Source organism: Mus caroli, unplaced genomic scaffold (genome assembly GCF_978045245.1).
Source record: "Mus caroli unplaced genomic scaffold, Mus_caroli_1 scaffold_13, whole genome shotgun sequence".
NCBI classification, from domain to species: Eukaryota; Metazoa; Chordata; class Mammalia; order Rodentia; family Muridae; genus Mus; species Mus caroli.
Window position 1 is genome coordinate 20,936,338 of NW_028227268.1, and position 118,961 is coordinate 21,055,298.

The following is a 118,961-nucleotide window of genomic DNA, read 5'->3' on the forward strand; positions in this document are numbered from 1 at the left end:
TTCAGGAGATTGAAGTCAGGCAGTCAGGGATGTATAGCAAGGGCTTTACCATCTTGCCAACACTTACGTCACTTTAAAAAATTCGTTTATGCCGGGCGTGGTGGCACACACCTTTAATCCCAGCACTCGGGAGGCAGAGGCAGGCGGATTTCTGAGTTCGAGGCCAGCCTGGTCTACAAAGTGAGGTCCAGGACAGCCAGGGCTACACAGAGAAACCCTGTCTCGAAAAACAAAAAAAAACAAAAAAACAAAAAAAAAAAAACAAAAAAACAAAACAAAAAAAAAATTCGATTATGCTGAAAACGAAAGCTGGTTCCATTTCTTGGCTGTTGTGAGCAGTGCAGCAGTAAACACGTGTGTGCAACTATGACTGGGCTAATGGGACAGGACCTTTTGGGCTAATTCCCCAGAGTGAGAACGCTGGAGTATATGAGTCACATTTTTTATTTGATTTCTTTGAGGAATCTCCATGCTCACCTTGCCACAAAGGGCAGCCTATTAAAATCATTCGGGACTAGGTGTGGTGGCACAGACATTTAATCCCAGCATTTCAGAGGCAGATGCAGGTGGATCTCTTGAGAGTTCAAGGCCAACCTGGTCTATAAGGAAAGTTCCCAGCCAGCCAGGATTAACCACTGGGATCCTGTCTCAAAGAACCAGAATGTAATAGTCATTCCTCAGCGTGGGAGCCGGGCCGAGTCTGGGAGCTTTCTTCCTATTGATGTCGCTTCTCCCATTTCCCCACAGCAGTTGGGTATTTGGATGTTCCCTTAGTTAGGGTTTTACTGCTGTGAACAGGCATCGTAACCAAGGCGATTCTTTTTCTTTGTTTTTTCAAGACAGGGTTTCTCTGTGTAGTCCTGGGTGTCCTAGAACTCACTCTGTAGACCAGACTAGCCTGGAACTCAGAAATCCACCTGCCTCTGCCTCCCAAGTGCGGGATTAAAGGCGTGCACCACCACTGCCTGGCTCAAGGCAACTCTTATAAGGACATTTCATTGGGGCTGGCTTATTGGTTCAGTCCATTATCATCAAGGTAAGAGCATGGCAGCATCCAGACAGGCATGGTGCAGGAGAGGTGGTGAGAGTTCCTCATCTTCATCTGAAGGTTGCTAGCAAAATAACTGACTTCCAGGCAGCTAGAATGATAAAGCCCACATCCACAGTGACACATCTACTCCAATAAGGCCACACCTCCAAATAGTGCCACCCCCTAGCCTAAGCATATTCAAACCATGACAGATATTTTCACTGAGTCCTTGGTTGCATCCTGGTAACTAAGGGTCTCTTGGGAAGGCGAGGGTCCTCTGAGGCAGACAGGGTGGGGGGACTTTAGACCTCAGCTTCCAATTGCAAGAAGCTATGTCTCATGACAACTGGAAGCAGTTCATGAGGGACCTAGCTGGCTTTGCCACCATCACAGACGTTCTTTGTTTTTCTCCTTAAGGGTTATTACTCTTCCTTTCCAATCTCACTTCTGCTATTAATTATGTACTTAGTGGAGGTGATGAGAGATGACTTGGCAGGTCAGCAGGTCAGGGCACTTCCTGACAAACCTAATGATCTGGGTTCAATCCTTGGGTCCTACATGGTGGGAGGAGAGAACTGACTCTTACAAGTCGTCCTCTGGCCTCCATAAATGTACCGAGTACATGCACATACACACATGCATACAAAATAAACAAATAAAATGTAATAAAAATTAAAATCATCACACGCACATAGACAACTTTGTTTCGTTTGGCTTTGTTCTGTTTTCTGAGAGAAGGTCTCAGTCTCTAGCCAAGGCTAGCCTAGTGTTGGGGTTAGTCTTGTGTGCTATGTATTTAGAAGCCGAGTTCTGTGCCCCTATCTGGGCTGTAACCTGATCTTGGATCACTGTTTTATTCTATGTACTGTAAAGAGTTTTCCCTCTTAGTCCCTGAATGGTCAATAAATGGCTGGGGCCTATAACTGGGCAGAGAGGACAGGAAGTCAGGACTAAGAATCAAGTGAGGAGCCCCAGGAGACGGTGAGAGAGAGGGAGAGGGGGTCAATGTTAGACAGAGAAACCCTCAGGAGCACATGGCCAAGAAAAGGGGACCTGGGCTGGAGAGATGGCTCAGTGATTAAGAGCTCTGCCTGCTCTTCCAGAGGTCCTGAGTTCAACTCCCAGCAACCATATGGTGGCTCACAACCATCTGTAATGCGATCCAATGCCCTCTTCTGGTGTGTCTGAAGACAGCTACACTGTACTCACATATATAAAAAAAAATACATAAAAAAAAAAAAAGAAAGAAAAGTGGACCTGAGGACAGGCCGATGGAGCAGAATTATCCGGGGAGATAGCAGGTTAGCAAGTGACTGGCGTTTGGGAAGTTTTGAACAAGTAGAAGAATTAAAGTAGCTCAAAATCTGACCAGCAGAGTGCCTATAGCATATTAATAAATTGTAGTGTTCTGTGTCATTTACTTGGGAATGTATGGACAAGAAGTACGGTAGAACCGGGCAGTGGTGGTGCACACCTTTAATCCCAGCACTTGGGAGGCAGAAGCAGGTGGATTTCTGAGTTCGAGGCCAGCCTGGTCTACAGAGTGAGTTCCAGGACAGTCAGGGCTACACAGAGAAACCCTGTCTCAAAAAACCAAAAAAAAAAAAAAAAAAAAAAAAAAAAAAAAAAAAAAAAAAAGTAGGGTAGAACCCCCCCCACACACAATAGATATTAAGGAGTAAAAAGGGGGTATAATAAATCCCCACAAAAATAATTACGTTCAATAGACTGGAATTCACTGTGTAATCTAAACTGACCTCAAACTAATGGAAACCCTCCTGGCTCAGCCTCCCCAGTGCTAAGATTTCAGGCATTTAAAAAAAATATATGGGGCTGGAGAGATGGCTCAGCAGGTAAGAGCACTGACTGCTCTTCCGAAGATCCTGAGTTCAAATCCCAGTAACCCCATGGAGGCTCACAACCATCTGTAATGAGATCTGACGCCCTTTTCCGGTACGTCTGAAGACAGCTACAGTGTACTTATATCTAATAATAAATAAACCTTTAAAAATTATTGCAAATAGCATACTAATGTATACTAACTGCAGAGTATTTAATACAGAAAACTTTATACCCCTACTTCTGCCTTACCTTCTCAACACTTTAAATTTTTAAGAAGTAATTTTCCTGGTCAGGCATGGCAGCACATACTTTTGATCTCAGCACTCAAGAGGGAGGCAAGGGAAGGAAGACCTCTGTAAGTTCGAGGCCAACCTGGTCTACAAGAGAGTTCTAGGACAGCCAGGGCTACACAGAGAAACCATAATTTTAAAAAAGCTAATAATAACTATTGTTATCATTATTATTACTTACTGGGCATGGATGATGGTGCATGCCTTTAATCCCAGTACTCAGGAGGCAGAGGCAGGTGGTTCTCTGTGAGTTTGAGGCCACTCTGGTCTACAGAGTTCCAGGATAGCCAGGACTATGTAGAGACCCTATCTGAAAAAAACATTAATAGTAATAACTTGGACTGGTGAGATGGCTCAGTGGGTAAGAGCACCCAACTGCTCTTCCGAAGGTCCAGAGTTCAAATCCCAGCAACCACATGGTGGCTCACAACCATCCGTAACAAGATCTGGCGCCCTCTTCTGGAGTGTCTGAAGACAGCTACAGTGTACTTACATATAATAAATAAATAAATCTTTAAAAAAAATAGTAATAACTTTATGTGTCTGAATGTTTTGCCTGCATATGCCTCCATATGTATGCCTGGTGCCTGTGTAGGTCAGAAGAGGGTATTGGATCTCTTGGAACTGCAGCTACAGATGGTTGTGAGCCACCGTGTGGGTGGCTGGGAACTGACAAGAGCAACAAATGCTCTTAACATCTAAGCCATCTCTCTAGCCTAAATGAGATTTAATATATCTTCTATTCATTTACTTTAATTTTTTATTACACTTTTTTTTGTTTGTTTTTTGGTTTTTGGTTTTTCGAGACAGGGTTTCTCTGTGTAGCCCTGGCTGTCCTGGAACTCACTTTGTAGACCAGGCTGGCCTCAAACTCAGAGATCCGCCTGCCTCTGCCTCCAAGTGCTGGGATTAAAGGCGTGTGCTTTATTACACTTTTTTTTTATGTGTGTGTGTGTGTGTGTGTGTGTGTGTGTGTGTTTGTGTGTGAATGGACAACCTGTCAGAGTTCATTCTTTCTTTCCACCACATGGAACCCAGGGATTGAACTTAGGTTGTCAGATTTAGCCCGCAGCTACATTTATCTGCTAAGCTATCTTCCCTGCCCATTCAATGCCTTTTTCTCCTCCATATATACTAGTATGTCTTGAATAGCGTCCATGATACTGCATATAGATATATCTCTTTATTTTATTCTTTTATATTCATCAGAGTCCTGTCTTTAAAGCTCCCACACGGTCCTTTATTCCTCTGCTCCCACCCCACTCCCTATGTCCCAGTGCTTGCAAGTGGAAGAATCTGGTTTGGGTCCAGCTGGACACAGTCCTGAGATTTCTTACCCCAGTGTAGATTGATTCCTTCTGAGCAGGGGACTTACTGCCATATGAGTTCCCTTCTTGTTTCAGGCCAAGGGCCATCTTGCCCGGAGCAGGGAAAGGGGTGACTCAAGTCTTTGAAGGGGTGCCATTTATACTCTTTAAACTCCCCCTACACACCCACAAAGCCAGAACATCATAGAAGGGAGTCAAAAGTACCAGAGGCCTCCTACACTGTGAAATCCTGCATGGAGCATCCTGCCTGCCATTAGTTTATACACACTGGCTTTTTCCCCAGCTGACTGCAAAATGAAAAGCAGAGTGCAAGAGAAGGTGGGGGTGGGGGAAGCAGGATAAAGGAAACCAGAAGTCCTGGCTGGGAGGGCCAATCTTCTCAAACCAGAGAGGAGACAGACTTCAGAGTGGAAAACCGGCGCCAGGGAGGAGAGGAGCTCCCAGCCTGGAGCCAGCTGGCTAGGAGAAGGGAGATGAAATGGGTAGAGACACAGGGTTTCTCCATCCAGCCTCTTCATCCCCAGGAGGCTGGCACACCTAGTGTGAACACCCAAGTATTTCTCAGGGAAAAGAATGGTTCTCGGAGGAAACCTGGTTCCTGAGTTGGTAAAAGGCAAGGGGTTGGGCCTCCAATTTGACAGAGGTACGAGTTTAAGATGGAACAATTTGTTTGAAGAACTGAGTGTCCTACATGGCATTCTCAGGGCTTGAACGTGTTATGCCTTGTACTGTATAATGAATGAACTATAAAAATGATCCCTGAAAGTATAGTCTTCCCATGTTATATCACAGCCAGGCTCCTTGGGGTGGGTGCGAGGGCATGGGGATGGCCTCACAGGACAGCTCTGAGGAACAGGGAAGGAGACAGCAATCCTGACATCTGGCCCTGGGTCCCAGCGTCAGCACTGAGAGTCCCAGGTACTGAGGCTAGCACTTTTCTTTTCTTTTCTTTTTTTTTTTTTTTTTTTGAGACAAGGTTTCCCTGTATAGTCCTGGCTGTCCTGGAACTCACTCTGTAGACCAGGCTGGCCTCGAACTCAGAAATCCGCCTGCCTCTGCCTCCCAAGTGCTGGGATTAAAGGCGTGCGCCACCACCGAGAGTGGTGGGGCTAAAGGCGAGACTACCACTTTTCATCCAGCACTGAGGATTTGATAGTAACTACCATTCATGGAACACTTGTGTGTTACATTATATGTCTCTGACACTTTTTTGGTGTGCATATATGGTGCTTGGGTTTGAATCTAGGGTCTTGTGTATGTTAGGTGAGTGTTCCACCAATGAGCTATATTCCAAACCCCTTTGCACACATCCTTTCTCTTAATTTATTTTTCATTTTTATTTACGCATATGTGTAAGTGCCTGCATGGCATGTGTGTTGCACACATTCTTTTTTGTTTTGTTTTTGTTTGTTTGTTTGTTTGTTTGTTTTTTCAAGGCAGGGTTTCTCTGTGTAGCCCTGGCTGTCCTAGAACTCACTTTGTAGACCAGGCTAGCCTCCAACTCAGAAATCCGCCTGCCTCCGCCTCCCAAGTGCTGGGATTAAAGGCGTGTGCCACCACCGCCCGGCTGTTGCACACATTCTTAAAAGCTTACTACTTTGGAGATGGGCACCACCTTTAATCCCAGCACTCAGGAAGCTGGAGCAAGCTGAGCTCTGTGCATCAGTTCAAGGGCAACCTGGCCGAAATATGGAGTTCTAGGCTAGCCTGGCCTATATAATAAGACCTGGTTCCAAAATTAAAAAAATAAATAACAACCAGAATTTTGTTCTCAATCAGGAAATGAGAGGACAGTAGGTACTAGCAGAGTTAAGATTTGAATCCAGGATAGCTTGACGCTAAGGGCCTTGCTTTAACCGTATGCTTTATCGCCCACTTCCTATCTCAGATTAAAATCTTACTCCCTACTATGTCTTCTTTTTTATTTTTTGATGGGGGTCAAGTACTGGGTACTGGGTTTGGTTTCAGGATCTCCATCATACTAAACATACCCTCTACAGTTGAGCTATTCCACCAGCTCTACTGAGTTCCGAAAGGAAGACAAAATGAGTTGGTTTCTTTCTTCCATTTTTTCTTTTTCTCTTTTTTAGGAGCAGATGGGCTCATCTGGAAACAAGATGTGTGTGCAAACTGCTTTCTCTTCCTTCTCTGACCCAGGCTGGACCATGACATCATATAATAGAGGCTGTTTTTCTAAAAAGAACCCAGGCCAGATTTACAAGAATGCCAGTCAGACAGCGTGACTGAGAAGGACCGTGGCCAAAATGACCACAGCATACGCCCTGCTCTGCTGAGAACACAGCTAGTCCCTAAGTACCTGAGGCTGACTCATTGTCACTCTCAGGATCCAGTTGCCAGATGCAAAGATTGCTGTGACCCTCGCCCTGTCCCTCATGGCTAGCCTGTGAAGCCATCCTTGGAAATACGGTCTCATAGCATCTCAAGAACCTGGATATCACATAACATAGATTATATACTACACAGTTGGCCAAGTCCTGGTGATGCCAGGCAGGATGTCCAAAGCTTCGTGTGCAGCTTGCATCATTTGAAAGGTGAATAACAAACAAGGTACGATAGGAACCTGAATTACAGACAAAGAAACCGAGGCTCAGAAAAGTTGAGTAACTTGAAGCTGGAGAGATGCCTCAGTGGTTAGACTGCTCTTCCAGAGGTCCTGAGTTCAATTCCCAGCAACCACGTGCTGGCTCACAACCATCTGTAATGGGATCTGATGCCCTCTTCTGGTGTATCTGAAAATAGCTATAGTGTACTCATATACATAAAATAAATAAATCTTAAAAAAAAAAAAAGATATAATGTAGTAGGCCCATGCCGAGGTATCCCCCTGAGGAATCATAGCAAGTGACAGATCTAGTTATAAAGATTTATTGTGGGAAAAGGGAGCAGGGATCTGGAAAAGGGTAGGGGCAAAGAAATGAAGGAACAGAGAAAGGCAAAAAGAGAGCAAGAGGGGTCTGCCAGGAACGTGTGGGAACAGAGTGGGAAAGAGGAAGGGGTGCTAAGGTATGGAGTAGTCCTCTTATAAGCTGCCACACCTGGCTCACATCTGGTGGCAGATGATGACGCAAGCTGTTGCTAGGTAGTTGTTGGGAAGAACCTAGTGAAATTGTCTATAATACATTAAGAGCATGTTTTACTCTTGGAACTTACTTAGTTCCCAGCACCCACTTCAGGCAGCTCACAACCTCCTGTAACTCTAGCTCCAGGGAATTTGATACTCTCTTCTGGATCCTGTGGGCACCTGTGCAGACACCCTTCCTGTCATGGTCAACTATATTCTCTAACGTAGTGAGACAGACCTTCAGGTTGTGGTCAGCTCAACCATAAAATAATAATAATAACAATAATTGTTATTATTATTGTTGTTATTTTAAAAGATTTATTTATCTTATGTATACGAGTATACTGTTGCTGTCTTCAGACATAACAGAAGAGGACATTGGATCCCATTACTGACAGTTGTGAGTCCACTATATGGTTGCTGGGATTTGAACTCAGGACCTCTGGAAGAGTAGTCAGTGCTCTTAACTGCTGAGCCATCTCTCCAGCCCCCACAAACTATTTTCACTGCTGCTTTATAAGTATAATTTTGCTACTGTTCCAAGTCATAATCTAAATATCTGATATCCAGGGCATCTTCTTATATGCCAGCCCCAGACTGAGAATTGCTGCTCTAACTGTGAGCCAAAATAGACCTTTCCTTCCTTTTGTTGATATTTTTTTGTGCTGTATGTTATAGTTTGAATCTGAAATCTCCCTCAAAGGTCTACATTTTGAACACTTGATTCCTAGCTGGTAGCAGACCCTTGGAGGATTCTGGAAACTTTATGAGAAATGAACACTGTTTTTCCCATATCTTCTTCAATCTTTTTTAAAAAAAAAGTGTTTTTTTTAAAAACACTCATATGTATATGAGTGTTTTATCTGCATGTATACCTGCATGCCAGAAGAGGGCCTCAGATCTCATTATAGATTGTTGTGAGCCACTGAGTGTTTGTGGGGAACTGAACTCAGAACCTCTGGATGAGGAGCCAATGCTATTAACCGCTGAGCCATGTTTCCAGTCCCCATTTTCTTCAATCTTAGACTCCTAGTCCATTGGATGATGCCACACTCATTCTGAATTGCTCTCCTTCCCTCAGTTAAACCTCTCTAGAAACATCATCAAAGAAGTAGGTCCTGGGCTGGTGAGATGGCTCAGTGGGTAAGAGCACCCGACTGCTCTTCCGAAGGTCCGAAGTTCAAATCCCAGCAACCACATGGTGGCTCACAACCATCCATAATGAGATCTGACTCCCTCTTCTGGAGTGTCTGAAGACAGCTACAATACAGTGTACTTATATATAATTAAAAAAAAAAAAAAAAAAAAAAAAAAAACTAAGAAAGGGCCTTTGCACAGTATATGAATCCATATGTTTCTTGCCTTAAGTTGGTTTTCTCAGGTACTATGATCACAGTGATGTCCAAGTGACTAATACAGGGGATAATTATTGATAAGTTATAAGGCATAAAATACTTAGAGCAGAATGTGGCCATAGTCTATTGTTACAGTAAATCTCCAATCCCAATAAGACCGTGCAAAGAACTCAGTTACAATATTTATAAGCTGCACACCTAGATTGGGCAGATTTACCACTACACTACTCTATTCCCCAACTGTGAGATCCCTTGCTATTTGTGGCTTCTCCGGTTCTGCCCCACCTTCTTCCCATCTCCTCTTCCAGACTTCCTCTATCTCCCTGTCTCCCCCTCCTCCTTCCTCTCTTTCCCCTCTAAAACTTCCAGCCCCACCTTTCCCTTCCATTGCCCAATCACAGGCTCTAGCCTTGATTTGACCAGTTAAAATGGGGAGAAATCACCTGAGCACGTGAGCCACTCCTCATTGGGGTAGCCCCCTTTTGAGGAAGCAGAATTAACATCACAATAAAAGAGCCCCAGGGCTATCCTCAACCGTCAGTAGTGCTATTGCTGTCGTTGCCTTTGTTGTTAAGAGAATACTCCCGATTTAGGTAGGCTTGAGTTTGTATCCCAGTTCCATTACTTCTTTAGCTGTGAATGGCTTTGTTTGAGGCATCTACCCCTCTAAGCTGGTTTCATATCTGCCAAATGGGATGACTTGATGCACCAATCAGTATAGACGATTCATGTAAAGCTTAGGACCAAAGGCCTGGGACTTTGTGAACATGCGCATGTTGGAAAGGAAGTTACCAGGGGTGCAGCTCAGCATCCCTTTGTCGGTTGAACACTTACCAATCCAGCGAGCACCAGGCTTGGTTTGATCTTACAAGACCCATAAAGCCTTACGCAGAGACTGACTGAGATCCGATACAAAACGCAAGAGGTTTATTGATCCAGCATGCTGGGGTGGTCCTGAAATTGGGATGGAAGCAACCCCGAGTAGTAGCTAAAGCACTCATCTTTTATAACATTTTTTTAGAGCAGTTCTCAGTCACAGTTTAGGGATGGCAGTTTATCATTGGTTAACCTTTAACCGAATTAAGAGGGCAGACTTAAGGACCGGAGACATTGTGTGGGCTTTTCTAAACAATCAGATGACTATCTATCTCTTAGCGGGTAAACTTAAGGACCAGAGGTATTGTGTGGGCCTTTCTAAAGAATCAGAGGACTATCTCTTAGAGAGTAAACTTAAGGACCGGAGGCAAATTCTGGGAAAAGAACATCTTGACATTTCCTTAACGTTTTACAACAGTGGTCATTTTGAGCTACCACAAATCTTACAATCTGTAGCACTGCAGCACTAGATAAAGCAGATGTGGTTGTGCTTATCCGTGTCTCAGCTCTTGGGAGGTGAAGGCAGAAAGATGTGGACATTCAAGGTCATTCTCTGAGACATAGCAAGTTCAAGGCCAGATTATGACTTGCACTCACTATGACATATGCATGTCTCACTAAATAAATAACTGGCAAGTTTTTTAAAATTAAAAAGAAGTGACCCATAATCATAGTCCCATATGATAACAATCTGACAACTATATTTTTAAGATATTTTGGGATCTCTCCAGTCTCATAATTTTGTGTTCATTATGTAATACTCCCTTTATTGAAAATAATGTAGATTTTGGACTCAGTTTTAATATGCATTGGAATTTTAGCTCTCCTTCTTAGCAGCGTGAGGGCATAGACCATGAAGCAATTCCCCTGAGTTCAGTGTCCTTCTCTGTAAAATGGGCCTAATAATATCTATTTTTCAGGTATCTTGCAAGGACTACATATATTCACATTCACTATAACAAGTTGTTAAATGTATAAATAAATGTGAGGGGTGTGTGTGTGTGTGTGTGTGTGTGTCCATGTGAGCACAAGTGCCTAGGGAGGCCAGAGAGGAAGTCAGATCCCAGGAGCTGGAGTTACAGGATGTTGTAAACCACCTACTGTGGGTTCTGGGAACTGAACTCTGATCCTCTGAAAGATTACTATGTGCTCTTTTTAGGGGTGGGTGTGGGGAGGGGATTGATACAAGGTCTCACCATGTAGCTCTGGGTGTCCTGGAACTCACTATATAGACCAGGCTGACCTCCAACTCAGAGATCTGCCTGCCTCTGCCTTATGAGCACTGGGACTAAAGGTGTGTCCCACCACTGCCCTGATAGACTCCTATGCTGGAATTACAGACACTGGACTGCCATGCCTGTCTTGTGTGTCTTATTTTTGTTCATTTACAAGCAATATAGATGTATATACTTGTTCTGAAAGAGATCTATCTGTAGCTGGATGACCCATTCTAACCACAATGTTACACAGAACCAATATAATCCTTGGGAGTGGAGTGGGGGGAGGGGACAGTGGGGGGGGGGGAGTATGTGTCCTGATAAACTGATACACCAGGAAAGAGAAAGGGGAAGTCACCCAGCCAAGGGACCTCCCCTTTCCTGCCTGGCTAGGATTTGTTTGTCTTCCACAGAGACTGTTCCCTGCTGATATGGGGGTCTGTGGAGTGTCTAGCTTTGATTGGCATCTTTAGTACAGAGGAAGTGAGGAGCCCCCTTAACTTTCAGCGATTTCCCTCTGGACCAGCAGACTGGAGCCCCTAATAGATTCAGTTTCTGGCGCCACTGGTAAGAGCAGAAAGCCAGGGAGTGAATCCAGAATCATGATGTCAGAGTTAGAAGACCTCAGAGAAGGGAGGGGTAGTAGAGAATTTCAGAGCATGGGCTAAGGAAGCAAGTGAAGATACAAATCCTGGCCCCTATAGTTGATGGCTGCACAGCCTGAGGGAAAGTTCTAGAATCTTGTAAGCCCTCAATTGTTCAGCTGTAAAAGGAGGAGAAGAATATTCCTGACTCGATGTGAAGTGAGAGGATCCCTGTAAAGAAAGTATTGTGCATAGGCCCGAGCCCAGGAGAGCTTAATGTTTGTCAGCCGCTGTTGTTTCTATTTTCTCTAGCTCTGCAATTTCACTTTTACGGTTGAGGCTCCCGATGGCCAGAAAGGAAGCACAGCTCATTAACTGTCCAGCTGACCAGAGCTACTACCCAGCCGCTGCCCGGGGGGGGGGGGGTATGCCAAAGGTGTGTCCTGAGAGATCAAGGTCCTGCAGTAACAGAGCTGAACTTGGAGAGGGATATGGGTATAGCATCAGCCTAGCAGTGGGGTTGGAGCTTTTAGAGGACCACAGTGCCCATACCTCCTCATCCACCCACACAACCTCCCCATCAAGCAATCTCCTGAAGAGGCAAGCTCCTCCTGCTAGAATTATTTATTTCGTAATTAACAAAGGCTGAGGAAGTCCTGTTTAATGTTTTGGCTTGGAGGCTCAGCGTTGAAAGTTTCTAACTGCCCCGGACAAGGGTTTATTGTGGGCTTGCTCTTGCTTGCTGAATCAAATGCATTCTTACTATCCCTAAGCCACTAGGGGCCAGAGGCGAAGTACCTAAGGCAGAAAGTGAGTTTTCCGAGCTCAGAGGACAAAGTGTCCAGCAACGGAGAGGCTTCCAAACTCAAGCTACGGTTCCAGGCTCCATCATGTCCAGACCTCCACTGGCTTTGGAATTGTATTGGCCCCTAAGCATTCAGGGAGGGGTCTGACTCTTCCACTGGTCACACCACGTCCTGGGCAGCAGCCCCAGTTTCTGGTGACCTTCCTGCTGGGCGTTTAGGTTGCGCCTTGCTTTGTTTTCCAGTTTGGTTGCTCGCTGCAGGCGGCCTTTCTCTGCTTCTGGGTGGGAACTGGGGGAGGGAGGGCGCCTCACACCCATCTCCACAGCTGTGTTTACACTTCACTGTTGGGGGAATCTGGGGCCCAATCTTTCCACAGTCCCTCTGTGTCCCCCTCCAACACTTGCTATTTGATATCCCTGGGGGCTTCACAAGGGAGGGTCAGGACATAGGGGTGGTGTCACTATCTGAAGGGATCTCAGATCGGAAGGGAGGAAAGAAGAATACAGAAAGCCCTGATGACCTTCTGAGAAGCCTCATCTCTTTCCCTTTTTACCAGGGATCCAGGACTAACGGGATGAAAGTTCACTTAGAATTTGCCCATCCCAGGAGGAGTGGAACACATGATCTTCCATTTCTAATCACTGGGTTGAACAAAATCTTGCTTTGTGAAGGGGATGAAAGCATACAGAGTGGGGAGCTCTTCTGGGCCTCATTGGGGCCGGTAGTCAGAGACAGAACATGTTAAAACCAATATGATTATACTGAAATACAAGTCAATTAAAGAGGATTTAAGAAAATAGTCCAGTAAATAACACTCTCCTCCAGGGAGCAAGTTGAGCTGGTATTAATCAGTCTACTTGTGTTGCCAGACTCTCAGCCAAGCCAGGCAGAATGGCTGCCAAGGCAAATGAGGCATTGGGTTTCAGAAATTAAACACATAATTTTATTTTTCCGCAATAGGGGAACTTTCAGAAAAAAAGAACCAGTCCTATTAGAGTGCTCGGCACACTGTGTCCAGTTTCTCCTGGCCCCGGAGGCCTCCAATTTAAGAGCAAGATGCACAGTGAGAAGCCAGAAGCAGGCACAGCTATTCCTTTCTCTCTGCAGCTTCCTGGGAGTGGGACAGAGAGGAGAGGGTGGCTGGGGGTGGGGCCAAGAGAGGAGGCTGAGATGCTGGCTTTTCAAAGGTCCAGCTGCTGACCACTGGCCAGCAGATGTCATTGTAACCAGCCCACACCCAACAAAGACCTAAAGGGTTGCAAAAGGAAAAAAAGAGATTTAGAAGAAGAGCTGGCCAAACAAAGGCTGGCTGATGGTATCTGGAAGAACATTGTCAGCTGAGAAAGTGCCTGGTCTCGGGGGTGGGGTGCGGGGGATACCTGGCCCAGCCCAAGAAGAAGGAACACACTGGCAAGCAACATTTTGCCCCATAAACCTCCTTCTGGAGGATAATGTGGAAAGTTGACAAGGATAGACCTTCACTGACGAGGCTTACTTAACCTTGTGGTTAGTGCCATGCCAATTATTGTGAGGAAGAGAGGGGTAAGATTGGGGGTGAAAGAGGAAGACAGCTAGGCTGAATGAGGAGGTGGGACTCTGGCTGGGCTCCCCAACTCTCATCCTCCATAGCCCCATGAATCTTTCCAACTCCCTTTCTCGCCACTTCAGAAACATCCCTGTAGCCGTGCTGCCTCTGCTAGCTCAAATGTGTCTTTCTTTTTGCATCTCAGCTGTTACTTGGCACACCTCCCAAGGCCGGGTCACCTCCCTTGGCTTCAGTTATCAGCGTGTTGGTGGTTCCCAAATTTCTCACTATGTCTCTTGGATATTCAGATCTTCTCAACCCCTCTCTAGATAACACACATTATTTTGAGAAAGTCAGGTATTGCCACAAGAGGATAGAAGGCAAAGAAGCTAGGGCCCCTAGCTCAGCATGCTCCCTGTTAAAAGCTTGGTGTGTGATTTTTTTGACCTCAGTCTCATGTTTTTGCCGCAGTTGTACCCGGTCAAGCACCTCACCTTCTCCAGGCAAGGTGAGGCTGGCCCTTTAGCCCACCCCAGCAATCAATAGAAGCTTATTCCTCTTTGTTGGGGAAAATGTCTGATCTCTTTGGTCAGTGCTGGGTCCTTTCTGCTCCTGAACTGAAATCCAGTTCCTCTGCCTGTGTTCTTGCACATTTGGCTCAATCTTATTTCTATCACTTCAGAGATTCTGTCTCTGGCAACACTTCACTAATTATAAATGCAATGCAATGGGTCTCAAACTTGGCTACATGCTATAATTACTTCAAATGTTTTTACAACGCCGAAAGCCCAGGCTGTCCCTTAGATTGATTATAAGGGAATGCCGAGCAATGGTGGCACATACCTTTAATCTCAGCACTTGGAAGGTAAGAGGAAGGCAGATCTCTGAATTTGAGGCTAGCCTGGTCTAAAGAGTGAGCTCCAGGACAGCCAAGGTTACAGAGAAGAAAAAAGACTCAAAACAACATAAAGGAATACTTAAGTTAATTGGTTATTGGACAAATAGATACAAGAGGAAAACAATAAAATGGCTTTTTTGCTTTTAAATTTATTATCATTATTATTACTACTAGTAGCAGCAGCAGCAGCAGCAGCAGTGGGTGCGCGTGGGTGGGTGGGAGAGCCTCGGCCACTTTTGAGGTCCCAGGATTAACTTTGTAGAGTTGCTTTTCTCCTTTCACTTTTGTGTAGATTGTGGGGATTAAGCCTAGGTCACCAGGTCACCAGGCTTGCACAGAAAGCACCTTTACTTTGAACCAGCTCATTGGCCTAGAAACCCAAAGGTTGGTTTTCCTCTCTCTCTCTTTCTTTTCTTTCTTCTGCCCTTCCCTCCTTCCATCTCTCCTTCCTTTCTGTATTCAGTTATTGAGACAGAGTTTCATTATGTAGCTCTGGCTGTCCTGGAACTGTGTAGACCAGGCTGGCCTTGAACTCATAAAGATCTACCTACCTATTGATAGGTTATTTCTCTGCTGCCAGTGAAATGAGCCAATTCAAGCCAGATTATATTAAAGGCAGTTTTGTTAGGAAGCTGCTCTCTGCCCTCAAGGATTGTGGCTAGGGGAGTTGCCATGGGGAAGTGGGGCTAGGGAGGAAGAGGGAAAGAGAGAAAGGGAGGGAGAGAGGGGGAGAGAGGGAGAGAGAGAGATTGAGCGCGAGCGGGATATCGCCAGCCTGAGAAATGTCTGGATTATACAGGGAAGAACCTCTCTGGAGAAATAGCAGCCCAGCCCCTGGGCTGGAAAGTTCAGGGTTGGGGGCAGGGTATGCCAGGTAGGAACTGAAGGGTTGCTGGGAGAACTTGGAGGCCAGGTCCACTTTGATATGTAAAATACGCACTTCAGTCCATTTTCTGCAGACACCTGCCTCTGCCTCCAAAGTGCTGGGATTAAAGATGTGTGCCACCACTATACTTACCTCCAAAGTTTTTGATAAAAGGAAAAGAATAGTGGGGGCTGGAGAGATGGTACAGTGGATAAGAACAAAGGCGACTTTAAAAGGACCAAGATTTGATCTTCAGTACCTACATGGTACCTCACAACAGTTAGCAACTCCAGTCCCAGGGGATCTGATGGCCTCTTTTGGCCTCCAAGTATGCCCGAAAACACATGGTACAGATACATACACCCAGGCACACACACACACACACACACACACACACACTAAAACAAACAAATGCATCCTTAAAAATTAACTAAAAGTCCGGGCAGTGGTGGTGCATGCCTTTAATCCCAGCACTTGGGAGGCAGAGGCAGGCAGATTTCTGAGTTTGAGGCCAGCCTGGTCTACAAAGTGAGTTCCAGGACAGCCAGGGCTATACAGAGAAACCCTGTCTCGAAAAAAACAAAAACAAAAACAAAAACAAAAATGAAAACGAAAAACCACCCCCCCCCAAAAAAAACCCCAAAAAACCAAAACCAAAAACCACCATAGCATGTATTAAAACACACATACACAAATAAATAAATAATAAAATATTTTTTAAAAAAAGAACCTGTTCATTTCTGATGATGGATATTTCTTGCCTCTAAAGTTACTATTGCCTTTTTGTAATATTAAATATCTTGTGGAGAGGTTTAAAAAATATTCTCGAGGGTTGGAGAGATGGCTCAGTAGTTAAGAGCGCCAACTGCTCTTCTGAAGGTCATGAGTTCAAATCCCAGCAACCACATGATGGCTCACAACCATCCATAATGAGATCTGATGCCCTCTTCTGGGGTGTCTGAAGACAGCTACAGTGTACTTACATATAATAAATACATAAATCTTTTTTCTTTTTTAAATATTCTCAAGCCGAGCGTGGTGGCGCACACCTTTTATCCCAGCACTTGGGAGGCAGAGGCAGGCTGTCTTCCACAATTTGACGTGTAAGTCTAAACACGGTTGGCAATGGTGCGCTGCTGAATAAAGTCTTCAAGAAGAGATCTGTGGCTCCAGGATGACTTTTCTCTGACAGCGCCACCTAGGAAAGTGTCAGACTAGAGCTGCATCACCTTAGCGAAAACTCACACCTGCGAGGACCGCAGCCCAGGTGATCCACCCTCTGAGTGCGCACGCGCACGGAGGGGAGGCGCGGGGCGTGGCCGCGGCGCAGGGGCGTGGCCGCAGCGCGCAGGCGTCCTAGTGGCGGGTGGCTGCGTCTCAGGATGGAGGGTGAGTGAGTAAACAAGACGGGGCTGGGCGGTGGGGCCGGGCCTGGGCTTGGCGTGACGCTTGAACCTCAGGGCCGGGGAGACGAAGAGATGAGAAACTGAGGGCCACACCATTGCCTGACCCGGGGTAGCGCGAAGGCTGTCGTCCCGAGTGTGGTGGGACCCGGGACGACAGCGCGTGCGAGCTGCGGGGGGCCGCGTGGCGGAGGGGGCGCGGCGGGGGCGCGGCGGGGGCGGACCCGGCTGGTGGCCCTTGCCAGCGTGGGTGGGCCTTGGCGTCTGCCAGGGGACCCTGACTCTTGTAAGCGGGAGGGCCAGAGGCCCGGGTGGGTCGGGCTTGCGGAGGCTTTGAGTGATGTTGAGGAAGGGGTGGCCAGGCCGAGATGCTGGCCAAGTGCGAGAGGTTTTCAAGGCGCCCAAGTGTCAAGGTGGAGACTCCCGGGGTCGCGCGGCATCTCCTCAACATTTTGCTCCCGGACCTTGTCGCTGGTCTAACTCGCCTCACTTTAGTTCCGGGTTTGAATGAGGATTTGTCTTCAAACTGTCTCTCCCGTCCCCAGAATTCCCACAAACGATATATAAATGAACGCGTCCCGAAGTAAAAGGGAAGGTGATATATTTGGGACATAACTTGTCAGGAAGTAGATGTGAGACAGAACTTTAAGAGAATTTTGGGGGGGGGGGGCGGGGGGGAGTTCGAGACAGGGTTTCTCTGTGTAGCCTGACTGTTCTGGAACTCATTTTGTAGACCAGGCTGGCCTCGAACTCAGAAATCCGCCTGCCTCTGACTCCCGGGTGCTGGGAATAAAGGAGTGCGCCACCACGCCCGGCGAAAATTGTTTTTAAGATTTAGTTGTTTGGGTTTGTTGTTGTTGTTTGCTTTTAATGTGTGTGCACTCTATGTATGGATGGTTCCAGGGACATCGAATCCCTTGGTACTAGAGTTAAGGATGCTTACATACCACCATGTGGGTGCAGGGAACTGAGCCAGTCCTTGTTGTTTGCAAGAGCAACAAGTGTTCTTAACCGCTGAGCAGGCTTTTCAGCCTGTGGGACGAGCTTACTTTGGTCAAAGTGACCACCGAGATGATGTAGGTGGTGGGGCACAAGGAAGAGAATGGATATAGATTAGATGGAGGTTAGTGTTGGGGGTGTGGGTAAACTGATTAGCCAAAGTATGGAACCTATGCCTTGGGAAACAGAGCCAAGGAACACAAAGAATTGGATATGTACAGGGATGACATTGAAAATGTAGAGGCTTTTGGGGTACTTTTGCTACATGATATCTCAGAATAAGAAATCTCCAGCCCAATGAATATTTTTGTTGATTTTGGTCTCTGCATAGCACCTGGCTATCTTTGAACTCTCCTTGTACACCAGGCAGGCCTTGAACTCAGAGGATCCTCAGGCCTCTACCTCTTGGGATTAAAAGGTATGACTCACCCTCCACCCAAAGATTTTAAGACGAGGAAAGGACATTGGATGTCTTTCCAGCCTGAGAAGGTATGACCTCTGCCCCAGTTTTTCGATTTTTGAGAAACCTGTTTTCAGCCTTGGAAACCCAGTTGTGGCACTGAAGGGGAGATAACCAGCTCACATAGGAGTGAATGCATGTTAGGAGAGATGACCTTAATCACATAAACAGGATGCTAGTTGTGATGTTGCAGCCTTAGAATCCCAGAACTTGGTTAATGGAATTAGGAGGCTTAGGAGTTCAAGGCCAGCCTTTTCAAGGTCAGCCTGGACTAAATGAAACTCTGTGTCAAAACAACCACAAAAGTATGTAAACCTGGAAGAAAGAACCGTCTGTAAAAATGAAACATCTGAGGGGATGTGGTGCACACACCCTGCTAAAGCCTTCTGTGGATGTTCTGACTCATGTCTAACCGAAAAGTCTGGTTTTTATTGAATGATAATGGGTAGTCCCCAACAAAACTTTTATGCTGATGTAGTTCATAATCAGCTAAGGCAGGGCCCTGCCTATAGAAGGCTAATGTGGCTCTTGTCCATCAACATTGTATATCTCCAAGGCAGCGCTCTTTAAAAAAAAAAAAAAAAAAAAAAAAAAAAAAAAAAAAAAAAAAAAAAAAGCATCCCCAGAGAAAACCAAATCCGCTTTGATTTTTGTCACTCTTAAAAAAAAAAAAGCATCCCCGGAGAAAACCAAATCCGCTTTGATTTTTGTCACTCTTGTCTGCAGAGGAAATGACCTGGTTCTATTGAACACTAGGAAATATTTATGTTAATTAGAGTTCTTTAGTTAAGATTGTGGTTCACAGCAAACCAGGCATGGTGGTCCATGTCTGTAATTCTGGTACTAAGGAGATAGAGGTAGGTGGTTCAGTAGTTCAAGGTTACCCATGACGACCTAGCAAACTTGAGGTGAGGTTGGAGGATCTGAGGTACTGGCATTTTGTTGTTTGTTTTGAGCCCTGGCTGTCCTAGAACTCATTCTGTAGACCAGGTGGGCTATAAACTCAAGAGATCTGTCAGCCTCTGCCTCCTGAGTGCTGGGATTAAATGCGTGTACTGAGCTACACCCAGCTTGAGATCCTGTTTTTTTTTTTTTTAAAGTCCCAATAGAGGCCTGATGTGCCTGGAAAGTAAACGTGGGATATGTAAATACTTTGGAGAAGTAGAAGAATGTCAAATTATCCCCCCTTTGGACCTTACTACCTGACCTTACCATCTACCTGTGTTTTGTTGGGTTTTATTCATACCTGTGCTGGGATGCAGGTGATCTTGGACCACAGATTAGACACACCTGGATGGATACAAAATGTGTGTCTCCTCTCATAATTGAGTTCCTTGCCTCACGGTTGATTTTAATACAAGTGTTGATGAAATTGAAACTAGTGACTCAATTTAGGTATATATTTTTAAAGATTTATTTATTTTATGTATATGAGCACACTGTAGCTGTCTTCAGACACCAGAAGAGGGCATCGGATCCCATTACAGATGATGTGATCCACTCTATGGTTGCTGGGAATTGAACTCAGAACCTCTGCAGGAGCAGTCAGTGCTCTTAACCACTGAGCCATCTCTTTAACCTCCATTTTATATATCTGATGTCCATAGTTTAACCCTACTTCCCATTTCTATTATGAATTGAGGATGAAACAACAATAGGCTGAGGAGACGGCTCAGCTGTTGAAGAGTATCCTGTTACTTTTGTAGAGAATGCTGATGTGGGTCCCAGGACCCACATGGCCCATAATCCCAGCTCTAGGGGATCTCACTGATACCAGCTTCTGAACTCTGAGGGCACTGGCCCTTCCACGGCACACATATGTACATGTAGACCAAACACTGACATAAAATAAATCTGATAATAAATTTTAATTAAAATGGAAAAAACAAGATGGGACAATTAAGAAGCTATGGTGCCACATGGCTCCAAAGCCTTTGTTATTTTGCTTACTAACTAGATTATTAACTAGTGAAGAACCAGGTGTGGTCTTTGTGTGTGTCTGTGTGTGTTGGGTGCTGGTTTTTTCTTCTGTGGCAAGTTGTGTGGTAAGCATATGTTGCACTTTGCTTCTTGTTTTTCTTTGTGTGCACACAGGAGGTCAGAGGATATATTTCAGGAGTGGTTTCTCCACCATGTGCGTTTCAGGGCTGGAACTCAGGTTGTCAGGCATGGCAGCAAGAACCTTTACTCAAATTTCACATTCTCACCTGCAGTGCTGTGGTTCTGTTTGCTTCACATGCTCATTTATAATTAATTTTATCAGCCTTTTTCTAAGTTAGTCATACTAGTGAGTATACTTACAATCTCATTATTTTTTGAAGTTTATTTTTAATTGCCTCTATGTATTCATGAGTGCAGGTATCCCTGGAGGCCCGAGGAGGGTGACAGGTCTGCTGGAGCTGGAGTTAGAGGTGGTCAAATGAGGGTGCCGGGAACTGGACTCAGATCTTCTGGAAGAGCAGCAAGTGGCCTTAGTCACGGGGCCCCTTATTGTCTTTAATTTGCATTTTTCCAGTGAGTCTTTTATAATCTGTTTGACGTGTTCTTCTCTATTGAGCTGTTTTTGTGGAGCTGAAGTTAACTGTATGAAGACTTAGGCCTCAAACAGTATGTTTTGGGGTATCTTCAGTGTACAGTGACTCTGATAGAAGACTAATTCTTAACTGAAATGTAAGTACTGATAAAAATGGTTATGGAGGGACTGGAGAGATGGCTCAGCGGTTAAGAGCACCGACTGCTCTTCCAAAGGTTCTGAGTTTAAATCCCAGCAACCACATGGTGGCTCACAACCATCTGTAATGAGATCTGATGGCCTCTCTGGTGTGTCTGAAGACAGCTACAGTGTACTTAGACATAATAAATAAATAAATAAATAAATAAATAAATAAATAAAATGGTTATGGAAACAGTATTTTTTGGGCCACCTCCTGTGCCTGAGATAGATGACTCCATTTTTCTCCCAAGCCGGTTCCAAATGCTCAGCTGTTTGCTTTTTCTCGACTTTGTTGTGATAAGCATTTAGTAGGATCCAGCTGCTGCTGTGCCAATCATGTAGCTGTACTTAAGGGTTGTGTCCTGTTTTTGTTTTTTTAAAGATTTAATTATTATATGTAAGTACACTGTAGCTGTCTTCAGACACACCAGAAGAGGACATCAGACCCCAGTGCAGATGGTTGTGAGCCACCATGTGGTTGCTGGGAATTGAACTCAGGACTTTTGGAAGAGCAGTCGGTGCTCTTAACCACTGAACCATCTCTCCAGCCTCATGTTTAGTTTTTTTAAATTTTATTTTTATTTAGTGTATATGAGTGTGCACTACCTCCCCTGGTTGTAGGGGAGGTCCAAAAAGGGTGTCAGATCTTCTGGGAATTGGAACTACATATGGTTGTGAGCTGCCATGTAGGTTCTGGGAATAGAACTCAGGTCCTCTTGAATAGCATACAATGCTTTTAACTTATGAGTCATGTCTCCAGCCCTTTCAAGTGTTTTTTGATCATGTCTACCTGTTTCTACAGTGTCTTCATTTCTTTCTACATTCTGTGAGAAATCATCTGCCAAGTAAACTTTTAGAGACATCGAAGGCAGATCAAAAAGTGAGATAAATATGGCTCTTGGACACGCAAGATTCACATACCACTTAAATTGTAAAAAGAGGAAGTGTGCTTTATTTTGCATTGTGACTAGTTAAAACTCTAGGGCATTTTTTATGTGTGTGTGTGTATACTCCTTGCCAAATAAAACACTTGAGAAAAATTCTACATGGTACCATTAATTGTTGGATTGTTTGCTTACTGTCATCTCCCAACAGACTGTATATAGGAGATAGCAGTTCAGTTATGACTCTAATGAAAATTCTGGCATTTTTCTGTGACCATTTCCCCTAAGAACTCCAAACACACACTACCACTACCACAGCTATTACTCTTACCCTCACCACCTATTAATCACCACAGCCAGCACGCCCACTCTCCCTGTACCATAAGAACTGTACTGGGAGCAGCTGTCAGTTGAGTTTGTTTTTCCCTGTTACTGATCTGCAGTTTCAGTTGGATGGAGTGATCTGTTCTGAGTTTGCTGTTTCAAAACATGGAACATTTCTGTAATCCTTGCTCTTGTGAGGCTGCTTTCACAATGATCTTGAGTTCAAAACCAGCCTGGACTACAAAGCATGACTCGTTTAAAAAATTTAAAAACAAACAAAAAAATGAGGCTTGTGTTTGGGAAGGGAGGAGAGGTGGGGGGGAGTAAGAGCAGTGAGACAACCTTTGTTAAAGAAGGCTGCACTGTCTCCAGTCGAAGGTTGCCAAGGTAGCCAGTCCTGTTTGTGGTTGGAAGTACTTCTTCATTTCCTGGAGTAGGCTTGTTACTCCGTTTGTTCAGGGCCAAAGTGATAAGAGCAGAAGCCATTGTGTAATGGCACTCACATATAATAACTGTAAGCACGACGTAGTCTAACTATAGACTTTCTCAAAAAACAAAAACAAAACAGGCCAGCTTAGGATGCCAACAGTTAAGAACCAGGCAGTCGACCTGTCCTGAAGTAAATGATTTTAAGAAATGAAATACTGTAGATTTCTGATGGGAAACTCTGAAGTTATCAGTTATGTCCATGATTTAAATGGAGATAAAAGAAGCTGAGATTTGAAAATTGTGGGCTTTTTGGCTTGTTGACACATGCCTCTTTAATCCCAGTCCTAAGGAGGTAGAGCAGACAGATCTGAGTTCAAGGCCAGCCTGGTCCACATAGTGTATTCCAGGCCAGTCAGAACTACAAGAAAGATCCTGTCTCAAGCAACAAAACTAAACAAAATGGGTGATTTTCAAAAATGTTGAACTTTAGCTTTCGGGGACTTACAGTGGGCTTCATAGGCAGTGAAAAAAACCACAACATGTAAAATCCAAAAATAAAAATTTATTGGCTTTAAATTTTGCCTGGGGCTAGAGAGATGCTTGCTGCTCTTCCAGAGGATATGAGTTTGGTTCCCAGCACTCACATTGGGTAGCTTACAGTCACCTGTAACTCCAGCACAGGGGATCCAAAACTCTCTTCCTTGTCTCTACAGGGACCTGCACACCTGTGAAATATATGCATACATACAAATAAAAGTAATTTTTTTCCCCAGAGCTGAGGACTGAACCCAGGGCCTTGTGCTTGCCAAGCAAGCACTCTACCACTGAGCTAAATCCCCAACCCCTAATAAAAAATGATTCTTAAGAGACTTTGTGATTTAGGACGCAAGTAGCCCTTTTGGAGGACCGGAGTTCAGTCACCTGATCCAAGCCAGGCTCACAAACACCTATAGCTTCAGTTCTGGGGGGATCTGTCTGTCTCTTTCCAGTCTCTGTAGGCACCACATGCATATGTACAGCCCTCCCCCATGTAAAAATAAATAGATTAAAAATATTTTAAAGTTGAAATTTCTGATATATACAAATTATTAGAACAGTTGTTAATAACTACATATTTTGGTTCACACCTTTAATCATACGTAGCACGTTCTTTAACTGTATTTTTTTTTTAAAGATTTATTTATTTATTATATGTAAGTACACTGTAGCTGTCTTCAGACACTCCAGAAGAGGGCGCCAGATCTCGTTACGGATGGTTGTGAGCCACCATGTGGTTGCTGGGAGTTGAACTCTGGACCTTTGGAAGAGCAGTCAGGTGCTCTTACCCACTGAGCCATCTCACCAGCCCTTTAACTGTATTTTTTGAGATCGTGTCCAGGGTGAGCTCCAAGTAGCAAGGTTGACCTTCAACATTAGGCTTCCTTGGTTCACAAAGCTAGAGGTGGTAGTGGACACCTAAAATCCCAGCACTTTTGAAACTAAGGCAGGAGAATCAATAGTTCAAAGCCAATGTAAGTTATATATCAAAAAAGCACACATACACACACAGTCTGAAACCACTTGTTTCTGTTTTGAATTTTAGCTTTTTATGGCTCCTTGAAATGATTTTTGAAACTTTACAGTGTTTGACTAAGTGAATAGAAGTGGTTCTCAGAGCTAGAGAGACTGCATGCACTGCGTGCCTCCCAATCATCTGAAACTGCAGTCACAGAGGGGCTGATGCCCTCTTCTGGCTTCTGTGGGTACTACACACACATGATGTGTATACACATTTGTAGGCAAAACGCTCCCTACACATAAAATGAAAGTAACTGCCGGACAGTGGCACGCCTTTAATCCCAGATCTTGGGAGGCAGAGGCAGGCGCATTTCTGAGTTCAAGGCCAGCCTGGTCTACAGAGTGAGTTCCAGAACAGCCAGGGCTACACAGAGAAACCCTGTCTTGAAAAGGAAAAAAAAAAAAAGAAAAGCAAAGAAAATATTTATTGTATTATTTTATGTGGGTGGTGGTTTTGCCTGCATGTATGTATGTGCACCATGTATGTGTGTTTGTATGTATGTGGTGCCTGTGGAGGTCCCCTGCAAGAGCAGCAAGTGCTCTTCTGAGCTAACTGTCTAGCCCTAGAAGGATTTTGGAAGCAACTTTCTAAAAAGTGTCAAGATCAAGCATCTTTGAGGCGTGACTTCCTATGCAGACTGGGGAAGCATCCTGCTCAGAGGCTCTGTAGCTGAGCATGCTAGCTACTTCAGTAAACCCCCTTTTGTTTATTCTCGTGAAAAGCTGAACATTTCTTCTTACCCTTAGATCTTGCCTTTCGACTGAAGAACAGAGGTACATTGTAAAGTCAACATTTCCTGCTGCATTCCATGAGGTAAGTAGAGCATATCCCACTAAATTCTCTAAATTTTCCAAATGTAATTCAACCCCACCTCCAAATGAACTTCTCAGTGTGGTCAGTGTCCGTAGGTCTGCTGCTGACGTGGAGGTGAGATCGTGAGTCTGAACTTGGATTTGATACAAACGTTCCCCATCTCTTGGGCTGGAGGGATGGCTCAGCAAAGAACAGGGGCTGCTCCTCCAGAGGACCAGATTTCAGTTCCTAGCACATACATGGCCACTCCCAACTGTCTGTAACTCCAGTTGCAGGGTATTCGAACCCTCACACAGACCCAGCAACAGTGTGTAGAACAAATGAATGGATGAATGAATGAATGATTAAAAAATCCCTCTCTCCCTTTTAAAAGATGTATATTTTTATTTATGAATATGGGTATTTTGCCTGGGTAAATGTCTATGCATCATGTGCTTATAGAACCTGAGGAGGCAGGAAGAGGGTGTCGGAGCCTCTGAAACTGGTGTTACAGGTAGTGAGTTGTGGCTCTTCTGCAGGAACTAGGTTCAGCCGCAACATTCATACCGGGCTACTTCATAACTGCTTGTGACTTCAGCGAGGTTTGAATACTCTAAAAAACTCAGCTTTTGCACATGCACATACCCATATACAGATACACACATACTTGTAATTAAAATTAGTCAAAATAAAATTGAATTTAGTGAATAGTCATCAATGGATCCAAAGTAAAAAAATCAAGTCTCTAATAACTATGAGGCATCTGTAATTGAGGACAGGGATTGCCTGGGGATTGAACTCAGGGTCTTAACTCGTGCCAGGCAATTGCTCTGCCACTGAGGTTCATCCTACTTGGGTTTCTTGAGACAGTTTTATTCTGTAGTTCATGGTTGCCTGGAACTTGTTATACGGAGCAGACTGGCCTTGAACTCCTGATCTTCCTGCCTCTCTGTCTCCCAAGTGATGAGATTAGATGGCAGGCATTCTCTGTAATGCTCTACATCCTTTTTATTTTTTTCTGTTACAGTGTTGGGCCTAGAATCTAGAGCCACACATGTTAAAGTGATCTCTGCACATTGAGCCTCGCCATGCTGCTGCTCCCATTCTAAATGTACAAGGCTTAAAAGGATGACACCCACCAACATTTTTCACGCTAAGACCAGAAATTACTCCTGAAAAATCTGTTTTCAGTGGAAATTTTAAACTCATTATTTGGGCTTTCTGATGTACCATATTCATTTGAATTTGAGGAAGCCTTCCTTTCCAAGTAATCAAGTGTTATTTGTTATATCTGTCTTTCTGAGTCCAGAAAAATGGATATAGCAAGTCCCCCAACTTCCAAATGCATCACATACTGGAAAAGAAAAGTGAAATCTGAGTATATGCGGCTTCGGCAGCTCAAACGGCTCCAGGCAAATATGGGAGCAAAGGTAAGGATGGGTCCCAAGAGCAGGGTTGTCTGTCTGTGCAGTTCTCCAGTGTGCAGTTCTGGCGGGTTTCCTTTGTGACCTACACTGTCTGTGCAGTTCTCCAGTGTACAGTTCTGGCGGGTTCCTTTGTGACCTGCACTGTCTGTGCAGTTCTCCAGTGTGCAGTTCTGGCGGGTTCCTTTGTGACCTGCATTGACTCTTAACAGACTTTGTCTTGGCTTTGCTAGGCTCTGTATGTGGCAAATTTTGCAAAGGTTCAAGAAAAAACCCAAATCCTCAATGAAGAGTGGAAGAAACTTCGTGTCCAGCCTGTTCAGCCAATGAAGCCCGTGAGTGGGCACCCTTTTCTGAAAAAGGTACTTTGGGGTGTTAAGCCAGCATTCCTTTCTCCTTGGACATGAAGTTATACATTTAGCTTGAAAATTAACCATTTTGTCTGTTGTCCCCAGTTAATGAATGTAATTGTAATTTTTTTTTTTTTTTGGTTTTCGAGACAGGGTTTCTCTGTATAGCCCTGGCTGTCCTGAAACTCACTCTGTAGACCAGGCTGGCCTCTGCCTCCCAAGTGCTGGGATTAAAGGTGTGCACCACCACACCCGGCCTAATTGTAACTTATAGAAAAACAAAACATGTACTGCTTCTCTGGGTCTTGTGTTCAAGTCTTGTGTTCAAGGTGTCCTAGTTTGTGCTTGATAAACTTAGATGCCAGGAGGTGACTTCTCTAGGTAATGGGTAGACCCTGCTGATCAGAGGGACATCTTACTATAAATAAATGTTTGTTTATTGATAAATTGAATTATAAGTTTAAAAAGCACATTCTCATTGGGTATGGTGGTACATGCCTTTAAAACCCAATTCAAGAGGTAGAGGCAGGAGGAATAAGGAGTTTGGGGTTGGCCTCAGCTATATAATAAGTCAGGTTATCCTGGCTACTTGAGAGCCTGGGTTTAAAAGGGAAAAAAAGCATTCTCGCTTTAAAGAGGTAATACTTTTAATTTTTTTTATTGCATGTCTTTATTTTGCTCAAATTGTGCATGCAAGCTCCTTCCCCATGTGGGTCCTAGCAGTTGAACTCAGCCATCGATTTGCTGGCCATCATTTTTATCTAACTAGTCATTTTAACAGCCTGGTAATATTTTTTAAATATAAAAAGCCGCTAGTGTACTAAGACCAGTGATCATTCCCAAAGCAGGATATAACTAATTTGTACACCACTTTCCTTCCCCACGTGCAGTCTCCATCACCTCGGTAGCTATATCCAAAGTTTAGATCTTTTAGAAAGCATTCCTGATCTCAGGGCCCCGAGTTCTGAGATTCTCTAGGAGACCCACACACTGGCAGAAGTGAACATCTGTTGGGTGTGGCAAGCATTGCACCAAACTCCGAGGAGACACGGATGTGACTTATAGACAGTCCCTGCTTTCCACAGCTAGTGAGCTTAGAGGGTCCCTTTAGGAGCTGCTGTTAACATTTGCTCAACTTAAGAGTTTAGAAGAATTTGGAGAATGCTGCTTGTGCAGAGGCCTGAGTTCAGTTCCCAGAACCCAGTTTGGTGACTCCCAAGTCCTTTAACTCCAGGCATCTGATGTCTCCAGCCTCTGTGGGCACTCACACTCACTTGCACTCATACACACACATACAAAAATAATTTAAAATTAACCTAAAAAGATTCCCAAGAACATGGGGATGGGGTTTGGCTCAGTTGGTAGAGTGCTTGCTTAGCTAAACACATGAAACCCTGGGATGAATCCCAAGCTCTCTTTGCATGAAACTGGCATGGTGACCCACATCTGGAATCTTGGTCCTCAAAGGGGAAAAAAAGGTTAGAAAAATATCAGCATCTTTCTGGAAGGAAACTATAGAGTGTTTCTTATAGTTTTGTTTTTAATCATTTTGTTCTGTAGCCTAGCGTAGCCTGGCCTCAGACACTGCAGTTGCCCTGCCTCAGCCCCTGAGTGTTGGTGTTATAGGAAGGCAATTGCCATTGTAGCTGATTTACAGCTGGTTCTCTCTTGGGTTGTGTCTTACTCTGTGTATCGCTGCTTTTCTTGCAGTGTACCATAGAGAGCATTTTCCCAGGGTTCGACAGCCAGGATATGTTGATGCGGTCTCTGAACACGGTTGCACTGGTTCCCATCATGTATTCCTGGTCCCCTCTCCAGCAGAATTTCATGGTACGTGTTGAAAAAACTGACACAATTGTTTAAACTGTATTGTCATTTTGTGCTGATCTGTGTGAGGTTCTTTTAGAGTAAAGACTGTCAGGGCATACGCAAAACTTGGATCTAGAGAGTGTAAGGTTATTGTAACTAACTCGCTCTGAAATGACATACATTACAAGCTGCTGAGAAGCCCCCTTCACCAATCTGTCCGACAGCCTGAGTGTTGTCTCCAGGACCTGTGTGGTAGGAGTCAAGAACTGACTCCTGCAGGTTGTCCTTTAGTCTCTGTGTATATGTGCCACACACACACAGTTTCAGTCAGTCAGTCTCTGTCTGTCTGTCTGTCTCTGTCTCTCTCTGTCTCTCTCTTTCTCTCTCTCTCACACACACACACACACTCATACTGCAGGTTGCTCTGTCCTGTTAGATTTTGGTGTTCTCTAAAATATACTTCTTTTTTTTTTTTTTTAAAGATTTATTTATTTATTTATTATATGTAAGTACACTGTAGCTGTCTTCAGACACTCCAGAAGAGGGCGCCAGATCTCGTTACGGATGGTTGTGAGCCACCATGTGGTTGCTGGGATTTGAACTCTGGACCTTTGGAAGAGCAGTCAGGTGCTCTTACCCACTGAGCCATCTCACCAGCCCTAAAATATACTTCTGATTGCTTTTTTTTTTTTAATTAATGAGATAGGACAAGACTCCAAATTTTCTTATTACTTTGACCCAACTGTATAATATTAGTCATAGTTAAATATGGCTGAATCAGACCCTTTAGGCTTAAGCAAGTTGCCATCTCTGATGATGGAGCAAGTCTTTTGGAATCCTCTAATGGCAAGGTGCTCTGAAGGTAGCCGAGAGAAGAGAGATGGCTGTGGGTAACAGTGCCTTCATCTAGTCCTTTATCCTGACGTCTGCTAAGATCATTGTTCTGGTCATCTCTCCTCTCTAATGCTGTTGCTCGTCCTCCGCCCACTGAGAGCAGTGCTCCTGACTGGACTAAGACACGGTCTACAGGAGGGAGTCACCTCTCATCGTAAAACTGTCCAGTGGTTTTACTTGACCCTTGGGGATTGAGGAATGACTAGGTTGGCACTGCAGTGTAGCTTAGTGGGGAGTGTGTGCTTAGCCTTGCTGTACAGCTGTGTTCTCTGCTGAACACCTTTCTCCTTTAGAATTTTTTATTGCTCAGAAACGTCTATAACCTGTGTTAATACTAGTTACAGCCATGCTTCTTCATTATGGGGAGGGAGGAGGATGTTTCTAGAATACTTCAAATGTTATGGTAACTTTGGTCAAATGTTAGGCTTGGACATACCATTGCTAATGCCAAGGTAAACACTTAGGGGTTAATATTGACTAAACTTGTTTTTTCCCCCTAAGAGTAGAGCTGCCCCTTTCATTAAAGGCTTTATAGGCATGTAGGAGACTCAGGTCAAGTGAAAGACCAGCCCAGCAAATGCTCCTTTGGGTAGGAAAGAGGAGAGAGAGGGTGGCTCATGGCATGAATCCATCTGGTTTTTGCAGGTGGAAGATGAGACGGTTTTGTGCAATATTCCCTACATGGGTGACGAGGTGAAGGAAGAAGATGAAACTTTCATCGAAGAACTGATCAATAACTATGACGGCAAAGTCCACGGTGAAGAAGGTAGTGATCCTGGGCTCACTGCAGGAAGACTTTGCTAGCCCACTGCTGCCTTTGTTCTCTTCCATCCCCGTGGGTGCATGCTAAAGAATATTCCAGTGTGGTGATATCACTTAGGATTAGAATTTTATACTACAAAAGAAGCTGGGTCACAAAAAGAATTGCCTAGCCGGGCAGTGGTGGTGCACACCCTTAATCCCAGCACTCGGGAGGCAGAGGCAGGCGGATTTCTGAGTTTGAGGCCAGCCTGGTCTACAGAGTGAGTTCCAGGACAGCCAGGGCTACACAGAGAAACCCTGTCTTGAAAAAAACCAAAAACAAACAAACAAAAAAAAAACACAACAACAACAACAAAAGAATTGCCTAGTAATCAGTAGCTATGAGAGTGTTTATTGAATAGGAGAATCGACATTTTCCATAAATATATCAGAGGCCATTTTGATTTTCAGTTCCCTTTCTCTAAGAACAGCATTGGGCATATCATCTCTGTCATACTGCTTTGATCCAGGTTTCTTCTGGACTTCTCAGAAATTGGCTTCTATATACTTATTCTATAAAGGCAAAGCATTTGAACTTAGTTGTCATTTTTAAAAATTCTTTTGAGTTTTTGCTTATTTTATGTGTGTGGTTGTTTTGCCTGCACAAATGTCTGTGTACCATGTGTCTGCAGTGCCCAAGGAGGCCAAAAGAGGGCAGTGGATCTTGGCCTCGAGTTCTGGAAGGCTGTGGGCAGCCCTGGGGTGCTGGGGCCAAGTCTGTTGGGTTGGTCCTCTTAGCCTCTGAATGGTCTCTCCAGCCCCCGTTGTAATTTAAACAAAACCAAAAACCATTTATTTGGGGGATGTAGTCCACACATGCCACAGTGTGGCTTGGAAGTCATTGAGTTAATTCCAACATGCGCGTGCAAAGGATTGAACTCAGGTCACCAGGTTTGGCAGCAAATGCCTTTATCCAATGAGCCTTATTGCCAGGTCATAGCTTTAATTCTAGAAAAGATTATCAGTGAATAAACAGTAGCAAGAGGTGCTAGGTGTGGTGACACACACTTTTAGGCAGAGGCAAGAGGATCTCTGAATTCGTGGAAAGCCAGGGTTATACAGAGAAACCCTTCCTTTCTTTCTTTCTTTCTTTCTTTCTTTCTTTCTTTCTTTTTTTTTTTTTTTTTTGTTTTGTTTTGGTTTTTCGAGACAGGGTTTCTCTGTATAGCCCTGGCTGCCCTGGAACTCAATCTGTAGACCAGGCTGGCTTTGAACTTAGAAATCTGCCTGCCTCTGCCTCCCAAGTGCTGGGATTAAAGGCGTGCGCCCCCCCCCCCCCAGGCCAAGAAACCCTATCTTGAAGAATTTAAGTAGGAAGGGGACCTGGGTATGGTGGTGTACCCATGTAGTCCCATGAGCTCAGGAGGCTAGGGCAGATTGCAAATTCAGATCTCGTTTAAGGCTACAGAAGAAGTTCAATGCCAGACTAGGCAATCTTGCGAGACCTTGTCTCAAGTCAGAAAAAGGACTAGGGATATAGCTCAGTGAGAGAGTGCATGCGTAGCCTGTCCACAGTCCTGAGTTCAGTGGGGAGAAGAATGTCTCCCCATGCATAGCCCTACCTACTCTGCAGTTGCTAACATTCAAAAATACATCCGCAGCGCCCTCTAGTGTTCAAAGACATTATTTCAAGTTGCAGTATATTGTCTCGAAAAACCAAAAAAAAAAAAAAAAAAAAAAAATCAAGTTGCAGTATAACCAAATGAACTGATTTTGGAGAAAAGGTATCCTTTATTTCCATTTTTAAAAAAGACTTATTTATTTACTTATTTATTTATTTATTTAATGTATGTGAGTACACTGTAGCTGTCTTCAGACACACCAGAAGAGAGCATCAGATCCCATTACAGATGGCTGTGAGCCACCATGTGGTTGCTCTGAATTGAATTCAGGATCTCTGGAAAAGCAGTCAGTTCTCTTAACCACTGAGCCATCTCTCTAGCCCTTTTTGTCATTTTTTTTATTGGTTATTTTATTATTTACATTTCAGATGTTATCCCCCTTCTCACTTTCCCCTCCAGAAGAAAAAAAAATTGTCTTGATTAAGAGAAGTCACTATACCAAACACAGGAGTGGATGTTCACAGTCAGCTATTGGATGTATCACAGGGCTCCCAATGGAGAAGCTAGAGAAAGTAACCAAGGAGCTAAAGGGATCTGCAACCCTATTGTTGGAACAAAATGATGTACTAACCAGAACCCCGGAGCTCTTGTCTGTAGCGGCATATGTATCGAAAGATGGCCTAGTCGGCCATCAATGGAAAGAGAGGCCCATTGGACTTGCAAACTTTATATGCCCCAATATAGGGGAATGCCAGGGCCAAAAGAATGGGAATGGGTGGGTAGGGAAGTGGGGGGCGCTATGGGGGACTTTTGGGATAGCATTGGAAATGTAATTGAGGAAAATATGTAATAAAAATACCCAGCACTCGGGAGGCAGAGGCAGGCGGATTTCTGAGTTCGAGGCCAGCCTGGTCTACAGAGTGAGTTCCAGGACAGCCAGGGCTACACAGAGAAACCCTGTCTCGAAAAAAACAAACAAAAAAAACAACAACAAAAAAAAAATATTAAAAATTTAAAAAAAAAAAAAAAGAGAAGTCACTATTGGGCTGGAGAGATGGCTCAGCGGTTAAGGGCACCAACTGCTCTTCCGAAGGTCCTGAGTTCAATTCCCAGCAACCACATGATGGCTCACAACCACCCGTAATGAGATCTGACGCCCTCTTCTGGAGTGTCTGAAGACAGCTATAGTGTATTTACATATAATAAATAAATAAATGAGAAGTCACTATTGAGACATTATATAGCACAAAGCCAAGTGATTTTTCGCTTGATTGTTATTTTTCTGCCTTGCTGTGGTTGTTGGCACGCTGAGAGTATGTCTGATCCCTGGCTGTCTTAGAGTCCACTTTGTAGACCAGACACCCCTGTCTTTTGAATGCTGGGATTAAAGGTTTGTGCCACCATACTGTGCGTGCTGTTAAGATTTTTGAACAGCAAATCCAGTGTTACCAATGACCCCAGAACTGGAATATTCTAATAAGGGTAAAGTCTCTAGCTAGTTAACTGTTAGTAGCTGTTAGAGTTCATCAAATGATGTGTCACACCTCTTACACCCCTAGACTGCAGGGTGAGTGCTAAAAAACCCTACCTTATCTTTTTTTTTTTGGGGGGGGGACTGGTTTTCATTATATAGATTTGACTGTCCTAGAACTCACTATATAGACTGGCCTCAAACTCAGAGATTCACGAACCTCTGCCTCCCAAGTGCTGGGATTAAAGGTGTGCACCACTACACCTGACAAGACACTTTTTTTTGTTTAAAATGTCCATTAGTATTGTGCCTATATGTATGTCTGGGTAAGGGTATTGAGTCCCCTGGAACTGGAGTTACAGATGTTGTGAGCTGTTATGTGGGTGCTGGGAATTGAACCCAGGTCCATCTGGAAGAGCAGTCAGTGCTCTTAGCCAGTGCACTATCTCTCCAGCCGCAAGACCCTGTCTTAAACCCTGTGTGCAAAGATGAGTAGAGTGTGCGGCCACCACTGCTCACTTTTCTATTCCTTGTGTTTCAGAGATGATCCCTGGATCTGTGCTGATCAGCGATGCTGTGTTTCTGGAGCTGGTAGATGCCCTCAATCAGTACTCAGATGAGGAAGAGGATGGGCACAATGACACCTCCGATGGAAAGCAAGACGACAGCAAAGAGGACCTGCCGGTAACAAGAAAACGGAAGCGCCATGCTATCGAAGGTGCAAAGCCCTGCTTCCATAGACTATTTTGAAATTGACAGGGAAGAATGGAAAACTTGAGAGTATTATTTTTTAAAAAACATTGATGCTTCTCTTTGGTCTACTTACAAGAAAAACATGGCCATTAACTGATAGCTCCAGCTGCCTGAACTAAGCTGAAGATGAGAGTAGAACAATCTCCATGGTAGTCATTGCTCTTAGTTTCTAATTCTACTGTGCTTGGAAAATCTGGGAAGATAGAAAGGAGAAAATAAGATTATACTTCAATCTTGCTTGCTACATAGGAATAATCAGATTATTCCTTGTAGATTGTAAATTATACATATCTAAATCAGCATGCTCATACAAAATTGAGATTGTGTGGGTGCGTGATATAAACTTTTATCTTCTTAATTTAATTTATAAATATTTTCCAAGTCACTAGTATTTAATTCAATATTTCTGGGCCAAGGTGACTGCTCAGTGTTAAAGTCATGCTATGAGGGCAGGAGTCAGATGCCCAGAACCCATGGAGATGCAAAAATGGGTGTGGTGTCCTCTCTGTGATTCCAGCCTCAGAAGGTGTAGAAAGGGGATTCCCCAAGACAAGATTGCTGGCGAGACGAGTCATGTTGGCAAACTCTGGGCCAATGAATAAGGTGGAAGAAGAGTGGAGGAAGATGATTCTAGACATCAACCTCAGGACCTCACATGCATATGCACGCATGCCCACACGTGTGCCCACATACACAAACACATCCACATACCTGCACAAGCACTTTAGAATAGGGAAAGAAGAAACCGCTGAGCTACCGAGAGAGAGTCTCTCTCTTCCTATGACAGAGTCCCAGTGTCAGTTGTTCTTCAGCAGCAGGGTTACAGTGGGGTTCATCTGTCTTCACCTCTGAGAGACTCTCCTCTTGATTATACTAGGGACTGTAGACTTTGTTATCAATACGGCTGAGGTTTGGATGAGCACAGCAGGCTGTAATCACTTGTTCTGCTGCACCAAAGGGAAAACTACAAACAGCTTTGTCTATGCCCAGGAGTTCACTGTCATTTCCCATTCAGGCAACAAAAAGAGTTCCAAGAAACAGTTTCCAAATGACATGATCTTCAGCGCCATTGCGTCCATGTTTCCTGAGAATGGTGTCCCTGACGACATGAAGGAGAGGTAGGGACAGCTGTTCCACTCAGGCCAGACTCAGGGCTTGTCAATAGACTTTTTTTTTTTTTGTAAAAGAGACTTATTTATTTATTTATTTATTTTAAAGATTTGTTTATTTTGTGTATATGAGTACACTGTAGCTGTACAGATGGTTGTGAGCCATCATGTAGTTGCTGGGAATTGAACTCAGGACCTTTGCTCACTCTGGGCCCGCTCGCTCCACCCCGCTCCCTCCAAATATTTACTTATTATTATATGTAAGTACACCATAGCTGTCTTCAGACACACCAGAAGAGGGCATCAGGTCTCATTATGGGTGAGCCACCATGTGCTTGCTGGGATTTGAATTTAGGACCTTTGGAAGAGCCATCGGTGCTCTTAACTGCTGAGCTATTTCTCCAGCCCGTGAACAGATTATTATTATTATTATTTTTTTTTTTTTTGGTTTTCTGAGACAGGGTTTCTCTGTGTAGCCCTGGCTGTCCTGGAACTCACTCTGTAGACCAGGCTGGCCTCGAACTCAGAAATCCGCCTGCCTCTGCCTCCCAAGTGCTGGGATTAAAGGCGTGCGCCACCACACCCGGCCTGTGAACAGATTTTTTTTTTTATCAGAGCTGAGGGAGCTGAGGACCGAACCCAGGGCCTTGTGCTTGCTAGGCAGGCGCTCTACCGCTGAGCTAAATCCCCAATCCCCCGTGAACAGATTCTTACCCAAGGCCATGTTTTGTTGTGTGCCCTGGTTTGCTTACACTTCTGACTTTCTTACCTAGTTACCTCTGAATGTCCCTTGTCATATTAGGGATCATTCTGTGCGCTGCTTTTGAGGACGTCTGGGAAGAAAACTTGCTCTACCTTCTGGGTAGTTACAGCAGCACTGAACTTAGCAAGCCGTCTGCTCCGTACTTTGATACTTATGCCCAGCCCTGCAGAATTGCGATGGCATGTCCACTTAGTTGCTTACCATCTCCTGACCCACCAAGCCTATAAAGGCCACCTATCCTCCCTTGGCACCCCATGCTTGGATGGCAGTTCCCTGGCTACAGTGGAGAGTTTCCTAAAGAGGAATTCTCTTTTCTTACAGGTATCGAGAGCTGACAGAGATGTCAGACCCCAATGCACTTCCCCCTCAGTGCACACCCAACATTGATGGCCCCAACGCCAAGTCAGTGCAGCGGGAGCAGTCTCTGCACTCTTTCCACACCCTTTTCTGCCGGCGCTGTTTTAAATATGACTGCTTCCTTCACCGTGAGTGGGGCTGCTCTGAGGGAAGTGCTTCGCTCCCCGACACTCCACCCCAGCCTAGCTCCTTCCCTGTGTTTTGCTTTACTGTGTGGCATTCCCAGCTCCTGCTCCCACAAGGGATTCACGAAAGCCCAGTTGTTTTTATTTGCTCAGTGATACTGTGATAGGTACAACCTAATTAAGCACTGTGGTTGTCTTCTCTTGGCGCCTGCTACCTTTGAAAGGATTATATAGATATCTACAATCTAGATTTTCAATACCTTGGAGGTCACCTTTTAAATGGATTTTTAAAAAAGATTTATTTATATATATGACTACACTATACAAATGGTTGTGAGCTTTCATGTGGTTGTTGGGAATTGAATTTTTTAGGACCTCTGCTCACTCCAGTCAACTCCGCTTGCTCAGTCCCTGCTCGCTCTGGCCCAAGGATTTATTTGTTATTATACATAAGTACACTGTAGCTATTTTCAGACGTGCCAGAAGAGTTCATTAGACCTCATTATGGGTGGTTGTGAGCCATCATGTGGTTGCTGGGATTTGGACTCAGGACCTTCAGAAGAGCAGTCAGTGCTCTTAGCCACTAAGCTATCTCTCCAGCTCTTAAATGGAATTAACACCTGCCATAGCTCCTTAACTCAGTTTTCTTGTCAAAAGGATAGAGCCTTGGAAACACTGCAGCCTTTTGTTTTCCAGCTTTCCATGCCACCCCTAATGTATATAAGCGCAAGAACAAGGAAATCAAGATTGAGCCAGAACCGTGTGGCACCGACTGCTTCCTTTTGCTGGTAGGTTTTTAAGCTCTCTGTCTTTGTTAACTCTGTTTAAAGTTGAGGAGGAAATGGTCCTAGAATTTTCTGTGTCTGGGAACACAACACTGCAGAGGTTCTCCAGACATGGTAGAGTGGATTTAGTCTTTTGGGGTGATGGGGTAAGATCTGATGAACATTAGTAAAGGATTTTCTGCTCTAAATATCACTTGAGAGTCTTGAGGCTGTTGTTGTACTCAGAGCACAGAGGGCTGTGCCTCTGTATTAGTGGTGGAGTACTTGGGCTTGGCCCCAGCACCATCCAAGAGAAAATACAGAGCAAAGTGTGCTGTCATTGTGCTGTCTTCTACACAAAAGCCAGTGCTCTGAAGACAAGAAAGTTGGTGGGAAGATTGTTTTTATTCAACAGCTGGCTGCCATCCTAAGGATATTGGTGGTGGTGGTGGGGTACCGTAAGATCCCTTCTCAATGGGTGTGAGAGCTCATGCCTTTAATTCGAGCACTCAGGAGACAGGCATGTGGATCTCTGAGTTAGAGGCTAACCTGGTCTATGGAGTAAGTTCTAAGATAGCCAGGACTACACAGAGAAACACTATCTTGAAAAACTCGGGGAAAAAAAATCTCAGAGAACTCAGGAACACGGGGCTTCTAGGGAGAAACAGAAGGAACAGGTCTTCATCCTTCAGAGACAGTTTTCCTTCTGTTCTCTGACTGGCATATCTCAGTGGTCCTCAGCCTCCTCTGTAATCCATACAGTTAGTTACTAAGGCAGTTATATGACTTCAAACCTTCAGAGGAACCCCATGGTCTCTGAGCTGATGCACAGTGCCAAACCATAAGGACTTCATATGTCCTCATTATCTGGTATTCTGCATTCTGTACGTGCAAAGAAAGATTAGTTAACTCTTAATATCTAAGTATTGGGTGCAACTTCTCATTAGGATTTAGAATTGGGCAAAGGAGGGTGACTTAATTGTAGGTGGCAAAGAGAAAGGGAAATTAAAGGAACTCCCCAGGACAACTGCTAGGGGGCCACCATTCACTTTGCTGCCAGCCCTTCATTCTTCTGACTCCTCAGTGCTAAATGGGAGAAAAGATGGAGGATTGGGGAACAGAAGGCTTTGATGTGGTGAAGTATGTGATCCTTTGCTGAAAGGGTAGTCAGAACATCAGCCATGTGTATAATTTAATACCTTCAATCCTGAGGAGGGGCCCATTGTTGTTGATATTAGGAGTGTTTGTTCTGATTATCTGAGAAGTGAACATAAAAGCCTTGTTTTTTCTTTTATAACTGACTGTCCAAAGGCCAGTATTCTGAGAAGATAGAGATGGGGCTTCTGCCTGAGAGCCTCATCTCAGGACACTTAGAAAGCAGGAGCAGGAGGCGGGATGGGAGTGCTGTGTGTGCTGAGTGAGATGTTGGTCATCTGGGGCACGTGTCCTTTTCTCGCTGACTGGTGCATATCAGTGGATCTTAATCTTCTGAGGCTGTTGTTTGTGGGCAGACACATTTTAATCATTTCTTTTGAGCATTGGGTGAGGTGTGTAATAGCATTTGTATAGAGGTCAGAGGACAACTTTTCTTTTTGGGGTTTTTTTTTTTTTTTTTGGTTTTTTGAGACAGGGTTTCTCTGTGTAGCCCTGGCTGTCCTGGCACTCACTTTGTAGACCAGGCTGGCCTCGAACTCAGAAATCTGCCTGCCTCTGCCTCCCAAGTGCTGGGATTAAAGGCGTGTGCCACCACGCCCAGCTTTATTTTTGTTTTTCTTTACGGATAGTGTCTTTATGGATAGTGTCATAACAAGATGTCTGGCCCCACCAAAGCAAGCCGTCAGAATGGTAACCAAGATCTCAGTTGTTCTTATAAAAAGCTTCAGAAGAAAGCAAAAGACTGAAGAGAAGCCAGTGTTTATAGTTTCTTTAAGTTGTTTTCTTTTTTTTTTTTACATTGCTGAGAGTTTAATTTACAGTCACAGAGTCACAGGCATGTTAGGCAGGCGCTCTAACACTGAGCTATTCTCAGCTTACTCACTTGTTAATAAGAACCTTTTGTTTTCAGACTACTAGCCTGAAATACAGTTCAGGCTCAAGATCCTGGTTCAGCCTCATGTGTTAACTGAAATGGAGGCTTCATAGTCATGTGTGAGGAAAGTGGCGTAGGGAAAGGAGCCCTGACTCAAGTCCACTCTGGAACATTGAGCTACAGTCTCTGAAGCCAGTTCCATCCCCTCTAACCCTTGGTTCATATGCAGGGGATGTTCTCAAATCCCAGATGGGTAACACATGAAAGAATTTCAGATGCTTCTCAAAGCTGAAGATGCCTAGATTTTGGGACACTTTTTCTGTGAAAAGAGATGTTTCCATGTTTTGGGGAATGTTTAACCACTGTCATAATATGGTCACACTTGCATAGTACAGATGAAAACAAAGCATCCTTGTACAAAGCTTTATAACGGTGTCATCAACTCAGAGACACTGCCTGTTTCTTCTCTGTACTGTGCTCACCACAGGAAGGAGCAAAGGAGTACGCGATGCTGCATAACCCTCGGTCCAAGTGCTCGGGGCGCCGCCGCCGAAGGCACCCAGTGGTCAGTGCTTCCTGTTCCAATGCATCAGCTTCTGCTATGGCTGAAACTAAAGAAGGAGACAGTGATAGAGACACTGGCAATGACTGGGCCTCCAGTTCTTCAGGTAAACAGAAAACGCCCAGCTCCTCACCTCTTATATTTATAACTTTTAAAAACTTAATTTTTTTCTACCGATTTACCTGTAAGCAATGAAAGTGAGGCAGACACATGCACGCATGCACGCACGCAGGAACTATGTAGACCAAGCTAACCTCAAACTTGTCCTGATCCTGCTGACTCTGTTTACAGAATTACAGGAGTGTGCCTTGCACAGCTAACATTTCCATTCCTAAATGTTCTCCTTTTCATATCAGAATGACATAGGGGCACTAGCAAACTGCACTCCCCACGTTTGTGTTTTCTCCCTTGCTCAGAGGCTAACTCTCGCTGTCAGACCCCCACGAAACAGAAAGCCAGTCCAGCCCCAGCTCAGCTCTGTGTTGTGGAAGCCCCCTCAGAGCCGGTGGAATGGACCGGAGCCGAAGAATCTCTTTTCCGAGTCTTCCACGGCACCTATTTCAACAACTTCTGCTCAATAGCCAGGCTTCTGGGGACAAAGACGTGCAAGCAGGTACTTGCTGAGGGCGGCAGGCGGGCGCGGCTCTCCTCAGTGCTCATCTCCTCTCCTGGCTCAGCAGGGTGCGTCCAGACATCTGTGTGTGTGTCTGCACGTGCACGTGCTTGAGACAGACAGACAGACAGGCAGGCGGGGCGGGGGGTAGAGATTTTTTTCTTTGAGATAGGTCTGGCTGGCCTAGAATAGATCTCACTATGTAGATTAGGTTGACATTGAACTCACAGAGATCCTCCTACTTCCCAGATGCTGATATTAAAGGTGTGTATGCCGCCATGTCCAGCCCTTCTGCACATTCTGTATTCCAAGTTTCCTATCACTAGGTTTCCTTTTCTTTTCTTTTCTTTTCTTTTCTTCCCAGGACAGTGTTTCTCTGTCTAAAGGGGTTGGGAGTCTGTGTCATGCCCCTTCCTGTGACTGCTCAGGAGGATTACCAGTGGAAGGGGTTTGCACTTTCATTCCAGAGCCCACATCTGTTTCCTTGCAACACAGATCCTTCTTTATTGTATTATTTTTATTTCTGTGTGTGGTGTGTAAGTGTGCGTGTGCCATAGCATCTCTGTGGAGGGCAGAGAACAACTCTTGGGTATTGGTCCTTTCCTTAAGCAGTAGGAGCTGTGGGATAAACTCAGGTCATCAGGGTTGCCGGGTGCTTTTCCCTGCTCAGCCGTTACATTGCCAGCCACAGCACAGGTTCTCCAACCTAAAAGTCTATAGAGTTACATGTGATTTTTTTTTTAAGGCAGCTGGGCATGGTGGTGCACACCTTTAATCCCCAGCACTTGGAAGGCAGAGGCAGGCAGTACGCTGAGTTCCAGGCCAACCTAGTCTATAGAGCTAGTTCTGGAACTACTTTATAAACTATATAGTTGGCTATATAGTTCCAGGGCTACACAGAAAACCCTATTTTGAAAACCATACATACATACAAACAAACAAATAAATGTTTTCCTGATACTATCTATAGTTTTTTGCAGGATATCAGAAGTTTCCATAGCCAAGAAGGGAATAAAGAAAAAGAGGGAGGGAACATGAAAAATGAATGTTATAAAGGAAGAAGCACGGAGAAGAGGAGCCAGCTCTCCCTAAATGCTTCCCTGATGGACAGCCAGGCTCTGGTACCTTTCTACCAAAAGAGGGAGCTAGTGCTTAGCCCAGGGTCACCGTTCCCATCAGGCCTCACTCAGCACCTGCAGTTTTCTTTCTAAAAAGGCAGAGCCACTCAGGCAGTTCACCGAAGCTTGAGAAGCGGTAGATGAAAGCCAGGATGATGTATGGCAGTGCCAGCTTGGTAGCTCTGCCTCCTGGGTCTAAGTAAATCTTCAGTGCCAGTGTCCTCCTCCCCAGCCACATCCTGTCTCTACTAAAAAGGTGCCCCGTTAGCGCTTGCAAATTCCAGATTCTTAACAAGCCCAGCACCTGGCCCAGTCACTTGCCTATTCACCTCATCCCAGAGATGTGACAGGCCCTATTCACTTCTCTTCCAGGTCTTTCAGTTTGCAGTCAAAGAATCACTTATCCTAAAGCTACCAACAGATGAGCTCATGAACCCTGCACAGAAGAAGAAAAGAAAACACAGGCAAGGATTAGACAAAGGACTCTTAAGGCTCCTCAGGTTATCTGTGCTCTGACCTCCTTGGGGACACCCCTTGCCTGCCCACTTGGTCACTCACTGCACTGGGCAGAACCAGCCCATCTTATTGGGACACTTAGATGAGAGCCTCTGTCTTCAGAACTCCCTCAAAACCTGTGACTAGGTCCAGCTCTTCCCTGTGCCCACACTGAGGATATGGCTGGCCTCTGCCTCTGCACTAAGATTACTTCCCCATTCTTGGGTGTTGACCATCTTCCCCACTCTGCAGAGTTTGTTCCTTTGCTTTATAGTGTTGTTTTTCAGAGTTACATAGTGCTGTTTATTGGTTGGAAGTTGGGAAAGAAAAATAGCTGAGTGTGGTTATATACTTTTAATCCCCAAACTGAGAGGTAGATGGGTCTCTGTTCAAGGCTAGCCTGGTCTACATAGATAGTGTCAGGTCAACCAGAAGTACATGGTGAGACCCTGTCTAAAAGATAACAAGCATCACTCTAATGGCCAGGTGGCAAGTAAAGGAGGTGGCTCTAGCTCTAGCTACGAAGGAATTCCCTTATTCTCTTCTCCTGTCAGCCTCTTCACTGTGGGCTTTTCCTCCTACCATCTTGGAGTTCTGCCGGGCAAGAGGGAGAAGCAGTAATGTGAGACAGCTTTGTGACTTTGACTTGTCTGGGTTTTTGTTATTTTGGTGTTGTGGGAGGAGGAGCCTCCTGCTAAAGAACTCAGAAAGAGCGCCTTACAGTGGTCCAGCTAGGCACTGTCATGTGTCTTCAGAGGACCACAACTCAGACCTATTCTTCTTTCTTTTTCTCCTAGGTTGTGGGCTGCACACTGCAGGAAAATTCAGCTGAAGAAAGGTAAGTTCAGTAGAAAAAAGGTGGGGGGTAGATCAGAGTGGAGTGCATGCTTAGCGTGTTCAAGGTCACGGGCTCCATCTTAGGCGCCTTGCTCATAGAAACACACACATACACACACACCCTGAGTTCAGATTAAGGCCTCACCCTGTGGTTATCACCCTGCTGCACCTATAGCTCTCTTGTTGGCCCTAGCTGCTTCTACAGATTGCAGATTTCTTTGCAGCATCATCAGGGCTGAGCCAATGACTACAGCCGAGATGCTGTCTCAGAAGATAAACTTAAAGTCTTGTGGTCTCTTGAGTTTCCTAGTGTGCTGTTTGCCAGTTCCAGACCTCTTTTCATGTTTAGAGTCGTTGCCTTGTTATCTAGGGCCATCTCTACACCCTACCCACATAGCAGATACTCTGTTGTTTATGCACAGGGGTCAGATACATTATCAAGTGCCGAGTGTGGCCAGGGTCATGGTTGGGACAAGCCTTCTTTGACATGAGACACTGGAACATTTGGGGGATAGGGCATCAAGGTAGCCTGGTTGCAACAACGTCCTGCTCTCTTCTCTTTTTTAGATAACAATTCTACACAAGTGTATAACTACCAACCGTGTGACCACCCAGACCGTCCCTGTGACAGCACATGCCCCTGCATCATGACCCAGAACTTTTGTGAAAAGTTCTGCCAGTGCAGCCCAGACTGTAAGAACACCCTGCTTTCACCATCGTCTACCCAAGTGGTTGGTCTTGGAGTGCCCAGACTCTGTTCTCCTGCCCCTTAGCTGCCTGTAGACTTTAATGTCCCTTTGCTGTGCTGCAGGCATCCTACAGGGAAGAAAGGTGTGATCTCCCATGCTGTGGGGGTTGGTCTGTTCTATTTTCTGATTTTTAATTTTAAAACTTCATTATTTTATGTATATCAGTGTTTTCCCTGCATGTATGTCTGTATTGTGGGGCATGCCTGTTGTCCAAGAAGGTCAGAAGAGGGAATAAGATCCCCTGGTACTGGAGTTAGACAGTTGTGAGCCATCATGTGGGTGCTGGGAGTCAATCTCAGGTCCTCTGGAAGAGCAGCCATTGCTCCTAGCTGCTGAGCCGTCTCTTCAATCCCTGTTCTACCCCCAACTCCTGAGGTCACAAAGTCTCAAACACTAAACACTGGGTGGTGGTGGTTAGCACTCCAGAGGCAGAGGTAGGTGACCCTCCCAAGTTTGAGGTCAGCCTGGTCTACAGAGTGAGTTTGAGTTCCAGGACAACAGGGCTGCATAGAAAAGCCCTGTCTCAAAACACGTCCCCCCACCACCAAAAAAACGTCTTTTCTCTCCCTCCCATCTCCTGCCTTCTTCTTCCTCCCCACCCACTCTGTATTTTCAAGCAATTTTCCTTTTTCCAACTCATAGGTAGCTGAGATTACAGGTGTGTACCATCTTTCCTAGCTGTGAAAGTACGGTTTAAGCCTTCAGGGTGGGGTTCAGGAAGCAGGAACTAGACATGACGCTTCTCCATCTTGTTGGCAGGAGAGCTGGGAAGTGGGAGCCTCTGCACTCAGGGGCACCATCCTCATCACGATGGTGGGTGTGCAAGTGTAGAGCCCGGGAGATGGCTCAGTGGTTAACACCACTTCCTGCTCTTCTGGAAGGCCTGAGTTTGGTTCCCAGTCCCCATGTCAGGCAGGTTACAGCCACCTGTGATTCTGGCTCCAGGAGATCTGACACCTTCTGTCCTTGGATATCCACGCACACTTAACATACACATACACATAAATAAAAATAAAAATAAAAGTGAACAAAAAAGTTACATGGGTTGAGTGTGGTAGTGTGTAACTGTAATTAGGTCTGGACCTCCACCGAGGGAGTCTGAGGCAGGAGGATCAGTGTTCAAGGCCAACCTGTGCTACTAAGGAAACTATATCTTAACACCTACCACCTCTAGATTTGTTCAGGTACAGGAGCACTTACAGAGCTGGTTATAGAACCAGCTCTAGCACTGGGAGAATGACGCAGGCCTTGTACCCAGGTTAAACCCCGCCCCAAAAGAGAGAACAGGAGAGGGAGGGAGATGGGAAAGGGGAGAAGAAAAAGGAGAACAGCCGAGGCCGTTCTTCAGGAAAAGGCAATAAAATGAATTTGCCAGGAAGCCTTGGTTAGATCCTGGAACCACGTGAGGAAAGGAAAGAACAGATTCCTGTGCTGTCCTCTTAGCTCCACCCACGTGCACACACCTATTGAGTATGTAATTAAAGGGAAACATGCACAGACCTCGGGGATGACCTTGACCTCCCACTCCTCTCACCCCTACCTCCTGGATGCTGGGATTACAGGTGTGCGCCATCACACTGGACCCATACAGGATCTTTATGTCCACAGTAACTGCAGAGTGACTACTAGACTAGCTGGTGAAGCTATGACCTGCCCTTGCTATGCTTTGTCTGTATACTAACCCTGGCTGAAGTTCTTTTAGAACTCTTTCTTTTCCCCCAGCATATATTAAGTAAGCTGGATAAAGAACATTGATTTCAATATTTTCATATTAGCTGCAGTTTATTTTGTTGTTGTAGTTTGTTTTGTTTGATTTGTTTTGGGTTTTTTGTTTGTTTGTTTGTTTTTTGTTTTTTGTTTTTCGAGACAGGGTTTCTTTGTATAGTCCTGGCTGATCCTGGAACTCACTCTGTAGACCAGGCTGGCCTCGAACTCAGAAATCCACCTGCCTCTGCCTCCCAAGTGCTGGGATTAAAGGCATGCGCCACCACACCCAGCTTTTGTTTTGTTTTGAGACAGGATCTTAGTATGCAGTCCTGGATGGCCTCAGACTCGCAGAGATCTACCTGTCTCTGTCTCCTGAGTGGTAGGATTAAAGGCATGCACCTACATACTCAGCTGAAGAGCTTTTGAATATCTGATAGGAGGGGCTGGGGTATGTGCATACTGTTCTTATGGGACCCTAGATTGTTCCCAGCACCCACATCAGGCAGCTTACGAGGAAGTGTAACTAGCTCTGAGGGTTCTAATGCCACCTTTTGGCCTCCAAGGGCTTTTGCACTCAGGTATACATACTCACCCAAAATTAAGAATAAATGTGTAGGGAGCTAGAGAGACAGCTCAGTGGTTAAAAGCAGAGAGCGTGGGTTCTGTTCCCAGCACCCTCATAACCAGCTATAACTCCACTCACAGAGTCTGCTGCTTTCCTCTGGCCTCTGTGGTGACTCAAGCATGTGTTTCACATGGATACGTGGGCACACACATCAAATAAAAATACATACTTACTATTTACATGGGTGTGCACATATCTGGTAGGAGACAGGGTAGGAGGTGTCAGCAGAAAAATAGTTCTCCACTTCTTACCCACCTTAACCTTTCCTCATTTTTCCTGCTTGTGGCCAAGCAATAGATGGCAGCCTCTGGGTTTGCAGAGGGCAGTACCCAGGCCTCTGTGCTGTGATTGTCACCTGACAAAGAACAGATAGTGATCTTAGCCACAGTAGATAAGAGCTAGTGCTGCTGAGCTGTGGGCAGCGAGGACCGCATAGAGCGGATGCTGCGTTCGTTTCAGAAGATGGTGCTTGTTTTGATGAGGAGGCTTTACTGTGAAAAGCACTGATTTCATTTTCTTTTGGGTTCTTTCCACCTCAATTCCAAATTCTGTCAACAAGGACGAGAGGGGGACCCTGTTAGGAAATCTCCAGGTGACGCTTAGTAGTCACACCTGCCTTTTTGTCTGTTGGGAATTAGTTCGTAGTGTGTGTGTCTCTGTGTAAGCACACGCGTGCCTGTGTGTGTGGCCAGAGGTTAACCTTGGGTGTCATTCGTGAGGAAGCACCTACCTTGTTTTTCTAGGTGGGATCTCTCGCTGCAGCTCAGGGCTTGCTCACTAGCTAGGTTGTGTGGTGAGCGAGAGCCAGGAATCCACCCGTCTGCACTTTCCCTGCACTGGGGTTCTAAGCACATAGGTGGTTCCAGGCCTGACATTTGTATATATTAGTTTCTCATGTTTACATGGTGAGTGCTTTAACAACTGAGCCATGTCCTGAGCCCTAACGGAGGCACTTCCTTGTCTTAAGGGAAAAGCCAGATGTTCAGGGGAAGGAACCTTCTGCCTGTTGTACCAAGAGTCCTTGGACATGTCACATTCACTTCTCTGCTCTCCCCGAGTCTGACCTGCATGAGTGCCCGCTTCCTAACCATCCCAATCTCCCCACTCAGGCCAGAATCGTTTTCCTGGTTGTCGCTGTAAGACTCAGTGCAATACCAAGCAATGTCCATGCTACTTGGCAGTTCGTGAGTGTGACCCTGACTTGTGCCTCACCTGTGGGGCCTCAGAGCACTGGGACTGTAAGGTGGTGTCTTGCAAAAACTGCAGCATCCAGCGTGGCCTCAAAAAGGTGAGGTCTTTTCTTGGGTCAAGATGACAGTGGGAAAGAGGAAATGTTACCAGGTGTCATTGTTCCTTTGGCTCCTCAGAGGGGTTGTATGTAAAAGTGCTTGACAGATCTTGTCAGTGGTCGAAGTAATCTAATTTTCCATTCTACTAAAAGGAGCAGAGGGGTATAGACCATTCTGTTCCCCTGTGGTGTTGGGTTGAAGCCCACGTCTCTGCACATGAGAGACAAGCACTTTCCCTCCGGGCTCCCAGCCCCAGAGTTGCCCCTTCTACTGCCTACGCTATGGTGTATGCCCAGACTCAGCCCCCGGGGGTCCACAAGGAAGAGGAAGGAAATATCCTGTTTCCTTTACCATTTCCAGGTTTTGTTCCTACCCCTCAAGAGTGAAATGGTTTGGACCTCTTCTGTTTTCAGGTTCCCCTGACAGTTGGTAGTTCTTTCCACCTGCCCCCGTCCCACACGTGCACATGAAGCACTCACACCCGCCCGCCATCTAAGGCTTGCCTCCCTCTCCCCCAGCACCTGCTGCTGGCCCCTTCCGATGTGGCCGGATGGGGCACCTTCATCAAGGAGTCTGTGCAGAAGAATGAATTCATTTCTGAATATTGTGGTGAGGTGAGTGTTCCAGGTTCAGCCCGTGTTCTTACTGGGAAGATACTGACAAGAAACTCTCCGACTTTCTGTGGGTTAGGCTTCTGTGAACTCATCTCTAAATAACTCAGCCCAGTTTTCATGTGGCCTCTCAGGGGATCCCACAGAACTGTTTGCAATCCTGAAACAAACCACTGTTTGTCAAGTGTTGGTGTCTTGCTCTCTCTAGCCTTCACCCTGGTCAGCTTTGGTGGAGAGTCTAGCAGAGTCTTGCTCTCCTGCACTGCCCCTTCCCAGGTAGGACAGTGTCAGACCTCGAGCAGGTGAGACATCCACTTCTTCCTGTTTACTCCTCCAGCTCATCTCTCAGGATGAGGCTGATCGGCGAGGGAAGGTCTATGATAAATACATGTCCAGCTTCCTCTTCAACCTCAACAATGGTATGGCATGGCCTTCTGTACCTAGGTGATCATGTGCAAGTCTTTACACTAAGCAGCCTTGGCTGTGATCCAGGTTCCAATCAGCACTGACTCGACCGATTCTTAAAGCAGAGTGCTAAGCTGAGCTGGGAAGCCTCCTGGGCTCTGCTTCATTTCTGAGGTGTGTTAGGAATGGGAACATGGGCACTTGCACTTGAGAAGCTACCCTAACCAATAGGTGGGAGGAGATCCAAAATTCAGAGGGAGGACTCCCAGGGGATGCTCTCTCATGAGGAAGCAGGCTGCACTTTCACATATTCTGTTACTATTCTGGGCTTCACGTTCCCATTAGATTAAATTGTTTCTGTTACCTCTTAACTGATCCTAAACTAGAGCTACAGAATGGGGGATTGAAGCTAGGCACATTTCTGATGCCTGTAATCCCAGCATTTGACAGGCTAGAACAAGAGAGCTACCACATATTTGAGGCCAGCCTGAACTACAGGAGATCCTGTCTTCAACAAACAAAAATGGGCACAGTGGTACAGTCCTGAAGTCATAGCACTGGGCATGAGGGTTACAGTAAGTTCTGGGCCATCCTGGACCACAGAGCTAGACCTTGTACCCCCCCAAAGTATAGTTTTCCTTGGGACACTCATGATTTTCTTTGATTTATGTCATGTAGATTTTGTAGTGGATGCTACCCGGAAAGGAAACAAAATTCGCTTTGCAAACCATTCAGTGAACCCCAACTGTTATGCCAAAGGTGAGTGAGTCTTGAGGAGCCTAGGAAGTGGGAGGGCTGAATGAACTGCTCGTGGCTGTGATTCTTATCTGTCACTCAGCTCCTTTCATGGCTGAGTTACTGTTTTCCAAGGAGACTCTTGATGACTATCTGCCATCATTTTAGGCCTCTCCTTTCATACTCGGCCTTTTCCACTGACTACATTAAAAATGCCTTCCCACAACCATGATTTAAAGGTCACCATTTCCCCAAACTCACTGCTGCAATAGCAGGTCAAAAGCAGAGAGATAAGTGTCTGCCTTCATGATTACATTCAATTCCCATTTGATCTTATTGGGAATTTGGAGAAAACCAGCCCAGAATTCTCGTGAGCGGAGGCTTGCAGTGTGGAGTGCCTAGGAAGGCTTGGACGCTAGCCTAGGTGTGTCCTCTCCTCTCTGCAGTGGTTATGGTGAATGGAGATCACCGCATTGGGATCTTTGCCAAGAGAGCAATTCAGGCTGGTGAAGAGCTCTTCTTTGATTATAGGTGAGGTGGTTGGGAAGGAGGCAGGAGAGACTGTTGGAATTGCTGTGGGACTTAGAGCCGCTAAGGCAGGTGGGAGAGAGGGTCTGTAGTTGCCATTGCTTGCTTCAGAACTGGGAACATTCCAAATGGCTGCTGGAAATCGGGGGGAAGGGAAGCAGGAGGGGACCCCATCTTGTCAACCACAGAGTAACCTGGTTCCTCCTCCCTGCCCTGAGATAGGTACAGCCAAGCTGATGCCCTCAAGTATGTGGGCATCGAGAGGGAAACGGACGTCTTCTAGCCCTCTGGGCCCCGTGCCAGTGCTGTGGTGGCAGCGCTGTCATGGCTTCAGGCACACACCACTGCTGCTCCAGCTCCTGCAATGTCTTCCATGCTGAGAAACCCACCCACCCTGCATAACTAGGCCTCACTTTATTCCAAGGGGACACACTGCCTCAGTGAGAGGGGAAACAGAGGCGGTGAAGACCTGGTCTCCCAGGAGAGTTGAGATGTAAGAAGCTGCACTCCCATGCCAGGAGGAGGAGATGGTGGGCGTGGGATGATGTCAGTGCTTGAGTTTTCCTCAGCTGCCAAGCTGGGGGCCCTCAGGAACCAACCAGTGCTACCATTTTAGCTTTCTTGATCAAGAGTTCCATGTCACTGACTGTGCTCAGGGTTAAAGGTGAGCCTGGCAAGCATTGCAGACAGAACTCAAAGGGAGATGCGTCTCCATGACATCAAAGCAGGAATTTAAGGATGCAGGAAGGAAAACCAGGTTCTTTCATCCTGTGAACATAGAGCCAGCTAGACCCTTGGGAAAAGCCTACCCTGTAGGTTACAGGGGTGGCAGGGCGGTTTTCAGGCTCCCAGGAGCATGTGCCAGTGAGCCACTCCTTCCACAGTTCTGGCTCAGTGGCAACGTGCCTAAGCTGCAGCTATGCCTGGTTGGGAGTGAGTACTCGGGGTCAGTGAAGCTGCAGCTGTCCCTACCCTCCATTCCTCAGCGGCTTGTCCATGGAGCAGCTTGCTGCTTTCTTTAGGGTAGCTGGGCCTGGTCTAGGCTAGAGGGAGATGTTGCTGGTCTGGTTTCCTCCCTGTCTGTAGTACCTGCTGCTGGTTGTGTCTGTGGGTGTGTGGGGTGCCAGTGCACATTTAGGAGTGTGTCACAGTGCAGGGTAGACTGCCAGGCAGACCACTATTCTCTGGGATTCATAGAGAACAAAGCACTTTAACTCTCTTTTAGAAGGTTTATAGATTGGAGTGGAGTTTGAACCAAGTCACTGCCCAGATCCCACTTCTGAAGGAGGAAGAGGAGAGTGGAGGATCCTGCAGTTTAATACCATCTTCTGAGAGGCAGGAGGAGCTGGCTTGACACAAAAACAAAAACTAGTCAGCATGGCTACCTTGTGTCTGGTGTGCTGAGAACAGGGGCATGTGCTGGAAGGGGCTTGGGTAGATACAGACTGCCCTAGAGTGTTAGAATGGGGCACAAGCTTCTTGCTTCCTGAAGAACCAGAGCTCCTGTGGTCCTTGCTAACCATTCCCTTCTCCCACCAAAGAAACCAGACTCCCTTCTACCAAACTGCCTCTTAGAGATTTGCATGGGACATGCATGCTTGTGCACATACTCCTTCACTACACTGGCAGGTCCATGTGTACCTCACACTCAGCACACTCTACAGCTCCTCTCCCCATACCCCAACTTGGCCAGTCCTCACCCAGTTCTGAAACTGACATCTGCTGGGGGTTTATATCTATTGTGTGTATCAGGGATACCCTCCAGCCTAACGATAGGCTCTGAATTACTCAGGCTCTGGGAAACCAGAGACTGGTGGAGGAGGGGCTGGTCATGAGGAATGCTTTAAAACATGTTGGTTCTAGACTGAGCTCAGCCTTCCCTCAGCAAGCATCACTGGCAGCCCCTCCTTCCGCAGTTCAGGCCAATAATACTCATGCGCTCCAGCCGCCCACTCTTGGTTCCTGCTGTCCTCTATTTTTAATGACGGGTTTCACCCCTCCTCTCCACTTCTGCCCCACGTCATGTGGTAGATAAAGTGAGGTGCTGTGGACTGGTGGGGAACTGGCTGGCGTACATGCGGCTCTATTGCCAGTAAATTTCTTGCACTTTAAAGTCCTGTGGCTTGTGACCTCTTATCTAATAAAGTGTTAAGACTCCATTTTGGCAAGTTGTGTCCTCCGTGCTTGGGCTGGAAGCATAAAAGGTGGTGGCATGGGAGCAGGTTGGGTAGAAGCTTTAGCTCTCTGACCCCCACCATCGTCTGGGAGCGGGGTGGGAGGTAGCCTGACCAGGTGAAGCCCCTGGTAGGTGGAATAGCTTTTGGTTTTTGGAGACACAAGGTTTCTCTGTGTAGCCCTGGCTGCCCTGGAAGTCAGCTCTGTAAACCAGGCTGGCCTTGAACTTAGAGATCCGCCTGCCTCTGCCTACTGAATGCTGGGGTTGAAGGTGTGCACCACCGCTGCCTGGCTTCTATGCATAGGTTTTGAGGACTAGAAATTTCCAAGCTCTCAGAATAGTTCCCTGAAGACTTCATCAGTTCCTTGGCCAGGATGTCAGCCACCACGCACAGACGGGGCTCTGCCACGCTGCTTTATTGAACCTGCTCAGTTGAGGGCACAGCAGGCTCTGCCCTGCACTAGAGTGGAGGCCCAGCACGTGGGTGAGCGGCTGGCAGGACTCATGAGACATCAAACACAGAAGGAGCTCGCTACAAACTGGGCACAGCACAGGAGAGCCCACTGAGTTCTTTTATATATAAACAGATAATTAAAAAATTAGAGTAATATATAGTTCTCTGGAGAGAGACTCTGCAACAAAAAATATATATAAAGAATATGACCTCCTGGGTAAACGCAGCAGCATTTCTGAGCAGAGGGGGGAGGGCTCCTCATGCATTGGAGAGGGCCAGGCTTGCGCACAGGCACCAAGGCTATTGCATATTGAAAAGGGGTGGAAGAGTAGAGGGCTGGCTAGGCAGGGCGTCTGCATTATTTTTTCTACTCGCAGGCTTTTTATGGCTTTGGCTGAAGCAAGTGAAGCAGCGGAGGTACTAAAGTGCTAAACTGAGGCCTCTTGGTCTCTGTAAGAACAAAAAGGGTTGAGTGAGGTGGGGGTGGGGTGGTGATGTTCTTCCCTCAGCCCCAGCTGAGAGGAAGCAGATGGAAGACAGCCGGTCAGCAGGGCAGTGGGGAGGCTCCAGGGTGTGTTTTAGCAGCCCCTCGATCCCCCACATCTGTCCCTGCTGATAGTGTACACAGGAAGGGAGGCAGTTCATCTCCCCTGCCCTTCGTTGTTAATCCTTGCCAGCAGCTGGGACAGAGATGGCAGGAAAGGCCTGTCTCAGCTCCATGGGCTTTCTCCCGTAGGGCAGGCAAACAGCCTAGAGCTGGGGGCGGGGGTGGGTAGAGGGATGAGCAGGGCATTGGTTTAGGCAGTGAGGCTCGGCCACTCCCTTTGGTCCCATCTGTAGCTCTGCGCACCAAACTTGGCAAGAGGGGAATCCTCCTGGTGAACAGAGCCTGCTTAGAAGAGCCAAATGTCCCTGGCAGGGGAGGGGGGGAGGCAGGAGCTGAGGGGACTTAGAGGAGTTGGCCTTGGTCCCTGAAGCCCTTGTGACTCATTCAGACCTGGACTCCTCCAAGATCTGGGGGAGGTTCTGGTCTCTGGGGCCTGGGCCAGAGGCTGGGGCTGGGGCTGGGGTGGGAGCTGGAGTAGGGGCAGGGGCCTGGGCAGGGGCCTGGGCAGGGCCTGAGGGAGGGAGTGGAGCTTTGCCGCCAGGATGGGAATCGTGGGTGGCCTTGGGCTCGTTGGTGTGGTAGGAGCCCTTGTATCGATGATTTTGCAGATAGAACAGCACCAGCATTCCCACAAGCCCCAGCAGCAGGAAGGCCACCAAAACTGAACGGAAGAAAAGGAACAACTTAGGGAAGGCCTTCGGGGTACACACATACACGCTCGGCCAAAGCATCATGTACACCCGGGTATAGCAAACATAACTGTGTCAGGCCATGGCTCTGTCTAGAATGTCTGAATTCTTGGCTTATCCACTGCCCACTTTACCCTTTCCCTGTCTCTGATGGCTTCTCCAATTTCTTATTTCTCTAGATGTTACTACATTTCTATTTTTCCTCAGCCTGTAACTGGGGCTGCATTTTAATATTTCATTTCAATTAAAAATTTATAGCTGCCTAGTCCTCCCCCAGCTAAATACTGATGTCAGCATAGCCTGTCCCCGCCTTCTTCCTGCCATCTCACAGCTAATGCCTCCACCCACCCCACTTCTGAGGACAGGAGCCAGGGAGGATGCTAGCGAGGTGCGCTTGGGAAGTCGGGTTCGTGGTCAGTGCTACTTACAACCTAAGAGTATGGCAATCCATCCGTCATCATGGTAGTATGGGAAATCTAAAGAGGAGGAAAGGCTAATTAAGAGACGCTGCCTCTGTATTCAGAGCCATTTCCCATCACTGTTACCCCACCCCACCCCCATCTTCACTTGTGTCTAGGGATTCACCTGGAGGCAGGTACCAGGGATCAAGTTCTGGTGGCACCTCAGAGACAAGGCGTGGCATAGCTCCACAGTTAGATTCTGACAGTTCTCCTTGAACCCGCATGGCCTCTGCCAGCTCAGCAGTCATGGGGCGAGGGGTTCGGAAATGGGTCTTGAGAGGAGCCACATTGTTGAACCGGACACCAGACAGGCAGCCTGAGAATCCTGGGGTGTTATACCGCTGAATCTCTGGGTCAATGATTCCTGTCTCTGAGGGAGAGGCGGCCAAGAAAGAGGTGTCAGGGTTCACCCAGAAGCCTTGCCCCTCTTCCATTCCCCTCCCACTACCCTCGCTGCTCTTTCTGCCTCCCCACTCTCGCTTGCTCCTCTCCCCAGATCCATCCTCACAAGCAGCTTACCCATCACACGCCCTAGATACAAGGCCTTGGGTGAATCCAGCTGGCTGTCCACCAGGAGAGAGAACTTCTGTTCTGTCAGCGGGAAGTAGTCCACCTAGGGTAGAAGTGCGGGAGGGAGGGAGGGAGGGAGGAAAACCCTGGATGGACACAGCCAAGACCAAGGAAGGGATTCACTCTGCCCAAACTAGCCTTGCTCAAAAAAACGAACAAACCCCTGGGCCCAGAGCTAGGATTTGACTCCTGACTCAGTCTGTTTTTAACCCTTAGCTTTGCACTGTGCTGGTAGCTTGACTTTCATTTCTGGTTTGGTTTGGTTCGGTTTTGGCGGGGGTGGGGGGGAGGGTAGTCAGGGTCTCTCTACATAGCCCTGGCTGTCATGGAATTCAGTGTAGACCAGGCTGGCCTCAGAGTCAGAGGTCCATGTCTACCTCTGCCTCCCCAAGGGCTAGGATTAAAGGCTTGAGCTACTGTACCCAGCTACACTTTATTTCTTACGGGGAGCGCCACACAATTTGTCTGGAGTTCAGGTAACAACGCGACTGTCATCTCTCCCCTTTTCCAATGTGGATCTCGGGATCACACTCTGGTCATCAGGCTCTCCTCACTGAGTATCTCACCAGCACCCCCTTTTCATACAGGGTTTCATGTTAGCTCAGGCTGGCCTCAGACTTGCCATGTAGCCAAGGATGATCTTAAACTTCTGCTCCTCCTGCCCCAGCCTCCCACATACTGAGATGACATGGCTGTGCAGTGCTGGGGATGGGACCCAGGGCTTCATGCCTAGTAGACAAGCCCTGTACAGTCAACTAAGCTGTATCAACTGTATCAACTAAGTCAGCATCCCCTACGAGTCTGACTGAGGAAGACACTTTGGCTTCTGCTTACCAGCCTGTTTGCTGGCTTATAAAGTGAAGCTCAAAGTAATGTCTTGTTTGTTTGTTTGTTTGTTTGTTTGTTTGTTTTCAAGACAGGATTTCTCTGACAGCCCTGGCTGTCCTGGAACTCACTCTGTAGACCAAGCTGGCCTCAAATTCAGAAATCCGCCTGCCTCTGCCTCCCAAGTGCTGGGATTAAAGGCGTGCGCCACCACCGCCCAGCCTCAGGGTAATTTCTAGCCACACCTACTTCACAGAGCTGATGTGAGGGTCCTGAGAGGTGATACATGTGAAAATCCCTTGTATTACTGAGCTGTGTTTCAGACATGTAATCATTAGACGTTTTCTTGGTGCCATAGCCAGGGTGGTGAGGCTATGACTTAACTGGCCCATCCCCTTCCACCTGTACCTGGATAAAGAGGTTTCGGTAGACCCGGGTGATGTTGACGCTATGGGGCTGACCATCAGTCACTGGCCGGGTGGTTAACTGGTACACATAGGGACTGGTGCCCAACTGATACCGAAGCTGTAGGGTCCCTGTAGGGTGGGAGGAGGGACATGGGGTCTTGTCTCAGCTTCCACAGTCCCTCATCATCTAAAGGACTGGATCTCTGCATTAGTCAGTCTCTGCGGGAGCCTGGGCACCTGCAGGGAGAGGGCGGAGGAGCACTTACCGTCTTCCTTGATGAGCACAGCCATGTAGTCACGTACAAAGGAGCTGACATAGAGCAGGATGGCAGGAGCAGAGTTGGTGCTGAAGCTAAAGGAGACCTCCTCTCCAGTGACGTTGTAGACAGGCCCCCGATATCCGGGCACTGGCCGGCCGGGCCTCGGGTACTCAGGCAGGCGGTACCCAGGGCCGTGGTATCCAGGCACGTAACCAGGAGTGTCGTAGCCTGGAATATAGCCAGGCTCGTAGCCTGGCACTGGCCGGCTCAGCATGTGAGAGAACTCCCGGGCTGCAGAGCGCAGTGCTGACTGGAGGTTATAGCGCATCCATGTGCCGGTCTCAAAGAATCCGCCAATATCTGAAGCAGAGATAACTTCTCAGTCACAAGTTCAAAGGGTTTTTATGTCACCAACCCATGTACATACCTGTATCTGCCACTATTTGCTTTTTTTTCCCCCCACTTCAATTTTGGGGACACGGTCTTTGTAACTCAAATTTACAGCCAGCCTGAAAAGTGCTTGCATTACAGGCCCACACCAACTCATCTAGCACTAAGTAGAAGAATAATGGTATAAGAAACTTGAAAGGTCATCTGGTCTTATCCCTGCATTTACAGGTGAGGACACTGAACCCTAAAGATGGGTTGTGACTTCCCCCAAGAATGTGGTGTACGTGGGTGGCCAAGATGAGAATTAAGATACCCCGGCTCCATCCAATTATATGTTGTTATTCATACTTCCTGTGTCTCCCTAAACTACCAGACTCCACCCACAGTAACCCACTTGGGCCAGCCTTAAGAAAATAGAGTCTGGATATGTTGAATTTCAAGCTTCACCTCAACCAAGACTCAGCTTGTAGACCTGTTTTAGGAATTCAGTGATAGTCAGACAGGAAACGGCCAGGGGAGAAATGCATTGTGAAACCAAAGTCACTACCAGAGCTAGGACCCTTGTTCAGTTGATAAAGTGCTTGCCGTACCAGTGTGAGGCCATGAATTCAATCCGTAGCACCCACACACAAGTTAGTTGTGATGGCACACACTTGGAATCCCACGGCTGGGGAGGCCAAGGCAAGAGGATCTCTGTGGCTCACTGTCCAGGTAGCCTACCTAATTACTGAGTTCCAGGTCCCAGTGAGAGACCTGTCTGAAGACACAAGGTGGGTGCACCCGAGAAACAACACCTGAGGTTGACCCCTGACCTCCGTACACACGTGCACGCACCTCCATACATACATGCACATACATCTGCGTGTACACAAAGTAGATGTGCGTGAGGTCTGGGAGCCTGGGGTCTGTGTGACCTTGACAACAGTGGGAAAAAGGGAGTTATTTGACTAATGTTGGGGCTCTTGTGTCAGCTAGGTCTACTGTCCCTCTGTTTTTCATTATGACTTAGGAGTTACCCAGCATATTCTGGTGGCCTGATTGCCCCATTTAAGAACTCAGAAGTCGCCGGGCGTGATGGTGCATGCCTTTAATCCCAGCACTGGGGAGGCAGAGGCAGGTGGATTTCTGAGTTCGAGGCCAGCCTGGTCTTCAAAGTGAGTTCCAGGACAGCCAGGGCTACACAGAGAAACCCTGGCTCGAAAAAAACAAAACAAAACAAAACAAAAAAAAGAACTCAGAAGTCTACTGACAATTCTAGTTTTCCATGACTGCTGACTTGTAATCTTCTCTCTAAACTCCCATCATGCCCTAAGGCTCCTTGTCATCCCCACCTCCCCATGCCCGCTCCATCCCTAGTAACTAGCAGCACTGACCGTGATTGCAATACGGCCCATCAAAAGCTGTGAGGTCACAGTCACATGTGTAGTAGCTGTATCGCTCCACACAGCGTCCTCCATGGAAACAGGGGAACCGGGGGTGGGTGCAGTGGCCCGTGCAGTTGGGGAAGGTGCCCTCAGAGGCATTGGCACGGCCCTCCAAGTTCAGAGTCACTCCATTCAAACGCATGGCCCTCAAGCAGCCCACAAAAGGGCGCCTCTTAAGCTCTGCAGATCCTGGTCAGGAGTAAGTAGAGAGGCTGGGGATGTAGGTCAAAGGTAGAACATCCCAAGAGCTCCCCTAAAATGACTATAGAGCCAGAGACAGGAATCAGTACTGTGATCGAGAAGGGAGCCCAGGAAGGGCTAGGAGGATAGACTAGGATATGAAGGAGCGAAGGAGATACATGGCCCTTTGGCTCACTTGGGCATAGAGGATTAGAACATGGGCTTCCTGGAAAAGTGGCCCATGAGAGTGTAGGAATGTCATGGAGGCTTTCTCCCTCCTCCTGGGTTCCTGCTTACCCACATAGAGGGGTTGGTCATACACCAGCCAGATGTAGGTCTGCAGGGGCATGGGCCTTAGCACCCAGGGCCGGTGATCCACTCGCAGCCGGGCCTGCTTCACGTTGATTTCAGCTCGGACCAAATGCCACTCATCATCGTTAAACTCAAAGTCATCCGAGTGCACTGTCAGGTTCTCATCCCCATTGCCAATATCAAAGGCAAAGACCACATCCCGGGATGCTGCACAGCATGACAGTAGTTAAGGGGGTAAAGGGGGGCTCGGATTCCCCAGGTCCCTCACAGTATTCTTGCCCAATACAATCTCCTCACCTGATGGGGGTCCCCCTATGGCCCTCTACTTTGTTCACAGCCTAAGACAAAAATCTACAAAAGGCTTAAAACCACAATATGTCAATCTGTTCCCCTGTGTTACAGATTCCTTGCAATCAGTTTCCCAGTTTAAATGCCCAGGCTAGAAGCACAGCTAATTAGAGATGGTTGAGACCTCAAGAGCCTAGCTCCTTTTTCACAAGGGGTAAAGGGCCCACAGAGGTGGAGCATGTGTCCAAGGGTCTCTGGCCACACAGCCAGACACCAAGACAGTAAGTCTAGGACCAGAGTGATCTCCAATCTTCTCCCTGCCACCTCTCAGAAGGGTGACCGCCCTGCTCCCTAACGTAGCCCCCTCAGCCATCTCTACCCACATTCCTCCTAGCCCTGCCCACTTACTGTTGAGCTCCACTCTCACGTAAGGTCGGCGCCACCGGCAGAAAGGACCCCCCATGTTTTCTAGGAAGACACCTGAGGGAGCCGAGGTCCTGAAGTAGAATGAGACATCGAGGCTGTGGTTGGCTCGGATCGGAGGGAAACGCAGTGCAGCTCCAGTGTGGAAGGAGATGGTGTTCCAGGAATTGCCTGCAAAAACAGGGTGAGGAAGGCCTTGTCAAGGGAGCTGGAGGGTGGAGGAGCAAGGAGCCTCAGTGGGCAGGAGGAAGGGAGGGCAGAGTAGGGAGAGCTTGGGGAGAGTCTTTGAAGAGAGATTAAGATGTGGGTGAATAAGGTGCAGAGGTTCAAGGAAAGCAGGGATCAGGTCACAGCAGGAGCATCCGGCCACGTGGCTTAGAGATTCCCAGTGGAGCAGGGAAACAGTCAGTACTGGACAGGCACACCAAAGGAGTCTGCCACTCACGGTCACCATAGCAGCGCAGAGGCCTCAGGAAGAACTGAGCTTCAGAATTTGAGCGGTTTGTATCACCTACCACTACCTGAGTGACAGGCAGATGGTCTACAAAGGTCAGGAGCCCCTTGTCTGTTCTCCTGTGGGAATATAGGATTCGGTGACTCCACCGTGCCTCTCAGCTGCCCCTGTAAGTCTCCAAAAGCCGGCCCTCCTGTCCTCACCACTGTGGCTGGTCGGCATCACAATTGCAGTGCAGTGCAGGGTCCACACAGCTCTGGTCCAGCCCACAGGCACAGCGCTGGATCCCAGGCTGGGAGCCTCCCCAGTAGAAATGCTGTTCCTCATTACGGCCAATCCAAAAGCTGTAGGGGTAGCCTCCTGGGGAAGACACCAAGCAGCTTCCAGTCCCTGCCTCTCCATCAGCCTCTGAGTTCCTCATACCTGGGTTCAAGCAGCCCTGACCTTACCCCCACCCAAGACTCTCCTCCAGGCATGCCTTTGCCCTCCCTGTCGCCAGCATCAACCTGCAGTGTTGAGCAGCCGGGAATTGTAGCAGGAAAACTCGATCCACTGCTCACAGTGTTGGGAAGCATTGGCCAGAGCGCTGACTTCCTCGCAGGAGGCATTCCAGTATTGAATGGCCCCCAGAAAGGGCCGGTCCATGCTGGAACCAGTCACTCGAGTGGTCCACAGCCTGTCATGCCGCACAACTGTCCACGCTCGGTTCTCTGAAAGAGAAGGGACAGAGCTTTGGCTGGACATGAACATTTTGTCTCCCTCCTTACCAACCTAGCTAGAGCCTATAAAAGTGGCTGAGCAATTCCCTTCGGTCCAGCCTTGGGCCCTCCACACCAGAGGATGGAGATGAGGCTGCTGGAATGACCAGAAGTGGCAAGTTAGCTGTAAGGCTACATTACACATTTTTTAGATGTCCCTTTTCCACACCGTCCTTTACCCCCCCACACACTATGGTTTGCTCTTGACCCCTCCTACAGCTTCTCTGACCCCCACATCTCATACGTTGCCTAGTCAACCCTCTCCCTCACCCATCAAAAGTCACTTACCTCGGATGTCACAATACACCACAAACGGCTTCAGGGGTCCACTGCCGTCAGGATCAATGGTGTAGTTTCCAGAATATTTCCCACTGAGCCGATAGGCCTCACAGGACTCCTTGTACAATGCTAGTGGGGGCGGCAAGACAATTGTGGAGCTAGAAGGCTAGAAGAATGGCCATCCCTACCACCTCTAGAAAGCTTCCTGATCCCCAACAACCTTCCCCTCACTCCCTATACCATCTGGCTTACGTTCGTGGCAGGTAACTCCCTTGTATCCGGTAAGTTCACAGTAGCAGATGAAGTCATCCCAAGACTGGTAGCATCGTCCGTCATGCTCACACATATTAGGGCTGCATCTGTGGAAGGGGTGAAGCACCAAGGGAAGGAAGCTTGGGACCAGCTTCCCAAAGGACCAGGACCCCGGCCCACTTCCCACCTAACTGACTACGTACAACCCCAGACACGGACACTAGGTAGTCTACAGGGATCAAGTGTGGTCCTCTTTGTGCCAAAAGAAAGTACATAGACCCTGCCAAACAAAAACCTTAGGACTGAATAGAAATTTTCTTTCAATCCTGGGTACCTGCAACTTTACAGAAAGAAATAGGAAAGAGGTGAAGGAAGACTGTGTGTGTGTGTGTGTGTGTAGGTGGGGGCATGGACACAAGGAGAAGGGAGATTACTTTAAAAATGAAAAATGGAAGTGAGGTCACTTGCTAGGTATCTAGGGGTCACTTCTAGATACCTGTCTGTGATGCCACATGTGTCAAAGAGGACCTCAGCAAAGTAACCGAGCTTCCGAAACTCTACCAGAGTGAGGTTGACCAGTTGACCGTCCACCTTGAGCAGCTCCATGCAGCCATGGAATGCTGTCTGGTTGGAGTGGCAGCCCCATCGACTGGCTGGTTTGGGACAACCTGGAGCAACCACACCTGTGAGGTCCTTCCCAGGAGAGCTCCCAGATGCCCCGCCCCCACTGGGGAAATGCCAAGAAAGAGCCGTACATAAGTAAAAGGATGCAAGAATCAAAGTGCAAATAATGGCAAGGACCTATACAGCCCAAGGTCCCGGAGGTGAAAGGAGGATTGGTCTCTCCAATACTCTCTATGTGGCCCCATCAGAAGTGAAATAGGACCTTCCCACCCAGAGACAGGGCAAAGTTGCCCCTCGCTTACCACCAAAGAAGTATGAAGTCCCTGTGCGGATCAGCAGTGGGTATGAAACCCTGACCTCTGCCCCTTCCACATCATCAATACTGATGACTGCATGGTTTTCCTGTGCCACAAAGTTCACCTCGTGCCAGAAGCCATCATTCAGGCGGTACCCTGAATGAGAAAGGAGGATGGGGTAAGTGGGTAGAGGCAGTAACCAGAATATGAGAAGATTGGTTTGTTTTTCCCCATCTTTAAAAAAAAAAAAAAAAAATTTTTTTTCCGAACTGTGTGCATGAGTGTAGTACCCTGGGAAGCCAGAAGGAGGCGTTGGATCCTCATGGAATCACAGGGGGCGTGGAGAGCAGTTTAGCTAATGGTACTGTTCTTGCACAACACAGCCCCTTGCTGTGCTTTTGAGACAGGGTCTCACTGTATTCCAGCCTGGCCTAGAACTCACTATGTAGTCCTGACTGGCCTCAAACTTGTGGTTTTCCTGTCCTGTCCTCCCAGATGTTGGGATTATGGGCGTACATTATCACAAGCCACCAGAGAAAAGTGGGGAAGCAGCAGCCTCACTCTGATTCCCAACAGCAGTCTAAGTGTACCCTATTATTACACTTCACTCCCTTCGTAGTGGCACCTCTGACAGCTCCCTTCACTATCTGCAGCCCTAGACATTGATATAGTGTGCAAAGCTGGTTATAACTGGCAAGCATCTTCAGGACCCCCCCCCCCCAGAAGCAGAACACACCTGTTTCTTCCAGATTCCCCACCACCACCCTTTTCTAGCCTGTTTCTGCCTCCCCTCGGGCCCCTCACCAGCAGCAAACTGAAGCTTCTTGCGGCCAGTCTGCGCGATGGATACATTAACTTGCCCTTCACTAAGCATCAGCTCCACGTGACCCAGCCCGTCCCCCAAGTGGGAGAAGAGGAGCAGCCCTGTGAGGTCCCAGGTGCGGAAACGAAAAGAGACTGCTAGGCGGCCTCGGCGTGGAAAGCCAGGCACTTGGACGAAGTTGTGAGGGCCTCCGAAGTTGATGGGGTGTGGAACGGGATCCAAGCAACGGAAAGCCACATTACCCTAAAAAAAAAAAAGAATGGATGGATGCATCAGGACTCGCCATCAATATTCTCACTCCCTAAGAATTCCAACTATGGTCCTTCCATTCCCTATGCAAATATGCCCATGTTTGTGGAAGAGACTCAAACAAGCCTGCTTTCAAACCTCCGACCCCCCACTCCGTGTTTGCTTTTTGTTGCTAATCCCAATGTCCATAAAGCAAAAGCAAAAAAAAAAAAAAAAAAAAATCCCTCTCAGAGTGCTAAAAGCAGTATCATATAGCCTAATTTAGCCCAAAGGCTGTGGAGCATACACACAAGTTTCTGAGTCGACCAAAGAGGAAAGCTTATCAAAAGACTTCGAGTAGCCAGGCGTTGGTGGTGCACGCCTTTAATCCCAGCACTCGGGAGGCAGAGGCAGGTGGATTTCTGAGTTCGAGGCCAGCCTGGTCTACAGAGTGAGCGCCAGGACAGCCAGGGCTACATAGAGAAACCCTGTCTCGAAAAACCAAAAAAAAAAAAAAAAAAGACTTCGAGTGACAGACAGTTCAGTGACTACCCTGTCACTTCGGAGTCACATGCTCCTAGTAAACTGTTCTCAGCCTCTGCACCTCATTTTCCTCGAGGTCTATGGACTGGACCCATTCACAGCTTAACTAAGGGGTGAATGGTACTTAGGTCTTTGAGTTCGTGGTACTCCCCTCCACATCTGAGAATCTGACCTTCAGAGTGAGTCTCATTCCCAACAAGACCTCTTTCCTCTCTGCCTCTTGGCTTTCCAAGTGGCTTTAGTGTCCCTGTCCTCCCAGATCTCTCTGCCCACTGGCCTCGAAGGTGATCCGTGAATGGCGCATCACTGCCATTTCTGCAATGTTGATCCGGTTGTAGATCACGTTTTCTATGCAGCCACGGAAGTTATGGCGGTAGGCCAGGTTCTTACGGGCTGCGCCCACTAGACCCCCGATGAATATCTGTAGGAAGCAGGGTGAAGAGACATTTCCATGGGCTTAGGGGAACGCTTGCCTTTCCTGTGCGCATGCGCAGTAAGTACCCTTTCCACCGACAGGCACTAGGCCTGGCTTCAGAAAGTCTTTGAACACATTTCCCCAGGACGAGTGCCAATAAAGAGCTGTGTTCAGGTTTAAGCCTTAAACATCAGCACTAGTTGGCTGTAGGCCTTCAGCAGGTCAAATTGTAGACATGGTCTTTATCAACCGCACAGAATTGTGGGAGGAGACTAGGGGACAATTTTCTACTTTCCCCCCCTGTACCCCAAATCTGAATTTCTAGACCCATCTTAGGAGATCTCCAGTGAGGACCAGAACAATGACAATAAGAACTGACTCTCTGGCACGCGTGGTAGGATGGGGAGTGGATCCCTCCCCACACACATTTATCCTTTGTCACATCCCCAAAATGGTGCCCCACCCTTGGTCACCTCATTTTCAAGATTCAGCCTTTCAAAGTCGCCGTTGAGCACAAAGTGATGGGCGTAACCATCCAGGGTGAAATTTGCATCTCGGCCATATCGATCCACCCGCACATAGTGCCAGCTTAGGTCGTTCAGAACGCCACCAAGGCTCACCGTGGTGTGACCAGGTCTTGGCTGGATGGGACTGCTGCCTGAGGGCAATGCGGGACAGGGTGAGGACTCTAGCAGGCCCTAGCTCCCGTGCCAGCAGCAACTCTCAACACAGGGTAGAGGCTACCCAGGACCCAGTCAAAGCCTGGAGCAGAGAGGAGGCCGCTGCTTGCATCTCATTACACGAGTGTTATGAATGAGATAGAAAAAAGCATTTTGTGTGTCTGCATGTGTTTATGACGCCATGTTCAAGGTTACCCCACGGTTGCTAAACCGAAGCCAGTTCTCCTGACTCCACGCCCCCTGCTTTGCTAGCCCCAAGCGCTATGGAAAGGAGTTTTGGCTCAGACAGTTAATGGGAAAGAGCAGCCTGAGTCAGGGCACCCCCTGTGGGGTTCTGAAGCTCACCCAGGCTCATGTGCAGCAGCAGGTGCGCCCCTTGCAGTTCAAGCGTCACATAATCCCCCTGGGAGCCCTCGGTGTGCAGCAACAGCCCATCCTTCTCCTCTGTCTTGAAACTAAAAGCGAACACGTCCCAAAGACTTTGGCTGGCGCCTCGCTGGAAGCGGTATGAGATGGCATCGTCGCCGTCAAAATACAGGATGCTGGATGCTGTGCAAAGGACCGTGGGTGGGCAGGGGACCAGGAAGATGGTCCCTCTCAGGATCCTCGCCTCCACCCCCTGGCCTCCACAGCCTTACTGTAGGGACAACCATAGATGCCCAGCCTCAGGCCAATCTTGCCGCGCGGGTTCCAGGCCAGTGGCACGATGCGGATGTAGCGAGCCGTAAAGTGGTAGTGAAGGTCATGGCGGACCACTGCCGAGTCATTGACATTACCGAAGAAGGTCTGTGGGGATTTGGAACAGTAGTAACCATGTCCCCACCCTTAGCTTCTCTGGCAGCAATGCCCCCAACCTTGACTGGGGCAGAAACAGGCGTTTACTCCATCCCCATGTCTCCATGATTACACACAGGACTAGTTTTCCTGGTCTAGACTATCCTATTATTTCTTCAAAGTGAAAGTCTAATGTCACTGAACTCAGGAAGCTCTCTCCTAGGTTTTACCCTAAAGTACGTTAATCCTTATGATTGGTGGAAAAACAGTCTGAGCTGACTAAATTCCAAGAGAAGAGTCCCCTCTCCTCCCCTCCCCTTCAGGCTAGTGCCCAGCCCAGGGCCCAGAGCTGGGGAAGGCTCCCCAAGTATGTGTGCCTGGGCACTGAGAGTACCGCATTGTGCCCTTTTTGGTAGAATGGTGTCCAGCTGTCCACACGGTCCCCGTAGAGCAGCATGTAACGTGTGACCCAATCCCAAGAATTAAAAGCTCCCTGTGTGGCCACAGCCCGGATCCGATGCTTCTTCATTAAGTCGATCTGCAGCCAAGGATTCGGGTCCCCAATCCGGGGCGACCATCCACTGATGCCTACAGAAGGGGCAAGGGCTTTTACCACCCACTACCCTCTCTCAGCTCTCTGGAGTCCTCCTCCCCTCCTTGGTTGGGTAAGCTCACCATGTAGCCGGGCAAAGCGGGCTGTAGTAAAGAGTCCATAGTAGGAGGAAGCGCCCAGAGACCGTGCATACAGAGGCCCCACCAGCTCCTCATTGCAACCGTCTGGAGTGGGGGTGGGGCGAGGAAATGAGCTTGTTAGTGTGACTCCCCTCTTCCAAAGGCTGTGCCCACTTAGTAGTTAAAGCACCTCTTCACTGCCCCCCTGTGGCTGACTCAGCCCTACCTTAAAGCCATGCACTCAACCTGGGCTTCAGCAACAGCTCCACGGAGCTTACCTTCCTCTCTTAGGGTTAACGCTATGCCTCCATCTATAGATGCAAAGCTAGATTCTTGCTAGCCCAGTGCCTTCCCTGGCTCAGTATCCCCTTAAATATAGTCCCCAAACTTCAGCGTATTTAAAACCTAAATGGGCCTCAGAACATGAAATTAACCCCAGCTTTACCATCACTTCCGATCATCAGCACCCCCCTCACTAAAACATGCACCAATCCCCAAATCAGACTTTACTCCCAATCTACCCCTCCCTGCTTCTTCCCACCCCCACTCCCACTCTTAGCATCATCCTTGGCCTTAGTCAGGGTCAACAACTCCTATTTGAATTCGAGCCATAAAACCCAGCCTCAACCACAAACCCTACCTAGTTCCTGGGTCAGCTCCCAATTCTAGCCCCAGCCCCTTAGGGAAAAGCCTCAACTCTAGCCGGGGTCACCAGTACCACACTTAGAGCCAACCTTAACCTCAAACCTAGGCACCGGCTCCCGCTTGGATTAACAGCTCCAAATCCCCTGGGCTGACTGGTTCCTCAGATCAGAGATCAGTACCAGACAGCGGTGGCGCGCTCAGCAGCCTCAAAGCTGCATTGCGGAGCGCTGGGGAGAGGCAGGAAAAGGGAGCGAGCTAGTGCGTACTGGAAGGACCGGCGACCACCCAGCCGCAATGCGGTGTAGGACTCGCCCTACAAGCTCCAGATTCCTGCACCAAATCCCACCTGCCTCTGAGACCAGCACTCACAGTAGCCCCAGCCCCAAGCTCCAGAGACCACCGTGGCGAGCAGGATGCTGAAGAGCCGGAGACTCATCATGCGGAGCTGACCAACGCTGGGTGTCAGCCTTGTTGCGCCGCTAGGGCTCCCGTTCTGGCTCAGGCTCCCAGCTTTTCTCCTGGGTTCACGGCTGACCAAAGCTTTTTTCCCCGTCCTTATCCACCCTTCCCTCTCTCCCTCTCTCCTACCCCCAATCTCTCTCTCTCTCTCTCTCTCTCTCTCTCTCTCTCTCTCTCTCTCTCTCTCTCTCTCTCTCTCTCCCTCTCTCCCTCCCTCTCCCTCTCTCTCTGCCCCCTTCCCCCAGCCTTTCTCCTGGCACGCACGTTTTTTTTTTTCCTGGACCCCGCGCAAGCGCATGCCTCAGCCCTATTACGAAAGGGCGGGGTAGACAACCTGCCGTTGGGAAATACCCCCAATTAACCCAAGGCTGACAAGGACTGGGGCTACAGGGTGGTAAAAAAGAGAAGTCAGAGGGGGCGAGGTGAGCCTAGCATTTTCATGAAAAGGGAAAAGCTTTGAAGAAGGACACCTAGAGATGGAATGAAGGGCAAATTTAAAATCTTTTTAAAAAAATGTTTTCTGAAGGTGAATTGTGCTCCTGGCTCAGTGCTGGACACCTTTGTAACTGTCAACTCCGCGCTTTCATCTTACTGTACTTTACACAGCGAAGGCACAGAGGAAAACAAAACTTGTGCCAGACCATGCAAGCATTCCTTTTCCTTTGACTAGATAGAAATCGGGCAAGGTGGGATGGAAACGTGAACCCTCCTCCTTGGCCCTCCTCCCCACCCCTTCCTTCCTGCCCCCCCCTAGTTATTTAACTTTAGCATCTGTGGCTGTACCTCAGAAACCCTTGTAGCCAGAGATGGGGACCAAGCCCACAGAGCAGGTGGGAGTCGGGGCAGGGAGGGGGAGAAGGGTTGCAGAGAGGGTGGGGAAGGGGAAAGGGATGGGATTCCCTGCCTGACAGCAGGCCTCTGTCATCTAGCACCTGTGAGGAGCCTATAAATCCTACATAAGACCCCTTTGGTGTGAATGTTTTCAATACATCTGTGCTCTAACAGTAGGGTGGGGAGGAGAGAAGGGAAAGGAGACAGCAGCCCCTTTAGCCTAAGCTTTAAGTCTAGGGTCCAGGGCTGAAGCAAAGCCCTGCATCTGACTTGCTTTCCAGGAGAGGGCACTGCAAAGCGAACAGAAGCGCTGAGATTTATTAATAATACAAATGCTTGGTCTAGGGTGAGCTAGATGTTTCTGTTGTCTATTATCTTACACGGTTTCAACAGTGCTCACTGCTAGCCTTGCCAGGTGGGCTGAACAGGGTTTTTCTACACCAGGTAGAACACATTTAGTAAGTGGCGTCCAGAAAAAGCCGGTGGCTGCTGAAGGTCATCCAGGAAGCTGGAAGCAGAGTTAGAGAGACTGCAAGCAAAGCTTAACTGCCTGTTCAGGACACACTAGCAAGAATCTGGAGAGAGAGAGAGAGAGAGAGAGAGAGAGTGAGTCAGTCTTCTGGTGTTGAGGCTTTGAATGAAGACCACCTGTGTGAGATGGAAGGGTGTGGGAATGTCTTACACAGTCCCTTATCTCATTTTGATGCCACCAGGTCTCCTGGGGACTTTACTCCGGGTATGATGAGGAGGCCTATTCGGTTGGGCCGCTGCCAGAGCTCTGTTACAAGGCTGATGTCCAGGCTTTCAGTCGGGCCTTCCAACCCAGTGTCTCCCTGATGGTGGCTGTGCTGGGTCTGGCTGGCAATGGCCTAGTCTTGGCCACCCATCTGGCAGCCAGACGAACTACCCGATCTCCCACCTCCGTTCACCTGCTCCAGTTGGCCCTGGCTGACCTTTTATTGGCCCTGACTTTGCCTTTTGCTGCAGCAGGGGCTCTTCAGGGCTGGAATCTAGGAAGTACCACCTGCCGTGCCATCTCAGGCCTCTACTCGGCCTCTTTCCACGCTGGCTTCCTCTTCCTAGCCTGTATCAGCGCTGACCGCTATGTGGCCATCGCACGAGCTCTCCCATCCGGGCAGCGGCCCTCAACGCCTAGCCGTGCGCACTTGGTTTCAGTCTTCGTGTGGCTGTTGTCGCTGTTCCTGGCTCTACCTGCGCTCCTTTTCAGCCGGGACGGGCCACGTGAAGGCCAACGACGCTGTCGGCTCATTTTTCCCGAAAGCCTCACGCAGACTGTGAAAGGGGCAAGCGCGGTGGCGCAGGTGGTCCTCGGCTTCGCGCTCCCTCTGGGCGTCATGGCAGCCTGTTATGCGCTCCTGGGCCGCACGCTTCTGGCCGCCAGGGGGCCAGAGCGGCGGCGTGCACTGCGCGTCGTGGTGGCCTTGGTGGTGGCCTTCGTGGTGCTGCAGTTGCCCTACAGCCTTGCCCTGCTGCTGGATACAGCCGATCTACTGGCAGCCCGCGAACGGAGCTGCTCCTCCAGCAAGCGCAAGGATCTAGCTTTGCTGGTCACCGGCGGCTTGACCCTGGTCCGCTGCAGCCTCAATCCGGTGCTTTATGCCTTTTTGGGCCTGCGTTTCCGCCGGGACCTGCGGAGGCTGCTCCAGGGCGGAGGATGCAGCCCGAAGCCCAACCCTCGTGGCCGCTGCCCCCGTCGACTCCGCCTTTCTTCCTGCTCTGCTCCTACTGAGACCCACAGTCTCTCTTGGGACAACTAGGGCTACAATTCTAGAGAAGGGGGTGGGCTAAAGAAACGATCCCAGGGAGGATAATAGAAAGGGGAGTAAGTAGGGGGACGCTGAGAAAGACTTCAGGATCTAAAGGAATTGCCTCTGTGCTTAATTAAATTGATTCTATGCAAATGAGATGCAACCCAACTACTGTTACTATTTTTGAATTACCAGCTTTGGTTGCAGCAAGGCCAAGACAGTGGGTTACACCCCACGCCCCTGCTTGCGTCTGAGTGGGAGGTGTGAGGGGACAGGGGTTTTGCTGAGTCGGCTAAAGCTTTGAGTACTGACACGCCCTATGCTTCACTTGGTCTCTGCCAACCAAGGTGAGGTGGGAAAGCTGCCAGATGAGGAGGGGCGGGGTTTCTCCTCCGGAGTCAGTGTAAGAAAGGGCTTTCTAATAACTCTAGCACTGTCCAGTAATGGCTGCTTTTGCAAGTACCTAGATCCCAGCGTGTGAAATGTATGGGGTGATGCTGTCCCCAGATGTACGTGCGTGGGTCTGGTAGAGGTTTTTGGATCCCTTCTAAAGTCCTGCTGTGCAAAGAAAAATGCTAATTAAAAAGTTGAGTCTGATGGTGTGTGAACTGGATACCTGTAGCCCGAGCCACTCCAGAGGTTGAGACAGAAAGATCAAGAATAATAGCAATATCCTGCCTAAGAAGAAAAGAAATAGAAAAATGTCGAGGTGGACTTTTCTACCTAGGATATATATGTATATATGAATATGAATATGAATGAGGGGATTGCAATTTGCAAATTTTCCGAGAGGTGTTACTGGGCCTGAGCTCATAGTGTAGGGCGCTTGCACACTCTGATTATTTCCCCTGGGGATCAAGCCAAAGGAAATGAGCATAGCTTGCCAGGAAAGGGGAGGTTAGCTATCAGACAGAACTCTCCAGCTTGCAAGTGTCTAGGATCTTGAAGAGGAAGGGAGGTTATGGTTGTGGAGTCTCGGGCCCTCAGAAATCTCAGCATACACCACTTCAATATGAAAGTACCATAAGGATGGCTTCTAGAGGTGATGCATTGATTTCTGGTCTTTGCTTTGCACAACTGCCAGGATTGTGCTCCAATGAGACAGTTCTTCCCAGTTTAGTATTCGGTCAGCAAAGTCAGACCACCACTCCAGCCTGGAGTCTAGGGGCAAAAAGGGCGTGGCGTCCCTAGGGAGGCGTTGGACTGAGGTCTGCACTTCGTCCAGCCTAGCCTAGCCCAGCCCGGCTAGTCGTGTGTCCTAGAGCCTCTGGCGGTGTAAAAGACTTAAAAAATTTGGCCTCTTGGAGCCAGAAACGAGGAGAGGCTTGAAAACTGCGCAAATCCTCCAAGAGGCGCACACTACCCACCAGAGCGGACCTGGAACCCTCCGCCCGTGACCGCGGGAATCGCCGCTGAGTCAGCAACGCTCTCGAGTTTGTGCGCGCTCCCACTGTCTAGGCTGTAGCGCGAACCCCGCCCTGTACTCTTTAGCGCCCTTATTAACCCCTTCTTGTTCAGAAATGCATCATAGTCGCCCTGAGAGGCCTCTGATCTATTGATTTTCTTAAACCACAGAATCCCCGAGCATGCCAAACCACTCTCCCCATTCCAGTTCAATGCCCTGTAAATTCGCTTTTATTTCAGATCTTTGTCTGAGGCTTCCAGGAGTTCCTTTCTCAGCTTTTTCATCTCAAAAGTGGGGGTGGCTAAGATCTAAATCTGGACCCTTTTAACTCCAAGGATGAAGTGCTGCCTTTGCAGCTAGCTAACTCTCTCACACGCAGGTGTGGAATGCCTTGAAGGTAGTAAGGCTCTTTTACTTTTGTAGGGATTCCAAGATGTGACAGGTAATCACAGGTCAGTAGCCTAGCTTCCTTCTAGCTTTATGCCCTTCCTTCTCCAGACCTTCGAAAAGGGTTTTTTTTATTTGCTGCTTGGTGAGCCAAGAGTTAAAACAAGAGCACGAAGGCGGTCCTACGTGACGCCACAGACACCCCGTGTCCGACCTCAGAAGCTGGGGCGTGTCTAACATCGCACCGCCCACTCCCTCCCCAGTCCTCCTCCCCCCCCCCCCCGCCCCTCCCTACTGTCACTCAGCCAGAGACACATGATGCAACCCGCCGCGGTTTCAAGCTTGGGATTGGTCTCACTGGCCGGCGCCAGGAACAATGATTGGGCAGAGGAGGCTGTGACGCAACGTAGACCCTACCCTGTGAAGAAGGGAGGAGAGAAAGAACAGGGAAGGCGGAGGGAAGGAGGGGGGCCAGAGAGGGAGGCGGGGTCTGGGAACTCTGCCCGCTCCCCCAACGCGCCAGTCCCGGGGCTGCAGGGAGCGCAGCGCGCGCCGCCCGGGCCCCGGCCACCGGACGCCCTACCGGACACCACCCTCCTTGGAGCTTGGACAACCGCCCACCACGATTGCTGCACCAGGCACTGCTCCTACAGAGCTGGACACTACAAGGAACACTACTTCCCAGCTCCGGACATTGCTCCCGGCTCCCTTCCCCCGGCTCTGGACGCTATCTCCCCCCTCCTCTGCCGGGGCCCAGACAGCGAGCCCCCAGCGGGCTCTGGTGATAGTCCTTTTGCACCTCAGCGCTGGACACTGCCTCCTTCCGGCCCCCTTCTTTCCTCTCGTCGCACCTCTTCTCTACCCAGTTCGGGTCGGAGCACCTCCAGTTTCTCAGATTCCCTGCTGTTCAGGCAACACTGCCCGCGCCCCCATTCCCAGGCTGCTCGCCCGGATGCCTCTCCCCGGGGGATTGTGGTGGCTTCTCTGCTGCCGTCGAGGCTTCACACTTCTGCACCGGGACTACGGGGACGGCGAGCTTAGCGGGGACGGGGACGAAGACGAGGACGATGAGACCTTTGAGCTAAGGACCCCGAGTCCAGCGGGCGGCGGGAGGGTAAGTCTACAGGGATTTAGAACCGAGTTCAATCTTTCTCACTACAACCGGCCGTCACGCCTGAGCCTGCTCCATACTTGGGCCAAACGCGGTCCTCTTGGCCAACTGCAAATGTAGGGGAGATTCTTGTCTGAGGGCCAGAGCCCCGGGAGCTCCAGGGGCAAGTAGCCCTACTAGGGATGCGCCTGTGGGCTTCGCGCTGCACACAAGGCGCTGTCCACCTGCTGGGGGCCCTGAGGCAGAGGAGGCGTCACGCGTGGCCCAACCTGGCCCTGCCTCTCCCTTCCCTGCCCGGCCCGCGTCCCATCCCGTCTCCTTCCGCCTCCGCCAGAGCCAAGGAATGTGGCGAGGCCGGCTGGGCGGCTGGAACGCCTGGGTTCGCTCTGCTCTCAGTTCAAGAGCACTGAGGCCAGATGCGGGAGCTCCCACCACGGTATCCTGGGCGAGGGCAAAAAGACATCCTAGAATTGGGGTCTGCATCAGGGACCCCACAAAGAAAAGGCTCGGGACGATGGCCCTTTGAGGACTTCTCATTATTCCGCCACTTAAGACAGAACTCTCTGCCTTCTCTGGTGAGGTTCCTGGGAAACCAGAGGGAATGGGTGAGGGTGACTTGGTGGCTGAAATTTTTTTTTAATCAATCTCCCCTGGGAGAGAGACACTCAGGCACAGTTGGTGTGTAAGACCTCCATCCTTCGAGGAGACCTTCCTCACTTCCTTACCCACCAGAGGCAACCGGGCTTCTGTGTGCTGTGGCCTGGGTCCAGCTCCCATTTCCCCCCAACCCCGCTCAGGGGTCCCCAGCGAGTCCGGTGGCTCCATTCCTGGGTGGGGCGGGCGGCACCGCAGCTAGTGCAGGCGCCAGCACCTGGCGAGGCAGAGGGCAGATAAATATAGAGGGGAGGAGGAGGGAAGCAAGGGACTGAGATTAGGGGAGTTGTGGGGGGTGGGGTGGGGTGGGATCGGTACCTGCCCTCTGGTAGAGTGGTGGATAGCTCCACTCAGAACCTCCAGAAAAGAAACGGGTAGGCTCCCAGGGAAAGAGTGGGGCCTGGGAGTCCCCAAGTTTCCCGCATGGATAGGATCCCTGTCAAATAGGCCATAGCCTCTCTCGTGCTCCACCTCCACCCCCTCCTAGGAGCTCAGGGACAGGTGTCCCTGGTCCTCCTCCCCCAACCCTCCTCCTGGCTTTAGCAGCCTGGGCGCAAGGGGACCATGGCACAGTTCCTGTCTAGCTAGCTTGGCTCCGGGTTGATTTTGACCAACCTCAGACCCCAGGTTACAATGGAAGTTCCTAAGCAGGAGTTTGTGTATGAGAAGGGCAAAATTCCAAACCACCCTTGGTCTGAAGAGGGGGTAGTGTGTCAATTTCCTCCGGGACATCTGCAGAGTAACACACAAAGCTCTTAGAGAACATCTTCTATAAAAGAGTCCCTCTTCCCCTTCAGTCAACCCTATAACCACCCTTGCCCAGTCTTGGGTCCTGCTCTTTCCCTGAGAGCCCATCTTCTTCTTCCCTGGAGGTTCTGAGCAAGGAAGTGGGGGGGGGGGTAAAGGAAAAAAATTGAAGAGGCTTCCACGGGTAGAAGGGACTTCATCACATCTCCAGTTCGAAAAATGGAGAAACTATGCCCCAGAGATGGGAGGGGACTTTCGCAAGGTATAGCAGTTGCTAAGTGGTCCAGCCTCTTTCAGTGGAACCCAGGTCTCCTGACTCCCAGCCCGCCCCCGCCCCCACGGTTGCATTTTCAAGGGGTTAATGGATAGAAGTCTAGAGCTTGTAGCTCCTGGGCATTTTCTAATGGCCCACAGAGACTTGTATGTAGAAGGGACAATCCCAGAGTGGCTCAGGCCCTTCCTGCGCGGTCACGGTCGGACTTCGGACACTCCTTCCTCAATCTAATGAGTGATGTCCTGGGCTCATTTGAAACCATTGGTGCTAGGGGTCAAGGCCTCTGAGTATATTCTTGCTTATCTCCCTAGGGTTCCCTGGACGTTACTCTGACTCAGCCAACAAGGAATGGGCCGATCTCAGACAGGCGAGCTTCTTCTCTGAGTCTCTTAGTTTGGATACTGCAGCTAGTTCTCAGGACCCCCTTCCTTGCATCTTCCCTCCCGAAGTTGTGCAATAAGGGAGAGGCCTTGTGCCGCCGGACGCTGTGGTTTGGCTGGGGTCCCGGGGGGGCGCGGTCCAGCCGGGGGCGCAGGGAGGAAGGGGGGGGTCCTAGTTATTTCTGGTGCAAGGTCAGAACGGCCCCGCGGTTCCCACAGCCTGGAGGATGGGTGCCCAGCTTGGGAGCATGTACCCCTTGTAGTCTGGGGAACCCCTAATAAGGAGGCGGAGTGGAGGCCCTTCAGCCTCGCCCAATTTTTCATCTCTGGTCCAGACTGCAGAGCTGGGAAGAGACCTGGAGCCTCATCCCAGACAAGGGACTTCCGGAAGAGGACCCTGACGTCATTGTGAAAGGTGGGAACACCTGGGCGCAATTTTGTAGGCCCTCAAACACAGCCCTCCTAGAAATAATGTCTTCTCTTTTTAATCTCTTCTTCCCTATCTCCCCACAACCCCCAGGTTGGCTGTACCGGGAACCGCGTGGAGGAGGGGCAAGGCCATGGTTACTTCCGCGCAGAGCCTGGTTTGTGCTCACCAGAGATTCCCTGGACCAGTTCAGCAGCAGCGGGAAGGGGGCAAGGCGACTCGGAAGCCTGGTCCTCACAAGCCTGTGCTCAGTGACTGGGCCGGAGCGTAGGCCCAAGGAGACTGGTGAGACATCTTAAGAATCTCATTACCTAACTGGTAGAGGACCCAACAATCCCTGATCACCCTCTGTGGCCTCTCTTTCCACCAGGTCTGTGGTCAGTCACTGTGTCTGGCCGGAAACACAGCATCCGCCTCTGCTCTCCACGCCAGGCAGAGGCAGAGCGCTGGGGGGTAGCACTGCGGGAGGTGATTGCCTCCAAGGCTCCGCTGGAGACCCCTACCCAACTGCTGCTCAGGGACATCCAGGTAAGAGAGTTCTCCAATACGAACCAGCAGGGTTGTGGTCCTACACACTTTCAGGGCTCATAGAGAGCTCCTTTTCTCTATCAAGTGACCCTCTTGACCTCTAGGAGAGCTGTGGAGACCCAGAAGCAGTGGCCCTCATCTACCGGCGGAACCCTATCCTGAGGCACACCAGTAGTGCCTTGTATGCCCCGCTCTTGCCCCTGCCCTATGAAGTCAGCGCTCCAGGTAAGTGAGTGAACCCTAGGTCAGGTCTCCTTGATGCCATGGGGTAAGGCTTGGGATAAAAACTGGATAGCTGGGGGAGGCTCCTGACTTCTCAGAGTGTACATGGGTGGATCTGGAAGCAGGCTAGATTGGAGGGCGGCAAAACCGGAACAGGATAAGAACGCTGCCTCCCTCCAGCACCTACCCCTACGTGTCACATTCCGATTGCTTCCTTCAGAAGCACTTACACCTTCCTATCTTTCTCATTATACTCTTTAAGACCAGGACACATCACCTTTCCAGGCAGTGGGAAAATCACCCTTTTGTTGGAATTGTGCTGGCCTCATCTGGGGACACGTCTCTCCTCAAAGGGAGTACTGACTGGCCCAAGTCATAAAGCTAGAGGCTTACAGAATGCCAGGAACCCTGGTTTTTTTGTTTCCAGAGCAGCTTTTCTTTTCTTTTTCTTTTTCTGGCTCACAGTGATGGCTCTGGGCACCCAGTTAAAGAATATGGGGAAGGGTTGAATATATATCCCCTAGACTTTCTCTTTTCCTTACTAGGAAAGGCTAAGCAGGGTAGAGAGAAGGGTTTTGCGGGAGGTTGAGGGTTTGGGTCTGTGGACCATTGCTTTTCCTTTTACTCGTACCCTCCTTTTCATGCCATCCCTTGTGCCCTTAAACTCCCTCTGACCTTCCTCTGGATCATGCCTTCCTCCCAGGGCACTGCTCTGTATCCCCTCTCCAAACCATCCCTCCACCCCCACCCTCCCGCAGGTCCAGGCTACGCACCCTTACGAGAGGAGGCAGTGAGGCTGTTCCTGGCACTGCAGGCGCTGGAGGGGGCACGGCGCCCTGGGCCCCTGATGCAGGGTGTGCTCCAGACCTGCCGGGACCTGCCTGCACTCCAGGACGAACTTTTCCTGCAGCTGGCTAAGCAGACCTCAGGTCCTGCCGGTCCCCCTGGGCTCCCTGCCACTCAAGATCCTGCAACCCTGCGATACTGGCAGCTTCTCACTTGCATGAGCTGCACCTTTCGGCCAGGGGGAGCTGTCCGAGGGCACCTCCTGGGGCATTTGGAAAGGTAAGAGCAGAGGCCTCAGCCAAAAAGCTACAGGGCTGGGAGAGAATGGCAGACTGATATAATAGTTTGAGAAACAGAGAACCTAGATCCAAAGAAGGCATGAGAAATGCCCAAGAGCTGGCCTGGTGCTGATAATATATTCAGTACCTTCATGGAAATTACAAGATCATATCCCACGTGTGACCAGGTGAATCACAACAAGGTACTCCCTTTGAAAAAAAAATATAAAAAGGCAGGATTTAAGGAAGCATACCAACGTGGTTGGATTTCAGATTTTAATCGCCCCAAGATCATGGAGTTGGAGGAAGTAGGCTTGGCAATTGTAGGAGAGCAGGCAGGAGACTTTGAAAATAATTCAGGTCCATGTAAAATACCCAGACACATTAAGGTTGTAGTCAAGAAACATGAATTGTGAGGAGGAAACTGACCAGATGTAATGAAATTTTTTCATGCTGGGCAACTGTACTTAGTTAGACCTGCGAGCATGCTAAGCAGATATTGTTATGTATTTCTACCCTTGGTCATGTAAAATAAATACAATGAAAGAAAGAAAGAAAGAGAGAGGGAGGGAGAGAGAGAGAGAGAGAGAGAGAAAAGAAAGGAAGGAAGGAAGAAAGAAAGAAAGAAAGAAAGAAAGAAAGAAAGAAAGAAAGAAAGAAAGAAAGAAAGAAAGAAAGAAAGAAAGAAAGAGGAAAGGAAGCAGCCCTTGGAACACTGGTCCTTGGATTCCCTCTAATTCAGGACGGAGCAGGCACTCCCGGACTCAGAACTGGCAGAATATGCACGCTTCATCCGGAAGGCTCTGGGCCGTACACGGGGCCGAGAGCTGGTGCCTTCACTAGCAGAGATTTCCGCACTGAGCAGAAGGCAGGAGCTGTTGTGTACTGTGCACTGTCCCGGAGCTGGAGCCTGTCCTGTGTCTATCGACTCCCACACTACAGCGGGAGAGGTGAGGAGGTCAAAGAAGGAATCCGCACTGCTTCCACTTCTGAAACTTGCCTTCCAGCTTTGTTTGTTTGTTTACCTACGGACCTGTTGGTTGAACTCAGGGTCTCCAGTACAGTATACACCCTTTTTAGCTTCTCATGCCCGACTCTGGCATTGTTTACCCCTAGTCTCGGATTTGTTTCGTTGGAAAACCAGCAAATGGTGGTGACAAAAACTAAGGGACCTTCTCCAGTAGGATCAGAACTTTCCAGAACTCTGTCTCGAGTTATCTGACTTTCCTCCACCTCCCTTTTTTCTAGGTGACTCGAGAGTTGGTGGGCAGGCTAGGTTTGGCCCGGAGCCGGAACGCATTCGCATTGTATGAGCAGCGAGGCGCCCAGGAGCGAGCCCTGGCTGGGGGGACCCTCGTGGCCGACGTGCTCACCAGGTTTGAGAAGTAAATGTCCAGCCCAAGCCCTGCGCTGTATTAGCCAATCCACTTAGCTTTTGTCTATCACTGAGCACGTTTATCTAGGCGTGCCAGTAGCTCCTTGATCCTCTGACAAGTCCTTACCCGCTGGTTGTGTGTAGTCTTATCCAAAAAGCTTGCCAGGGCCCCGCCCCCAAACCTGTCTTTGCCCTGCCCCTCCCACTCACTAGCCTGTGTCCCAAAGGCCCTGCTTCCCGGTCTCAATGCATCTTTTTTCCTTCTGCAGTTTGACCTCAGAGGAAGCCGGACTGGAGGACTGCGGGTGGAGACTGTGTCTTCGTCTTCACGGACCTCTGCACCCAGAAGGGTTATCTCCAGAGGGTCACGAATTGCCTTTCCTCTTTGAGCAGGTGGGATCTCTGGTTTTCACACCTCCAGATCGACCACAGCTTGAACAACTCTTAACTCCCAACAATCTTCATTTAATTATTGTGGATACCCCATGGGAGATTTTCCCCAAACCCAAACCTCCCCAGATTCCGGAGGTGTCTTTACAGCTTCTCCACTGACGCCGCATGCCTCCCCTTGCAGGCTCACGCTCTGCTGCTGCGCGGCCGGCCGCCCCCACCCGAGGACACGCTGCGCGCCCTGGCGGCGCTGCGCCTGCAGAGTTTGCACCGGGACTTTTCCCCGCGAGGACCCCTGCCGCTCCTGGACCGCCTGCTGCCGCCCCCCATCCCGCCGCGCGAACAACCGCCGTGCCCTACCCGGAGGCCGCCGGAGGCCGCCGCCCTGCTGGCCGGGGCGCTCTGGAGCCCCGGCCTGGCCAAGAGGCGGGCGGAGCGTGCCCGGCGCGGCGGAACCGGCCGCTCGACGGGAAGCACGGCCCAGGTGGGAGGTGGCGGCGCCAGCACGACGGCCGCGGTGCTGGGCGGCTGGAAGCGGCTGCGGGGCATGGGCCAAGCTGAAGCCATGGCTGCCTACCTGGCTCTAGCGGCGCAGTGTCCGGGGTTCGGCGCTGCTCGGTATGACGTTCTGGAGCTGAGCACGGTGAGGGGGAGAAGGGAGAAGGGGACTCTGGTGGTCCAAGCCCCCACCTTTATCCCAGGGCCACAGGCCACCCCCTACACCCCACAATGGGGGTCATTTCATAAATCACATCTAGAACAGCTAGCTGCCCATCTCAAACCCCTAGGGGCTCAGGCTTTTGGGCTTGCACCTCCAGGTGCTTTTGGCCACGCCACACCTGTGCTGTCAATCAAGGGTCAAGAAAGCTTCCCGAATCACAGCCATCTCCCTTACCTGAAATAAAGATGCAGCGGCCCCGCCTTCGACCCTGACCCCGCCCATCTCTCTGCAGGAGCCTGGTGGAGGTGCTCCACAGAAGCTCTGCCTGGGTCTGGGAGCAAAGGCCATGTCGCTCTCCAGGCCTGGTGAGACAGAACCCATCCACAGTGTCAGCTATGGTCATGTGGCCGCCTGCCAGCTAATAGGCCCTCACACCTTAGCACTGAGGGTGGGCGACAGCCAGCTCCTCCTGCAGAGTCCCCAGGTGAGAACAGGGGTTGCTGAAGAGACTTGACACTGGCGTGTATACAGCTGTGGATATGTGGGTTCCAGCTGTGGTCAGAAGCAAACTTAAGGAGCTTTCCAGGGATTTGGGGGAGTCAAATGATAGACTAAGACTAAGATAGTAACAAGAGGAACTGGACAGGAAGTCACTGGAGAGTCCTGAAGCACCAGCTAAGTGGGGAGGGATGGTCACAAAGAGCCTTAAGATGTGGGGGGAACCACAAGGGAAAGGGCCTAGGGAAGACTGAGGCTAGCACTTGGGGGGGGGGGGCGGGTTGTGGAGGGGACGGGTCTGAATGTGAGGGGAGAGAAGGTTGCCAGGCCTGGAACATGCAGGAACGTGCCTAGCAGAACTCTAGAGCTTAGAAAGAAATCAGAAAAAGAGAGCCCAGTGGGCCCTGTTGCACACTGTCCTCTGCCCTCTTGTTAGGTGGAAGAGATCATGGAGCTGGTGAATGCCTACTTAGCCAACCCCTCCCCTGAGAGGCCCTGCAACAGCAGCAGCAGCTCTGGTCCTCCAAGCCAAGACCTGCCGGACACCTCCCCTCCCAGCCAGCACCGAGTTCTGGAAGAGCCCCAGGGACAGTCTGGCTGCTTGAAGCAGCTGCAGGACTAAGCCTGCCAAGAGGTCAGGACTTTTCTTTTGCCTCCAGCCTGAGACCGGACTGCTCTGAGATTTGAGGCAACCACGGACCCTTTTTTTGGCCCTGCAGGGACAGGGTACACCCACACCCGAGGGCAGCAATGGGTGTGGACAGTTTTCTAGTTTGTTTCTTAATTTATTTGTAGAAGAAAAAAAATCGTTATTTACACAAAGCCTTCCTGTGGGAGTGTTGTCGGTGGGAGAAGTTGGAGTTCTTTGGTTCAGAACAACCCCCCCCTTTCTAGGACACCCACACACTGGGCTTTTACCAGGCACTGACGGGGGAGTCTGGGTACCACAGAGCTCCGCCTTCCTTGACCTTCGTGATTTAACCTCCTCCTGGCCACTATGCCATCCTAGGATGGTGGGTGGGGCAGGCAAAAAGGCAATACTGGAAGCTGGCAATTACTCACCCTCTGTTCGCCATTGAGTGGTAGGAGGGTGGCCTCCTGTCATCCCTGGCCTGCAAGGACAGTGACTCATCCAGATGGGCACTACCCAGGTCCTCCCTTGGTGTTCATTCAGCTCCTGGGCCCCATTTGGGTCCATGTTTGGTTGCCCCATGCTTTAAGAATGAAATGGAGAGATGGCTGGGGCCTCACACAGTTGTAAACATCTCTGGTGTGACAGATACAGGCCTACTCTCAGATTCTTATCCTTTCAGGTTGGCTAAGTCCTCCAGGACCTGGACTGAGTTCCTGGAGATGCTGGTGGTCCTGAGCAATGGGACTCCTATGTCCTAGCTACCCTGACTTGCTCAGAGCACCATAGCATCCTTGCCCCTCAACCCTGTATCTCTTCCTTGAGTATAAGAGAATAAGGCAAACATGGCCCAACTGGGAACAGAGGCCTAGGCACTGAGGTGAAAATAGGTCAGGAACCATCAGTAGTCCTGAGAGAAGGGCTGACCCCTAGGAAAACAGGCGGGTTCGAGGTAAGGCAGGGAACAGTGGAAACACACTACGACCTGGGCTAAGGAGTGCGTGCGTTGGAGCAGGTGAAGGCCAGCCTACTGTCAACATGCCCGGATGTAGAAAGTGTGCTCACCCAGCCTCCAGAGTCACAAACCAAGCTCTGCTCAATGCATCATCACGCTTTATTTATTAGAACTTAACCAAGCCAGCCAAAAGCCAGGGATGAAAAGGAAGAGACAGGAACAGTCCCTAGATTGGACATGAACTCAAAAATGTGAGGTGAAGTTGGGTCAAAGGGTCTGGGCGTGGTAGGGGCTGTGCTTCTTGTCCAGGGGACAGCAGAGGGTGGAGTCACTGCTCCTGGGTGCCCCAGGAAATGTAGTCTGGCCGGGTGGCCGCATGGTACTCATCAATCAGCTCTTGCACCACCTCCCTGGATCTGTGCATCTCCTCAAAGTTGTCCTTGAAGATGTCCTCCTTGCGGAACTGCTCCAGGAAGGCCCCCCGTTTCCACAGTTTATCATACTGCTGGCAGGAACTTTCAAAAAGCTAGAGGGAAAGAGAGCTTCAGAATGGCACCCAACACAGGACACAGACCTCCAGGGGCAGGCAGGGAGGAGGGAGCAAATGACCAAAGACCAGGAGCTAGGGGTGTGGCTCAAAGACCAGGAGCTAGGGGTGCGGCTCAGAGCAGGGAGAGCTGCCTACCATTCCTGAAGCCCTGGGATTGATTCCCAGTAACAAAGACAACAGGAGGCTGCGCTCACCGAGGAGATACTGGTGTGGTTGGCCATCATGAGCCCGCTGACCCGGTGGGCTGAGGGCAGGTAGGGAGACTTCCTTGACAGGGCCACCTGGATGCTGGCTGGGCCCCAGGGGATGAAGTTGGCCAGTTTCCTTTCCCGGATCCTCTGCAGGCTCTTGTGGACCTGGGGTGGGCAGAGAGGGGGTGGTTGCTGCTGGCAACCATCCTGTGGGCCTGAATCTAGGGTGAAGGGGCCTCCCTTACCTGGGTGGGGTCCACCTCTCCCTGGATGATGTTGAGGATGGCGATGTAGCAGTGGTTGGTCTGACGATCCCGGCCTGTGGACACCATCACGTTCTTGGGCTGTAGCAGGCGCCTCATGACATCCAGGACTGTTGTCTTCCTCACACTGGCCACCTGAGGGAACGGGGGTTCAGAGACCAGGTCAGCAGTCAGGGAGGAACCCAGAGATGCATAGACAGAGGAAGAGAGTCAACTCTGTCCCCATCAGCTTGCAGGTGGCATGGTCTCTGGGGACTGTCTTTAGATCAGGTCTGGGCTGAGTCTCTGCCGTGGGATCAGGATCATGGCTCTCAGCTCACCAATCCCATGCCCTTGAGCAGTGAGCTATTATCCTAGTGGCACTGCTCCTGCAGGAGCCAAAAGTGGTACAAAGCAGGGGCAGGGCTGCAAGCTGGTGGCAGAGTCAGTCCCTGAGTACAGAATCTGGGGAGGTGGGTGGAGAAGAGCTGCGAAGAGCAGCTCCTGGAGAGTATGGGAAAGGGACACTGAAGGAGCTCTTACTGACTGGTCCGTGGTGAGGGGGGTATAGCCAGTCATGAGGAAGTGGAGCCGAGGGGTGGGAATGAGCGAGGCGATGAGGCCGATGAGGTCATTGTTCATGTATCCAGGGTAGCGCAGGGTGGTGGTGCTGGCTGACATGATGGTGGACACCTGGGAACAGATACTGTGTTATGGGGCTTAGTGGAGGTGGAATGTCCCTCCTCTGATGACCCTCTCACAGAAGAGAGGGCTTGCACTCCAGGAGGGGGGCTCACCAGCTGGTTGATCTGGGAGAAGGACGGGTTCTGGATGTGTAGGCGATCTGTGGCGATCCGGTTCAGGGCTGTGTTGTCCAGCACCACCTGGCAGGATACAGGGGCTCTATAACACCTTTTGAGGCAAAAGGGGACCTTGAAATAAGATAATGCTTAATGTCTGTAAACTCCCAAACTTGGAAGTGGATTTGCTACCTCTTCTAAAGAAACATTCTATCTCTGGGGTACCATGAGAGAGTAATGACATGACACAGGACTGTAAACAAATATGTGCATGTCCCCAGTGTGCCTTGGCTCTGGAGAGACTACTTTCATTTTTAGTCTTGAGACTAGATCTCAGTTCATAGCTCAGACTGGCTTGGGACTTAATTATGTAGCCCAGGCTATCCTTGAACGAATAATGATCCCTCTGACTCAGCCTACTAAAAAATGGAATTATAGGCATAAACCACCACACCCACCTAAGACACTTTATAAAATAATAAAGTAAGACAAGTTTAGTTAAAAATATACCCAAAGGGATCTGGCCTTGCCTGAATAATGGGGGAAGGTTTGCTACTAAAGTGATCTTTGAGTTCAAGCATAAGATGACACTGAATAGGCAAAATGGGGTATATATTGGGATAGAGGGATACTCTCTTGAAAGTTTTGGTGCCCCAAAATCCCTGCAACTTGGAAATTAGGATCTTAGTTCTTGGCCCTCATGTCATGGCTTTGCAGAGTGTTTTATGTGAACCAGGGCCAGAGAAGGGCAAGGGGCAGTCTCAGAAGGTGAGCTAAGTCCTGGCTCAGTCTTCCTTTGCTTACCACGCAGTCTGCATTCTGGGTCAGCCTCTTTAGTGTGAGGAGGGAATTGTAGGGCTGGACCACTACGTCACTCATCTCGTCCTGGTTGGGAAACACCGAGTATGTCTGCACCAATTTCTTGGGGTACCTAAGGGCAAAGAAGAGAGAAAGGAGAGGAAGGCACTGTGAACTGGAAGGACCTCCCTGCCCGTTGATATCCTTCCCAAATACCACTGAGCTCATGGACAAAAGGATGGAGCGCACATCTCAGTCCTCAGCCCCCAGAGGATAAGCACTTTCTGTAGGTGCCAAGGTAACATCCCATCTCCCTGCCCAATGTTTGCTTCCAAGGTGTTCTCTGGATGGTTCTGTCCTTGTGACCCAAGGAGGGGTAGCAAACAAACAAACAACAACAACAACAAAACTAAACCAAAACTTCCAGCTTAAGAGAAAAGAAAGTAACTGCATGAAAAGAGATTATCTAGGAATTCTGCTTTAGTTCCTGTTACTGGGACAAATACCTCAGCCAAAAGCTGAGGAAGAAAGGGCTTATAAAAAAAAAAAATAAGGCTTTCAGTTCCAGGTTACAATGCATTCTTTCTGGGAAGTTAAAGCAGGATGTCCACAGTCAAGGGCAGAGGGGATAAACGTGTGGATCCTTGCATGCTGGCTGGCAGCTAGCTTTCTCCTCTTTTATGCTGTGCAGGAATTCCTGCCTAGGGAATAGTGCCACCTACAACAGGCCAGGTCTTCCTGTATCAATTAGCAATCAAGACAGTCTCTTCCAGACAAGCCAGCAGGACAGCTTGATGAGTAAATAACTCATCAAAACTGTCTTCTTATTGACTGGTGAGGTGTTGGCATGGGCGTGCATATGTATGTATGTATTGGCTATTTTATTATTATTATTATTATTATTATTATTATTATTATTATTTTACCTCTACTTCCCTTCTAACCTTTATTCCACCCTGATCCCTCCCAATGCCCCAACACTAGATGGGGAGAAAGAAATCTAGAGGGAAAAGGGGGCTTAGCCCTCTTTAGACTACTTCCTGCTGATTAGGGTTGTCGAGTTTCTTGAGGCCAGTCCAATTGTCATGTCAGGGTTATCTCCAGCTTCTTGTCAACTAACAACAGCAACCATAACCATGGGGGCTTGGGGAGGGGAATAGCAGCCTCCCCTCAGGGATCCCTGCCCCTCCCTCTCCGGCCTCTGGCATTTACTCTCTCTCCAGATTCCTCAGAATCAAACTCTCTGCAGATGGCAAAGATCACGCCCCTGCTAGTGCACGAGGCAAATCACAATCACCCGCTCTGAAGCAGCCTCTTAGCTCACACCTGGGATTGAAACCAAACTATTCATGTAATATAACTGAGTTTTAAAAGAAACCCAAATTCTCACTACGGTAAGGTGACTCAGTGGGTAAGGTAAAGATGCCTGCCACCACTCTTAATGACCTCAGTGGTTCCTGAGCTCCACAAGGTGAAAGAGAACCAACCCAAGCACACAGTCCTCTGACTTCCACTTGGATGCATCGACGGTATGCCTCTCCCAAAATAAACAATGATGTAAACCAGCCCAAAGAGTCAAGACTAATGACCTCCCCTTAAACACAGGCTTACCTGTCGTTCAGTCGCTCTAAGAGGTAGGAGCCCAGACCAGAACCTGTCCCCCCAGCAATGGAGTGACATAGCACAAATCCCTGAATAGAGAGAGAGAGAGAAAGATACAGTGTCCAGGTACCTTAGAGACTTCAGCCTTGTCTCTGAGGCTCCTTGGAAAGACTCAGAGACCCGAGAGGGGCTTAGTAACAGACAGCACTGAGATTCTGATTTCCCAAGGCAGTGGCTTAGTCACCTTAATGCGCTCTCTATGATGTCCCCAAATGGATGGCTGAGTTGAATGTTTCACGTGATTGAATCATGCCTGATCTTTCCCCCCAGCATGCTTCACTGTAGAAGACCCTCACCTCTAGACTGTCACTTCCATCTGCTTCTCGGTCTATAATGTCAAAGATGTCCTCGTGAATTTTCTCACCCTGTATGTAGACATGGGGAAGGGAAAGTCAAACCAAAGGTTCTCTCTTCTCAGCACCAAGATCTCCACCCATTGTCTCTGTTGCCATCCTGAAACTGAGCTTCCCAGCCAGAATCTTTCTCAACCCAGAAATGCTACTTTGTGAACGATTTGCATAAAATTTACATAACCTTTCCTAGCAGTCCCTCTTCTCAACATATCCATTTGTCTCTTTATTTATTGCAAGTCTAACCTGGACAGATCCCCAGACTTGCTTGAGCCTTTCCTTATCCTAGGCTAGGATTACCAAGGAACTCTAGGAGTGACACCTGGGAGAATCCCCTTCCCCAGTTGTTGCCAGCTCCTCCGCCATGCTCCGACAGGTAGATGTTCTCTGGGTTGTAGAGCTTAGCATAGGAGGAGTTGAGGATGGAATGGATCACCCGGGGCTCCAGGTCCAGCAGCACAGCCCGGGGGATGTAATGCTCATCATCTGCCTGTCAGAGGGAAGCCAGGATGGGTCAAGTCCTGAAGCCTCCCAACTCTGGCTCCTGCAGGCCCTCCCTCAAGATAGCCACTCTGTTCCCATCCACTCAGAGAGTTTCCCAGCACCAGATCGCGCTGCCAGTCCCTTCAGGTCCCCAGGGTCCTGGTCAAGTCCCTGGGGGGAGGGGCGAGGGGCACCTGGTAGAAAAAGACGTCCTTTCGGTCAGTGCCCTCGGTGGCGAACTCCTCTACGATGCCCTCGGGGCTGATTCCATGTTCAGCACACAGCTGTTTCCAGAACTCGAACCCAACTGGGGGAGGAGGAAGAGGCCCAAGTCTGCTACAGCTTTAAGGCCTGAGGAGCCCAGGTTCAGAGGCTATTACATTCCAGAAGGTGACCCAAGACACCTGGGTCTGGAAGTTGTCACAGCCCAGGGCTAAGGAGGCAGCTCTTGCCTGGATCATCATGCGCAATAGGGAAGGTGGTTCATGGGAAGGACAAAGGGGATTGATGGGTACCAGGCACTTGAGTGCAGCCTGAGGGATTGAACCAGAGGGATAGAAGCAGGGCACCGTGGTCGCTTGCTCACTCTGGTTGCCGCACTGGCCCAGCTGCAGGGTGATGATCTCCCGGGGCATCGCTGATCAGAGCCGCCCCGGCCTGGCGGCGGGGGTCACGACTGAGAGGGACTCCTGCCAGCCGGAGGCGCAGGACATGGGGAACGCGCTGTCGACTGATGTTTTGACGCGGGCGCTGGGTCTGCGCGTGTGCAGTGTGGGCCTCTCCGCAGCCGGCTGGCGGCAGAGCCCATCCTGGGCATCATTTTCTCTCTTAGCAATTGCAGCTGGAATTCAGCACAGGCGCAGAGTGAGGCCACGCTTCCTGCCACTATGTGCGCTTGCGCACGGTAACATTTGGCCAGCCGAGGATCCCCAGGGGTGTGGGGGAGGGGAGGGAGAAGCGGCCAGGTGGATGCACCAAGTGTGGGAGTCACCTGCCTACACCTGCCGGATATGCTAAATTGAGGGGCTACATGTAAGCCAACTCTTTTCAAGTGTTGGGGAATTACACCCATGTCCCTGAGCATGTAAGGCAAGTGCTATTATATGTGGGTGTACATGTATGTATGTTTACATATATTCTCTCTCTTTTTTTTTTTTTTTTTTTTCTTTTTGGTTTTTCAAGACAGGGTTTCTCTGTGTAGCCTTGTCTGTCCTGGAACTCACTCTATAGACCAGACTGCCTCAAACTCAGATCTGCCTGCCTCAGCCTCCCAAGTGCTGGGATTAAAAGCGTACAGCTATTTTCATATTCTTACACTATGAAAAATACATTTGTAGCTGGACCAGGTGTGGTGGCTCGTGCTTTTAATCCCCAGCACTTGGGAGGCAGTGGTAGGCAGATCTCTGTGAGTTCTAGGTCATCCTGTTTAGTGAACATCAGGCCAGCTGGAGCTACAGAGTGAGACCCAGGGTAATAAAATAAGTCATCTCAGGCTGGCAGGTGTCATAAAGACCCTTACTGCCAAAGACCACATCTGAGTTTGATTGCAGGGTCCTCATGGTGGAAATAAGGAATCAAGAACGAACTCCTGGATTGTCCTTTAACCTCTCTATCTGCGTGCTCTTGGAGTATGCAAACTTGCAAGGAATAAATAAATAAATGTAATTAGAAAGGACGTCCAGACACTGGATTGAGTTCGGGGACCCCAATGGAGAAATCAGGGCAAAGACTGAAGGAGCTGAAGGGATTTGCAGCCCCATAGGAAGAACAACAGTATCAACCAAACAGAACCCCCCCTCTCAAAGCTCCCAAGGACTAAACCACTAACCAAAGAGTACACATGGGGGGACCCATGGCATAGCTGGATATGTAGCAGAGGATGGCCTTGTTATACATCAATGGGAGGGGAGCCCCTTGGTCCTGTGGAGGCTCAATGATCCAGGTTAGGGGAATGCCAGGGTGCTGAGGCAGGAGTGGGTAGGTGGGTGGGGGAGCACCCTCATAGAGACAGGGGAAGAGGGAAGGGGATAGGGAGTTTATGGAGGGGAAACTGGGAGGGGGGATAACATTTGAAATGTCAATAAATAAAATAACCAATAAAAATGAAAATATAGGAGCTGGAGAGATGGCTCCACTGAGTGGTTAAGAGCGCTGACTGCTCTTCCAAAGGTCCTGAGTTCAAATCCCAGCAACCACATGGTGGCTCACAACCATCCATAACAAGATCTGACACCCTCTTCTGGAGTGTCTGAAGACAGCAACAGTGTACTTAAAACATATAATGAATAAATAAATCTTTAAAAAAATGAAAATATATATACATATAGATGTATATATATATATTTCAAATATATATATATATATATATATATATATATATATTTGAAAAAGAAAGAAAGTACATCCAGATAGAGGCATACCTTTCAGTTGAGCACTCAGAGCCAGAGGCAAGCCATTCTAATCTACATAAATTCTAAGACAGCTCAGGCTACATTGTATCTTAATTAATTAATTAAGTTATACCTTTACACCTGAGTTTAGCGAAAAGGCAGAGAAGGGATAGTTGTATCTTTTTTTAAAGGTACCAAATTGTTTTTGGAGACAGGCTTTCTCTGTGTAGCCCTGGCTGTCCTGGAATTGGATCTGAGACCAGGCTGGCCTTGAACTCACAGAAGTCCACCTGTCTCTGACTCCCAAGTGCTGGAATTAAAGGCATGTGCCACCACTGCCATGCCAAGTTTACTATTTTAATCTTTTGTTAAGTGTAAGAACTTTTTGTTTTGATTTTTTTTTTTTTTTTGAGGGGGCTGGAGAGGACTGGGTCCCTCGTGCTATCCAGGTTGACCTCAGCGTCACTCTGTAGCTCATAATCTTGATTTCTTGGCCCTCCGGCTGATGTTTCTCAAGTCCTAACATCACAGGCTTATGCCACTACAGCCGGAACTTTTCTGTCTTCCGTAAAGCTCCATACTCCTTCTTAGATGTCTCGCCCCGCCCCCTCTGACCCTGCCCCTCTCCAGCCCTTGACATTGACCTTCCTTTCTGTTAGGGATTTGCCTTCTCTACCTACTTAAAAGGATTCATATAATACTTTTCCTCTTGTTTCTGCCCATTTCTTTTAGGCAGCATATTGTCTTTAGGATTTCTACAGATTGTACCCAAGTCAGGACATTTGGCCTTTTAAAGTTAAATAATAAGCCAGGCAGTGGTGGCACATGCCTTTAGTCCTAGCACTTGGGAGGCAGAGGCAGGCAGATCTCTGAGTTTGAGGCTAGCCTGGTCCACAGGGCAAGTTCCAGGACAGCCAGGGCTATATAGTGAAAACCTGTCTCAGAAAACCAAAAAAATAAAAGTAAAATAATAATAGTAATAAAATGAAAAACTAAATAAAGAATAAAGATATGCATGTGTGTATGCCTGTGTTTGATCCATTCTTATCTTTTTTTTAATATATTTATTTTATTTATTATATGTAAGTACACTGTAGCTGTCTTCAGACACACCAGAAGAGGGAGTCAGATCTTGTTACGGATGGTTGTGAGTTGGGATTTGAACTCCGGACCTTTGGAAAAGCAGTCGGGTGCTCTTACCTGCTGAGCCATCTCACCAGCCCCAATCCATTCTTATCTTGGTGGCCTCTCCTCCCTCTTCCTCTTGTGGTGTTGGGAACTGAATCTAGGATTTTGCTAACCTGAGGCTCGTACCCTTCCTCAAGCTATAATCACAGCTCTCTATTTACTTAAAAACAAACAAACAAACATCATATTGGGTTGCGGAGATGGCCCAGCAGTTCAGAGCACTGGGTTTGGTTCCCAGCACTCCTATTATGTGACAAGAATTTTCCTGGGGAGATGTAAGACACACATTACTCACTCCAGATAGGAAGCACATCACAGACCATAGTACAGACAACACCAAAGTCCAAGTTGGTGAACCAGTGAGTTTTATTGAGGTTACTTACAGGGATGTGGGTGGGGCTTACTTATAAGAGCAGAGATGAATCACAGTGCATGATCCAAGCCTACTCAGTATGGTAACAGCTCACAAAGCTGGGAACTTAGAGCACACTGCACAGTCAACAGGCAGCTTGACAGGTTGGACAGTGTCCCTTCCAAATGACTCAGGTGGTCTTAACCTCCTCCAAACAGCTTTCTAGTTTTTTTCTTCTTCCAGAAAACTGGTTTCATCTGGGAATCTTTGCAGCTCAGCCTTACCTTGTCTGAAAGGGACTCTCAGCTTTTATTGTTTACTCTGGCAGGGAGAGGCCTATTGATTCTGGTCAGTTTCAGGGACTTCCTGGAGCGCTTTTGAGCTTTTTAAAACTTTCCTACTTCAGAAGCTTCCTAGAAAGGTAGAATGTTTCAATCTCGAGGAAATAGAATGTTTCAATCTGAGGAAATTGTTTTCCAACACTGCATCATGACTAACAACTCCAGTCCCAGAGGTTCTGACACCGCACAGATGCTGCAGCCCGAACACCAATACTCAGAAAAAAAGAAAAGAAAAAAAGAAAGAAAGCTAAATCTTTAAAAATAAATGTAAAATTTAAATGTTTGTTTTTAAAAAAAAGAAAAGAAAAAAGAAGAAAGCTATATCTTTAAAAATAAATGTAAAATTTAAATGTTTGTTTTAATTGTGGTATGTGTGTGTGTGTGCATGTGTGCGTGTAACCTCCAATCCCCTCCAGGATTGGTCAGGGTCCTTAAATCTCTATGCCATCTCTTCGACTCCTTTTCACCTTTTTTTTTTGTTTGTTTTTTGTTTTTGTTTTTGTTTTTTTTTGTTTTTTTGTTTTTCGAGACAGGGTTTCTCTGTATAGCCCTGGCTGTCCTGGAACTCACTTTGTAGACCAGGCTGGCCTCGAACTCAGAAATCCGCCTGCCTCTGCCTCCCAAGTGCTGGGATTAAAGGTGTGCGCCACTAACACCCAGCAAAATTTTACTTTTAAATTTGCACTAACCTAGGGCTTGAAAATCTCTTGTTCCTATACAACCCTGGGACCTGAAACAAGTCATTCAATTGTTCTGTGCCTTGTTTTGAAATCTCCCTTGTTGCATAAAATGTCATATAATAGTCTATATCACACAGGACAACATGGTGATGAAATAAGTGGATATGAGTGAGCCATGGACAGCGAGGCCTGGCACATAGAAAGTGCCCAGTGTGCTGGTGCTGGGGAATTACTTGATTGCCTTTACACGCAATGTGACCGGCTTCCTTTTCACCTTTTATTTTGAGACAGGCTCTCACTAAACTGCCCAGACTAGCCTTGAACTTGTGACTGACCTCAGCTTTGAGGTTAGACCAAGACCTTTCCAGCCTGGGAGAGGGTTTATTGATTTTTATTATTTTCTGTATTTGAGTGGTTTGTATTCATGTAGGAATTATGCACTCAAAGGCCAGAAGAAAGCATCAGATTACCGGGGGGTGGGGGGGGGTGTGGGGGGTGTGGGGGGGTGTGGGGGGGTGGGGGGGATGGCGGGTTCCTTTGTAAGAACAACAAGTGCCCTTAACTGCTGAGCTAATTCTCCGGCCCCTGAAACCTTATATAAATGACATTAGAATATAATAACAGAAAAAAGCAACCTATTTTTTTCTCTGTGCATTAGAATTTTGAGACTTAGTTATATTTATATATCTAAATTTAGTTGTTTGGTTTTTGTTTGTGTTTTTTTGTTTGTTTGGTTGGTTGGTTTTTGAGACAGGGTTTCTCTGTGTAGCCCTAGCTGTCCTAGAACTCACTTTGTAGACCAGGCTGGCCTTGAACTCAGAAATCCGCCTGCCTCTGCCTCTGCTTCCCAAGTGCTGGGATTAAAGGTCTGTGCCACCACGCCCAGTTAAATTTAGTTTTTCTTTTCTTTCCTGTTCTCCTGTACACACTCATATAGTATAATATATATATGCATACCATTTTTATCTAAACAATTTAAAAATATTTGTTCTTAAGGATGGAACCCAAGGCCTTGCAGGTGTTCAGCCAGCATACTCCATCTCAGTCACATCCGCTGGCCACCATGTGCTATTTATTTAATTACATTTTATGTGTGTTGTCCCCATGTACATATATACCTTATGTGTGCGTGTACTGTGTGTGTGTTTGGTGTGCACAGAGATCAGAAGAGGATGTGAGACCCCCAGAACTGGAGCTACAGATGGGTGTGAGCCATCAGACAAGTGCTAGGAATTCAACTCCAGTCCTCAGCAAGAGCAACAAGTACTCTTAAGTACTGAGCCATCTCTCCAGCCCACACTAGTTTTATTTCATCATTATTATTGGGTATATGCATATATCATGTGTGTGTGGGCACCAGGCAGGAACGTATCATGACATACCTGTGGAGGTCATGCTTTTAGGAGTTGGCTCTTTTTTTTTTTTTTTTTTTTTAAGATTTATTATATGTAAGTACACTGTAGCTGTCTTCAGATGCACCAGAAGAGGGCGTCAGATCTCATTAAGGATGGTTGTGAGCCACCATGTCAGGTTGCTGGGACCACCTGACAATTCTACTTTTGTTATGACTTGGTTTTTTTTTTTTTTTTTCCTCTCTGACTTGCCTGCTCTTTGGATGGTCTCTTTTAGACGTTTAAAGATATTCTTCAGCCAGGTATGATGGTGCACACTTGTAATCACAGCACGTGGTTGGCTGAAGTGTGGGCTACAAATCAAGACATTGTCTTTAAAAAAAAAAAAAATTGCGGGGCGTGGTGGCGCACACCTTTAATCCCAGCACTCAGGAGGCAGAGGCAGGCAGATTTCTGAGTTCGAGGCCAGCCTGGTCTACAAAGTGAGTGCCAGAACAGCCAGGGCTACACAGAGAAACCCTGTCTCGAAAAAACCAAAAAAAAAAAAAAAAATCTAATACACACACACATGCACACATATACACACATACCATATATATAGTCTTGTCTCAGGGTATGTCAGCTAGAAAAGATTTTGACGGGCTGCTGAGATGGTTCAGTGGGAAAGTGCTTTCTAAAGCCTGCTGACAAAGAGTTCAATTCCTAGAACCCAAATGTAGGTGAGAAACCACTCCACATAATTGCCCTCTGACCTTTATTTGCAGAAATCTATACACAGAGTATACAGTTTAACAGTATGTAGCTTTTTTTTTTTTGGTTTTTCGAGACAGGGTTTCTCTGTGTAGCCCTGGCTGTCCTGGAACTCACTTTGTAGACCAGGCTGGCCTCGAACTCAGAAATCCACCTGCCGCCGGGCGGTGGTGGCGCACGCCTTTAATCCCAGCACTCGGGAGGCAGAGGCAGGCGGATTTCTGAGTTCGAGGCCAGCCTGGTCTACAAAGTGAGTTCCAGGACAGCCAGGGCTATACAGAGAAACCCTGTCTCGAAAAACCAAAAAAAAAAAAAAAAAAAAAAAAAAAAAAAAAAAAAAAGAAATCCACCTGCCTCTGCCTCCCGAGTGCTGGGATTAAAGGCGTGCGCCACCATGCCCGGCTCAGTATCGGCTCAGTATGTAGCTTTTAACAGTAATAGTTAAAACAAACAAATAAAAAGGTGGCACACCCCTCTTACCCCAGCACTCAGGAGGCAGAGGCAGATGCACCTTTAAGTCCCAGGCTAGCCTGGTCTACACAGGGAGTCCCAGGACAGCTGGGCTACACAGAGAAATCTTGTCTTGAAAATAAGATTTAAGGGCTGGAGAAATGGCTCAGCTGTTTAAACACTGATTGTTCTTCCAGAGATCCTGAGTTCAAATCCCAACAACCACTTGGTGGCTTACAACCATCTGTAACAGAATCCGATGCCCTCCTCTGGTGTGTCTGAAGACAGTGACAGTGTACTCACATACAGAAAATAAATAAATAATTCTTAAAAAGAAAAGAAAAGGGGCTGGTGAGATGGCTCAGCGGTTAAGAGGGCCGACTGCTCTTCCAAAGGTCATGAGTTCAAATCCCAGCAACCACATGGTGGCTCACAACCATCCGTAACAAAATCTGATGCTCTCTTCTGGAGTGTCTGAAGACAGCTACAGTGTACTTACATATAATAAATAAATAAATATAAAAAAAGAAAAGAAAAGACAACTTAAAAAAAGAAAGGAAAAGAATTTTGTTTCCTACTCCCAGCCCCAGAGTGCGCCCCAGAGCAAAGCAGGCATCACCCCTGAACTCTGTCTCCAGCTTAACAGTTTACCCTTCATGTAGATAGCACCATCTTTTCCTCCATGTTGTTCCTTCTGTTGTTTGTCCCAGAGCCCCACATGTCCCCTATGCTTTCTTCCAGCTGTGCTAGGATAGTTCAACTTGCTCCCTGTAGTCTTCGGTTCATCTGGAATGTATCTGAAGGCCTGCCGTGAGATAGGGATCTATTTTATTTTTTCCATATGGATGTCTAATTGTCTCTGAACCAATTATTAAGGGGTCTGAGCCTCCTCCTCCTCCGGCCTCTGGAACATTCCAAGCCTTGCTTGCTTGCTTGTTTGCTGCTCCCTACAATCTGGCTGGGCTGTTAGCCACCAGCTGCAGGCTTTTGGCCTCCTTTGGGTCTGGCAGTCCCGGTCTCTGGCTGCCTTTCTCTGGGAGGGAGACACTGAAAATTGTTAGGCAAAGTGCCTCTACCAAGTCATGATCAGACAAGGGTTTTTCTTTTCTTTCCTTTCTTTTTTAAAAAGAGAACTTGGCTGCCTTCCAGGTTCTCCGCCTAGAATCTTCTGACTTCTGTAGAAGGCTTTAAATCACCCCACAGCCCTCCTTGGCCTTGGCTGTCTGCATCCTATCACAGTGCCAGAAATCCTTTCTCCTACAGGTTAGTTAGCAAGAGACCCCAAGAGGAAGTGCCGGGGAGGACCTAGCTGCAGCGTTTGAAGTTTGAGGGTGGAGCAGGGGTTTTCTGACTGCTAGGTGGGATGATCTTCAGAGGCCAGGCCTTCCACTCTGCAAGCCTACCCAGAAGCCTGGACAAATGGGCGTGGACTTGCCTCCCCACCCGTGTGAGCCCGGTGGGGCTCAGTTTACTGCCTTTCAAATAAGCTGTAAGCAGTTTATGAAAGCGTGAGGAGTGAGAGAGTTGAATTTCACCCCTTCTTGGATTAATAACAGTGCCTTCTGTATTGCATCTTCTACTCTACCAGAAGTGGGGAGACTTGCCTTCCAATCCCTGTTTATAGGCAAGCGTGGTTAGAATGTGTAGATCATCTGACACGACACGGCAGAGGTGCCTCTCTCCTCTTAGTCATGTGGAGATGGGTGGGAAACTGAGAAATTTGCATGTTGGCAGAGCTGAGGGTGGACCCTCCCATCTTTGTCTGTTGAGAACGGATTGTCAGTAGCGCTTGGGTGAGATGCAGAATGAGCACTTAGTCAGCCTGGTGCATAGCAAGCCCTCAAGGAACATTCGATTTTCTTATCGTCGCTGGATCTTATCATCGGTGGGTGTAATCAGAGATGCAGCAGAGATACAGCTTGCTTGGGTGTTGCTACAGATGGGCCATCTTGTTCAGGGAGTGAAGAAAATGAATATTGGATTAACTAAAAACAAACACCTGAACTCAGATGTTTCTGGTTATACAGATTGGGTTTCAGATTTGAATTCTACTGACAAGCAGAAAGCATAGGTAGATGGTTGGTCTCAGATTCATCCAGGCTCTCAAGACTGTTTGTCCATGGCTGGTGTGGAGTTCCTTGGCTCAAGGGTTTCTGATCCAGGTTATGATAATAACCCAGGATGCGGTACCTTTGTCTGAGGCCTCAGCCTGCCTTTCAAAATACCTGTTGCAACAAGTATGTCATACATAGGGACTTTAAATGGGGATGTCCCAACACTAAAGAAACATGGGTTCAGGCAACACCATTGTTTCCTTATTTTTCTCTGTTTCTTGAGATCAGGCTCCAGCTGTGTAGCCCTGACTGGCCTGGAACTCACTCTATAGAGTCTGTAGACTAGGCTGGTCTCAAACTCACAGATCCACCAGGCACCATCCTTGGCTGCACCTTTATTCTGCCTGGCTTGGCTTTACTGCATTAGTAACTCAGGCTTCTGTCTTGAGGAGACAAAGAGAGGTGGAAGGATGAAGCTGGGACATGAAGCTATTTCCCAGGGCCTGGAAGGAAGAACAGTGGGCTCATCCCATACAACAGCTACATGAAGCTGCTGCCAGTCCTCAAGCAGGGAATCTGTTACCCCAGGAAACTCAGCTTTCAAAAGTAAAACATAGCCGGGCGTGGTGGCGCACGCCTTTAATCCCAGCACTCGGGAGGCAGAGGCAGGCAGATTTCTGAGTTCGAGGCCAGCCTGGTCTACAAAGTGAGCTCCAGGACAGCCAGAGCTATAAAGAGAAACCCTGTCTCGAAAAACCAAAAAAAAAAAAGTAAAACACATGGGTGGGTAAAGGCACTTGCCACCAATCCTAAGAACCCAGGTCCCATCCTCTGGACCCACATGATGGATGGAAAGAAATCAAACTCCTCAAGTTGTCTTTGACTTCCACAAACCTCCCAGTCCCATGTGTATGCACGCACATGCACACACACACACACAAATGTAATAAACCTTTGAAAATTAAAGCATGGAAAATGGAAACAAGGGGGGGTGTGAAGAGGCAAAGCTCTCTGTGTGAAGGGAGTTGTGGCAAGTTCATATTTTGATTATGAAAGAAACTTTTTCTGTGTCATGTTGTTTACTCAAGGAAGAGGAAAGAGAAAATAAGGCCAAAAGCAATCTTTTATTACGTATCTGCACTCTGTCAGGGGCTCTGTTTTAAGCTGGAGAGTCTTGACAATGAACTAATCTGCTCCTGGTCTTGTGGAGGAAATAAACTTGCAAATGTGCTGGGCCTGACTGTAGCTGTCTTCATGCACACCAGAAGAGGGCATCAGATCTCATTACAGATGGTTGTGAGCCACCATGTGGTTGCTGGGATTTGAACTCAGGACCTTAGGGAGAGCAGTCAGTGCTCTTAACTGCTGAGCCATCTCTCCAGCCCCCAGTTTTTTTCTTATAAAGAGCTTCTTTGCATTCCTTCACATATAGGCTAGTGTTCACATGTCCTAGGGTAGATTCCTCAAAGTGGAACTGTTGGGTCAGGGTTTCAAGCACTTTATAGAAGACTTTATAGTGTTTGTTAGATGAAATGTGGTTAGGTGGGAACTAATAACCAGGGATGACTTTCTAGAGGAGGTGGCACCTGGCCCAGGTCTGGAAGTTTGGTTTGGGAATTGGGCAAATGAAAAAAATAAAGGGAGATACAAACACTCTAATAATAGTAGTAGTAGTAGTAATAATAATAATAATAATAATAAACTGTTCATAATAAATTATACAATATTTAGTCTCACTAGTTGTCGGAAATATAAAGATTTAGTTTAGGGCTGGGGAGATGGCTTAGTGGATTAAACACTTAACTTGCAAGCAGGAGGACCACAGCTTGGATTCCCAAACGCTTGTAAAAGTCCGGCCAGGTGTCATGGCTGCCTACAATCCCAGCACTCAGGGCACAGACACTGGGGATTCCCCAGGGCAAGCTGGCTTGCTAGATTAGCCAGAATGGCCAAACTCCAGGTTCGGTGAGAGACTTGACTTTTTTTTTTTTTAATCTATTTATTTATTTATTATATGTAAGCACACTGTAGCTGTCTTCAGACACACCAGAAGAGGGCATCAGATCTCATTACAGATGGTTGTGAGCCATCATGTGGTTGCTGGGATTTGAACTCATGACTTTTGGAAGAGTAGTCAGTGCTCTTAACCTCTGAGCCATCTCTCCAGCCCCCGAGACTCCACTTCAATAAATAAAGTAGAAAGTGATGGAAGATGACACCCAATGTCAACTTAAGGCCTCTATGCATGTATGCATGTGCACAGGAAACCTCAAACACTTGTGTGCACACACAGAGGAGTACACATGCACATATGCTTTGTAAACCACACAGATACCCATTCGAAAAAGGAAGCATGTAGATTGAAGATGATGAATTGCTTCAGGACAGATATGAAGGACTGATTAGCATCTAGTGTTTGTTAGATGAAAAGTGGCACATTGCTGGACAGATCATGCCAAGCCTGCACATTTCTCACTTTGGGAAGCCTTTATTGAAAGAGGGGAAGAAGGGAGGAAGAGAGAAGAGAGCTATGAGTAGGGGGTCCTGTCTTTTATCTGGGCCATGACAAAGTAACACAGGAGGTGACGCAGGTGATGCAGGTAACACATGCGCAGAGGGTGTGCAACCAACGGTTGCCATGGCAACAGACACTGGTGGTTCCTTGTCAGCTAGGGATGATGCCCTTGCTGGATTCAGAGGCTGGCTGGCTGTAAACAGCTGCTGATGCTAACAGTGTTGATGGAGCGACTTCTGTGCAGTATTTTTGTACAGTAGTCATGGTGTCATAAGTGGCTATACACCTGAAGGTCTTCTATAAAGTGCTTGAAATCCTGACCCAACAGTTCCACTTTGAGGAATCTACCCTAGGACATGTGAACACTAACCTATATGTTTCTGTGTTCATCAATGAAAATCTAGTTAAATATATTTTGCAAGTCCCTGTGAAGGAATGCAAAGGAGCTCTTTATAAGAAAAAACTGGGGGCTGGAGAGATGGCTCAGCAGTTAAGAGCACTGACTGCTCTCCCTAAGGTCCTGAGTTCAAATCCCAGCAACCACATGGTGGCTCACAACCATCTGTAATGAGATCTGATGCCCTCTTCTGGTGCATCTGAAGACAGCTACAGTGTACTTAGATGTAATAATAAATAAATCTTAAAAAAAAAAATGGGGGTGGGGGCTGGAGAGATGGCTCAGCAGTACAGAGCACTAGCTGCTCCTCTAGAGAACTGGGGATCAGTTCCCAGCACCCACATGGCAGTTTACAACTGTCTGTATCTCCAGTTCCAGAGGATCCAACACCCTGACACAGACTTCTAAGAAAAACACCAATACACATAAAATAAATGAATAAATTAATCATTAAAAAAAGAAAAAGAAAATAGGAGCCAGGCATGGTGGTGCACGCCTTTAATCCCAGCACTCAGGAGGCAGAGGCAGGCAGATTTCTGAGTTTGAGGCCAGCCTGGTCTACAAAGTGAGTTCCAAGACAGCCAGGGCTATACAGAGAAGCCCTGTCTTGAAAAACTAAAAGAAAAAAGAAAATAGGACCAGCAAGATGGTTCAAGGGGTAATGGAGCTTGTGCTATCAAGCATGGCAGCCTGGGTTTGACCCCAGGAACCCATATAAAAGCAGAAGAAGAGAACCAACTTCACAAAGGTCAGAAGCAGGTAGCAGACACCCTGGAACTGAAGTGACGGACAGTTGTGAGTTGCCATAGAGATGCTGGGATCAAACCTGGGTCCTCTGAAGGAACAAGTGGTGCTCCTTTCGAACAAACATCTCTTCAGCTTCATATATACATATGTATATAATGTATTTGTATATCTATCTATCTATCTATATCTATATATACACACACACATATACACATATATTACACATATACACATACACACACATATATATATTCTTTTTTGTTTAAGCTGGACATTGCCACATGAGGGCCTGTGTAACTCCAGTCCTGAGCAGTTGATCAAGGTCTTTGGGCCTTCTTGGCTGCCAGCCTCAATCCAGGTTTGCTGAGAGACCTGTCTCAAGGGAATAAATAGACAGTAATGGAGCAGAACACAGACATCCTTCTCTGGTCTCTGCAACCATACAAGAACATGTGCTCGAGGCCCCAACCCCCAATTATCATAAAACTTACAAATATTGTAACAATATTTACAATACAGTAGCTTTCATGATGATTCCACACATGCTATTTTATGCAGTCAGAGGATATGCAGCAGAAGGCATCTGTAGTTTGAAAAAGTTAAGAAGCTGGGCACAGTGGTGCATACCTTTAGTACAAGTGCTCTGGAGGCAGGTGACTCTCTGTGAATTCGAGGCCAGCCTGTTCTACATAATGGGTTCGAGGATAGCCAGAATTATATAAAGAGACCCTGTCTCAAAAAACTATAAATCAAAAATTATAAAGAATGCTAATAAATAAAAACTAAATATATAAAAAATGAAAATTACTGCTAATAATATAATAGCAATAATTTAAAGAAATTAGAATTCTAAAAGACAGACAAGAAGGAAGATTGTGTCCTGATGGATCTGGAATGTGCTGTTTGAGAAACTCAGCTTTTTAGAATGCAGGAGGAAACTTCCATATCAAAATACTGAAGAGACAGGGGTTTGTCGCTCCAAGGTCTTTGAGGAGGTGGAGCTACTGGATTCAGGGCTCAGGTGGAGAGATTAACTACCGGAAGGAGGAAAGGATGAGGGTAGTTAAAAATAAGTCAGTAGGGATGGAAGTGGGGGGACAGGAAGTTGACGAGGCTTCAGCACGCTTGGATTTTCACTGTCAAGTAGGAGTGAAGTTCTGAATTCGGAGGAGAGGGGAGGGAGACAAAGGTAGGAAACAGGAGAGGGCTGACGAGGGCAGGCCAGTACTCTCAGCCCAGGGGGTGGAGGAAGATCGCCTGGTTGGAGACTGAGTTGCCATAGCAACTATCTGCCGCCTAGGCTTGCCCTGGCTCCTTAGGTGCTCCGCTGGAGGACTGAGAGAGCAGGCAAGCAGGGAAAGTCCCGGGTTTCATCAGAGGGGTCAGCTGAAGATGACGGAGTAAAAAAATAATTAGATCGGGTCATCCAGACTCCAGGGAGATGGATGTAAATCCACAAAGCCGTAGATGACTTGGTAGAGAGAAAGCAGCCTTACGCAGACAGTGAGACAAAGAGAAAGAGGAAACAGGGGTGCCGGAAATGCAGTCACAGGAATAAGCGGTCAAGTTTAAGGTTGAAAGCAGTGGGGTAGGGGCGCAGTGGTGAGATGGCTCAATGGTTAAGAGGGTCAAGAGCACTTACTGCTCACCCAGGGCAGCTAAGCAAAAGAACATGTACTGGACCAGAGTTTGATTCCCAGCATCCATGTCAGGTGTTTCACAACTGCCTCTAACTGCAGTTCTTTTTTTTTTTTTTTTTTTTTTTTTTTGGTTTTTCGAGACAGGGTTTCTCTGTATAGCCCTGGCTGTCCTGGAACTCACTTTGTAGACCAGGCTGGCCTTGAACTCAGAAATCCGCCTGCCTCTGCCTCCCAAGTGCTGGGATTAAAGGCTTGCACCACCATGCCTGTCGTAACTGCAGTTCTAAGAGACCAGACACGTCAGTTATCCTAGAACACTTGCACACACATGCACAGACACCCGCCTCACACAGGCATAATTAAAAACTAGAAAAAAGAAAGAACAAGAGAAAGGAAGAATGAATGAACAAAAGAAAGAAAGAAAGAAAGAAAGAAAGAAAGAAAGAAAGAAAGAAAGAAAGAAAGAAGAGAAAAAGAAAATACGCTGTTTGGTAGTAGTACATGCCTTTATAATCTCAGCACTTAGGAGGCTGAGGCAGGTGGATTTCTGAGTTCGAGGCCAATCTGGTCTATAGAATGAGTTTCAGAACAGTCAAGGCTATCCAGAGAAACCCTGTCTCAAAAAATAAAATAAAATAAAAATAAATACAGGACTGGAGAGATGATGCAGTAGTTAAGAACACTTGGTGTAATCACCCAGTACCCAGAGCTCCCAGGGACTAAACCACCAACCAAAGAATACACATGAAGGGACCCATGGCTCCAGCTGCATATGTAGCAAAGGATGGCTTTGTGGAACATCAATGAGAGGAGATTGGTCTTGTGAAGGGCCCCAGTGTAGGGGGAATGCCAGGACAAGGAAGCAGGAGTGGGTGTGTTAGCAAACAGGGGGAGGGGGGATGGGATAGGGGGATTTTTGGAGGGGAAATGAGGACAGGGGATAAAATTCGAAATGTAAATAAAGAAAATGTCTAATAATGGAAAAAAAAATCCAACAACAACACTTGGTGTAAACCTGATAGCTTGAGTTCGATCCCTGGAACCTACCTTGGAAGGAGAGAACCTGACTCCAAAAGTTGTTCTATGACCTCTGGGTAGCTCCCGGTCATCAGTAACCTTAATTCCAGAGGATCTGACACCCACTGTCTTCCGGCCTCCGAAGGCACTAGGCATGCAGGTGATACGTACTCATACGTACAGTGAGATGCTCATACACATAAAATAAACAAGAATCTAAAAAATATTAGATACACAAGTAAAATAACGTTTAAAAGTTTAAAGTTACAGAGCAGCACTGGGGCCAGTCCTGGGAATCTGCAACAGTGTGAGCAGAGAAGTGAGGGGCTCAGGAGGTGGAAAGGTCACGAAAGGCCATTCTGAGGAGAGCTACCCTAGGGATGCGTGAGTCACAAGGCTGAAGGTGTGTGGAGGGAGGAATCTGGTGAGTGTGGATGTAAGGCATTAGGCAGGAGGTCCTTCTGTCCCTGCAGGCTCTCTGCTCCTCACTGAACTAATCTTGTCTTGTTTTATCTTCTGGTCTGAAGGGTGAGTCCTTTCACCCACTCACTCACGTAAAGCTCTGCCGCATGGCTGCCTGTGCTGAGAACAGGAATCTCACCTCTTCTCCTTCACTGCATACACTCTGAAATGTTCTGGCCAGGACACATAAGACACACACCCCATTTCCCCAGGGACCCTTGTTGCCAGAAGGTTCTGGCATTTCACTCAGCCCCCTTCAAGTTGATTGCCTTGAAAAATAAACAAACAAATATGAAGTCGATCACTGAAAACTTCTGGAACAGAAAGTGGCAGAGTATGTAGTATGGACCTCAGAGAAGGAGAATTTTTTTCAACAAAGCAAAGTATATCTATAGATATATCTATCTATCTATCTATCTATCTATCTATCTATCTATCTATCTATATCATGAGGCAGAATCTCATGGTGGTAGAACAAACCCATTTACCGTATGGCAAAGGAACAAAGAGGGAAGGGCCAGGTTCCCACAATCCCCTTTAAGGATGCACCTCCATAAGTTTGGGAACTCTTGCCAGTCCCTGACTCTTATTTTTAAAAACTAGGTCTCATGTATCCCCAGGCTGGCCTGGATTTTGCTGTGTAGTTGAGGATAACAATGACTTTCTGACCTCCCACTTCCACTACCTCAACCCTGGGTACCGCACACAGTTTTTATTCGGTGCTAGGGATTAAACCCAGGGCAAACAATCTACTAAACAATGAGCTCATACCCTTCCCTTTATTGTTTGGGTTTTGCGGGGGGGGGGGGGGCGCAGACAGGATCTCACATAGCAGAGGCTGTCCCTCAAACTTGCCACATAGCTGAGAATAGCTTTGAACTTATCCCCGTGCCTTCACCTCTGCAATGCAATGATGACAGGGCTATATCACCAAGTCTGGCTCAATCCCTACCTCTTTTTACTTTAACGTGCTATTATTGTGTGTGTGTGTGTGTGTGTGTGTGTGCGTGCAGGTGCCTATGTGCATGAGTGCGTGTTATAGTGCAGGTGGGCTTGTGCCATGGAAGGAAGTTAGAGGACAACTTTCAGGAGTCAATTCTCTCTTTCCCCTGTGAGTTCCAGTGACCGGACTCAACTCACCAAGCTCGGGATAGTCGCTCAGACCACTGAGGCCTCTCCCAGACTTGCTGGCTCTGGTCTGAATAACTTTTCTATTTCCCAACAGGGACCAAGCTTTTTTTTTTTTTTTTGATTTTTAATATTTTTATTACATATTTTCCTCAATTACATTTCCAATGCTATCCCAAAAGGGACCAAGCTTTTTAACATATGGGCCTTTGGGGGGATATTCAAGATCTGACCTCTAGCAGATCGCAATGTTCTTGCTGACTTCCTAAGAGGGGCCCCAGCCTTGGTCTGTCTGTCTCGGGATTTAGCAAGTAAGAAAAACAGCCACAGTGGGCTGTTTGCTTAAGTTGCTGTTAATTGGGCATTCTGTTGACTGCAGCTGAATGCATTCCTGCTCGATAGAGTCATAGCACCGGCTAGTAACAGAGGCGAAGCTAAACCCAGGTTTGCACCCTAGCCGTCTGGCATCTTTCCTGGGCAGCAGTGGTTCTACGAGTGGTCTCAGGCAGGCAACACCAACACCTGGCAAGTCTCCAGAATCACAGTGCTTCGTGCTCGACCAAGGGCTTCTCAGTCGTCGGCGGCAATCCTAGGGGTGGCAACCAGCAGTCTAGTCAAAGGAGCCCTGCGGGTGTCTGTGGCACCTGAGACCTGAGAGACACAGTCCTCTGCTGCCCTGCAAGGCATGGGCTTCTGCAGCAGCAGCATCTAGGAGGGCATCCCTGAAACTGCCTCATCCCAGGGCCGCCACCGCAGTCTTCTGCCACAGTATGTTGTTGTTGTTGTTGTTAGAGACAAGGCTTTTTTGTGTCGTTTTGGCAGTGCCGGAACTCACTCTGTAGACCAGGCTGGCCTTGAATTCACAGAGATCCACCTGCTTCTGCCTTCCAAGTGTTATGATTAAAGACCTGTGCCACACCCAGCTCAAGAAACAGGGACTTGCCGGGCGTGGTGGCTCACGCCTTTAATCCCAGCACTTGGGAGGCAGAGGCAGGTGGATTTCTGAGTTCGAGGCCAGCCTGGTCTACCAAGTGAGTTCCAGGACAGCCAGGGCTACAGAGAAACCCTGTCTCGAAAAAACCAAAAAAAAAAAAAAAAAAAAAAAAAAAAGAAACAGGGACTTTCCCCTGGGCAGTGGCAGTGTGTGTCTTTAATCCCAGCACTGGGGAGTCAGAGGTAGGCAGATCTCTATGAATTCGAGGCCAGCCTGGTCTACAGAGTGAGTTCTAGAACAGTCAGAGCTACACAGAAAAACTCTGTCTTGAAAAAAAAACAAGGGAAAAAGAAAGGAAGGAAGAAAGAAAATAAAAGAAATGAAAATAAAAGGAAACAGGGACTCTCAATAACATGGCAGCTTGCCTTTTCTGCTAAACTGGCTAGCCAGTCAACTCCCGGGATCCACTTGTCTCTGTAACCCAGTGCTGGTGTTTCAGGGATACATACACAGCTATGCCCAGCTTTTTATGTGGGTGCTGGGGATTTGAATGCAGGACCTCCTGCTTGCAGAGCAAGTGTTCTTACCAACTGAGCCATCTCCTTACTCCACTGTGTCTATTTTTGTGCTATTTATTAGAACCTCATGGTGTAGTTTGTGTGACTCTGTGACAGTTTTTATTCAGATCCCTATTGTCCCTTTTTCAACTCTCACCTCCTAGCAGAGCCATAATAGATAAGTCCCCAGTCTTCATTTAGGTCCACTGTGGAAAACAGTTTTTGCAGTTGGATGAGGTGGCACACATCTTTGATTTTGGCACGTGGGAGGCAGAGGCAGATCTCTGAGTTGGAGGCCAGTCTGGTCTACGGAGCAAGTTCTAGGGCAGCCAGGACTACACAAGGAAAACCTATCTCAAAAAAAAAAAAAAAAAAAAAAGAAAGAAAAAAAGAAAGAAACCCCCCTTTTTTTACTGTTCCTTGGGTTGCATTTAATTTTCAAAATCTTGATGTTCTTTAGCTGTACGCAATTAAAAAGTAGCTTTCAAGGGGACGCTGCTCTCTCTGACCTTCTCTGTCTGGCTTTTGTGTAGAATGAGGACGAATTCTGTCCGCTCCGGTGCAGCCAGCTTGCATCCTGCAGTTGATTCATTGCAGGGGCAGTGACAGCATGCTACAGCTGGACCGGACTTGGAGATCATTTATTAATTAGGCCTTCCCAGCCCTGCCCCCAGTGTCCACACAGGAAATGATGTCATACAGCACGGAGGTAGAAGCAGTTTGTCCTGGATGGGCTGCTAAAGGCTGCAAGCACAAGGTGAGGGGGCTCGACATCGGACTTCGGACTTCGTGGCTCACAAACCTGATCCACCAGGCTCCTCCTCCCGATCCACCAGGCCCCTTTTCCCAAGTGCTGGGATTACAGTCTCCACCACACCCAGCGTTTCATGTAGAGCAGCAGCTGTGGTCTGCCTGCCTAGTGTCTTCCCATACCTGCCTACACTGAATACGACTCTGGCTGTTGACCCCGGAGCTGGGCAGCTCTGCCTCATAGACTGTCACAGTGGATGTGTGATACCTCTGATGAGGCCTCAGTGGTGAGAGCTCTTCTAATCTGCACCTTGGTGGTGATGCAAGAAGCAAGTAAACCAGGAAGTTCCCAGGGTGGACCAACACCGAACAGGCTGGAACTGATGCCTGGTTGAATCACCCTGTGCTCTAATAATAAGGAGCGGATAAACCAAGGGACCCTGGAAACAGAGCAACATGCAGGATCCTGCTGCCTTCTGCTGTACACCCGCCCCTTTCATGGCTCCCGAGACACACACGTGGCTTGAGGTGTTTTCTGCTGTTCTCAGGGGTTGGAACCAAAGTGATTTTAATCTTGTGTTCCCTCATCCAGCAGGCTTCCTCCCCCAGAACCTATCTGGAAGTGACTGGGGTACAGAGAAAAAAATATTATACAGAAAAAAAATCTTATTATAATTCCTATTGGCTTTTACTTGCTAATGCAGAGATGTCTTGTTTTATTTTATTGTTTTAAGGAAGAAATAAAGTTTTTTTGTTTATAGACAACATGACTGGAGGCTGGAGAGATGGCTTTGTAATTAAGAGTACTAGCTGCAGCTGCGAAGGACTTGGGTTCAATTCCTAGCACCCATACGGCAGCTTACAACTATCTGTAACTAGTGCCAAGGGAGCTGATGTCTTCTGGCCTCCAAGGGCACTAGGCACACATATGATAGATACACGCATATGCAGACAGGCAAAACACTCAGATACATAAAAAGAAATAAATCTTGAAAATCAGGCATGGTTGTAAATAGAGAATCCCGAGGCACATTTTATTCTGTATAAAATAATTTCTCTCAATCTTTAAATATGACAACCAGATATAGCTCAGTGGTAGAGCATTTGCTGGAATGTGCAAGGTCCTGAGTTACATCTCTGGCACTACGAAAAGTAATCCAGAAGTCAGTCAATAAATAAGCATCGCAACAATAAAAGTATTTACTGAAGTAAGTCTAGAAAACATAGGAAAGGTGGAAAGATGGCTCAGTGGGTAAGAGCACTGGATGCTCTTCCAGAAGACCCAGGTTCAGTTCCCAGCACCCACATGGCAGCTCACAACCATTAAACTCCAGGTCCAGGGGATCCGGTATACTCTTCTGGCCTGAAAGGGCACCAGACACGCACGCGGCACACAGACAAAACACCCATACACTAATAAAAAAAATCTCATTTTTTCATTTTTATTTCCGAGGGGGTCTCTCTGTGTAGTCCTGGTGGTCCTGCAACTTGCTCTGTAGACCAGAGTGGCATGGGAGGCTCCATTGTGGCTTTTAGGAATGCATAACTTACTCTCTTCAGCACTGATTTACACAGTACATAGCTGGTGTTTGACTTAGGCATAAGTCACAGCTGGTAAGTTACTAATTCAATAGTACTCAGGGTGAATACAGAGTTTCTGGGGAGAAAACTTTCTTTGTGGCTTTGTTTTAAAGACAGCTTTTGTTGCTGCTATTTTTGGTCTGTTTTGCTGAGACAGAGTCTCTGATGGTTCAGTCTGGCCTTCAACTCCATATGTAACTGAGGCTGGCCTTGTTCTCCCCATCCTCCCGCTTCTCCCTCTCAAGTGCTGGGAATTCAGGATATTTGCCACCACACTTGGCTCGTTTGAGAGAAGACATTAGGATGGGTTCATTTTATGTAGGTCTAGATTTGAGTCCTTTGCCAAATGATGTATTCGTTTCTTCGATCCTTCAAGTGCACGTATTGCTCAAATGTATAAATGTGCTTTAATATTGAATATGGCCAGAAGGTCTTGGTTCATAAATAGTTGGCCAACTCCTGCTGTGCATTTGTGCAGAGCTGGTATTGCATGCGGTTCCCCTGAAGCCGAGCATCCCAGCAACCTCTGTGTGCTTTTGAAATACGTCTCAACCTATAAGAGCAGACCCCTCCTAGAGATGCAATCCGTATTTTGCAGACCCCTTCACCCCTAATGAGACTTAACTGTTCCCCTCCAGTTCCTCCAGTGTCTTGTCCAGCCCCCTCATCAGAGCCCCAATCACACAGCAGCTTGAATTATTTACACTGACAGAAGAACAATGGGCCGAGGAATTTTACAGCTGTGGTATCTTGCCCATCTTTGTTGTCTTCAGCACCTAGCAGGTATCTACAAATTAGTAGTCCCTCAATAAATACTTGTCTGAATGAATGATGAAACCAAGAGCCAGGGACAGGAAGTGACCTGCCCAAGATCACAAATCTACTTAATAACAACTTTCTGAGAGCAAGATTACTAAGACATTTTAATCGAACTGCGCTATTTGAAACAGTTGTAAGACTGGGTGTGGTGTACTGATTTGTAATCCAGCACTTGAGGGTATGGAGTAGGAGAAGGACCTAATTTGTAGGCCAGCCTGAGGTACAAATTAGGACCCTGCTTTGCAGAAGGAAGGAGAGAGGGAAAGAGGGAGAGAGGGAGAGAGGGAGAGAGAGAGAGAGAGAGAGAGAGAGAGAGAGAGAGAGAGAGAGAGAGAGAGAGAGAGAAATGTCACAAGCCATAATTGGGGTATATCTTGGTTATCTGTCTATCTATCTATCTATCTATCTATTTTCTATTTTGGTACAGGGTCTACAATGTAACCCCAGCTGTCCTATGTAGACCCGGATGATCTCAAAGTCAACAAAATTCATCTGCCTTTGCCTCCCGAGTGCTGAGGTTAAAGGTATAGTCACCATGTCACCAGGCCCAGTTAAACTGTATCTTGAAATAAACTCCTTGGTGGCAGGTTTTTCACAGAATTGGAAGTTTCTGAGATGAGTGTGATGCCTGTAATCCCAGTGTTTGGGAAGCTAAGGCAGGAGGGTTGTCATGAGTTAGAGGCTAGCCTGGGTTACATAGTGACTTTCAGGGCAGCCTAGCCTGTAGAATAAGATCCTGTATCAAACAAACAAAAATAAAGAACTGGGTTGGGACTGGAGAGAAGGCTCAGTGGTTAAGAACACTTGCTCTTGCAGAGGGCCAGGTTCGAGTCTCAGCATCCCACATGGCAGGTCACAACTGTCAATAATTCCAGTTCTAGGGGATTCGAAATGCTCTCTTCTAGCCACATGGCTGTGGTGCACACATTTAATCCCAGCATCCGGGAGGCAGAGGCAGGTGGATTTCTCTGAGTTTGAAGCCAGCCTAGTATACACGGTGAGTTCCAGACCAGCCAAAGCTACACAGAAAAACTGTCTTGAAACAAAACAAAAATACCCTCTTATTACCTCTAAGGGCATCAGGCATGTGGTGCACAGGCATACTTGCAGGTAAAATGCTCAAAAAAAAAACCCCAAATATTCATAAAAAACATGGGGCAGGTGGAGGCAAGAGATGAAACATTCATGGCTATGTGGTTCTAGAGGGATTTTTATTTTATTTTATTTTAGACCATACTGGGTGCATGAAAAACTATGTCATGTAATAATCTACAACATCCGAGATGGTCTCTAAGGTCTGCCTGTACCAGTAGGAATGAAAAGATCTGTATTTGTGGAAGGCACTACCTGGCGTCTTACAGTTGGGAATGACTTGACTGGAAGAACTTCCCCAGAGGGATGTAGTTCAGTAGAGTAAATGAGTTGTTATTTCTGGAAATTTCCACTGTGATTTTTCATCCAATAGCTTGCTTTGTTTTCCAACAGGGTCTCAGGTAGCTCATGTTGGTCTTGAACCCCTGGTCTCTCCTACTGTCACCCGGTGAGCTTCTAGGATTATAGGTACACATCACCACACTTAGCTCAGAGGAGAGGTAACTGAATTGGAAAGCAGCCAGACCTTGAATAAAGGGGACAATGCCATCGTCCTTTAGGGCATAGGTTTGGGGGGAGGCTAGAACGATCCTCTCTGTATGGATGAGTGCCCAGGCTGGTGCCAGAATGGAGGCTCGTTTGGTTCCGTTGAGGCAGACAGAGTTGGAGTAAGATGCCAGCATGGGAGAATCCCAGGAGCTATTTGGCCTTTGAAGAGGTCAACGTGACCCAGAAAATCTAATCTGGCCAGTGGCCAAGCGGCAGACCTCACTGAGCGAGGCAGAGACTTCCCAGAATATAGATTCCAGAAAATTTGCCCCCGAGAGTGTCCTGGTGTCTGTGCTCACTGGTTTTTCCACAGCAGCTTCAGGGTATGAGAGACAAGGCAGAGAAGAAGGGTGTATGGCTGGCCTGATATATAGACCCAGGTTAGCTTTAAGCTCACTATGTGTCCTTAGATAACATTGAACCTTGGATCTTCCCAACTAATGTTCAGATTGCAGCACCACCCTGCCTAGTTCTATGTGCTCCAGGGATTGAAGCCAGAGCTTTGTGCATGCCAGGCAAGCATGCTGTCAACTGAGTTTTATTCCCAGTCAACACTCCCACACGGACACACCCCCGCACACCTCCATACCCTCCACACCCTCCTGACTCTCACATCCCACATCCTCTCCTACAACCCCCCCTCCACACACTACACACCCTTCTACCCACGCTCCACTTCCCAACCCCCACAGAACTATGGACTTAAATGATCCTCCTGTCTCAGCTTCTCCATAGCTAGGACTGTAGGCATATGCCACACCTGAACTGATTGGTTTTATTTTCAGATCTTCTTTAGAGTTTTATGTCTATGGGGAACAATTAGAGAAAAATTAAAGTTAAGCTTTTGGCCAAGTGAGATGGCTCAGCAGGTAAAGGTGTTTGCTGTCTGACAGCCTGAGTTCAGGCAAAGAGACAACTGACTCCTCAGGATTATCCTCTGATCTTTCATAAGGTAGCCACATATTAATACATAATAAACAAACAAACAAATAAATAAATAAATAAATAAGCCGGGTGTGGTGGCGCACGCCTTTAATCCCAGCACTCGGGAGGCAGAGGCAGGCGGATTTCTGAGTTCGAGGCCAGCCTGGTCTACAAAGTGAGTTCCAGGACAGCCAGGGCTATACAGAGAAACCCTGTCTCGAAAAACCAAAAAAAAAAAAAAGAAAAAAAAAAAGAAAAACCAAAATAAATAAATAAATAAATTTAATAAAAAGTTAAATAAGAAACCAAAACAAAGAAAGTGGGCTTTCAATCTTCTGCCTGCTTGCCGGTAAACAAGTGTCCTTAACTTTTTGCCACCAGGAATTGTTAGTATGGATTTGAGATCCCAAGAGGATGAGTCTATTAAAAATATTTTTATTTGTATATGTCTGGCCTCCATGGGCACAGGTCAAACATACAGGCAAAACAACAACAACAACAACACACACACACACACACACACACACACACACACACACATGGCCACAAGCTGTGGACCACATGTCCAGAACATGAGCCAAGAGAAAGCATCCATATTCAAATCCCAATGGTCTCCAAGGCAGTGCCGGATGAACAATCCTAAAGCGAAGACTCCCCGACACCTCCTCCTAGCTCAAGAACCTCCAACTTCAGTGCTCACCGTAGCAGGCTTCCGAGTGCTTCCTAGACAATGGGTCACCGAGACTAGTGTACTATTGATTTAGAGCCAGAGGTCCTGGGGTTTCACTTACCAGTATGTGAACTTGAAGAAGTTCCTTATCTTCCTGTGCCCGTTTCCTTCTGATGATAAATGGCAAATATCCTTCCTCAAAGGGTAGGATAATTTGTGTGTGCGTGAGTATAGCATGCAGGGTAAAGGGCTCCCATACAAAATGGTAGCAGTCCTACATCCCTCCCTCTCTCACTGGAAACCTTAAATGGGGCCCCTTGTGAAGCTTAACCACCCTGCAACCAAGTTTTGGTTTTTATTATCATTTAAAATTGCTACTTAGGGGCTGGTGAGATGGCTCAGCAGGTAGGAGCACCCGACTGCTCTTCCAAAGGTCCTTAGTTCAAATCCCAGCAACCACATGGTGGCTCACAACCATCTGTAACAAGATCTGACTCCTTCTTCTGGTGTGTCTGAAGACAGCTACAGTGTACTTATATGTAGTAAATAAACAAATCTTTAAAAAAAAAATTGCTACTTAGTGGTTTTGAGAGATGTCTTAGCCATTGGCAACACTGTTGTTCTTACAGAGGGCTCGGTTTGGGTTTTCAGCGCTGACAGGGCAGCTCATAACCATGTGTACCTCCAGTTCCAGTGGGAGCCAACCCCATCTGACCTCCTGTGGTACATGTGGATGCATGCAGGCAGAACACTCATACACATAAAATAAATCTTAAGGATGTTCTTTTTTTTTTTTTAAAGATTTATTTATTATATGTAAGTACACTGTAGCTGTCTTCAGACACTCCAGAAGAGGGCGCCAGATCTCGTTACAGGTGGTTGTGAGCCACCATGTGGTTGCTGGGATTTGAACTCTGGACCTTCGGAAGAGCAGTAGGGTGCTCTTACCCACTGAGCCATCTCACCAGCCCAAGGATGTTCTTAATTCTTACTTTTTGACTTATTACTAGCCTGTATGAGTGTATGTGTGTGTGTGTGTGTGTGTGAGAGAGAGAGAGAGAGAGAGAGAGAGAATACATGTCATAATGCCATGTGTGGGAAGTCAGAGGGCAGCAACTTTTGGAATTTGGTTTTCTCCTTCCACTGTGGGCTGCAGGGATTGAATTTAGGTTATTAAACTTCCACCAGAAGAACTTGCGTTTCTTTCTTTCTTTCTTTCTTTCTTTCTTTCTTTCTTTCTTTCTTTCTTTCTTTCTTTCTTTTCTTTCTTTTTTTTTTTTTTTGGTTTTTCGAGACAGGGTTTCTCTGTGTAGCCCTGGCTGTCCTGGAACTCACTTTGTAGACCAGGCTGGCCTTGAACTCAGAAATCCGCCTGCCTCTGCTCCGAGTGCTGGGATTAAAGGCGTGCGTGCACCACCATGCCCGGCTCTTTCTTTCTTTTTAAAATTAGGATGGTTTTATAAAAGAAAAGAAGAGAGAAGAAAGAAAAGGGCTAGGGAGAAGCTCAGCTGCCAAGAGCTCTTGCTGGAGGGCCGAGGACCTGAGCTCAGTTCCAACGCCAGCTGCTTACAAGCATCTGTAGCTCCAGCTCCCTCTTCTGGACTCTGCGGGGACTGCACGCGCATGAGTACATACCTACATGCAAACACATACGCCCGCCATTTAGAAAATAATGAAGCGTGGTGGCGCACGCCTTTAATCCCAGCACTCGGGAGGCAGAGGCAGGCGGATTTCTGAGTTCGAGGCCAGCCTGGTCTACAAAGTGAGTGCCAGGACAGCCAGGGCTATACAGAGAAACCCTGTCTCGAAAAACCTAAAAAAAAAAAAAGAAAATAATGAAGATAAATCTTTTTTTTTGGGCTGGTGAGATGGCTCAGTGGGTAAGAGCACCCGACTGCTCTTCCGAAGGTCCAGAGTTCAAATCCCAGCAACCACATGGTGGCTCACAACCATCTGTAATGAGATCTGACGACCTCTTCTGGAGTGTCTGAAGACAGCTACAGTGTACTTACATATAATAAATAAATAAATCTTTAAAAAAAAAATCTTTTTTTTTTTTAAAGCCTCAATTTCTCTGGGCAATATGGATACAATAAAAACTACTGGTGGGTGTGGTGGCACCTACCTTTAACCCCAGTGCTCGGGAGGCAGAGGCAGTTGGAGCTGAGTTCAAGGCCAACCTGGTCTACTGAATGAGTTCCTGGAGAGCCAGAGAAACCCTGTATCAAACAACAACAAAAACAACAACAAAACAAAACAAAACAAAACAAAAAAACAAAAAAAACAACAGTCAGACAGACAGACAGACAGACAGGCTACCAAAAACATTAGTTGCGTACTATGGATCATTCAGTTAAAGCAGAGACTCTCCAGAATTTTCTACGGAGTTTAATACTGTCTCCCTCTCTTTTTAGAAGTCTTTACAGTGAAGAGGACACTAAGACACAGAAGCAAAGGGAGAGCGGGAGGGAGAAGATGCAGGGAGACACACGGGAAGGGCCCAGAAAGCCACCATTCCTCATGAGAGCGTTTATCTGCCAAGCCATCTGGCCAGTCTTTCAGTTTCTATTTTTAGGAAATGCTTGTGTCAGCTGGGTGCAGATGCATGCACCCCTAATCCTAGTACTTGGGGAGCTGAGGCAGAAAAATCACGAGTTCAAGACAAGGCTAGGCTACAAAATGAGACCCTGTCACAAAACAAAGAGGTGATCCAACCACTTGTGATAGAGTTAAAAACTCGAATGTCGATTTTATTTAATCTTTTTTTTTTTTTTGCACTTTTTTTAATATTCTTTTTTTTTTTTTTTTTTTTTTTTTTTTTTGGTTTTTCGAGACAGGGTTTCTCTGTATAGCCCTGGCTGTCCTGGAACTCACTTTGTAGACCAGGCTGGCCTCGAACTCAGATCTTTTTTTTTTAATTTATTTATTATATGTAAGTACACTGTAGCTGTCTTTAGACACTCCAGAAGAGGGCGCCAGATCTTGTTACAGATGGTTGTTAGCCACCATGTGGTTGCTGGGATTTGAACTCTGGACCTTTGGAAGAGCAGTCGGGTGCTCTTACCCACTGAGCCATCTCACCAGCCCTTGCACCTTTTTTTTAAAAAAGAGTTATTTTATGTGTATGTTTTGTCTGAGTATCCGTATGTGCACCACATGTGTGCCTGGTGCCTGAGGTCAGAGAGCAGATCCTTTGGTCTTGGAGTTACAGATGGTGGTCAACTGGCATGTGGATGCTGGGAACTGATTCTCTGCAAGAACAAGTGCTCTTAACCACCAAGCCATCTCCGCAGCTCCCCAAACACCAAGCTTTTTGTTTCTTTTCCAGAGTAGATCCTTCCTCGTCTACGACACTGTAGAAAGAGTATGAGGGGAGGCATATTGGAGGTGACATTATCAGAGTGTGTTTTCTCTTGGATTTAAACTGGCTCCCCACAGAGGAGTGCCACTTTCTAGGGAGGTGTAGAATGTTTATGGCTGATGGGAACTCTGGATAAGACTTGATGGACTAACTAGTCTACCAACTCCTTGTTTCATGGCTACGTTCACCCTTGCCACTTCTGCTTGTCGCTTTGTTGCCTCTTGACCTAACCTCAACACATTCTCCCAAGTTACTGTCCCTAGGTTTCAGGCTCGCTTGCTCAAGTCTATTTTGGGATGTGTGCTTCCTGCTCCAGGGCTCGGTCTCACCCACGTTCCAGGGCCCCTGGAGTTACATCACCTCTCTTGGAATATTCTGAGAACATCGCCTTTAAATGGCTAGCTTTCTCTCGTCATTTGGTTAAAGACAAACCCGTTTCAAGCTTGGACATTCTGCTTTCTCCACAGCGTTTTCATAGCAACCCTTGCTGTCCAGTCAGGGCACTTTATAGCAGTGCCTCCCAATACCTCTGACGACAAGGCCTTTTCCCTACCAGTACCACCTGCTGCCCTGACTCCCAGGGGCCTCTCTTTCCACCTGGCCTCTGCACTGCCCTCTGGATGACACAGTTTGGGGTTTGCTGCTGGCCAAGAACGGGGAGGGGCTGCCCCTGTCGTCTGTCTGGGGTGTTGGGTGATCTGGAAATAGCCTTGGGGGAGGGGCCTGGCTGAGGCTGGTATTGAAGTGCGGACCATGCTTGTTACACCTGGTACTCACCAGTCAGAGAGCATAGGCGTCCTTGCGGAGTTACTCCTCCCTGCTAGGCAAACCTAACCCTCCCTCCCTCCCTCCCTCCCTCCCTCCCTCCCTCCCTCCCTCCCTCCTCTCTCTCTCTCTCTCTCTCTCTCTCTCTCTCTCTCTCTCTCTCTCTCTCTCTCTTTCTTTCTTTCTTTCTTTCTTGACAGGGTTTCTCTGTGTAGCCCTGGCTGTCCTGGAACTCACTCTGTAGACCAGGCTGGCCTCGAACTCAGAGATACACCTGCCTCTGCCTCCTGAATGCTGGGATTAAAGGCGTGCGCCACCACACCCAGCATAAGCCCTGGGGGTCCATACTTGCCTTAACTGGTTCCCACAAAGGAGGGCTAAGGGATTGCTTGTGCGCTGAAGATGGGCCAGTAGACCACTTATGCAGAGGTCTCCAAAGGATGAAAAAAGTTTGGTCATCAGGATTAAGGTCAGCAAATGGGGACATGGGGACGGTCAGTGGAGGCGCATGCCTTTAATCGCAGCACTTGGGAGGCAGAGGCAGGCAGATGTTCTCAAAAAAAAAAAAAAATCAGCAAATGGGAAGGACTATGCTAAGCACCCAGGGGTGCAGGATAGGAGGTGGAGCTGAGGGGGGACCAGGTGCACACTGGCTTTCACAGAAGTCACCTTCCTCCCTGAGAGGGAATAGGCAGCTGGTTAGTCATGACCATGCCGCCTGTCCCTGAGTCAGCTCCTTGTAGGTCTTGGCAAAAGATAGGGACAGGCTGGCCGCTTGAACGGTGGCCAAATAGGCTTGCGGACTCCTCATTCCTAAGACAGTCTGAGACTTGGGTCTGACTGCCTGTTTCCTGCCTGTTAGTTCTTTTTTTTTTTTTTTGGTTTTTCAAGACAGGGTTTCTCTGTGTAGCTCGGGCTGTCCTGGAACTCACTTTGTAGACCAGGCTGGCCTCGAACTCAGAAATCCGCCTGCCTCTGCCTCCCGAGTGCTGGGATTAAAGGCGTGCGCCACCACGCCCGGCCTGCCTGTTAGTTGTATGAGGCTTTTATATTATCACAGGGGCTGGCTTGTACACTGCTCCCTCTGTTGACTATGAGGCAGGCAAGGGCTCTTCCAGCCTCCCAGCCTAGGGAGAAGTGAAGTATTTGCTTAAAACATCCTGAGCTACCGTGTGCTGTGAGATGGATACTTGGCAGTTGATGCTGATATTCTCAAGACAAGAATCAAATGTGCTTTCTCTGCATGAACGGACAACAAGATGGGCTCATCTCATGATCCCCCTCCCCCCCCCGCCCCCAGGAATGAGCAGATTCGACACTGTCCTGGGAGATATAAAAGGAAGCATATTGCCATGGTTAGTGACAGTCACCGTTGCTGCGAGTGTAGCTCAGTGGCACAGTGCTCGCTTAGCTTAATTCACACAGGTTCTAAGTTTGCCCCCCAGCATCACACAAATGCGGTGTGTATGTTCCAATAATGGACATACATAACCTAGTCCTAGTATAAGGCAGGGGCAGGGGCAGAGAAACAGGGGTTGGGGTAGGGGAGGGGCTGGAGGTGGAAAGGGGAGGAGCATGGCAAGTCTGAGGTCAGCCTGGGCTACGTAGTATAATATAATCTCAAAAAAGGGAAGAGGGGCTTGCTCTTGCAGAGGACCTGGGTTTAGTTCCCAGCCCCCATACAGTGGCTTGTAACCATCAGGAGCTCAATTCCACAGGGTCCAATCCCTTCTTCTTTTGACCTCTGTGGGCAACCAGGCATACACATAGTACATGTACACACGCGTGGAAATAAAATGAATACATCTAAAAATATGGCTTGTTTGGCTATTCGTTAAAAACAAACACAGATGCCAGGTGTAGCAAAGCTTGTTTCAACTCTGCCACTTAAGGCCACTTAACTGGGTGGCCTTGTGATCTACTTTGCTGTTTCTGTGTTTTTAAAATGAGATTGGTAATGATATCGACCCTTTCATAGGTTTGTAATTACCATTAAACAAACCAATGTACATGATGCATTGTAGTTCTTTCCTGTGGGGTATGTAAGAGTTTAGTGGGGCCCTTTGCAGTCCTTCATTATCTTTGGATCCCAAGGGGCAGGAGGAGGTAGGATTTTTGTTGTTTTTTGAGACAGGGTTTCTCTGTGTATCCTTGGAGGTCCTGGAACTCCATCTGTAGAGCAGGCTGGCCTCAAACTTGGAGCTCTACCTGCCAGCAGAGTGCTAGGATGAAAGTTGTGTACCACTACTGCCCAGCTTGGATCCCAAGGATTTTTTGTTTTGTTTTGTTTTGTTGAGACAGCATTTCTCCGTGTAGCCCTGACTGTCCTGGAACTCACTCTGTAGACCAGACTGGCTTCCAAGTCAGAGGTCCACCTGTCTCTCCCTCCCAAGTGCTGGAACTGAAGGCACGCACCACCACTGCCCAGCAGGACTCTTAAGGGTGTAAGAGTCACAAAGTCACTGTCTGTGATCTTTCTCCCATTGGGCTTTTAAATAACTGGAATTTTAAAGAATGGATCCTGGAGTGACAGCTCAGGGGTTAAGTACACGGGGCATCCATTCTTCCAGAGGACTTGGGGTCTGTTCCTAGCACCAACATGGCAGCTCACACCCCACAACTGTCTGTAAGTCTAGTTCCAGGGGACCTGGCGCCCTCTTCTGGCTTCTGCTAGTACTACATGTACATGGTACACACATACATGCAGCTAAAACATCCATCCATCACTAATAAATTTAAAAAACAAAACAAAAACAGGGTGGTGAAATGGCTTGGCAGGGAAAGTGGCTTGCCCTTGAGTCTGACAACCTAAGTTCCGTTCCCTGGACCCACATGGTGGGAGAGAAACTCCTCCCAAGTTATTTTCTGACTTCTACACTCACCCCAAGGCTCATACATACTCATAGTTACATCCAAAAGGATTAAAAAGTAATAAAAACTTTACACGAATGAAGACCCGTTGAGAACAGAAACAGAACCAGTTTTGACTGTGCTCGGT

At 47.8% G+C, this 118,961-nt stretch overlaps 5 protein-coding genes across 13 annotated transcripts; 3 read left to right on the top strand and 2 right to left on the bottom strand.

Annotated features, from left to right (window-relative positions):
• The first annotated feature begins 17,007 nt into the window (after positions 1 to 17,007).
• Positions 17,008 to 51,904, top strand: Ezh1 (enhancer of zeste 1 polycomb repressive complex 2 subunit). 5 transcript variants are annotated; one of them, XM_029483671.2, is made up of 21 exons: positions 17,008 to 17,087; positions 25,215 to 25,281; positions 26,288 to 26,690; positions 26,918 to 27,046; positions 28,745 to 28,864; positions 30,383 to 30,503; positions 34,113 to 34,289; positions 35,340 to 35,442; positions 36,518 to 36,681; positions 37,375 to 37,466; positions 39,959 to 40,139; positions 40,450 to 40,646; positions 42,137 to 42,228; positions 43,057 to 43,097; positions 43,664 to 43,789; positions 47,287 to 47,465; positions 47,985 to 48,080; positions 48,415 to 48,496; positions 49,161 to 49,241; positions 49,664 to 49,748; positions 49,968 to 51,904. In XM_029483671.2, the coding sequence occupies exons 3-21, from the start codon at positions 26,574 to 26,576 to the stop codon at positions 50,026 to 50,028; spliced, it is 2,244 nt and encodes a 747-aa protein (XP_029339531.1). In that variant the 5' UTR covers positions 17,008 to 17,087; positions 25,215 to 25,281; positions 26,288 to 26,573; the 3' UTR covers positions 50,029 to 51,904. The 5 variants fall into 5 exon arrangements, with proteins under 5 accessions (XP_029339531.1, XP_021031687.1, XP_021031686.1 ...); XM_021176028.2 differs by having other exon boundaries at positions 26,565 to 26,690; XM_021176027.2 differs by having other exon boundaries at positions 26,570 to 26,690.
• A 427-nt stretch (positions 51,905 to 52,331) lies between these two features.
• Cntnap1 (contactin associated protein 1) lies at positions 52,332 to 67,228 on the bottom strand. Of its 2 annotated transcripts, none has more exons than XM_021177568.2 (24): positions 67,024 to 67,228; positions 66,013 to 66,114; positions 65,732 to 65,925; positions 65,202 to 65,349; positions 64,909 to 65,112; positions 64,357 to 64,541; positions 63,746 to 63,889; positions 62,679 to 62,940; positions 61,881 to 62,030; positions 61,451 to 61,622; positions 60,955 to 61,061; positions 60,712 to 60,831; positions 60,172 to 60,375; positions 59,869 to 60,025; positions 59,657 to 59,784; positions 59,197 to 59,382; positions 58,486 to 58,707; positions 57,958 to 58,197; positions 56,201 to 56,554; positions 55,936 to 56,063; positions 54,652 to 54,745; positions 54,257 to 54,502; positions 54,100 to 54,147; positions 52,332 to 53,643 (listed from the first exon to the last, which is right to left on the bottom strand). In XM_021177568.2, exons 1-24 carry the CDS (start codon positions 67,091 to 67,093, stop codon positions 53,363 to 53,365), a joined length of 4,146 nt encoding a protein of 1,381 aa, XP_021033227.2. In that variant the 5' UTR covers positions 67,094 to 67,228; the 3' UTR covers positions 52,332 to 53,362. The 2 variants fall into 2 exon arrangements, with proteins under 2 accessions (XP_021033227.2, XP_029340069.2); XM_029484209.2 differs by lacking the exon at positions 67,024 to 67,228 and adding an exon at positions 66,744 to 66,992.
• A 1,420-nt stretch (positions 67,229 to 68,648) lies between these two features.
• Positions 68,649 to 69,722, top strand: Ccr10 (C-C motif chemokine receptor 10; the record flags this gene model as incomplete). The annotated part of the gene is made up of 1 exon (XM_021178427.2): positions 68,649 to 69,722. A coding segment is annotated over one exon (1,074 nt), but the record flags the coding sequence as incomplete, so codon positions are not given.
• A 2,298-nt stretch (positions 69,723 to 72,020) lies between these two features.
• Plekhh3 (pleckstrin homology, MyTH4 and FERM domain containing H3) lies at positions 72,021 to 80,658 on the top strand. Of its 4 annotated transcripts, none has more exons than XR_015044955.1 (13): positions 72,021 to 72,619; positions 74,603 to 74,658; positions 75,007 to 75,086; positions 75,192 to 75,383; positions 75,469 to 75,626; positions 75,731 to 75,851; positions 76,607 to 76,913; positions 77,655 to 77,862; positions 78,161 to 78,297; positions 78,557 to 78,680; positions 78,862 to 79,295; positions 79,631 to 79,822; positions 80,273 to 80,658. XR_015044955.1 is itself a non-coding variant. In XM_021176769.2 (13 exons), exons 1-13 carry the CDS (start codon positions 72,458 to 72,460, stop codon positions 80,456 to 80,458), a joined length of 2,382 nt encoding a protein of 793 aa, XP_021032428.1. In that variant the 5' UTR covers positions 72,021 to 72,457; the 3' UTR covers positions 80,459 to 80,658. The 4 variants fall into 4 exon arrangements, 3 of the variants coding, with proteins under 3 accessions (XP_021032428.1, XP_021032429.1, XP_029340064.1); XM_021176769.2 differs by having other exon boundaries at positions 78,862 to 79,320; XM_021176770.3 differs by having other exon boundaries at positions 78,161 to 78,288; positions 78,862 to 79,320.
• Positions 80,659 to 81,568: 910 nt separating this feature from the next.
• LOC110304974 (tubulin gamma-2 chain) lies at positions 81,569 to 87,344 on the bottom strand. The gene is made up of 11 exons (XM_021176687.3): positions 87,085 to 87,344; positions 86,693 to 86,805; positions 86,338 to 86,505; positions 85,962 to 86,030; positions 85,615 to 85,694; positions 84,010 to 84,136; positions 83,203 to 83,289; positions 82,949 to 83,098; positions 82,409 to 82,561; positions 82,167 to 82,328; positions 81,569 to 81,948 (listed from the first exon to the last, which is right to left on the bottom strand). The coding sequence occupies exons 1-11, from the start codon at positions 87,131 to 87,133 to the stop codon at positions 81,751 to 81,753; spliced, it is 1,356 nt and encodes a 451-aa protein (XP_021032346.1). The 5' UTR covers positions 87,134 to 87,344; the 3' UTR covers positions 81,569 to 81,750.
• Between the last annotated feature and the right edge of the window lie 31,617 nt (positions 87,345 to 118,961).

Coding starts and splice junctions, on each gene's coding strand:
- Ezh1 (XM_021176027.2), top strand. Junction 36,682..37,374: donor ATATGACTGCTTCCTTCACC/GTGAGTGGGGCT, acceptor TTTGTTTTCCAG/CTTTCCATGCCACCCCTAAT. Junction 42,229..43,056: donor AAGAAGAAAAGAAAACACAG/GCAAGGATTAGA, acceptor TTTTTCTCCTAG/GTTGTGGGCTGCACACTGCA.
- Cntnap1 (XM_021177568.2), bottom strand. CDS start 67,093: ATGATGAGTCTCCGGCTCTTCAGCATCCTGCTCGCCACGGTGGTCTCT. Junction 65,350..65,731: donor ACCAAAAAGGGCACAATGCG/GTACTCTCAGTG, acceptor AAATCCCCACAG/ACCTTCTTCGGTAATGTCAA. Junction 54,746..55,935: donor ACCGAAACCTCTTTATCCAG/GTACAGGTGGAA, acceptor CTTCTACCCTAG/GTGGACTACTTCCCGCTGAC.
- Plekhh3 (XM_021176769.2), top strand. CDS start 72,458: ATGCCTCTCCCCGGGGGATTGTGGTGGCTTCTCTGCTGCCGTCGAGGC. Junction 75,384..75,468: donor GCGTAGGCCCAAGGAGACTG/GTGAGACATCTT, acceptor TCTTTCCACCAG/GTCTGTGGTCAGTCACTGTG. Junction 78,298..78,556: donor GTGCTCACCAGGTTTGAGAA/GTAAATGTCCAG, acceptor TTCCTTCTGCAG/TTTGACCTCAGAGGAAGCCG.
- LOC110304974 (XM_021176687.3), bottom strand. CDS start 87,133: ATGCCCCGGGAGATCATCACCCTGCAGCTGGGCCAGTGCGGCAACCAG. Junction 86,031..86,337: donor GGGGAAGGGGATTCTCCCAG/GTGTCACTCCTA, acceptor GTCTACATACAG/GGTGAGAAAATTCACGAGGA. Junction 82,562..82,948: donor CCCTCACCACGGACCAGTCA/GTAAGAGCTCCT, acceptor CCGTTCCCTCAG/GTGGCCAGTGTGAGGAAGAC.